Genomic DNA, 144,179 nt, shown 5'->3' with positions numbered 1-144,179 from the left:
ACAATTTTCTTTCACATTCAACGGAGAGAAGGCCCTGATAGGTAATTTTTCATTCAGGGTTTTGGAAGACACCATAGCCCAGTCAATAGGGGTCAGCCCAAAAGGGGAGAAGTACTTCAAGACAAAACAATTTAAAGAGAAGTCATGGACTCAATTTATGTACAGATCCAGAGTCTCATTAGTTAATTGGAAGAAAGGCGTCCCAAGGAGTTGGCTGGTGCATCCCTGGGACGAGATGGTCTATATCCTCCAAAAATTCGTAACTTGTGAAGGCCGTTACAGTATTGTTTATCTGTATCATATTAAACTACTGCTACACTTGAAAAGGCAGTGTGTTATCAGTCTACCATACTTTCTATTGCAAAGCCTAACCAAGATGTCGAAGACCATCCAAAAGCAGAAGGGAAATGAAGACAAGAGCTTATATCACTTTGGGCTAGTTAAAATTCTTGTTGAGCATGAGTTACAGAGAAGAGGGAAAACGTGGAAGGAATTCTTGGCCGCCAACCAAATTAAAGATGAAGAAGACAAAGAAGAACTGCAGGAGAACTCAAGATTCATGAAGGATATCGATGAAGAGATCCCAATACCCAAAGCAAGCAAGTTACCTCCACCTGTGAGCAGCATAAGAACTAGGAAAATGAGAAAAGAGGATGCTCAGAAAGCAGAGCAAGATAAAATTTTCACCACCTATTCAAGAAGAACGAGGAGAGCATCAAAGCCCAGCTACAAGAAGACCAGCTTGAATCCAATGCACCTATACCGATGGATATTGAGAGTAGTGCCCACTCACAACCAGGACCAGGAGCTGATATAGAGGTTGAAAGAAATAACAGGCAAGAAAAAGGTTCACCACCTCCCATTAAGAAACAGAAGAAACTGGAGAAACAAATTGAGAAATTAAAGGAAGAACTCATGGAGGCCAATATGCTGGAAAAAGTTATCAAGAAAGAAAATGAAATGCTCCAAGCACAGAGTAAAGAGACTCAACAGAAGAATGAAAAGTTAAGGGAGCGAATCAATGAACTTGAGGCTGAGCAAACAGATATCTGTAAATGGGCCACTAAGTGGTACAACCAGAAGAAGACCCTCAAACAAAAATACAAAAGATTAAAGAAGGAGCTCCATGGTCAGAAAGATGCCCAGGTGAAAAACAATGTGGATACATTACTGAAGGCAGCAGAGGTACAGGCAGGGACAGAGTTCAAGGGAAGCACTTCGGGGTTATCATGAGGTCATGCTAATTCATTAAGTCGGGGAGAGATGTTGGTACCATCCCATGACCTCCTTTTTCCTCCTAAAACATATCATTTGCTTACCTCTTTCCGTCATACATCTCTTAGATCCCTTGAAATTGATTAGTTAATAGTATTATAGTTATTAAAATGCATTAAAATTGATTTAGGAGTTTTATGTTAAAGAATTAGGAATTTTTGATAAAATGACTACATGAAGTTACAACATCCTGTAACTGGTTTATTGTTTGACATATGGCATGACAGCTAGGCTAGAGCAAAGGGTAGGGATGAAAAGTAGAATGTCCAAGCATGGACGAATACCTATCCTACAGTAGAACCGACCCTCCTGCATGCGCGGTCAACGATGGTCAAAGAAAGCATGTTGGCGACAAAGGCAGCAACAACATAGCATTCTAAACTGATTTATTTTTGTTCTTTTTTGAAATTAGTTCAGAATAGAAACATTTTAAAAAGTCACGACATGATAAAAGCGGCAACAGCCGCTTAATGAATGTACATTCCAAATGTATGCGGTGTTAGTTTTTAGCAAGACATATGTAAACACAGTGGTTATTGTTTTTCAAAAAAAAAAAGTGTATCGTTATCGAAACAGAGCTTTGGTTGAAACGTAATACGAAAAACTCAGTTGCAGTCACGATTTCATATTGATTCTATAATTGGTTGATCAGAGTCCAGTATACCTTTGAAAATGCGGACGGGCCCTGCGTTGAACTGGTATACTGTCGTTTCTTTTTATTCGCAACTTAGGGTATTAAATGATATGCACAGTAATTAGAATTGGTTTTTTGATTTCACTAGAATGCGTATGAGTGATGTTTATGATAGTGCTTGAATAGTTCATCACTGAGATCGTGAATCGTATCCTGTAAGGGATTCGATCCTTTGTTGTCTTTTAAAGCAATGTCATGAACTCTGTTATCATTTTCAAGTATGCTTATGATTTTGGTATGCCTTTATCTTTCATTAATATTAGTTGAATGCTGAGTATTTGCTGAACAGGGGTTTTATGCACAGTGTCTCCGTAAGGAGATTGAAATCTTGGTTTAAAGTGATACACAGTGTTTTAATTTGGTGGATGAATTGAATGACAGTGTTTTAATTAGGTAGATGAACTGAGTGACCTAAGTGTTTGGGTGATAGGTAACACACCTCAATCTTCCGTAAAGAAGTCCTGTAACCTACCATCATAACCACTTAGCTAATAATCCTTTATGTCTATATATTGTAGACGCATGCCTCTAAGTCTACGCATCCTGGTTGATAATAAATATAGCTTAATCTAGCACCCTAGATAAGACACTATAGATGGTGTGGGAGACCTTTGGGATGTGTTTGGTGACTTCCTAGAGGTTTTCCCTCAATTCGGCCTCAAAACAGGCCATTTCAGGAAAACTTACAAGATGTACTGGAAACCTACACGATACAACCGAGAGCAAAATATGAGGTGTTGGAGGTGATGGAAGGATTAGGAAAGGTCGTTGATGGATAGAATGGAGTGGGGTAAGGTCTAGGATCACTCATAAGTCAACAATAAAGATAGGAGATTGTTGGATTCGCTCAATGTGCTTGGAAGAATTTCTATAAAAAATGATGAAAGCTAGTGAAGGTGATGGTGAAAACAATGGATGGTTAAGGTGGATGGAGTGGAAGGTGGCTACTAGCTATGAAGTCTTAGTCTCCTCTTGAAGCACCTTCTCTGCATAAAACATGTATATCTTCCAAAAAGCTATGTAAACAAGAAACATTCTCATAAACTAGAAAACATAATTAATGAAATAACTGCCTATATTATGCATGAGGAAAGCTGCTGAAAGGAATGAAAGCATGGATGATATCTACTACAAAAATGAAGACAAAAAATATGACAATCGAGGCCTACCTTGCAAAACTGACCAAATACTAATTTAAAGACAACAAACTCCAAAGTTCATAAAAGAAATAGAAATCTGTGTTTTTGGGGCTGTTTAAGGGTCCCTTCCTCAAGTCATGATCCCAGAGGGAGGAAGTGAGCTCGAGACACCTGTTGAAAACCTTTTGGTTCTCCTTTTATCCCTACTAACCTCCCACTGAAGTAAGGCACAAATGGAAGAAAACTAATAAACAACCAATCCAATCTACATACTTGTAATGGAAATGTATCTAAAATAAAATTAACAATGAAGCTATGAAACTACACTAAACATACATATACAAGAAAGAGGAGCCTTGGTTGCTAGGGTTGGGCCATAACACAAGAGCTTCAACCCTCTGAGTTAACTTAGTGTTGTATCAAAACAAAACTCATTCTTATTACCATAACAGAAAATTACATCAATAAAACTTTCACAAGTCCGGAGCTCGAAAATAGCTTAGAGTTTTACAACGAAAATCTGAATCATAATTAGGCTCTAGGCCTCTCTACTTATACCAATAAAGTCCCAAATGACTTCCTTAAAATCAGGGATCCTTAGCTCCTAGACTCGAGATAAACTTGCTCTTTGTCTCTCACTTGTTGGGCTTCCTCCTAATCCTCATGGCTTGGATGCTTGCACTCCAAGCTGGTGTGATGGATAGAGGAATATTGGAATGGGGGATAAGTAAATTAGGAGTATTTACCTCCTAAAATCCCTTTCCCTTGTCCCATTCGAGTTTTAACAGTAGTATTTGCAAAAATTCCTTGATTTTCTCCTTCAATCCCACATTCAATGCAATTAATCCACTAGGCGTAATATCCAACTCTAACTCATCTCATAAAGAAAATATAATAAAAAACATGTAATAAGTTGTGAGAAAAGTTGGTTTATCTAAGCTAGGAGGTGAATGAAGGCCCACATAATTACCCAATGATGAGGCTCATCATCACCCCCAGCTAAAAGTGTTGCTCATCCTCTGAGCAACTCAATCAATATCCATATCCTTCATAGCCTTAGTGGCCTACCTGACATCCCATGCCTCTGTTGTGGTTTCCTCTTCTTGTTCATAGAAGCCTGCTTTCCTTTCTACCTCCTTTCACTGCCTCCTTTCCTCTTCTTCCTTGCTTCCTTCTAGCATTGCTAAGAGTAGTGGTTGACTGAGTTTCAAGCCAATCCAATTGACTTTTAGCCTTTGCATAGATTGCTTGTACATGGCTATCTTGCCTAGTGCTTCTCTCAATCTTTGAGGAGAGTGGTACTCTCTTATATTTAAGTTGTATGCAAATGTATTCCATTTCCTTAGGCAATCATGTATGTTATCATCGCCTAATAGCCTGAACATGTCCTTGAAATGTGAAATTTCTTACTCTTGGGCAGCAAGATATCTGGGTGCAAGCTGAGGATCATTTGCAATCCGATTATGGGTACTAATGAGGGCCATGGGATCTGACTGTTTAGCTCTGGTCATAAGAGCTTCAATTTGCTCTCTTTCCAATATCTTCTTTATCTCTGTAGCCCTTGACTCCTCATGGTTCATCCATGATGCCAAACCCATCAACTATAAATCTCCTAGCTTGGCATTAGGGTCCCATACATTCATGTTTGTTAAGGCCATGTTGTGCAAATAAAACTCAGACATCTTGGCCCTATCTTCTAGTGTGCTATGATCACAATGATTAATGAACTGCCTGTATTCGTGAAATGGCATGGTGCCTCTTTGTGCTATGGTCTTGATCTGGAATTGCAACCACTATTCCTTGAGGTATAGGGCATAAGATTTAGCTAGCATCCTACACTAGATTGCTTCCAAAGAGTGACTAGTCATACATGCCAATTGATTCTCTCTTTCCTGCAACTGTCCTCTCAACCATGCATTTTCTGTCTCTAGTTGATTTTTCATTATGGCCTCTCTGTCTCTCAAGCTACTTAGCTCTCTGCCCATCTCCTTGAGCTTCTCCTCCATGTGCCCAATGTCTTCCACCCCCTTTGATTTTGCAATCTGCATCCATCAATGAGTTTTGTCTCTCTCCTTCTCAAGCTCGAAGAATAGTGGAATAGAAAATTTTTGAGGTATGACCCTGCCTCCTTCAATAAACCTATAGTAGGAGTCAAGGTTAGGTTGGGGGCTAGGTTCTTTTAACTCTGGGTCCTCTTCTTTAGTTTCTTGCTGCTTTCCTACCTCCCTTTCCAATTTTTGTCCCTCTTGTAGGTTCAACAAAGTAACTTGTAGGACTTCTTCTGCTTCCCGTAGATTCTACTCTGTATCCTGGAGGATTGCTTTTCCCTTGGAGGAGGTTGATCTAGTCATAGGCCTTCTCAGATAGGTGATAAGAGACATAGGGGAAGGCATTTTCTCCTTTTTTATAGGGGAGTCTTCAATCACAATGGGAATTTTGGTTGGTGTTTTGGGTTTCCCTTGCCTCATTCTTGTGCTTTTCCTTGTCCTGAAATATAAGGGGGTCTGCCTCTATTTTTACCTTTTGGCTTGATGGGGGTGCTAAGAGTAGTGAGGACAACTACTGCCTCTCTCTCAGTGGGTTTTGGAGACACCCTAGGTGACTCGTCATTTTCTATCCCCTATTTTCCATTTCTTTCTTCACCTATGTCCTTCCTTTCTTCTTCCTCTTATAGATCCTCGACATCTTTATCAATTTCCTCCTTAACATCCTCCTCTGTTTCTTCACCATCCTCCTTCTCTTTCTCCTTTTCTTCTTCATCTTCCTCATTTTCTTATGTTTCGTCTCCTTCTTCATCCATCTCATCTTCATCTCCTTCTGTTTCTTCTTCTTCCTACTCTACTTCTTCTTCCTCTGCTTCAGTCTCTTCCTCTTCCTCTTCACTGATAGTAGGACTAACATCATATGTGAGAGATTTGATGTCTTCCTCTGCCTACATGTCTCTGAAAATTGACCATGTTATAGGAATTCTGAGGTTTTGGAGGGAATCTTCTATAAGGATTCTAATTAACCCATGGTGAGCTAATTGTTGGGAATTTCTCTCTTGCACTTTGATGCTTGAGTCTATTAGTGATTGCAATAGGAAGTATGGTATGTTGAGCGTGTGGTGAGGAGGTGTCTCTGCTCCAAATCTCAATTCTTCAAGAACCCTAAAATAATAGCCATAGACCACACTATACCTACCCTCACATGAAATTTATTTCTCATTCCAGGGATATGGCAGACTTGCTCTCCTTACTCCATTTTTGTCCTTAGTGGGTTCCTCACCTTCTAAAAATAATTTCCTTTTTGCAACTTGATTATCTCCTTTGTCCTCCTTCCTCCATGGTATTCCTAGGGGAAGTGTGGTAACTCTGCTAATGAGTTTAGGGGTGAATTCTATGGAGAGCCCTATTACCACAATAGTGGCATGGACTCTGGTGAGTGGAATGAGGGAGTGAGAAAAATCTTGGGCCACCTCATCATCATACCCCTAAATTTTTTGAAAAACCCCATCCAATTAGGACTTGTGAAGATTTCTAGTACCCGAGTTTGTTGTTGGATTCTCACAGTGTTTGTGGGCTCCCTCTTATTAAACCATACTATCATCTTGGTTGGTGAGGTTTTGAGGAGATGATATGGTTGATACAATGCAAAAGTTAAAAACTAAAATGACTGTGTGGACAATTCTCTTGCACAACTACCAAATTCACTCAAACTAGAGGATTTTTTTGATTAATTTACTTGGAAAGAGGAATGTAATTACAGAGGCTACCTCTTCATAATGTTTGTTGTGTTCAACCCTCGAGATTTCCCCTCTGAAACTCCTCTCAACCTATCCTATAGACTGTCTCTGTGTATCCTGTAGGAATTCCTATGCATGATCCTATAGGAATTCTTGTGCAATCTTCTTGGATTCTTGTGCAATCTTGTAGGAATTCCTGTGCAGTAAAACGATGGAGTTTTTCTTTCGGTAGGTTGCCTGGGTATGAGAGAAAGATGTGAGAGTGAGCCTCGAGGAAGTGAATGCATGAATGCATGGGGACAATGATTATTTCCTCTTATGTTCATTTGGGGTGAGGTGGTGTGCTAGAAGCAGAGGTACATTTCCATTTTTGGACCGTTGGTCTCCACTACCACCTCATCACTCCCCACTCCTCATAATCAGCTCCCACCTTATGCTTTCGTAGCTTTAATTGGTTTTTTCCTTCTCCTTCTCTATTTTTAAGTTGACTGCTGCCACGTGTGAGAGAACACCCTATTTTGTCTTTGTTGACTAAGCGAAGGTAGCCAAGTTAACTGGCTACCTTTTCGCTTATAAACCAACTTACTCGTAACCTTTACATTTTGACTACATGATGCATATGAGAGAGCGAGCAGGATACTTACCTAGGGTGCCAATACCTTGCCATAGTTGTTGAAGACCGGAGGTGCTTGTTGTGTATATTAGTTTCATGCTATTCTTCTTCCCTTCTTATTGCTTTCTGATGATCCCTTTATTTGTGCAGGCACCTACTGTTGAATATGGTGGTGCTAGCTCTGCTTTGGAGCTCTTTCTGCCCTTAGATCATCATGATGGAAGCCTCCTACTATTATGATTTCTATTATGTGGGATAGGTTGCTACAGGATTTCTTACAAGATGTCTTGTAGCTACTTCTCCCTTAGAACTCTTAATCATACACTTTTATGGGGTTGTGAGTGTTATGTAAACTTGACTCGGGATAGAGTCAAAGTTGACCAGGTTAAACAGTGATGGTTTTGGGGCACATGGCATTGTGCACCCATAGTATTCTACCTATGGTATTATATGTAATGGAGCCTATAAAAGGCTGGAAGGACTTCATTGTAATGCAAGACCTGGAGGCGAGCGGTGAAGTCTCAGTTGGTCAGATTGGCTAGGGTTTTGGCCAATGCTAATGAGATCTTATTAGGTTGGGTTTTTCCCCAGATTTGGGGTTTTCCTAAATAAACATTTGTGTTTATGCGTTTATGGTTGTTGCTGGTTATTTTTATATTTATTCCTCTCAGTAATTATTTATGTTATGTAGTAAATTTCTTAACAGTGAGGATGGTGACATGGATGGAGAGAGAGACTAGGAGTGTGGAGGATGAGGAATACTCAGGTGATGCTCTCTATTTCTCCCTATTTCCCTTATTTTTGAAGACTGTCATCATTTTTTTTAAATTGATTTTGTTTTTAAGGGTGAATGTAGGGGTGATGGAATGATGGTGAGTAAGGTATGGTGATGGAATGATGATGAAGGGGTTGCTATTTCATTGACATAGTAGATCATTTTTTCTTTAGGGTTTCCTCCCGTAGGATTTCTGGGTCACTTTGATTCCTATGGGATCATCCTGTAGGTTTTTAGGGGATCTTGTAGGTTTACAGGGGATCCTGTAGAAAACAGAGTCCCCTTGTAAACTAAAGGAAAGTAGTGGAAAAAAATGAGAGAAATGGTAAAGTGAGGAATGAAAATGAGTGGAAAAATAAAATGTGAGTGAAATAGGTCTCTTGGTGATCCTCCTTTTCTCTCCGATCGCCCTTCTTGCTGACCTCCAAAAATAGAAATTTTCATGATTTTTCTCTTTTTCTTTTTTTTTTTGGAAACAACTAGGCTACCTCTAAGAGGTTTTCATCCTAGTTGTTTGCCCTAGGCACCTCAAGTGAGGTTTTGACCTAGGGATCTTTTTATTCTCATTTTTTCTCATTTTTTTTATATTGACACTATTGGTCTGCCCCAAGAGGTTTTGAACTCGATAGTGGAACTCAGGCACCTCATGGAGGTTTTCACCTGAGCCCTTATTATTATTTTTTTTCTCTCAGTGATTTGATGAGGCAAGAGCTGAAACTTGCTCCACTATCATCATTGTTTTATTGATATCATCAATGAACTCTTGTCTTGACAAATGTCTCTTGTATATTTTCAATTGGTGTCCATTAACAAGTAAAGGAATAGCCTCTTCATCTATGGTACTGACCTGCACTGAACCATTATCATGGCATCTTTCTACAACATAAGGTCTTAGCCATATTTTCCTTAACTCGCCCTCAAAGTCTTTATACCTAGAATCATATAACAAAGCCCAATCACCTTCTTGGAATTGATTTTCCTTGATGTTCTTATCATGCCAAATCTTCCTTTGTAGTTGAACTACCTCTGTATGTAGGAGGGCCTACATTCTGAACTCATCCAAACCACTCAACTAAAGAAATCTCTCTTTTTGTGCACTACTGAGATCTAGATCTAGTTGGGCTACTATCCTTAATGTGTTATACTAAAATTCAATGGATAGCAAGTTCTCTTTCCCATAGACCAGCTCATAGGGTGTGAATCCAATGGCGGTCTTCCAGGTGGTTTTATAGGCCCAAGTGGCCTTAGCTAGTCTATCTACCTAATCCTTCCTATTGCTACTTACCACTTTTGTCAAGATGACCTCCAGTGCTCTGTTGGTCACCTCCACTTGCCCATTAGCTTGTGGATGATAGAGAGTGGAGGTTCTATGCTTGATCTTGTGCTAGCTAAGCATGTCTTCAATCATGTTGGAGGTAAACTGGCTACCTTGGTCTGTGACAAGCTCTATAGGGTACCCAAATTTGTATAATACATTCTCCCTTAGGAACTCAACCACCTTCTCCTTTTTTGCTGCCTTAATTGCCTTGGTTTCAGCCCACTTCGTCAAATAGTCAGTGCATACAATGATGTATTTTTTTTTCTTGGAAGGAGGGTCAATAGGCCCAATGAAGTCCATGCCCCACTTGTCAAATGGCTCGAAAGTCACTTGAGGTTGCAGAGACATTTCATCTCTTGGAGTAGGCCTTCCCATCCTTTGGCATTGATCACACTGACTAGTATATATTTTCACATCTTGATGAAGAGTGGTCCAATAATAGCCTGCTTTTAACACTTTGAATGCTATCATCTTTGCTGCAAAGTGACCTCAACAAGGCCAATCATGACATGTTTGAAGGATGTTAAAGAGTTCGTCCTCCCTGACACACCTTCTCAAGATTTGGTCTGGGCAAAGTTTGAAGAGATTGCCCCCAATCCAAGTGAAGGGGGCACTCTTCCTTACTATCTTGCTCTTTTCTTTGGAGGATAGGGTCAGTGGGAACTATGCCAATACCAAATAGTTTGCTATGTCGGCAAACCATGGAGAGAGAATTAAAATAGAAAATAAGTGCTCGTCCAGTAACTGGTCATCAACCATTCCTTCTTCACCTACAGGAAAATTCAATCTAGACAAAAAGTTTGGAGCAACATTTTCCTTACCAATCTTATTAACAATAGTTAGATCAAAATGTTGTAATAAAAGTAACCATCTTATTATTCGAGCATTCACATCTAGTTTATTCATTACATATTATATTGTAGCATGGTCAGTATGCACAAATGTTTGATAGCCTGTAATATAATGCCTAAATATTTTCAATGAATGCACAACAGCCAGGAGTTACTTTTCAGTCACTGTGTAATTTAGTTCAGCCTTTGACAAATTCTTACTGATAAAGTATATAGCATAAGGCAATTTTTCATCTATCTGACCCACGGATGCTCCTATCGCTTTTTGTGAGGCGTCAGCATGAATATGAAAGGGGAGGTCCCAATTTGGGCCTTGGAGAATCAGTGCAGCAGTTAACTTTTCCTTTAAGGTGTCTAAGGCCTCTTAAGAGCTTTTTGACCATATAAACTCAGTCTTTGGAAAAAAAAAACAAATAAAGGAGAGGCCAACTTTCTAAATTCCTTTATGAACCTTTGGTATTATCCAGCTAACCCTAGGAAACTTCTCACATATCTCTACTTTTGAGGAGGTGGGACCCTTTGAATGATAGCTATTTTGTTTGGGTCCACCTGCAATCCTTGTTGAGATATTGAATGACCTAACATGGTCCTTGAAATCATCAAGAATTTAAATTTTTTAGGAATGAGAGAAAGGTTCGTTTCAATGCATTTGTGTAGCAGTTTGCCTGGGTTGGATAGAGCCTCTTGAAAATCACAGCCATAAGGTGTAAAATCATCCATATAAATTTTCACCGCATCATGGACTAACTCGGTGAAAATACTCAGGACTGCTCTCTGGAAAGTGGTAGGAGCATTGCATAGGCCAAAAGGAAGGTCCCTATAGTAAAAATTACCCCAATGACAAGTGGAGGTGGTTTTATCCTGGTCTTCCTAGCTGATCTGGATTTGGTTGTACCCGCTGAATCCATCTAGGAAAGAGAAAAACTTTTTCCCTTCCAGGCCATCTAGCATTTGTCCAATGAAGGGTATAGGGAAATGGTATTTCTTCTCTCTTTGTTCAACTCCCTGTAATCAACACAAATTCTCCACTTACCATTTTTCTTTGGAACTAACACCACAGGAGAGACCCACTCACTATCAGAGATAGGGTAAATGAATCCTGCGTCTAGCAGTTTTTGCAGTTATTCTTTGACTATATCTTTAAGAGGTAGATTCATCCTCCTTTGGGGTTCCTGGACTAGCTTGCAACCCTCTTTGATGTATATGTGGTGAGTACACACTGAGAGGTGTACTCCCTTCATTTCTTTGTAACTCCAAGCGAAGGCTTCTAGGTTTTCCTTTAGTATGTTGCATAACTTCTCTTCTTGGAGAGCAGAAAGAGATGGATTGATTTTCAAGGTTCTCTCAGTGCCGAATTCTATGCTTTTGACACAAAGGGGGTTGGAATTAGCCAAGCATAGGTCAATTGGATGATTTTTCTCAGTTTCCTTTACCACATCTTCTAAGGGCAATATGCTGGGAGTTGGACTTTGGAGTAGGTTTTCAAACAAATCATCCTCGTCTTGCTGTCCTCCTCCCATGGTTGTTTCTAAAGTATAAAGTTGGGTGGAATAAACTTCATATTCTTCCTCCTCCTCCAACCGTAAAGGTAAATCATGCTCTAGAGATGGCTGAGCAGGAGGGTATAAGACTAACTTATTCGACATATGCCCATTCTTGATGGTCATATTCCTAGCTCTGTAGCTAATTTAAGTATTAGCAGTCGCCAACCATGGTCTCCCAAGGATGAGAGGGTAACCAATAAGCTTAGCCTTAGGCTGGAGAACTAGGAAATCTGCAGGGTACTCCCAAGAGTCAATGGAGACTATCACATCCTCCACAATCCCCTCACGGGTTACTGTGGAGTAGTCTGCAAGTTGCAGAAATATTGTGGTCTTCCTTAATGAACGTTGGAGGATGAGCTTGAGCATGGTGTCCTTCGACATCACATTAATGGCAACCCCAAGATCAATCAAAGTGTGCGGGACAATTGTGCCATTGGTGTGCACATCTACTACAGGGCTTCCAGGGTCCAAATATGTTCGACAAATTACCTGCCCCAGCATTAAGTTAGACAGTTGTCTAATGACATTAATGGTAGGGGCATCCCTTCTTCGCCTCCCGGGATGCTTGAAACACTTCTCCTTAATCAACGTATTGTAAATAGGAACATATTTTATTGCTTGGAGAAGTGGAATCTTTACACATAGAATTTTAAGATTTTTCAATTCTCCAAGAAGTTGAGTCTCTTCTGGGGTAGGCTGGAGTGGTTCGGTTAATATCTCAGGAAAGGGTGGATTCAATTTAATAATTCTTTCCTCTCTTCCTTCCTCAACCTCCCTAGGTGGAGGTGGAGGTTGGTTATCTGGGAAAACTCTCCTAGATCTCAGGTTAATCTCCTGGATTTCCACAGCATAAGATGGATATGATGTCTCTCCAATGTATGCTTGTTAAGCCTATTTGTTGTTAGGATTCAAATTTGGCTGGGCAGGAATCTGGGGTTACTTGGGTGGAGTAGAGTGTAGCAGTTGTGGTTGGGAAGGTGGTGGAGGCAATAAGTCTAGAGCATTTTTTTATTGGGGCCTCCATCCCTAGGGCGGTGCATTCCACTGAGGTTGTGGCACAGCATATGGTTGAAATGACTGGCTAGCTGGCTGGGAGTGATACTGATATGCAAAGGAACAAGGAGCGAGTGTAGACGAGGAAGGATGAGGAGGGGGTCCCCAAGAAGGTATGGCGATGGTTTGGTTGGGGTTGTAATATGCATGGGATGACATTTTCATGCCCTACTAGTATGATCTAGGCCCATGAGGTCTCCTCTGGTTTAAGTAGCAGAGCTGCTCAGTGACCCCTTCAGCTCCTTGATATACATCTTTGAGTCCATGCAAAGAATGACACTTTTCTGTGGAGTGGTTTTCTTCAGAGACTGAGAAAATTTCAGTATAATTCAATGGACATTCATTCCTAGGATGCCTCCTGGTGAATCTAGGACAAACAATTGCCAAGGCTCTCTCTGCTTCCTCCTGCTTTATCTTAATGTGCATAGTGTCCATTTACAAGGCAAGGGTTTGCAGCATCTCACTTTTGAAATCTTCCAGCATGCTTCCAACTTCACCCTTGATGGATGAGTTCGAAGAGGATGTACTGACCATAGATTGACTACCTCTACCATTATTCCTAGCTACCCTAGAATGGTTTCTAAAGACAGTCTTGATATCCTCATAGGGTAATTGGTAGATATATCCTCCTACTAACAAGTGTAGGGTATCCAAAAGATCTTCCCTTACTCCCCTAAGTAGGACCAGCTTTAGTGACTCAGGGTCAAGTGTGCACCTGACCCTTTTGTAACTAAGCTGGAATATTTATTTGTAATCCTCTAGGGATTCATCATTGCCTATGGTCATATTGAAAATTTCCTCTTTAGTATCCTTTGAATGACAGTAGTCTCTATATTTGTTGTTAAATAATTATTGCATCTAAGCCCAATTTGTGATGCTATCCCTAGGTAAACCCATGAACTAGTGCAATGCTACATCCTTGAGGGTAGATGGAAATAGTTTTAACTTCTACTCATCATCTGTATAGTCATAGGTTCAGCATATAACAACAAACTCAAATAGGAAAGTGTCGGGGTCTTCTATGGTCAAGCCATGGAAATGAGGTAGGGCAAAGGGGCTTATATTTTTCATCTTAGTGTCCCCATTGGTTTCCCTGATGGGGAAGGCACCCTCAACTCTCTCTCTATTCCCTCTATCATTTTTGTTTTCATCCATTGGTTTAGTAGGAATGGGTTCTTCTTCTTCTTCTTCCCCTATAGGTTCTTCAAATATGTCAAGTTGCTCACCTAAGGGTTCCTCCTTTTCAAGCCACCAAAGAAAAGGGAAGGTTGGATGTTTGAGGTAGTGGGGGTATTTGGCAAAAATTTCCCTAAGTTATCCCTATTCCTACGAGGCATGAAAAGAAATGTTTTTGGTTTGGTTCTGTGTTTTTTTTCTCAAACTTGGAAAGTACTTTGCATAATTAAATTTGATGATTGAATGAAAACTACTGACTGAATGAAAAGGATACTTTCTGAATTGAAATCCAGCTTGCAAAATGGAAAGGAAAGAAGAAAATGAAAAATGGGAAAAAAAGAAAACAACTAAATTACTTTTGCAGAAATAAACTAATGGCAAAATATTGGAGACAAGAAATAGAAGAAAAGAAAGCAGTAATCACATTTTACTCGAACACCTCCCCGACAACGGTGTGAAAAAGTGACAACCACCAGTATTGTAGCAAGAAAGCTACAACTCCTGGGCTATGAGCTTTTCTTTATCAACCCGAGGCTTTTACAAACTTGGAGGTGACAGCGTTGTATATACAAGTAAAAGTGATGGTTCTATCTATTGTCATTGTTCAGCTGGCAAGAGACCACTAGGGTTTTCAAGCCAAAATTCTATGGAGTCAGAAGAAGCTTGATTTCTTGATGGAAGAAAGGTAAATCTACTCTAAGAGAGAGCTACTCTACTGCAATAATGGAGAAGACCAAAAGTCAATGCTAAATCACACTATTTCCTAATTAACTGCTAAGAAACTAAGCTTTGCAGAAATGCTAAATAAACATGAACCAAATGCTACTATCTGAGTTATAGAAGTAAGAAGCATAAACATCACTAACGTGCAAGAAAAGAGACTAAACTAAATATGTTTTTGCCTTTTTGTCTTTTCATGCAAAATCAAGTATGCAAACTAATTTCTTCTAGTGATGTGGCAGGTGAATTAAGGATGTTTGAGGATGGATGGAAGGGTTAGGAGATGGTTGGATGGTGTGGGAGACCATTGGGAGGATTTTTGTTACTTCTTAGAGATTCTCCCTCAATTCGGCCTCAAAACAGGCCATTTCAGGAAAACCTAGAGGATATACTAGAAACCTAGAGGATTCCCTGTAAACCTACACGATACAACCGAGAGACAAATGTGAGGTGTTGGAGGTGATGTAAAGCTTAGGAAAGGTGGTTGATGGGTGGAATGGAGTGGGAGAAGGTCTAGGATCACTCAGAAGTCAACAAAATAGATAGGAGATGGTTGGATTTTCTCAATGTGCTTTATGAAAAATGATGAAAACTAGTGAAGGTGATGGTGAAAACAAGGGATGGATAAGGTGGATGGAGTGGAAGGTGGTTGTTGGCTATGAATTATTAGTCTCCTCCTGAAGCACCTACTCTGCATAACACATGTATATCTTCCAAAAATCTATGCAAACAAGAAACATTCTCATAAACTAGAAAAGTAGAATTACTGAACTAACTGCCTACATTATGCATGAGGAAACTTGCTGAAAGGAATGAAAGCATGGATGAGATATACTAAAAAAGTGAAGATGAAAAATATGACAATGGAGCCTTACCTTGAAAATTTTACCAAATACTAATTTAAGGACAACAAACTCCAATGCTCATAAAAGAAATAGAAATCTGTGTTTTGGGGGCTACTTAGGGGTCCCTTCCTCAAGTCATGATCCCAGTGGGAGGAAGTGGGGTCGAGACACCTGCTGACAAAATTATGGTGCTCCTTTTATCCCTACTAACCTGCTACTGAAGTAACGCACAAATGGAAGCAGGCTAATAAACAACCAATCCAATATAAACTACCTGTAATGGAAATGCATCTATATGAAAATTAACAATGAAGCTATAAAACTACACTAAACATACATATACAAGAAAGAGGAGCATTGGTTGCTAGGTTTGGGCCCTAACCCAAGAGCTTCAGCCCTCTGAGTAAACTCAATGCTAGCTCAAAACAAAACTCATTCTTATTACCAAAATAGAAAATTACATCAATAAAACTTTCACAAGCCTGGAGCTCGAAAATGGCTTAGAGTTTTACAACCAAAATATGAATCCTAATGAGGCTCTAGGCCTCTCTACTTATACCACTAATTTCCCCAATGGATTCCTTAAAATTAGGGAGGCTCATCTCCCGAACTCAAGATAAACTAGCTCTTTGTCTCTCACTTGCTCAACTACCTTCTAATCCTCATGGCTTGGCTGCTTGCACTCCGAGCTAGTGTGATGGATTGAGGAATATTCAAATGGGGGATAAGTAAATGAGGAGGATTTACCTCCTACAATCCCTCTCCCTTGTCCCATTTGAATTTTAACCTTAGTATTTGCAAAAGTCCTTTATTTTCTCCTTCAATCCTGCATTCAATGCATATTAGTCCACTAGGCATAATATCCAACTCTAACTCATCTCATAAACAAAATATAATCAAAATCATGTAATAAGTTGTGAGAAAAGTTGGTTTGACTAATCTAGGAGGTGAATTAAGGCCCATATAAATACCCAATGATGAGGGTCATCAATAGGGACCTAACAAAATTAGTGGAGAAATTCCATGGAGTAATTTACTTCACTAAGGTGGACCTTTGTTCAAGATATCATCAAATTAGAATGAAGACTAAAAACATTCTAAAAGCAACATTTAAAACTCATGAGGGTCATTATGAATTTTTGGTCATACATTTTGGCCTTGCCAACGTGACTTCCACATTTCAAGGTTTGATGAATTTTGTTTTCAAACCCTTAGAAAATTTGTGTTAATGTTTTTTGATGATAAAATAATATACAACAAGTCCTGGAAGGATCATGTTCAACATGCTGATAGGGTTATCAAACTATTGGAGGAGAAAAAATTATATGCAAAAAACTCCAAATGATTATTTGGAGTATAAGAGGTGGAATATTTGGGTCATATTGTATCTTATGAGGGTGTTAAGGTAGACCCTAACAAAATTAAAGCCATTAAGGAATGGAAAATCCCCACAACCATAAATCATCTTCAAGGATTTCTCAGGTTGACAAGGTATTATCACAAGTTCGTTAATAATTATGGGAGAATAACAACACCTCTGACAACATTACTGAAGATAGATGCATTTTCTTGGACTCTAGAAGCAACTAAAGCCTTTGAGCATCTTAAGGAGGAAATGTGCCAAGCAATGATCTTAGCTATGCCAGACTTCACACAAACCTTTATTGTGGAATGTGATACCTCATAAATGGAATTGGTGTTGTTTTAATGCAAGAAGGAAGACCCATTTCTTTTAAAATTTGTCGAATCAAAGGAAATTATTTATGTGAAAAAAATATTTATGAGAAGGAAATGTTAGCAATACTACATGCACTAAATCAATGGTGACCTTACCTAATGGGAAGACACTTGAAGGTAAAAACAAATCGTGATAGACTTAAATACTTTTTGGAACAAAGATTATCTTCAGAAGAGTAGCAAAAATCGGTCACAAAGAGGTTGGGTTATGACTTTGAAATCATCTACAAAAAAGGGAAGAAAAATGTTGTTGCAAATGAACTCTCAAGAAAAAATAATGAGGAAGTGGAATCATTTCTTTGTTCCATTTCTATTATCCAACTAGATTGGATAACAAAAGCAAGAGATGGATGGAAGAAAGACAAAGAAGTGTTGAGACTAATTCAAAAGTTGCAGCAGGATTCCAATACATATGATACATTTAGCTAGAAAAATGATTCATTATCGTACAAAGATCGCTTATATCCATGAAAGAATTCCCAACTCAAAGAAAAGATTATTTTGGAATTTCACACCTATCCTTAGGAGGGAAGTCGAGATTTTTAAAAGCTTACCATAAGGTCAAGAAGGAATTTTTTTTGGGATGGCCTTAAATATGATATTCAAAAGTTTATAGTGGAATGCTTGGTTTTCAAAAAAATAAAGTTGAGACAATTAAGACTCTGGGTATATTACAACCTTTAGCCATTCGAAGTCAACATTGGGAGGATGTCTCAATGGATTTTATCACAAGTTTACCAAATTCCAAAGGAAAGAGTGTAAGCATGGTAGTAGTTGATATAATTACCAATTATACACAATTTTGTGCATTATCTCATCCATTTAAAGCCAATACAATTGCTATTGCATTATGGAAACAATTCAAAAGCTACATGGAAACCCAAAGATAGTGTTCGTGAAAAAGATCCCATTTTCACTGGGAATTTTTTGACAATTTTTTTTCTTGTATGGGTACTCAATTAGCTCATATTTCATCTTATCATCCTCAATATAATGGGAAAACTGAGATAGTGAACAAATTATTGGAAGGATATCTTCATTTTTTTAATATGATAAACAAACACAATGGGTCAAGTGGTTACCTTTGGCTGAATGGTAATATAACACTTCCTTCCATACAATAGCACAAATGACCCCATTTATGGAACTTTATGGATATCATCCACCATCCACCATGTCATCTTTAAGAGAAAATTCTAAGGTTCAAGTAGTGGAAGATCACATCGAGCATCAACAACAAGTTCTCCAACTCTTAAAGAATAACTTCACTTTTCCATAGAATCGAATGAAGCAATAGGCATATTAACATTGCAGTGAAAGAAGTTTTGATGTAGGTGACTAGATATTTTTATGCTACAACCATACAAACAAATTCCCCTCACGAAAGCTAAGAAGGATAATAAATTATCACCAAATTATTATGGTCCTTACAAGGTGTTTCAAAAGATTAGTACTATGGAATACAAATTGGAGCTTCCTACATCTTCACGAGTGCACCCAATCAAAGAGAATAAAATAATAAATCAAAGAATTTATAGTTCTAGATAGACATTTTAAGAATGATAATTCAAATTCGAACGCCGAAAGTTCCTACTTATAGAAGGAGAATATGAAGTTGTTTAAGTTTGCTAACAAGTGGCTTAAGAAAAATAAAAACTTGGAACTACACAAAAAGACTTAGAAGAAAAAAATCTTAGAAGAGAAGAAGATAAAAGGGGCTGACATGAATATCTCAATTTTCACTTATTGAGACAGTGAAGCACATACAATTTTTTATCATTTGTTGAACATATATTGTATGAGGACACGAACCACGCCTTTCTTTTTCATGATGGCATACCCAGACTTAGGCATGAGGGAGATGTCAGTGCATTAAATAGATTCCATTTTCACTTCTAATTACTCCACTTTTGAACATATAAAGCATTCCTTTCTCTCTCATTATCATCCCCTTTTTCATAGCTTCAGTGGTAAAGTCACTCAAGTTACTATGAGGTAATTTTTTTGTTAATTGATTGTTTTTTCCATTGTGTTTGACGAATTATATGTCTTAAAAGTTTATTTGCTAATAATGATAGTTTTACCATCCATTTCATGTAAGAAATATAAGGATCTGGTAACCCACCTGCATGGTTGGCATGTATGTCTGCCTCTAGAAGGAAAGCCAAGGCATGGGTTTTCCTCCTAGACACCTTGAGATGGTTCCATGTCAGCCAAAGTAGTTTCAAGTTGGGAAAGGAATGGGTTTTTCTTTTTTGAAACATATGTTCAAAGATTCCCAGTATAGTGTTTCTAGGAGAGTGAATCAAGCTACAAAAATGACATCCTCTATTCTCATACTATTCTACTAGATTGTGGTCTCAATTGATGTTGTTTTTAGTATAAAAGTATTAAGGAATCCACTAGATTACCCACCTATGATTCATTATTATAGGTCTTTTTGTTTAGAATGCTTGAAACAGGGGATTCACCGAGTCCATATTTTCACCATATTTTGCAATGTAAAACTATATAACTTATTTGAACAATAGTGTTAAAAGTTGTCAAGGTGTTAAGTTTTTCAAATTGTAACTTTTCTTTATAATTATTAGATCGATTCAATCACTAGAGACATGTGGGTTGCAATTATGTATCTATAAGACTCATTTTTAATATAAAACATAGATGTTGGTGTATGTTATTATGTGTGGTGTGAATTGATTGTGATTATGTAGCTTCTTAGGTAGTGTGACACTAGTTTAGAGGGCCCACGATCTCAGCCCACATTGCTTTAATTTTTTTCATTGTAGCATAGCTTTGCAATTCTTATTAGATTTTAACTTTCCTTCATTTGATTTTGGATTCATTGTGTTCTTTTATCAATTAATTAATTTTTCTCATGGCTTCCATTTTGTTTCTTATCTGTAGAAGTGAGATCTCTCACTAAAGGGATAAGAGCCACATTGTAACTCATTTTCTATTGCATAAACACTCTAGTTTAAGCTTAGTGAAAGATTGAAACCTACATGCATGAATGAGGCTCTATGTTGACACTCTAGTGGTGAAACATGTCATAGATTTAGTTTTAACTTTACGTGTACACATATGCCATTTCTTTGATAGAATTTATAACAGGATAAGTCCCACTGAATATTGGACTCCAAACTTGATTTATTAGTAAGACATCAACACTTAAGACTATTGTTGAGTGAAAGGATATCTTTTGTGGCCATGAAAACCTTTTTTTTGAGTTTCCATCTAGTAAAAAACACCTCTGTAGCACTACTTCCTAGTTGTCTAGTTTTAAAGAATTGTGTCAATTTTGTAGCATATGTTAGAAATCCCATTTACGCCCTGAACTCTACAAATACGGTTTTAGTATATTACAACTCTATGCCCCCAAATTTATGGTTGAATGTCCAAGATTTAAGATAATTTTTTATTTTTTTTTTATGAATCCCACAAGGGTTATTATCTAATCAAGGTTAATAATTTCCTACAATTGATGAAGGGTGAGCCAATTTTGACCCAACCATACACTTAGTTGTTTGTTCTATCCTTTGTAGCTAGCCACCTTGCACTAGACCATGAAGTACTTATGGAAATTCTTAGTTAGCCATTACAAGGCGGAGTGATGAAGTAAATTCTCCTTCATCAACTAAAGTTAATTAGTTCTCTTAGAATGACACTAATCTTAGAGCTTGGCCAAGCTTTATGGGTGGTTTTGCAACTACTCTAGAAATAAATCATCCAAAGCGAAAGTTTTTCTCTTGAGATACCAATGGTGTAAGAACGAATTCATCTCTTCTTCATCCATGTAAAATAAAGTAAAATGTCTTCAAACCTTCCTCACTAGGGATTTTTATCATTCATAGTGTTACCACAATGGGCTGACACAAGAAAATGGAACCCTTTTATAATCCAAAAATTCCTACATCCCATTTCTCAGTGCTTTTCACGCTTCATTCAGATAATTACTTAGAAATTCTTGTCCCTCCAACTATGGTTCCAAACTTCAACACTAAATTCTCTCACATAATTGGGTGAATCACAATTATGCTTAGGTTTCTATGCCTCAAAACCTACGTGTGTCTATGTTTTCCTATTTTAAAGCTCCACCACTTCATCAATTTTTACTAAAATATAATTACATTTTTTCAATGACTTTTTTTACCCATTTACAGTTACATGTCGTTATGGGAATCATTAACATAATTATTTAAAATATTAGTGGGAGGTTAAAGGCTAGATTGTCATAATCTCCTCCCTCTTATAGGAACATCATCTTTGGTTCTCACACCAATTAAAGTATCATTCTTAGAAAAATGACACCATCTCAAGTGTGCTTTTAGAAACAAACCATTGCAGGTTTCTTGTGTTCACTCCAATTGTATAGTTTCTTTTCCATATCAATATCATCTTTCATGTCCTTCCTTTCCACTGCTTCAAAAATACCACTTTTCCTCACAATATAGTCACTTCTAGAATTATGATATTCCATCTAGTAGCTAGATCAAAAAACCAATAGAACATGTGTGTAATAACCATATTCATATATATCCATTAATTTTTCCATAGGAGATCTTAAATTCTAAAAGAAACATTTATTTCAATAAATAAGATTTTAATTACTACTTATCTATATGGTTTTCATTTTCCTTAGAAATATTCCATAGGTAATAAATTCATCGCATTTTTTGCATCAATCGCACTACTGATCATGTGACCCAAAAAAAAAAAATTTAAAGAAATTTCATTCAATCTCCTTTTCCTTCTAGAAACTTATGCTTTCAGGTTCATGAAATCCCCTTCACTACTACAAGTTCCTCAAATGATCTACTTGAAAAGGTATTCCCTACACAATAATACCAAAGAGACTCATAATGTCTCATAACCAAGGGACCCCTCTAGCTTTTCATAACATAATTTACATGTCATTTTTCATGGTGATCGAATCATGTCATAAGGTTTCAATGTTCCCATATTAGTCTTGTTATTGGTATTTCTACTTCATAAACTTTATCTATCCTGCCTATATAGATCCATCACCTCACCTATATAAAAAAGCATAATTCTCATGAGGTATATCATGAAATTTTGACAACTCATTGGCAACACACATATGTAGACATAAATATTGATGATGCTAGACCCATCAAAATTCATGGGATCTCTGTGATATGAAGTCACGACTAGACCTCACATTGTTTGGAGTAGGAGTCCCAATAGTGGGCGGTAATGTTATGCCTTGACCACAGAAACACGTAGATGGAAGTATGATAAGTTTGGGTGAGAGAGTGTGTGACCCTGTAGAGAGTCAAGTGTGCTAAATGAAGGTTCCAACACATGAAGGGAAGAAAAAGTGCACCAATTGGAAGCATGTAATAATATGCAGATTGAAAGGAACACATGAGAGAAATGACATCACAAGCTAAGATGCGAAATAGTCCACAACTTAAAGTGATGAGTTAACAGAATAAAACACATTCAAAAATATTCATACAAATGAAATGAAATAGTTCATATGCATATGCATAAGTTAAATAACATACATTGCCGATACAACAAGAATATTCCTAATATATTAAAAACATATGCATGAAAGCATGTTGGCTCTGATTTTATTATTATAAGTGAAAGTTCCATTCATACTTACATCATTGATGACCACTAGCCCCAATAGTGGAACATTACAGTCAAGAACATCTACTCCTCTAAAGAAGTATATTCACTCTACGTTATGGAGAAGCCATTGCTCTTCACAATACTATTGGCTTGGTTTGGACTAACCCGAGTTTGATCTATATTGTGCACCAATAAAACCCTTAATCACTGGTCCTTTCAGCAACGGGTTGCAAGCAGATCATAGTCTCACCAGAAATGACTATGGGAGGATGCAGAACCAGGTTTCTGCAGCCTTGAAGGATTAAGATATGTGGAATTATTATGTTATATTATTATTAGTACTTAAAAATCACATAGCCGACTTATATTAATCACTTAAACATTCTGTTTAAAACCGTAAACCATCACTGTGTTGAAATAAAATGCAACTATAATAACTACTACTCTACAATAGATAATAAGGAAATATACACATAAAAGCACCAATGTACCATGGTTCACCCTAGTGTAGGGTTACTTCCATAATAACTATTGCTTAATATAACAACCCTTGGAACAAAAAATAGTTGCAGGTTGTCTGCACACTAAGTTGCAGGTTGTCTGCACACTTAGCTGCAGAGCCTCTCCTTCGCTACCAAATTATAGATCATAATACTTCACTCATAACATTGAGTTGGATCAAAAGATGATTCTCTTCTTATTATTTTACCCTATATATACTATTGCATCATAGGTTTACATCATCAAATACCATGTTCCAAATGCCATGGAATCCCTAAAACAAGCAATTATGGTCCCAAAACCATTGATCCCTTACAAAATCACACACTTTTACAAAAATTAGGGGCTTCAACCCACCCAAAAGCCCTTACGAAACCACGGTGTCTATTAAAAATTTTCCACTACATGGTCCACTTCACACTCCGCTATGCGCTCCACTGCATGCTCTACCAACAAAATGCAGAGACTTTGCCAAAATCTAGGCCAAGTTGGGTTGCGTCAAACAGGCCCCAAACACTCACATGTGACTCATCCCGAGTCACTTAACCGATTTGCCTCTAATCTTCATTGCAATGTTGTTGTAGGCAATGTTGAACTACTATAGAATTTTTGTGACTCGCTTCTCTTCACTGTGCAATTCCTCCAACAGTGTTTCTATCGCAGTTTCTATAGCCTTTTGCATATTTGTTGTCTCTCTTTGTCAAATCCATTGAAGCTTCTCATCCACTCTCTAGGATAGCTAGAGAGCCTCATTCAACCATGGCTAAGTTCTCTCTATCAAATTTTTCTCTTCCTTCCTCAACTCTTCTATCTTCCTTTGGAGGGAATTTCCCGCATTGATCTTTCCAAGCTTCTATGATATTGGTAAGGTTCTCATAGTTTCCCGAATCTCCTCCAGCTGATGTTGCTTCTACTGAATATCCTGTTGTAGCTTCAACACATGTGGATCTTCTTGCAGTGAGGTTAAAATCTATAATATCTCATCTAATAGCTTCCCGCAATCTTCCATTGCTATAGATATGTCCACCATTGTAGCCTTCAAGTCAACCTCCCTCTTCTCTCACACTTCCTGTTAGCACCTAAATCTGCCTTAGGCTGAAGGAAGGAAAAAATTAGGGTAACCACAAACCACGCTCAGTCTGCTAGCTAGCCCTACCAGAGCAAGAGAGGGCTCTCTCTGAGTCGCACTCAGCGAATGGATAGGAAAAATGGTTTGAGATGACTTACAATGCAATATTTACCTTAGGCTAGTAAGTGAAAATGGATTTTGGAAAAGATTTTTGAAAGTGACCAAGCTTCTGGGATGTATATGGTACTGGCGCTTAGCAAAGAACAAAGAATTGAGAATGAAGGCACAGATTATTTCGTGAGGCAAGGTAGGCGGGAAGGGTAGCAATTTCAACTTAAGGTGACACGGAATGGAAATATTGCCGAAGATAGTGAAAAGGGAATGGTCGCATGAATCCTTCTCAACAGAAGAATAACACTGCAAATGAAATTTTCCCACAGGCAGAGCAATATAAATTGAATTCGACCTAATCTCACATAGAAAATTTCACTGAAATGAAGCATGAAATGAAATATGAAACATAACAAGATACATATGGAACATAAGAACACATTTTCTACACTCACGACCATGAGAATCTCATGAAACAGAGCCGCTGCCTTTCATTAATCCTCTGTCAAAAATACACAGCGCAGAAATAGAGTTTCTTTCCCACAGTCTCCCAGAAGTTACAAGCCAATAAACCCTTTGCAAATAACTTGCATACAATATATAGAAAGTTTAGAGAATAGATGGAACGCCCAGGGGTTGGGAAGTTACTCAAATCATTTTGAAAAGGAGATGGAGAGCCAACCATCAGCTACAGGTGCAATGCTCTCAAGCATGAAATTTCGCAGTGGTGACCCTTTGCATTCTTTTTCCACTTGGATAGATGCCCACCTGGAGAGAAAACTCTTTAAAAGCCGCCTTTGGTGCCAAAAAACCGAAGAGTAGATGACTGGGCCCACTTGGAGAAGTCGCGACCCAAAATTTCGCGAAACGGGAGCAAATTGGCCGTTTTTTCCCCTGTGCGCTGCGCCAAATTCTCTGTGCGCCGTGCCACTTTGGAGCCTGTTTTGGGGTACTTTCAGGTGTCAAAAATGTTCCCAAGTGGGCTGGTTGGAAATCTTGTCCTTTTTACTTTCCAACCCAACTAGAATTTCTAAATTTGAAGCTCATTTACCCCTCTAAAACTTCATTCTCCCAAGTCTGCTTTCTGTGTGTCCAAAAAGTGGCAGAGAGGCCATTTTTGGGTGTTTTTTGATCTTTAGGAGACCTAAAACTTGTCAAAATTTCTTTCCCAGACACTAGTAGATGTAGTTTTCAATGCTGAATCCAAATATGCAATCCATTCCTCGATTAGAGTGCTATAATTTTAGCGTTGCGCTAGTGGCGCGGTGCACAGGGAGAAATTTCCTGTTTTGTGCCCAAAAATTTTGCCTGTGACCAAAATTTGCCCAAATTTTTTGAATTTGGGTTGGACGTTCCCTATGAAGTGCTTTGCTGGGCCAAGGAAGCCTTAGCCAAGATTCAAAGATGATCTTGCTCCTTTGCCTCTTTTGCCTCTTTTCTCGCTTTGCTTAATTTTGCCTTTAGGCTCCTGATTCTTACTTTGGAACTCATGTTGCGGGCTTGGTAGTGATGATTCATGCACCTCAGCATGTTTTTCCTCCTGTTTTATTTGTCCAATAGCCTCTCCAAATGCATGTTAACTCTCTCAAGGTTGGACTCCCAGTCTTCATTGATTTCTTTCTCCAAAAAGGTGAGTGGAACCCTTCTCCTTTGAGCAGCTTGGCGTTGTTCACGGATGTTCTGCAGCTCCATGATCATCTGTTGGTCCTCAAGTTGTTTGTTTCTCCACTCTAAGTAGTTCATGTTCCACTTGGCCCTTTCTAAATCAATGGTCAAGTCTTCAATCTCTGATTGCTGCTCCTTGATGATCTCTATAAGCTCCTCATTGGTGGGTTCTGCATCTGTCTCATCATCCTGGAGGAGAAAAAACTCAGTCTCTTGCTCACCTGATGGCCCTTCCTCCTGCACTGAATCCTTGCCCTTACCCTGCTCCTGTGATGCTGATGGCGGAAGCGAGGCCCCTTCCACCCCGGGTGGAGATAACACTCACTTTGCTGCTGCAAACAACGGTCTGGTGCCTTTCGGATAGCCTCTCTGATATGTAATGAAAACTGGCATGGTGGCAGTCTCATGGCTCTCAAACTGATGTGCAGGACTTCCCATCTCAAGCTCAAACTGATGTGAAGGACCTCCCAGCTCATGTTCTGCCTCTGATATCATCGGTGGAGCACTGAAGAAATCACGGGAGATGAAGTCCACCCAAGTAATACCCTGCAATCCGAACTGATGGTCCACTAAAATCTGGATGAGAGCAAAATGATAGACACTGTTTAGCTGCTGTCGTGGGGTCTTGCGCTGCATGAAGTTTTTCATCTTCTCAATGTTGTTGTAGATGAAAAATGGGAGGCTCATCATCCACACCCTGGTGAAGTGCATGAGCAAGCGGATGTGATAGGCATAAAGGCGAGAAAACCTCCCCTCACAGCTGAAATACTTCATGATCAATCTCATGAGTGGGGCATACTCATCCCTCAAAAATATGAATGGAAAAACCCTGGTGAGCTGGCTCAAACAACTGTTCTTGATGTAGGGCTCATAGTGATGCCTCTCCACCTTCTTTTTCTTATGCCATTGCTCCCCAATGTTAGGTATCCCTGTTGCCATTGATATAGCCTCCGGTGTCAAGGTGAAAGTGACCCCAGCTAGGACAGATTGGCCTCCCTATAGATGAAGTGCAAAAAGACGGGCCAACTCATGATGTACTCTGACATTTGCCACCCTTTGGCAAAATTCATAACACGCCAAGTGCTGGAAACAAGACATGGCAAGTGGGCATGCTTGTAGCTCTGTGAGGGTGTTTGGCTCGTCTCTGAGATGTCTGCCACTCTAGTGATGTCTCCTGTGGGCCCTTTCTCCTAAATATGTGTAACTGTGTGTATCCCCCTCATAATCTGATGAATTTTCTGATGCCATCGCTGCTGCTTGTACCTTGAGTTTAATGCTGCCCTTTGAATCCAATGACACTAATGAATGCTCTGAAAATCTATCACCAAGGGGACAATACAACAGGGGAGTGTTAGGAGGGGAATGATGAAAAGGGGAAAAGGGGTTTAAAGGAGAAATTTTTCAGGGATTTGGGCGTGTTTGGGGTATGATTTTGATGGGGTAGGGTTTGGGATATTTTGGGCTCTATGGATAAAAGGGGTGCACAGATATGATTACAATGTAGCTCGGGTGATGGTAGGGGGAAAATACTACAGGGAAATTAGTTGATAGGGGTGGGGTAAAAGAATACTTCAGCAACAATGTCACTGTAGCAAAACCCTAGTTTTTTTATTTTCTTTGCGTATTCCTTTGCTCATAAAAAAAAATCTGGCATTGGATTTATACTCACCAAAATCATGGTATTCTTATCAATTTTAATGACAAGAGTGAAGGCACTTGCCTCCATCTTTCAAGTTTGATAGGCACTCACAACAATTTTGGGCAATTTAGTGGTTTTTTAGGCTCACAGGCCTGTGCGCCGCGAGCCGCGTATGCGCCGCGACAGTGCAGTGTTAACACTATGGCCGGGCTCCCAGTGCGCCGCATGCCCTGAGTGCGTCGCGCCACCTTGTGTGTGCGTCGCACACTATCAAATGATGTTAATTTTCTTGGAAAAAACAGGGGAGAGAGCTTTAGGGTGGTTTCTTTAGGAGGCAAGGTGGAATGGAGGTGGCAAATGACGAGGAGTGAGGGGACAAGGCGATTGGAGCAACCTTGGTGGTGTCTTCGAATTTGCAAACCCAGTTTATCATTTTTGCTTTGGTGATTATTTACATGGATGGCCAATATGCTTTGGATCTCATTCGACATCTTAGAAACACCAACCATTGACCAAATTTACAGAGGAGGGGTTTCATTCGAGCCTACCTCTTGTTTGCTAGCCTTCAACCGGGATATAGAACGAATTTGCAAGTTTTTTGAGCTCCCTGGTTGTGTGCGTCGTGCGCCAAGCCCAGTGCACCGCACGCCCTTGTTGGTTTTTCACTGTGGGTTGGCTACCAGTGCGTCGTGCCCTCCGTGTGCGCCGCGCGCCTTGGTGTATGCGCCACACCACCTAGAAATCTTCCCTCCTTACTCGAATTCCTCCTACTTAGCTCTATTTTCTTCAACAATGCCTCTCTCAAGCTTTTCCTTATCACAGTGACTTAGTTTTGGGTCAAAACAAATATATATAGGCTTTGAGAGAGTTGGGTTCAATTTTTTCTTCTTTGAAAACCCACTTTATAATGTTTATGTTTTGCACTTTTTATTGACTTTAAAACACTCCGCTTTTTCCCTTTTTCTTTGAAATTTTGGCTCTCATGATAAAATTTTTGACATTTCTTTGCAGGGACTGTGTGATTGGGCCTCTGGCTTTGAAATCCATGACTGCATCTGAAATGTCAACTGTCGATTTTTGGAAAATTTTGTCATAGTTGACCTTGCTTGACTTTTCATCAAAACAGAGTTTTGAAGAAGAGTCGATGTCTCTTCGGGCGATGATGATGCTTTCTTGAACCATAGCTATATAAGATCTCCCTCTGGCCTGCATGACTTTGTTCTGGACATGTTTTTTCAAAAACCACATTGATGATTTCCTAGACCCAACAATAAAAAGGACTTTCACCTGTAATATGACCAGACCTTGGCTATCATAAATTTCAGTGATTGTGGATCAAGACCTGAACCAACAGGGGCTAGACATGAGGGAAAATGAGTAGCATGACTTTCTCCGTCAGATCATGACATGTCCCTAGCGAAATTCAGCTGAGTTGATGGAACGGGACACCTAAAATTGAAATGCAGAAAGAGCTTTGATCTCTGACGGAGGGCTGACCAGACCGGCTCTAACATTGGCTCCAATGAGGGATGGTAGCTCCTTGGAGGTGCCAAGAACAACAGATCTCTAGAGGAGCTAGACAGTTCCTCTTGATCCATTGGGCTATGGAGTTATCATTTTGATAAACAGCACAAGACTCTGACTTATTTACAAAACTGGAATAACCAAGAAATTGACTCGAACTTGACAATTGGAATAACTCAAAAACTGACTTTACATACTGAAACCAAACTGAAATAAAAATGGTATTTACAATGACAGTGGAAGCAGCGTTAATAAATCACCAATGATACTGCTTGAGCAGCCGACCATTGATCAACCCTGCAGGACAGTCTTCCCCATTGATTTCTTTAAGAAGAAAGGCATTTTGACCCCTGTATGCTGCAATCTTGAAAGGACCTTTCCACAGATTTTCAAACTTTCCGTGCTTTCCTTTCTCTTCATTCCTTGCATCCCACTTCAGCACCACATCCTCCAACTTAAATTTGTCCACTTTAGATTTTATGTCATAAATTTTCTTTATCCTCTCCTACAACTTGGATGTGTTTTTGAAAACTTCCTCTCTAGTTTGCTACAAGTGGATCATTTGATTCAGCCTTCTCTGCATGGGATCTTCCTCACTGTCGGCCTCCTGAAGAAGTTTGACCACCGAGGCAGCAAGAGAAGCGGGAAATACTATGTCCACTCCATAAACCATCTCAAACGGTGACATACCAATAGACTTTTTCTGACTGATTCGATCTGCCCAAAGTGCATGGACCAGCCTCTTGTTCCAGCTCTTCTTATTTATTTCCAACAACTTCTTGATGATGTTGACCAAAGATTTATTCGAAGATTCCGCCAATCCATTGCCTTGCGGATGATAGGCAATTGAATGACCCAAAATTATATGATATTTATGACAAAATTCTACCATCCTTTTCGATTTAAAAGCAAATGCATTATCAGTGATTATTTTGTTTGGATAGCCAAAGCGAGACAAGATGTTATTTTCGAGAAATGAGATGATTACCATGTCCATCGCTTGTCTGGTAGGGGCTGCCTCAATCCATTTTGTGAAGTATTCCGTTGCTGTAAGGATCCACCTATGCTTTCCAGAAGAGGCGGGATGAATTTCCCCAATGAAATCCAACCCCCACTGCTGGAATGGAGCGCTCACTTCGATAGGCTTGAGTGGAAAAGGCTGTAGTTTCTGTTTTCCTTCGAAAATTTGACACTTATGATAGCGCTTTACCATCTTATGCACATCAGCAAACAATCTAGGCCAGTAGTACGCCGCTCTCAAGATTTTGTTCGCTGTTGACTTCCAAAAAAGATGTCCACCACACTCTCCTCCGTGGAAGTCCTCCATGATTTTCTTTGCCTCCTCTTCCACCAGACAATTTAGCAAAATTCCACCGGGATCTTTCCAATACAGTGCAAAATTCAAGATACAAAACTTGGTAGCTTTTAATTTGAGTGTTCTCGCTTTGTTTCTAGCCATGCTGGGCAGTGGTGATAGATTTTTCAGCACATATATTATATCAGAATACCATGGGGACAAAGCAAACATTTCGGATACCTGAACTGAAGTTCCTTCATCATTCTCCTCGGACATGGCAGTGATCAGATTTATGTCCAATGCATGCAAATTTGACTCAGCCATTAGCTTCGCCAACCCCTGTACTTTGACCAGCTTTGTAGGCTTTATCTCCACATCATATTCTAGCAAAGCTGTGATCCATTTACCTCTTCTCCCTTTCGGGTCAGTCTGCACTAAAACATCTTTCACAGTAGTGTTAGGAACATAGGCCAGAATGTGAGAATGTAAGATATACACCCGGAAATCCTTTAGTGCCTTCACCAATGCCAGGACTTGCTTCTCAATGATGTTGTACTTCAAAGCTACATCCCTTATAGCTCTGCTGAAGAACACAATGGGTCTTTCATGATCATCCCTTTTCTACAATAATACCACTGCCATAGTGTGCTCAGAAGCAAATGAAAACAATATGAAATCTTGAGTGTAATCCGGGCTGACTAGAACTGGAGCTGAAGAGAGGGCCAATTTGACCAAGTTGAAATATTTTACAGCCTCATCCGTCCATTCCACCTGTCTATCCTTCTTAAGCATGTTGGTCATTTCTTTCAAGTGTTCCGCAAGATTAGGCACAAAGCGACGTAGAAAATTCATCTTATCATTGAATGATTGTATCTCCTCTTTGTTCCTAGGTAGATCGATTTGCTAAATTGCTTGCACACGTGCTGGGTCTATGCGGATGCCATCTTTTGAAATGATATGCCCAAGCAATTTTCCTTCCTCCATGGTGAACAAGCTCTTCTTAGGGTTCAGAGATAGGCCATATTTCCTGCATTTTTGAAAGACAATTTTTAGGTGATGCATATGCTCTTCATCAGATTTTGAAAACACCATTAAGTCATCCAAGTACACCACCAAAAACACATCCTTCTCATTTGCAAACACCAAGTCCGTTGCACGCTGAAATGTGGCACCTGCATTCTTTAAACCGAATGGCATTTCGACATAGTGAAAAGTTCCCCATAGAGTTGTGAATGCTGTCTTATCCCTATCATCGTCATGGATTGAAATTTGGTTATATCCGGAATAACCATCAAGCAGTGACATACGAGATGCCCCCACTACTCGCTAATTTAGTATATGGTCCATCTTGGGTAGCAGATAGTTGTCCTTCAATGAGACCTTGTTTATATTTCTGAAATCGATGCATAGGCGGATCTCACCGGTCTTCTTTTGTATAGGCACTAAGTTAGATATCCAATCTGAAAATTTGATAGGCACAATGATACCTGACTTGTACAACCTATTTACCTCTTTTTCGATGGATGGCAGCAAATTTGGATTGATCCTTCTCAGCTTTTGTCTAAATGGTTTCTGATTGGGCTTGATAGGTATTGTGTGCTAAATGATGTTCGTATCATAGGTCTTTAAATTAGAATAATCCCAAGAAAATACATCTGCAAATGAAGCCATCAAACTGATATATTTGTCCTTGATCTTTGGCGGTAGTGTCTTGGAAAATTTTACCAATTTTGGATTTGTTGTTGTATTGATGTTGACTTCTTCTACACCTTTCTCCGTGGGCTGCAAAGTTGGCTTGCGGGCTACATCATCCTGATCGAAAAGTTCCTCTAGGGGTATCAAGCCTTTAGGAATGATGTTATTCTTCAGCTGCAATACGTCCATTTGATTGATTTGTACTTCTTCTGTACCATTCCCTTTGTTCTCATCATTTTCCACATCGATTAAGGTTTCTTTGAACTTGCCTTTGTTGAGCAGAAAATCCTTAATCTCCTCATCATCTTGGAACACTTGCCAATGTCGTTGATTGTCTGGAATGGTTGGACGGTGCTTGACATGGATTTCAAATTTGTTGTTGGAGTTCATGGGGATCTTCAAACTGCTCGCTGCCTTGGCAAGAGCATCAGCAATACTATTTTGTATTCGTGGCACACATGTCAAGGTGTATTCGGAAAATAGCTTCAAGATGTCCAAAACTGCATTACGATAAGCCCGCATCCTAGGATGTTTTGCTTGATACTCACCTCTGACCTGTTTTATCACCAACTCGGAGTCACCATATACTGAAATCCTCTTTGAATTCAGCTTTCTAAGAATCTTCAGGCCAGTAATCAGAGCTTCATATTCGACTTCATTATTGGAACATTCAAAGGCTAGCTTGTAAGAGAAAACTCTCACACTGCTAGGCACTTTGTTTGGGGCGGAGAAAGGACTGCGTACCCAAATACCAATTCTAGCTCCATCATTCCTTATTGCTCCATCAAAATCCATGGTCCATAAGCCTTCTTCTTCTTCTTGCAAGCGCTGAAAATCTTTTTGCTGTCCATTGTTTGCTTGATGTCCATTGTTTGCTTGTTGTCCATAATTTTCAGCTGATTGCTCAATCTTTTATTGCTTTTCTTGTCTTTCTTTCTTCAAAATCTCTCTAAAATTTTCTGTTATCTCTGGAATGTTGTCTGATTCTACTACCTGACTATCTATTTCATTTAAACTATCTGAAAACAAAACAAAAGACTCTAAATCTGTTTGTGCATAGTTTATATGATGATTTATCGGTTTCTCCTTGCTTGTGATCATATACTTCATCTTTTGTTCCTGATATAATTTCCTAATTTGTCCAAACACCAGGATTGTTGCATAAGAGAAATCCAGCTGTAGTGTCCCCTTCAATTTCACTACCCAAGACCTGGAAAGAAGCATGCCAAACCTTGGAGGAATGTCCGCTACCACTACTTCCATCAGAACATTTTTCATAGGAAGCTGATCCAAACTCACAACTAACTCTTTGATGATCCCTATGCACCTTACTCTGCTGGAGTTGAATGAATAGAGATCGTGATATTGGCGGGTGATGTCCAGACCAAGCTTATCCATGATAGCCTTGGGCATGAGATTGTGAGAGGCTCCGAAATCGAACATGGCATTGTGTAGCACAAAGTCATGCAATCGTAAACTGATATAAAAGGGTGGCACCTCACTCTCAGGGGACTCACCATTCGTCGCTGGCCCAAAAATCATTTCTGGCTGATCATCTTCCACGTTTACCATGTCGAAAATTGGGTCCAAATTTAACATTTTAGCAATCTGTCCTCTATAACCGTTGTTCTTCATGATTTCAGTCAAAGGGATGGATACCTTTAGCTTAGAAATATCATTCTCTAGGCCGAAAGTGAGAGCTCTTTCTACCTCTTTGACTGGGATCTCTTTCCTTTCGTTCTCTTTTGAGGTGGTTGGTTGCTATGATTGTTCTACTAACTTTGATTTGCTGCTCTCCGTAACAACCGCCTCCTTTCCCTTTCTTTGTGTAGCTGATGGATCATTCTTTGTCGTTTCATCCTCCTTCTTTTCCTGATTTGGTTTGATCGGTACATCTCTGTTTCTGAGGGAATATCACTGCTGCTGTGTGGAAAAAGCATTCATATACCCCCTTTGATATTCTTCTGACTCTTCCTCCAACACGGTTTCGTTAGCTAGAATAAAATCAGTGTCTTGGTGTGTAGCTGAATTTACTGCGCATTCTTCTTCTTCGATGATGTAAGTAGGAAGCTCATCTGGAGTAAAAAGATGGTTTTCCTCACCTATTACATTCCCATCCTCATCCGACTCTGGTCCATACACAAAATTCTGCTGCAAAGGTGTTTGTACCGGCTATTGTGTTGTCTGCTCTTGAGTCCACTAATCTCTTTGTCTTATCCTATATTGTGGTTGTTGTTGGCCACGAAAGTTAGGATTCCTAACTTCTGGCTCTGGCTTGTCAAGTTTTACCCTTTTGAGCATCTGTTCTACCTTCTTGAGCAGCTGATCCATTGAAGAAGATTCTTCTTTCACCATGGTTTTCTTCTCTGCTTTCGCCCTTGCTCTTTTGGACAGCAGGTTAGCCTCAACGCTGACTGCAATTTTCTGCATATCTTCCATTGTAGTCGCTTCTCTCTCTCTTAATTCGTATGCCATGTCAGCATCAAAACCATCCGGAAATTTCATCATTACTAGTCCCATAGGTGGCTTTAGATGGTCAGGGATGTCGTTGTAGACTGCATTAAATCTAACAATATAATCTTGGACTGACTCACTGGCATTCCGTTTCATTTGCTCGTATTCGGCCAGAATTTAAAGGGGATTCTTTTTTACTTCCCACCTATTCAAAAAATTTCCTTTGTATCTTAGCCAAGGTGGTGATGCATGCAGCTGTCAAACCTCTGAACCCTTTCCTCACATCGCCTACAAATGTTTGTACAAAGAGCCTCATTGCCACGTTCTCCGCATCGATCTCATGAAGTTCATAGAAATCTGCCATTTTATCCACATGTTGTTGAACTGTAATACTATTAGGAGTGCCATCAAAAAATGGGATTTTACTTTGATAGTCATTTGGCATGTCGTCTAGGACTTGGGGCAGAACAAGGGGTGTGAAATGGGTAGCCATCATTCTTGGTGGATTTGGCCTTGGAGGCGTTGGAGGAGTGTGCACAATTTGCAAGGGGATTGCACCTGGAGTTTGGGCCTGTGTGGCAATGTAATTATCGATTAATCTATTAGCTCTTTCCGTCTCAAGGTATACAAGAAATTATGGATCAGGGATGGTGTAATCAACAGCCTTTTCGGATTTAGATTCAAACAGTGATATCTCAAATCGTTCGTCAAACTCAAGCTCTTCAAGATACTCAAAAATGTCGGGACATGAATGGGATTTGAACACGGGGGTTATGGTGCTTTCTTGGCGAAGGAGTCTTGGGATCAAATTGGGATTTTTGTAAATTTGAGGAGGGTCCGGGTCCGGATTCGCTCTGGTATATCGTCTTGAAGCCAGCGTGCTATTGAGAGGAATTACAGGACACAACCAACTTACTCAGCCTTTCAAATCCTAAGATCATCATCTGGAACCCTAGAATTCTTATGATACAAGGGGATTTGATTTTCAACTTCTTCCCAGTGGAGTCACCACTATGTTAGCACCTAAATCTGCCTTAGGCTGAAGGAAGGCAAAAATTAGGGTAACCACAAACCACGCTCAGTCTAGTAGCTAGCCCTACCAGAGAAGGAGAGGGCTTTCTCCGAGTCACACTCAGCAAATGGATAGGCAAAATGGTCTGAGATGACTTACAATACAATATTTACCTTAGGCTAGTAAGTGAAAAGGGATTTTGGAAAATATTTTTGAAAGTGACCGAGCTTTTGGGATGTATATGGGAGTAGCGCTTAGCAAAGAACAGAGAATTGAGAATGAAGGCACAGATTATTCCGTGAGGAAAGGTAGGCGAGAAGCGCAACAATTTCAACTTAAGGTGACGTAGAATGGAAAGATTGCCGAAGATAGTGAAAAGGGCATGGTCGTATGAATCCTTTTTAACAGAAGAATAACACTGCACATGAAATTTTCCCACAGGCAGAGCAATATAAATTGAATTCTTCCTAATCTCACATAGAAAATTTCACTGAAATGAAGCATGAAATGAAATATGAAACATAACAAGATACATATGGAACATAAGAACACATTTGCTACACTCATGACCACAAGAATCTCATGAAACAGAGCCGCTGCCTTTCATTAATCCTCTGTCAAAAATACACAGTGCAGAAACAGAGTTTCTTTCCCACAGTCTCCCAGAAGTTACAAGCCAACCAACCCTTTGCAAATAACTTTCATACAATATATAGAAAGTGTAGAGAAGAGATGGAATGCCCAGGGGTTGGGACGTTACTCAAATCATTTTGAAAAGGAGATGGAGAGCCAACCATCAGCTACAGGTGCAGCGCAGCGCTCTCAAGCATGACATTTGGCTGTGGTGACCCTTCGCATTCTTTTTCCACTTGGATAGATGCACACCTGGAGAGAAAACTCTTTAAAATCTGCCTTTGGTGCCAAAAAATCGAAGTGTAGATGACCGGTCCCACTTGGAGAAGTCACGACCCGAAATTTCGCGAAACAGAAGTAAATTGGTTGTTTTTTCCCCTTCGCACCGCGCCAAATTCTCTGTGCGTCACGCCACTTTGGAGCCTGTTTTGGGGCACTTGAAGGTGTCCAAAATGATCCCAAGTGGGCTTGTTGGAAAGCTTGACCTCTCTACTTTCTAACCCAACTAGAATTTCTAAATTGCAAGCTCATTTGCCCCTCCAAAACTTCATTCTCCCAAGACTGCTTTCTGTGTGTCCAAAAAGTGGCAGAGAGGCCATTTTTGGGTGTTTTTTGATCTTTGGAAGACCCAAAAATTGTCAAAATTTCTTTCCCAGACACCAGTAGACGTATTTTTTGATGCTGAATCCAAATATGCAAATCATTTCTCGATTAGAGTGCTATAATTTTAGCATCAAACTAGTGGCGCGACGCACAGGGAGAAATTTCCTGTTTTGTGCCCAAAATTTTTCCTGTGACCATGTGAAGGACCTCCCAGCTCATGTTCTGCCTCTGATATCATTGGTGGAGCGCTAAAGAAATCATGGGAGATGAAGTCCTCCTAAGCAATACCCTGCAATCCCAACTGATGGTCCACTAAAATCTGGATGAGAGAAAAATGATAGACACTGTTTAGCTATTGTCGTGGGGTCTTGCGTTGCATGAAGTTTTTGATCTTCTCAATGTTGTTGCAGATGAAAAATGGGAGGCTCATCATCCACACCCTGGTGAAGTGCATGAGCAAGCAGATGTGATAGGCATAAAGGTGAGAAAACCTCCCCTCGCAACTAAAATACTTCATGATCAATCTCATGAGTGGGGCATACTCATCCCTCAAAAATCTGAATGGAAAAACCCTGGTGAGCTAGCTCAAATAGCTATTCTTGATGTAGGGCTCATAGTGATGCCTCTCCACCTTCTTTTTCTTATGCCACTGCTCCCCAACGTTAGGTATCCCTGTTGCCACTGATATAGCCTCCGGTGTCAAGGTGAAGGTGACCCCAGCCAGGACAGTTTGGCCTGCCTGTAGATGAAGTGCAAAAAGGTGGGCCAACTCGTGATGTACTCTGACATTTGCCACCCTTTTGCTAAATTCATAACATGCCAAGTGCTGGAAACAAGACATGGCAAGTGGGAATGCCTGTAGCTTTGTGAGGGTGTTTGGCTTGTCTCTGAGATGTCTGCCACTCCAGTGATGTCTCCTATGGGTCCTCTCTCCTGAAGATGTGTCACTATGTGTATCCCCCTCATAATCTGATGAATTTTTTGATGCCATCACTACTGCTTGTACCCTGAGTTTAATGTTGCCCTTTGAATGCAATGACACTGATGAATGCTCTGAAAATCTGTCACCAAGGGGACAATACAACAGGGGAGTGTTAGGAGGGGAATGATGAAAAGGGGAATAGGAGTTTAAAGGAGAAATTTGTCAAGGATTTGGGCGTGTTTGGGGTATGATTTTGATGGGGTAGGGTTTGGGATTTTTTGGGCTATAGGGATAAAAGGGGTGCACAGATATGATTACAATGTAGCTAGGGTGATGGTAAGGGGAAAATGCTATAGGGAAATTAGTTGTTAGGGGTGGGGTAGAAGAATACTTCAACAACAATGTCACTGTAGCAAAACCCTAGTTTTTTTATTTTCTTTGTGTATTCCTTTGCTCATAAAAAAAAAATTGGCATTGGATTTATACTCACCAAAATCATGGTATTCTTATCAATTTTAATGCTAAGAGTGAAGGTACTTGCCTCCATCTTTCAAGTTTGATAGGAACTCACAACAATTTTGGGTGATTTAGTGGGTTTTTGGGCTCACAAGCCTGTGCACTGCGCGCTTTGCCCAATGCGCGACGCGCCGGGTATGCGCCGTGCTAGTGCAGTTTAACACTATGGCCAGGCTCCCGGTGTGCCACGCGCCCTGATTGTGCTGCACCACCTTCTGTGTGTGCCGCGCACTGTCAAAGGATGTTAATTTTCTTGGAAAAAACAGGGGAGAGGGCTTTAGGGCGGTTTCTTTAGGAGGCAAGGTGGAATGGAGGTGGCAAATGACAAGGAGTGAGGGGACAAGGGGATGGGAGCAACCTTGGTGGTGTCTTCGAATTTGCAAACCCTGTTTATCATTTTTCTTTGGTGATTATTTACATGGATGGCCAATATGCTTTGGATCTCATTCGACATCTTAGAAACACCAACCATTAACCAAATTTACAGAGGAGGGGTTTCATTCGATCTTACCTCTTGTTTGCTAGCCTTCAACCGAGATATAGAACGAATTTTCAAGTGTTTTGAGCTCCCTGGCTGTGTGCGTCGTGCGCCAAGCCTAGTGCGCCGTGCGCCCTAAGTGCGTCGCGCCCTTGTTGGTTTTTCACTGTGGGTTGGCTGCTGGTGCATCACGCCCTCCGTGTGCGCCGCGCGCCTTGGTGTATGCACCGCGCCACCTAGAAATCTACCCTCCTTACTCGAATTCCTCCTACTTAGTTCTCTTTTCTTCAACAATGCCTCTCTCAAGATTTTCCTTATCACAATGACTTAGTTTTAGGTCAAAACAAATATATATAGGCTTTGAGAGAGTTGGGTTCAATTTTTTCTTCTTTGAAAACCCACTTTATAATGTTTATGTTTTGCACATTTTATTGACTTTAAAACACTCTGCTTTTTTCCTTTTTCTTTGAAATTTTGGCTCTCATGATAAAAATTTTGGCATTTCTTTGCGGGGACTGTGTGACTGGGCCTCTGGCTTTGAAATCCATGACTGCATCTGAAAATGTCAACTGTCGATTTTTGGAAAATTTTGTCATAGTTGACCTTGTTTGACTTTTCTTCAAAACAAAGTTTTGAAGAAGAGTCGATGTCTCTTCGGGTGATGATGATAATTTCTTGAACCATAGATGTATAAGATCTCCCTCTGGCCTGCATGACTTTGTTCTGGACATGTTTTTTCAAAAACCACATTGATGATTTCCTAGACCTAGCAATAATAAGGACTTTGACCTGTAATATGACCAGACCTTGGCTATCATAAATTTCAGTGATTGTGGATCAAGACCTGAACCAGCAGGGGCCAGACATGAGGGAAAATGAGTAGCATGACTTTCTCCGTCAGATCATGACATGTACCTAGCAAAATGCAGCTGAGTGGATGGAGTGGGACACCTAAAATTGAAATGCAGAAAGAGCTTTGATCTCTGACAGAGGGCTGACCAGACCAACTCTAACACTTCCTATGGTGTGGTTGGTTGTAGCTTCATTTGTAGCTCGTTGATCTTCATCTCATATGTAAATTTCACTTCTACAATCTTATCCTTGTATCTTTTTACTGCAAGGCAGAGCTTCACGACCTTGTTCTCCACTAGTTCCTCTTCTCAGACCTCCATGATTGGAATCTCATGGCATGTTTCTTCGACTACCTCCTTCATCTTATGTTGTTGTTGTAATGCCTAATCCCTCTCCTGGATCACCTGTTCAAGTTTCTACTGCAATGACAATCGCTGTCTCTCTACCTGAATGTTTAAGTGTGAAGTGTGTTGTTGACACAACTTCATCTCATATGTGATCTCTAGATGCATCTTGTGTAATCTATGAAGTGGCACTGCTATGATGTTCATGTTTACATACCTCCACTCTTTGACTTGTTGATATACCTCAGCAGAGTCAAACTGAATGGCTCTAGTAGGTATTAATGCTATATGTGTTGCAACTATATGCTCTATTGGTCTTTCCTCTCTAAGCTTTTCCTATAGCTGCACTAGCTATATAACTGTCTATGCCAATATCTTTGGTTTTGAAATGCGCTCGTCAAAACCTATTAGAAGTGTGGCGTAGACATATTCTATTTTAATAGATGATTATATTATCTCTTCCTTAATTCTACCCCCAATCTGATGCATGGCCCCATCAGTGAGGACCACTAGTGTTATTTCCTTTGTCTTCTCTACCTTTTGTTTCTTTCTTGCTTCTTCTGGAATCTTTGATGCCTGCCTTCCTCTTCCTCACAAAAATTTGGTATTTCTTTGTAATTTCAAATTCTTTGTTATCATCGTCACCTTTAGGAGTATCTTGGTGACCCTCATTGTATTACACTTCTTCTTTTGACTTATGCTCATCCTTATCCTTCCCACTCACTTCCCCGTTCTACGTTGTGTCCTCCTCTGTTGAACTATCCTTTGTCCATATCTCTAGCAGAGTCATCCACTTTGTGGGCCACTGTTGTATTTGTGCTAAGAGATCATCTTCTCTCACTAAATATGGTAGGGGATGCCATGTATTCTTTATGTCTCTATGAGCCTGTATGTAAATTATGTGGAAGTCAGCCTTAAAATTCGTGACAGAGCTATATTACTTGTATAGGTTTGGTGAAAGGTGAGGGTGCTAGTTCATCAACATGTGTAAGCCCATATCGTATAATACAAAAAAATATGTTATCATGTGCTTAGTTTGGTTTAGTGGTATACCATAGTGAGGCATATCACAAGGCTTCACAAACATTTGAGGCTATCAAAGGGAACTGTGAATCTTCTGGCTCTCTCCATGCAAGCATCGCAATTATCAAAATTAACCATGCGTAATGAAACATAGTACCTTTCTATTGAGCCTCGCAACATTCGTCCAGAAGCTCTTGGCATAGATAAGCGGCCTAGTTGTACTGAACCCCATTAGCACACTATGCAACTAATGAAACTATGAGTGCGGGGACTTCATTGGCCTGACACTTCCTCATGATTTTTCTAGCTAATGTATGTGTTGCGAACCAAACTCCCTAGTCATTGATCGAGTTTATATCATAACTTCGCTTCCAATTTTTCAGTCCAAACTTCTTCATGTTTTTTGCTATGTCTTTGTCCTGATATTTCATAACAAAATCCTCTCCAGGGTTCAGCCCTTGATAAGGCAACCTTGTGATTCTCCATATTAGCATTGGGTCGATAAGGATCCTCTTACCCATCCATAGGCATCCATGATGCACCAGCACAAGCAATTTTCTCACATAAGTTGTGCTTCTTAGACTTCCGCCAATGTGCAACACATTCAACATATTCATCAAACCTAACTTCACCAATCTAGCCACCCAATGCTATGGTTATAACCTTGTCACACCACCCTCATGGTAATGTGCTTATTTTAAGTATATATCTGGTGTGAAGTGTAGGTATTTCTTTCTTTCATTGAAATCATAGTCCACAAACTTTAGTTGCGGAATCTTCCCAAGGGCTTCTCCAGTGAATTGCACTGACACTGGCGATAAAGGTGTGAAGGTTCCATACTTCACATCCTTTGGCTCTTTTACTAGTTTTGCATTTGGTTTTCTTGGTGGAGTATATGGTGGGAGAGGTGATGGAAAGGTTGTGCCACCCGTTTCTATTTTCCCTTACTCTACCTCTTCCTCACTATCTCTCACTTATTCAGGCTCTTTATGAGGCTCAAGAAGTCTATTTTCTTGTTTGTTCTCTATTCTCTCCTCTTTGGTCATTTTATTTCACGAGGATTTCCATTGCATGTGTGATGATTCTTCTGTGGGTGGTGATGTTGGTGCGAGCATATCAGTTGATGCTACTTTCATGACTCCGTCTAAGCCCTTCTCACTAAATATATGAATAAATTCGTCATTCATCAAGATATTCAAGTGGAGATTTCTACAAATTCTTTGCAATAGTAGTTTTTGAACTCTCAAGACAACAAAGTGCCAAATATGGGCGGGACACAATTTTTTATAACTATCTAGAATTTCTAACCCCATCATCAACTGAGATTGTGCTCATTCATTGCATATATATTACTAGATATGGTCAATTGATCCTGATAAATGCATCTTTCTCTGTGTTTTAACGCAACTTTCCTTTTTAACGGTCACATTTTTCTAACAAAATTCGACGCATCCCATATTGTAGTGATAAAACCCTCTTACATCAAGGCTCCTATGAAATTTGACATAATCTAGAATTTAGTGAAGTCACTTGTTATGTCGAATCTCTCTCTACAACATAGTTTTTAGTCCAGTCCCTACTTTCAATTGTAGGTTGCACTAAGGCTTTTCTCCTTTCTTTAGAGTTAAGATCTAGGGGAAGGGTTGTACCTATACAGCTTCAACCTACTACAATTTACTCTTCCTTCAACCAAGTGTCAATTTTTTGGATTGGTTTGGGCTGACCCAAGTTTGATCTATACTGTGCACCAACAAAACCATCAATCACTGGCCCTTTCGTCAATGCCTTGCAAGCAGATCATAGTCTCACTCGCAGTGATTATGGGAGGATGTAGAACTAGGTTTTTATAGTCTTGAAGGATTAGGAGATGAGGTATTATTATGTTATCTTATTCTTAGTGCTTATAAATCACTTTTCCAAATTAGATTAATCACTTAAACATGCCATTTAAAACCGTAAACCATCGTTGTTTTGAAATAAATTACAACTGTAATAACTGCTACTCTACAAAAGATAATAAGTAAATATACACATCAAAACACCAATGTACCATGGTTCAACTCAGTGTAGGGATACGTCCACAATAATTGTTTCTTAATATAACAAATCTTGGAATAGCAAATAGTTCTTGGCTTTTCCACTAAGTTGCACGGTGTCTGTGCACTCAGCTGTAGAAGTAGGCCTCTACGTACTCAGCTGTAGAGCCTCTCCTTCACTACCAAATTAAAAATCACAATAATTCATTCTTAACATTGATCTAGATCAAAATATGCTTCTCTTCTTATTATTTTACCCTATATATACTATTAGATTGTAGTGTTACATCATCAAAATACCATGGCCCAAATACCATGGACTCCCTAAAATAAGAAACTATGGTCCCAAAACCATTGATCCCTTACAAAATCATGCACATTTACAAAATTGATGGGGCTTCGACCCACCCCAAATGCCTTACAACACCACATGGTATATTCAAAATGTTCCAATGTGCCGTCCACGTTGCGCTCCATTATGCACTCTGACCCACAAAATGCAGAGCCTTTACCAAAATTTTGGCCACGTTGGGTTGTTCCTGACAAATACTCCCAAGATCCCTCTAATCCTAAGCCTAGCCAAAATATTGGTTCCAAAAGGCCTGTTACATTAGTTATGAGGTTCTACTTATAACAAGAGTGGGTGACCTTTGGACTACCCTCATGACTCTTCAACCTCTTCACAAAATAACACATTACATTACATGATGAATTTTCATATTCCAATATTGACACTAGGAATTTCACTTGCAACATAATTACAAATAATATTTCGTTTTACACTTGTACCCATATAAGACAAAATAGGTTAGAGACAACTTGACAACCTGATTAGACACAATACTATGATGCTGGATTTTGGGAGAAGTCTAGCTCAGCAATCACCACTTGCTGCCAAGCTTGGTACTATGGGATGGTGTCCCCAAACTACTTAAGGATGTCTTTCTAGAAACAAACTCTAGCCTCCATGGCATATGGGTACACTTTCTTGGAACATTTCTCCAATTCATTCTGAAGCATGAGAAACGTTGTTATGAATTTGAGACGATGACTAATGAACTTATGCATGTTCTTTGCGTTCAGCTCCAAGTCTTCCCTGGTGGAGTTCCATGCTATATATTCCAACTACTCTCTAACCTCCTATCAGATTTGGCTCTTAGGTATAGGTTTGGTGAGGGAACCGATTGATGGGATATGGTATGTTCTCACCAAGACATCCAAACTACTGTACAACTATACATATGAGGCCTGAATTCTTCCAATGAATGAGGTGAGATTCTTGTTGTTCTAAATCAACATTTGAACATTCACTTTCTCCATCTATGTCTGTGGCTTCATTTTATTCACTAATTCGTGCGAGGCCCCTTTGTACCACATTATCCACTCTTGCACATAGGTGATGTCAGCTTGTCTGTTTTTTATATTTTTAACAAATTCTTTGCTCTACTGCTATAAGCCATGAAAACAGAAAACTGCTTTATGTACGGTGGACAACTCATCATAGAGCTTCTGCATGGTTTCCCCAAGTGTTTATAGTTCAAAAAGTATCGTTGATGTCATCTCTCCTAGTGTAGAAAATCCATTATGTTCTACTACTCAGAGTTGTTCTAACTCTTTCCTCGAGGCCTACAGGTTATGTGCTAGTTTCTCATTCTCGGCCATAAAATATTGAAAATTGTATCTTGTTGCTCCTGCATAGGCCAATTTTGCTTTAGGAATGGCATTTGGATGTATCCTGGTGTCCAACACTATCACCCTTTCTTTAATGAATGCAATTGATGCATGATCATATGGAAAATGCTTCCTTTGTGCTTGTACAATCCTCTTTTGGAACTGTTATGAAACCATCTCACAAAAAGATAGAAAAAATAGATCATTGACTTAAAAATCAACCTCTTCAAGGGGGCAACCTCCTTTACATTACACAAATGAACAATTCTTGGAGGATACAAATGACAAGGCCTCCTTTCTATATAGGAATCTACGGGGTCCCAATATAGTCAGAGCCTACATAACAATAGTATTGTAGAGGCACAATAATAACAAGCTCAGGAATATATGGGCACAGTAATACAATAAGGGGGTTGCACTAATAACAATAAGGGGTTACACTAGTATTATAGGGACCTAACATGCCCCTCTCCTCCAAAAAGTGTTGTCCTCAATGCTTTAGTAGTTTTGTATGCTTCTTTATAAAATTCTCATCCTCCCATGTGGAATCTTCAGCGGGTAAGTTCTTCCACTTGATGAGATACTCTAAAATTGACTGATTTTGTAGTTGTCGATTTCATGTTTTTTGTGACTACTTCTAGTTCCAATATGATTTTTCCTTCCTTGTCAAGTTCTCACAATATTGTTTGAACTGGGATCGTCTCACCTATAACCTTCTTTAAGAATGAAACATGGAAAACTAGGTGCACTCGAGAAGATGCAGAAGCTCAAATTTGTATGCCATAGTACCAATATTTTGTAACACTTTGTACAAACCATAATACTTTGGTGATAATTTATTATCCTTCCTAGCTTGCTTGAGGGACATTTATTTGTATGGTTGTAGTCATAAAAATTCCTAGTTAGCTACATCAAAACTTCTTTCGATGCGATGCTGATATGCCTGTTGTTTCATTCTATTATGCACCAAATTGAGGTTATCCTTTAAGAGTTTGAGAACTTGTTGTTGACACTTGATGTGATCTTCCACTGCTTGAACCTTAGAATTTTCTTTTAAAGATGATGTGATAGAAAATGGATGATACACATAGAGTTCCATAAATGGGGTCACTTTTGCTGTAGTATGGAAGGAAGTGTTATACCACCATTCGGACAGAGGCAACCACTTGACCCATTGTGTCTATTTATCAGATATAGAGCAACGAAGATATCCTTCCAAATATTTGTTCACTATCACAGTTTGCTCATCAAATTGAGGATGATAAGATCAGTTATGAGCTAACTGAGTACCCAAATATTCCACCTCTTGTACTTCAATGAAACATTTGGAGCTTTTTGCATATAATTGTTTCTCCTCCAATAGTTTGAGAACCCTGCCAACATGTTGAACATGATCCTTCCAAGACTTGTTGTAGATTAGTATATCATCAAAAAATACTAACACATATTTTCTAAGGAAGGGTTTTAAAATTGAATTCATCAAATCTTGAAATGTAGAAGGTGCATTGGTAAGGCCAAAAGGCATGACCAAAAATTCATAATGACCCTCATGAGTTCTAAATTTTGTTTTTGGAATGTCTTCGGTCTTCATTCTGATTTGATGATATGTTGAGCAAAGATCCAACTTGGTGAGGTAAATTGATCCATGTAATTAATCCAATAATTCATCAATGAGATGAATGGGAAATTTATCTTTAATAGTAAGCTTGTTGAGCTCCCTATAATCTGGACACATGCACCATGATCCATCCTTCTTGTGTACCAATACCACTGGAGTAGAGAATGCTATAGGATAAAATGCATGGTGTATGGAGAATGAAGATACCCTCAAAGGTCTTCCCGGGACCTCTGCCAGACTGTAAGATTATTTACAACTGTCACAAAGTTACATGCATGTTCATAAACAATAAATAACTATCAAAGTAGGACAAATAGATTACCTCAAGCTTCCGTGTAGATTTGCTAGAGAGCACAATGCAGCTAGGTGGAAGTTCCCTGAGCTGGCTCCAGATCAAGTACTGCACATAGAAGAGACAAACATAATCACATCATACAACCTTGATAACTAATACATGAATACATAAAAGAAAATTTATTTACACATAACTAAGCTACTCATGCTAAAAGGTATTGGACAAACAAGTTAATGAATGATAGTACCAACACCACGGAGTAGACAGTACAACTACAGTTCTATATTAATGTCAGAAGAGTGATTACAACCATCTGTTGCATCAACCTTCCCTTACCCCTCCAACTTCTCTCTCTCTCTCTCCCTTCTTACCAACTTCTTCTGATTTGAGACAATGCTCAACAATCAAGTATGCTATCCTTTCAAATGATTTGGCCCCTATCACCATAGCCCTAGCTTTTCTTATGTAGTAATTGAGTTAGGGTTTCCAAGTTCCTCCATGAGTTCCTTAGGGTAAAAGAAATTAAGTTTCCATGCTTTTCAGCTCTTTCCCATTTGCCACCTTCATTAGGATTAGAAATCCCTCAAATAGGTTGAACTTGAGATGTTTCCTTGCTTTTCTTGAGTAGATTTAGGAGCAAATATCTAGATATTTATGAGTCAATTAACTGCTTTGACCATTAGAACTTCATTAGGATCCACTAACGTTGTTCCCGAACTAGAAACTAGAGTTAGTAGGGTCACTAACACACCCTTAGGTTTTTAGAGAAGCTTTATAAAGCAGGTTTTCAGTGCATAGCCAACGTTAGTGTGGAAACAAGTCATGTGATATTTGTCTTTGCTTCAGCTATCTTGTCTTTCCCCTCTGAGCTAATGAGGGGGTCAATTTTTTGTATAACAGATGCCCCCTAAAGTGTGAGATCAGAGGCTGTGACGATGGCCGAAATACTTTACTTAACTGTAATTTTCCTTCTTCGACAAAAAGAGAGAGAGGATCAGAGCTTCGGGTGGTACGGGAAACCTGATACAACACATATATATAAAACTATGAAAATCATGTCCTGAGTTGGGTATTCCCATGCTCAGTAGCTATGTCAGAGTGATTTTCTCCAAAGAGATATGACGATGGTGGCCTCTGATAAGCACAATGCGGATCCTTTGTCATAATAGAATCATCCTGATAAGCTGTCTCCAAAAAACAATATACACAACTTAGGAGAGGAAACAAGACAGAGTGATGCAAGCCTCTACCAAAGGTCTTGATTTTTGCTTCACCAAACATCATAGATTGATACATGTGAATATATGCATTGATGTCAAACATGCATGAAATCATTTGATTACCAATCAATAATGGAGACTGTTAACAAATGCGAGGAAGGCCACCAATAATGGTGATGGTATCAAGAATTCACATTACAATCTAACAAGTGTGAAAGATGTTTTTTTTTAAGAATGTAAACTTTGAAACGGGAACTATAAACTCAAAACGGGAACTCTGGCCAAAAAACCCCCAAAAAACATCAAAAACGGTGCTCAAAATGAAAAGTGTGTATACTGGAACGATGTTTTTATTTTTTAGGCATCAATTTTGAACATGTTTTAAAATTGGCAGTGACTACAAAATTTACTATGAAATTTTCGTGCAAAATATAGCTTCAAAATGAAAGTGATGACACTGGAACAATGATTTTTTTTTTTAGGGTCAATTTTCAAAATTTTAAAAAAATGCTAATAAAACCAAATTTTTATGTGTCAAACAAAGTTGTTTTTGTGGGAAAAAACACACTAATGTTTTTGGTAGAATATCATTTTTCTTTCCTAAGTATAAATTTAACATGTTTTCAACCATAACATGCTAGATACAAAATAAATTGAAATTTTTGCAACTATAAAATTAAAAAACCATGAAATTATGAACAAATTACATCACTAAATGCATTCAAAAGTCATTATTTGTATATTGAATAAAACATACATTATATCTCTAATTTAATATTGCATTGTAGATATTTTAAACAATAAAATTTATCATAATTAAGACATATAATCCAAAAACATAAAAATTCCTCATAACTTCTCATTTAACACCATATGGAAAACATTAATTTTATTTGAAGATACGATGCATACATCAGTTATATAAACTGTCTTAAACAATTATTCAAAATCACTCATGTTTTATGGCACACCATCAGAATTCACATCTTCAGATGAGTGACTGGATGCTGACGAAGATGTTCCATATTCTTCTCTTTCATCAACTAGTGTCCCATCTGAGTCCACATGCATGCCCAACATTTCGGGTTTCAAAATTCTTCTAGATATACGACTGGTTTCAGGTGACTCCCATGTCAACACTGTTCCTTCTGGTAACAACCTTTTCAGAATCTCTCATCTTGAAGCGAAGAATTCCTCTCTTTGTTAAATTGAAGTCATAAACAAGTATGTCTACATCCTCCAATTTTAATATGTCTGTGCGGCGACGATTTACATTTGTACCCTTTCTTTTCCTTTTTCCGCCAATTTTTTTGTCAACTACCATCTCTGGCTTATACACACCATTGAATGGGTGTGTATTTGTGGCATACCAATGTACTTAAACACTTGTAACATCCTCATTTTCTGTAAAGACCTTTATAACTTTAGCAACCCAAAATGGATAGCCATTGGGATCTCCATCTGCTAGCACTGAAATCATGAAACCATCCTTAATATCCTGTACTGAACCCCTATAAAGGTCTTCCATGGCTTCATGCTGTGCATGAGATCTTCTGGAACCAATATACATCTCTCTTTCCGTTGCTTGTGAAGAATTAATAATACCTTGAGATTGTTGTTGTTCAACAATGTTTACTTCCTCATGTTCATTCGACACGTTTTGTGGCCAAATAAATGGGTTTTTCAAAGGTATATCTTCATTTGTTGTTGTCGAAATGATATCACTTTGATTATTGAAAAATGACTCCCACCAAACTGAACCAGCAATGTCAAAGTACTCATATGTATATCTAATACATTTTTTAATTTCTTCCAGGCAATCAGAATAATTTATAGCCCTGTTCCGTCTGCGTGCATTCTGAACCTCACCAACTGATTGTAGTAAAAATGTTTTTGATGCAAATATTGGATGATCTGGAATGAACTTCAAAAACTGCAATCCTGTTGACGGTGCCCATTCTGTAGTAGTTGAATACTTCTTGCCCCATATTAGTGTTTTCCCATCAAATTTTTTGATACGAAATTGATGTTGGAAGCTAATGTCATTAAGTTGTTCAATGCATTTCCCTTCACCATATGATCCCAGAATAAACCTTCGCATGTCAACAGTTTCTTCCAACACATCAAAAGTAGACACTGGCATGTATGATTTCTTAATACATTCAATTAGTGATGGCAAGCTCCCAACTTACTTCCTCCTCAATGTGATTGAAAAACGACTGAACATCTGATCAATATGGTCATGAGTGTGCCCAACAAGAAGGAAACCAACCTATAGCTTTTGAAAAATTCTCAATTCAACAAGCATGTTTAGATATCCGAAAACAACCTGATTTTTGTTTTCACGGCAAGTGTTGTCCAATTGTAGATACAAAACTTCAGGAAGATTACCAGACCAATGAGAAATCACATCATGAATTTTGGTTATGGTCAGATTTGCATCATTATGAATATTTGGAGCTGTGAAGTACACCCTTGGCAACATTTTCCCATTGAAGACCATACAACCGACCAAGTGAAATTGAATAAAGTTTTCGTCCTGTAAATTTTTGGGTGTGCGAACAAAATGTGGTAAAAGTGTTTTCTTCTGGTCTATACCATCAATTATCAAACCCAAATATTTATTCGGATTATCATAACACTTCTTTCGATGCTTGTACAACTTCTTCCTTTCCTTTTTTTGTTGTTCGCGATGCTCCTGAAGTTGTTTGACAATTAAATCTACCCAACATAAAAGAGATTCATTAAGAAATATGTTTTCATAGTTGATGACTATACAATTTTAAAAGTTAAAGTTATGAACGCTTACCTCTTTTTGAGCCTTCACATTTGTCCCTTTTTTATTTAAGAGAAGCACATGTAATGCAAATCCCCATCCTTGTCTTCTTAGGAATACGGACATTGTTGAATTATTTCTTTCATACCTTCACAAAATATTGATATGTAATAAACTGGCCATGTCCCTCAGCACCTTCTGCATATTATTTGTATAAGTTGTAGATTTCTCGTATTGAAAAATTATCTGGAATATGTATTGTATCTCTATTTGGCATACACTCTCCATGCTTTGAAAAGAAATCTTTCATCCATGACATTGCAGTATTTGATAATGGACCAAACTGTCTTTTAGGACGTACTTCTGAATAAAATGTGGGATCCTTTTCCAAATTTTCTTGAATTCTTGAGAGATGAAAATTCCCAATTGAATGAAACATTTTGAAACCTTTTCTACAGATAAAAAGGGTCCCAATATGATAATCATAACCTGACAATGTATATTGCATGCACCCAACTAAATATGATGCATGCTTTTATTCATTGACAAATATCTCTTCCTGCTTTCTAATGCAAATTTGAAATCCATATGTTTCAAGAAATATTTTTGGCAACATTCACTTGAAATGAGAGCACTGATAGAACTTCTTCTCGTCAGATATTCTTCTCTACCCCTTGTATAACTAGAACAACTTGCATTGATACGAAAAGGTTTGCTCCTACTCCTTGATACAATATTTCTTGGCAACATCTCCATCATTTGATCATCATTTGTATAAGGCTTTTCATCATCATTAAGAGGAATGTTATCCACACTATGATCAGCTCTGCTTTTCAAATATTGACTTGGAGGATATTCTTCATCTTCTACTTCTTTAGTGCTACTGTCATAGTCCTTAGAATTCAGACTGAATGGAAAATCTGACTCGTTGTTTAATGGATATTCTTCCTCATATGCATTGCCAATGCTACTCTCATAGTCCATAGAATTAGGAATATGTTGAAAATGTGACTGTTTACTTATTGAAGATGCTATATCCCGTCCTTTGTCACTGCTACCTTTATACTCATTAGAATTAGGACTAAGTGCATCATCCTATCCTTCATCACTGTTGCTCTCATAGTCCTTAGAATTAGGACTAAGAGGACACAGTGACACTCCATTCTTTTGAAATTCATCATCACGCTCTTCATAACTATTGCTCTCATAGTCCGCAGAATTAGGACTAAGTGGACACTGTGGTACTCCAATCTTTTCAAATTCATCATCCCACTCTTCATCACTACTGCTCTCATAGTCCTTAGAATTAGGACTAACTGGACACCGTGACACTCCATACTTTTGAAAATCAACATCATGCTTTTCATCACTACTGCTCTCATAGTCCTTAGAATTAGGACTAAGTGGACACTTTGACACTCCATACTTTTGAAAATCAACATCTTGCTTTTCATCACTGTTGCTCTCATAGTCTTCAGAATTAGGACTAAGTGGACACCGTGACACTCCATTCTTTTGAAATTTGCCATCATGCGCTTCAAAACTGCTGCTCTCATAGTCCTCAGAATTAGGACTAAGTGGACACTGTGACACTCCATTCTTTTGAACTTCACCATCATGCTCTTCAAAACTGCTGCTCTCATAGTCCTCAGAATTAGGACTAAGTGGACACCGTGACACTCCCTTCTTTTGAACTTCACCATCATGCTCTTCAAAACTGTTGCTCTCATAGTCATCGAAATTAGGACTAAGTGGACACCGTGACACTCCATTCTTTTGAACTTCACCATCATTCTCTTCAAAACTGCTGCTCTCATAGTCCTCAGAATTAGGACTAAGTGGACACTGTGACCCTCCATTCTTTTGAACTTCAGCATCATGCTCTTCAAAACTGCTGCTTTCATAGTCCTCAGAATTAGGACTAAGTGGACATCATGGCACTCCGTTCTTTTGAACTTCACCATCATGCTCTTCATCACTGCGGCTTTCATAGTCCTTAGAAGTAGGACTAAGTGGAAGAATTGACTTTCTATTCATAGTGGAAGAATTCCCGCTATATTCATCAATATGAATAGAGTTGTTACACGATAAAGAAGTTGATGGTGTATAAATCGAAACTTCACTATCAGAACAATCCATCCCTTTCAAATAGAAGATGTTGAATGATACAAATGGAGAGTCTCCTAAAGATATTATATAGCTTAAAGAATGAAATTTTCCCTCCAAAAAATTTCGTGAAAATATTTCCCTCCAAAAAGTTTCGCGAAAATATTTCCCTCCAAAAAGTCTGTTAAATTTATTTACCTTCATTATTTTGTTCTACAATTTATTGAAAAATGTAAACTAAATTTTTTTATGAAATCATAATTAAAATTGTACACTACAACTTCTACATTAATTATTTTAATAGTTAAACCATATAATATTCGTTTTCCAATACTACAATATTCACTTTATAATATTTTAAAACAAATTATCCCACATTTAACCCGTTGTAAAACAAATCTATAATATTCACTTTATAATATTGTAAAACAAATTATCCCATATTAACCGTACAGTAAAACATCTCTGTAACTTCACTTATATATTAAAATTTCATTATCACTATTACTCACATCACATCCAGGCTTTCTGAAAATCGTTGAAAGACTCATGAATTTGTGGAGCAGCTAAATCGCTATCAACAACATATTCAATGAAGAATTCGCAATTAAAAGGTAAGTTAAATTTTTTTCCTTGAAAACTTTTATATTAAATTAGTTTAATGAAAAATAATTTTTTTTTAAATTAATAATTTTCCTAAGCCAAAATAACAATTACATCCATCGTGAGCATGGTGGGCCCGATCAACCTCATTTGCTTAATACCCATGGGTGCACCCCACCCCCTTCACCCGCCCGCCCGCTCGCCCCACCGGGAGCCCTCACATGCCTGCCCCACCCCTCCGGGCGACCTACCTACCCCCCCCCCCCCCTCACCCGCTCTCCAGGCCCGGGCACCCTCCTGGTGCCCTCACCCACCCGCACACCCCTCACCCACCCGCCCCACCCCTCTGGGCGCCCCACCCAACCGCTCACCTGCCCGCCCGGCCCAGGCGCCCGCCCCCCACCCGCCCTACCCATCCAGGCACCCTACCAATCCCCCCCCTCACCCGCCCGCCCAGCCCGGGCGCCCTCACCCGCCACCCCTCCCGGCCGCCCCATCCCTCCGGGCACCCTACCTACACCCCCCACCCACCCGCCCAGCCTGGGTGCCCTCACCCGCCACCCCTCCGCCCTCCCTCGCCCTCACCCGCCCGCCTGCCTCGCCCACCCTCGCCCCGCCACCCCGGCAACCCGCGCCCCCGCCGAGTAAGCGGCAGGGCGATTCTGGGAATCACCCTCACCAGGCAGGCAGCAGCGCGATTCCGAGAATCGCCCGGAAGACGGCAGGGCAATTCCCAGAATCGCTATGTGCCTGCCAGGCAAGGGCGCGACGGCCTGGGTGGCGCCTGCACGAGGGGCTCCCTCGTGCAGGTGCCACCCAGGCCGCTCGCGCCTGTGCTTGGAAGCCACAAGGCGATTCCGGGAATCTCCCTGCGCCTACCGGGCGGGGGCGTAGGGCGGCCCGGGTGGCCCCTGCACGAGGGATCTCCTGCAGTTGCCACCCGGGCTGCCCATGCCCCCGCCCGATAGGCATAGGGCAATTCCGTGAATCGCCTTGCGCCTGCCGAGCGGGGGCGCGAGTGGCTCGGGTGGTGCCTTCACGAGTCGCGCGGCCCAGGTGGCGCCTGCACGGGGGCGACTCGTGCAGGCGCCACCCGGGCCGCCTGCACCCCAGCCCTGCAGGCACAGGGCGATTCCTGTAATCGCCTTGCGCCTGCCGGGCGGGGGCGCAGGCGGCTCAGGTGGTGCCTGCACACCCAGCGCTTGCACGAGTGCCCTCATGCAGGTGCCAATCGGGCCGCCCGCGCCCCGGTTCGGTAGGCACAGGACGATTCCGCCCGCGCCCCCGCCCGACAGGCATAGGGTGATTCCCGGAATCACCCTGTGCCTGCCGGGCGGGGGCTCGGGCGGCCCGGGTGGCGCCTGCACGAGCGCCCTCGTGCAGGCGCCACTCGGGCTACCCGTGCCCCCGCCCGGCAGGTGCATGGCGATTCCAGGAATCGTCCTGCGCCTGCCGGGGGGTGTAAGGACCTGCGATCCTTGGTGCATCCGCCCGAAGTGCGACCGTGGGTGAGCGTGCAGTGGGATGTGCGAAGCTGTGGTGCGACAAAGTTATGCGAGCTCTCTTGAAGTGCGACGATATAATGCGACGATATGGAAGAGAGTTGGCATGTTTATATGCGTGGAAGCCTTGGTTAAACATATGGAGGCCGACGTGGTGAAAGTTGGGGCTTATGCGATGAAGCGTGGGCATAGGAAGGTCAGCTAGGCAAGCCACCACCATGCCCTACGATTGGTATAAGTTTTGTTGCGTTGGCTCATTCAAACATCATCACATTTGATCACATCACATTTTCGCTACATGGAGTAAGGCACAATCTTGTGCACAGATTCAAGAAGGTGAAGGCGCAGATATACATGCGCCCGTTCTTGGGCGGTCATGCATGAAGAAGCGTTGAACTTAGTGTTGGGCGAAGATGCGGGCAAGGGTGTGCCCGGTGGTTGGGTAACGTGTGCACGATGAACGTGTGGCGCCCGTTTTGTGCGACGACTTGGCGTGGGTGTCTTGGTGACTCGGGTGAGCACCCGCCCACTGTGCAAGTGTGCACGAAGGTGAGATGAAGGTTGGAACCGGAGGTCATAAAGTTGGGCAGGCGGTACTATGTGTTGTTCACACGATTTGGGCATTTGTCAAGGTTGGCAAGTGAGACTGTGTGTGGGCAGGTATACATGGTTTTGGCGTTTGCGACCAAACGAAGAGTGAACTGGCGAAGATGTGCGACAAGGTGAACGACGTGTTGGAGAGTCATGCGGCGACCGTGTGGAGGTGCCGACGAGCTGGGAAACCGAGTTTGCCGAAGTTGTGAAAATTGACTAAGAGTAAATTTGGGGTTTCCCAAGATTTAGCTTGTACATTGTAAAAGTGAAGTTTATATTATATATTGATTCGGGCAGACTCATATTGCAGGGACTTGCCCCTCCCTTTATACTGTGCAATTATCTTCTTCATTTATAATTGTTGTTGATAATGAGTGAGTATGGGTGTTCATTGGTATAAAGGATAAACATAATAATACTTGGTTGCGAAACACAAACTAAGTAGGAGAAAGTGAATTAAGGCGTAGTCCACGAACATAAGTATTGGTGAAAAGAAAGTGTTCGGTGGTGCCACACCTTGCTATAAGCGGTTGAAAGACTACTGCAGTTGTAGGGGTGTGACAGGTGGTATCAGAGCAGGCTGATTCAAGGTTGAAGAAGCTTGACAGTTGATGACAGTGGAAGTAGGTACTTGCAGGTGAAGGAAGCTAGTTTCACATACAAGTGGAACAAGGGCCGGTTCATGGTTGTAGGGAACTTGGTGAAGCTGGTGAAACAAGTTTAGCAGAGGTGAAGCTTAGTGCTTGGACCAAGCTGAACGACAAGGCATGGCAAGTTTGGAAGAATGCAAAGGGAAGCTCTTGCTTACCTTATATAGGTTGAAGAGGTTGAAAGAAGAGAATACCCGGATTCGAGAGAAGCTTGAAGTCTTGGAAAAGAATGTTGAAGACGAACTTCTTCAACTTGGTTGGACAATGGAGCAAGATGAAATTGCAGATTGTGCCATCAAGGAAGAGGAAGCCGTGATGATCGAGGATGTTGCAGACATGACCATGATGGAGGATGAACTTGAGATTGATCAAGTTGGACCAGGATTGTGCAGTTTGCGGACATGGATGAATGAGGATACTCATTTGGAGGAACCTCATGATGATGATGAAGAGCAAGGATTGTCGATTGTTGCAAGACTTGTTGGGGTTGTTTGTGGCCTTATGGTAGAAGGTACACAGGCCCATGACAAGGGAGGAACATGATGATCATTGCGGAGGATTGGGTCATGCTTTAGCCATATGAAGAATTGGCTAAGTGCCCAGCATGACACATGAACAGGTTGAAGGGCACACACTTGAGTTGCTTGGGTGGACTTCTCATGGCCGAGACCAAGAGATAGTCTTGGTGGAACCTTCAATGGGAGGAGCTATGATGGAGAGACTCATGTGATGATGATATGGTTAGGTGACCAAGTTCACTAAACTGAAGATAGCAGCCTTGGATGAGATGATCGATTGTTGTGATGGGTCTACTTGGTTGGACTACATGGGCAACATAGTGATGGACATCAGGTTGGAGACATGGAGCATGGTAGTCTTATGCAGGGACACTATGCGAGAGCACTTGTAGAGGTGTCACTTATGGGAATCCAATGAGGAGTGCCAAGGCAGGGATGTTGTACAGATGGATTTACTGATGTGACATGGAGACTTATTACTTATGAGCCGATGGAGAGGTTGTGTACTCTTGTACAATGAGGCCATGGACTTGGATGGAGTTGTGAGCAGACTATGGAGCATTCCTACTACATGGAGAGCTGAGGAATCTTGCAGAGACCTTTGGGCAGAGACTTGTATGCTTGCTAAGATGTTGGTTGGAGATGACTCATGGAGCTCATGATGACATGAGGTTGTGACTTTTGGGGACTTCATATATGGTGGACTTGGAGGATCTGATGCATTGAGGAACTGAGGTCAGAGACTTTGATGCAGGATGGGGTGCATACTTTCAAGTACATGTATGGGAATGGCTTGAAAGAGTGACTTGATGTGAGGATCGATAAGAGACACTTTGGAGTGATGGAGTTACAACGATGTTGATGTCTTGGTGACTACACTTGGGCATGAGTTGAGCCGAGACTCAACTACTTTTACACATGGGAGCTGATTGATCTATGATCATGGGCAGCACATGGATAGATGAGACAAGTAGATACTTGTTTCTATGGCAGACTTGAGGGATGGCACATTGCAGATATGATGGAGGTTGCTTCATGGACCTAGATGTGGCATACCGAGAGTTGGAGATTGATGAGATGATCTCTTCATATGGAGGAGATACACACATGGATGATGTTGGGATAGATGTGGCTGATTTCATGTAGCACATTGACACCAAACATCATGGACAACATGTTGCAGATGAGATGAGGGCTACTTCATGGACCTGAGCATGGCTTAAACTTGTATGGAGATGGATTCTTGATTGAGTTGAGGATGTGACAGGATGTTTTGAGAAACAACCGATGGTGGCATGAGGATGTGCATTCTCATGGTTTGAGCGTGACAGTTGGATTAGCTACCCAACTAGTTCAGACATGGGGCATGCAATGTGCAGAGATGTGTTAGCATTGTGTTGGAGTATCATGGTAGCAGTTCACATGATGACACATGATGAGGTCGACACGGGATGTTTGTTAATTTTTGGTATGTTCTATGCTAGAGCAATTTATTTAAATTTTCACAGTTAGCAATCACATCAGCATTACGATAAACTGCAGATAGAACATAAATATAATATGCAGAAGACAAGCCAAGACAAGAGGACACAAGATATGGCGCAAGCCAGGGACAAACCCCACAATGTGTGGGGAAACCCTTGATCAATTCTTCTTTTATGTTCTTCAAAGTTCAGCAGAGAAAGAGAGAGAGAGAGAGAGATAGTACATTTACAACAGAAGTCAACACTTTGACTTGTCTAGATCTAAGCATAGATCATCTCCTATAACGAAGAGATCAGTTGAAGACATTCTACTTCAACTGATACCTATCATCGTGCTGCATCAAGTCCTCTAGTTGCACCACTGCATACTACACCATGCTGCACTAACCATGATTATCATCATGCTTCTGCCCCTGCTAATGTATCATTGTACTGCACATGATCTCATAGTGCTGCCCACCATGCTGCTGCCCCTGCCTTCTCGTTGCATCATCATGCTACAACAATTTGCCTCTGCTGATATCAATCTTAGCTGCTTTCTATGGCTTGCAGCCAAGCAAAGCAGCTAGGCTATAGATCCTATTCAGCGGACTTCATAAACTATCCTTCTTTCGGTGTTAACAGGTCTTCATGTGTTAACATTTTTCATTACAACGTTTACAGGTCTCTATTACAGCGCATAGTATGAACAGCGTGTGTTCTTCAAGGAGAGACCCTTTATCATGAAGTTGCTATGTTTCCACCTGCGTATGATAGTTTATATATTTCCACCTGTGTGTATATATATCCACGAGTAGCGTATTAACACCTCCAGCATATCATGACTACGTTGATGCATCTATATGCCTCCACGAGCAGTGTTTATATGACTGCGTTGATGTGTGTATATGCGAGCAGCGTTTATATAACTGCATTGATGTGTGAATAGTTGCTGTGAGTATTATCACTGCGTATTATATCATTGCCTGCGTCTGGATCATGAAAAGTGTGTAGATATTACCACTTCATCACTTCGGCTCATTACCAGCGTATATATATATCTATATATATATATATATATATATATAGATATATAGATAGATATATATATATATATCTATATATATATATATATATATATATATATATATATATATATATCTATATATCTATATCTATATATATATATATATATATATATATATATATATATATATATATATATATATATATATATATATATATATTATAACTATGACAACCCATGAAGACCTGCGTGTAATTCTGTGCATATATTTGCTGCGTATCCATTTATAGACTGCGATTTATATGTCTCCATGTACGGCGTTAGACATGTCTCCATGACTGCGTTAGAAATGTCTCCATGACTGCGTTTTATATGTCTTCATATACAACATATCTGGTCTTCCATACAGCGTATGAGGTCTTCCAAGTACAGTGTAAGTAATTGACTGCGTTGGATCAGTTAGGGCATCTTCTGCGGGTAGGGCTTCATGCTGAGCTAGCGTATTCTTGCGTAATGCCAGGATGCTGCGTTGTGTCTTATGTTGATGCGTATATATATGATTCCAGTATCTCTTAAACTGTAGATAGGTTATCTTCATTTGCTTGCAGATTCATGACCCAATGTATTTGATTTCATTGTTTATGACCTGCGTATGACAGCGTGTAGATGTTTCTTCATAAATAGCGTATCTGCATTTTTCATGCTGTTCACACATATAACCGCATATGAATCCCTTGAATGTTGTGAGTATATATAGATTTCCATGCTGTGCGATTTCAGCGTATATATATCTCCATGAATGAAGGTATTACGTTGACTGTGACTGCAGCTAGGGCATTTTCATTAGTGTATCTCCTTCACCAAAAACCCAGGACGTGGAGAGGAGATCACATGAAGAATGTGTGTGCAAATGACTTCAAGTCCCTACCAATTTATACTAAAAACGGATGATTGAATAGACACGTCGGTTGGGCTTCTAGAGCCTACATAAGAGCTGGTCGGCTTGATAATAATTATATAAACAAAATAAATTCATATCTCCATAAATACTTATCGGAATCGGATGATCTTTGGATCAATCCTACACTTCTCGAGGAGAGGGATCCAATAAAAATATCAGCTGCCATAAATAAGCTGACCCACATGGAGTTTTTCCCTAGTTGCCAATTTAACAATGTTGCAGTGGGCATGTAGCTTGGATGGAGGGACCAGCCTTCCACGATGGAGAGCAACATGTGGAGATTGTGACAGGGTGGTTGATGATCATGGATTGAGATGATCTCTAATGTATGACATACCGATGAGGTGTATACCTTGGTGATAGATGGTTGTCGAGGCGAGACATGATGGAGACAGAGGTTCTACATATGTTGTAGAGATGATTGCAGTATGTGGAGGAGTTGACATCATGGATATTGATCATCTTGGTGGATGGCTACCAAGATGGTATGTTGTCGAGGATGACAATGACTTCAGGTGGAGGAGGATTGAAGGACTTGTGGTCCTTGGCGCGTCCACCCGAAGTGCGACCGTGGGTGAGCGTGCGGTGGGACGTGCGAAGCTGCGGTGCGATGAAGTTATGCGAGCTCTCTTGAAGTGTGATGATATAATGCGATGATATGGAAGAGAGTTGGCATGTTTATATGTGTGGGAGCCTTGGTTAAACATATGGAGGCCGACGTGGTGAATGTAGGGGCTTATGCGATGAAGCGTGGGCATAGGAAGGTCGACTCGGCAAGCCACCACCACGCCCTACAATTGGTATAAGTTTTGTTGCGTTGGCTCATTCAAACATCATCACATTCGATCACATCACATCTTCGCTACATGGAGTAAGGCGCAATCTTGTGCGCAAATTCAAGAAGGTGAAGGTGCAGATATACATGCGCCCGTTCTTGGGCAGTTGTGCATGAAGAAGCGTTTAACTTAGTGTTGGGCGAAGGTGTGGGCAAGGGTGCGCCCAGTGGTTGGGTAAGGCGTGCACGGTGAATGTGTGGTGCCCGTTTTGTGCGACGACTTGGCGTGGGTGTCTTGGCGACTCGGGTGAGCACCCGCCCACCGTGCAAGTGTGCACGAAGTTGAGACGAAGGTTGGAACCGGAGGTCATAAAGTTGGGCAGACGGTACTATGTGCTGTTCACATGATTTGGGCATTCGTCAAGGTTGGCAAGTGGGACAGCGTGTGGGTAGGTATACATGGTTTGGGCATTTGCGACCAAACGAAGAGCGAACCGGGGAAGACGCGCGACAAGGTGAACGACAGGTTGGAGAGTCATGCGGCGACCGTGCGGAGGTGCCGACGAGCTGGTTAACCGACTTTGCCGAAGTTGTGAAAATTGACTAAGTGTAAATTTGGGGTTTCCCAAGATTTAGCTTGTACATTGTAAAAGTGAATTTTATATTATATATTGATTTGGGCGGACTCATATTGCAGGGAGTTGCCCCTCCCTTTATACTGTGCAATTGTCTTCTTCAATTATAATTATTGTTGATAATGAATGAGTATGGGTTTTCATTGGTATAAAGGATAAACATAATAGTACTTGGTTGTGAAACACAAACTAAGTAGGAGAAAGTGAATTAAGGCGTAGTCCACGAACATAAGTATTGGTGAAAAGACAGTGTTCAGTGGTGTCGCACCTTGCTATAAGCGGTTGAAAGACTACCGCAGGTGTAGGTGTGTGACAGGGGGGGTACGAGCGGCCTGGGTGGTGCCTGCGCGGCTCGTGCAGGCACCAACTAGGTCGCCCGAGCCCCCACCGGGCAGGGGTGTGGGTGGCTCGGGTGGCGCCTGCGCTGCTCGTGCAGGCGCCACCCGGGCTGCCCGCTCCCCCGCCGGGCAGGCAAAGAACGATTCCTGGAATCGCTCTGCGCCTGCCGGGCAGGGGCGCGGGTAGCCCGGTGGGGCCTACACGAGCCCGGAATCGTCCTGTGCCTGCCAGGCGGGGGCGTGGGTGGCCCGGGTGGTGCCTACACAAGCCCGCCCTCGTGCAGGCGCCACCCACGCCGCGATTCCGGGCCTCCCGCGCCCCTGCCAGGCAGGCGCAAGATGGCCCGGGAATCACCCTGCGCCTGTTGGGCGGGGGCACGGGCAGCCCAGGTGGCGCCTACATGAGTGCCCTCATGCAAGCGCCAACTGGGCCGCCCGCACCCCCACCCGCCAGGCACAGGGCGATTCCCGAAATCGCCCTGTGCCTGCTGGGCAGGGTGCGGGTGGCCCGAGTGGTGCCTGCATGACGACGGATCGTGCAGGCGCCACCCGGGCCGCCCGCACCCCTGCCCGGTAGGCACAGGGCGATTCCCGAAATTGCCCTGTGCCTGCCAAGCGAGGACGCGGGCAGCCCGGGTGGCCCCTGCACGAGCCGGGGTCGTGGGCGGCCCATGTGGCGCCTGCACGAGCTCGGAATCGCCCTACGATTCCTGGAATTTCCCTACGCCTAACGCGTGAGGGCACGCGGGGCCCGGGTGGCTCCTGCATGAGCGCGCCTCGTGTAGGCACCACCCGGGCCGCCCGCGCCCCTGCACTAGTGCAGGTGCCACCTGCGCCCCCGCCCGGCAGGCGAAGGGCGATTCCGAGAATCGACCTGCGCCTGCCGAGCGCGGGCGCGGGCGGCCCAGTGGCGGCTCGTGTAGGTGCCACCCGGACCGCCGGTGCCCTCGCCCCGCAGGCTCAGGGCGATTCTAGGAATCGCCCTACGCCTACTGGGCGGGGGCGCGGGCGGCCCGGGTGGCGCCTACATGAGGGCGGCTCGTGTAGGCACCACCCCGGCCGCCCGCGCCCCTGCTCGGCAGGCGCAGGACAATTCTCGGAATCACCCTACACCTGCCGGCTGGGGCACAGGCGGCCCGGGTGGCGCCTGCACGCGCCTGCACGCGCCCCGCTCGTAGGGCCGAGGGAGGGTGTGTGGGACGCTCGGGCAGAGGGAGGGTGGGTGGGCGCCCGGGTGGAGGGGGTTTCGGGTGAGGCGAGCGAGTGGGTGAGGACGCCAGGTAGGGGGGCAGTTGAGGGCGCCCAGAGGGTTGGGGCGGGCAGGCAGCCGAGCACGCTCGGAGGGGTGGCGGGTGAGGGCGCTTGGGCCCATTAGGCCGGCGGGTTGGGGGAGAGGTAGGGAGGGCGCCCGGAGGGGTGGGGCGGGTGGGTGAGGTTGCCCGGAGGGGTGAGGGCGCCGGGAGGGTTTGGGTGGGCGGGTGAGGGGGGGGTAGGGCAGGCGTCGGGAGGGGTGGGGTGGGCGGGCGGGCGAGCGGGTGAGGGCGCCCGGCGGGGGGATGGGTGAGGACATCGGGTGGGGTGGGGCGTGTAGGCGGGTGAGGGCGCCCAGCGGGGGGGCGAGTGTGGGCATCGGGTGGGGTGGGGCGGGCGGGCGAGTGGGTGAGGGCACCCGGCGGGGTGGGGCGGGTGAGGGCGCCCGGGCCGGGAAGGGTTGTGGGGGTTGGGCCGGGGCGCCCGGGCGGTGGGGTGGGTGAGGGCGCCGGGGCTGCCGGGGGCGGGGGGGGTTGCAATGCTTAGGGGGGGCGGGTGGGTGAGCACGCCTGTGCCGTGCGGGGGGGTTGGGTGAGGGTGCCCAAGCAAAATGTTCTATTCATGATTTAATTTTTTTACACTAGAATGTTAATGCATGTCCTTTTGGAATATGAGGGGCGGTGGGTGGGGCGATTGTTGATTAAAATTTATGATATATTTTCGTTGTTAATTTAAGTTAATATGTTTTTATTATTTGCTGATTTATGTGTTTCTATTTTTCAGGAAAATGGCATCAAAGAGAATTTCAGTGAATCTTTCTAGACCAAAGACTCATAAAGGTGCATCTAAAAGAAACATTGGTGAATGAACTCCACCTGAGCTCATGACTACAAATCTTTCAAGTGCCTCAAGTGATAAGAAGATGATTTCAAACTGGAAGAATTCGAAAGAGGTGAAATTTCCCTCAAGAATGTGGTATGTGAAAGAAAGAGAAAGCACAAATGTGAATATATATCTATATATCGATATACCGAATGATAATGGAATTTTTGAGGTGATGGGAAGAGTCGTAGATATGTGTTCGGTACCGGACACTGAAGTTGTTTACGTACTTATAAAAGCTCCCAAGTCACATGAAAGGGTTAAATACCAACTGTCATATTCATTGTATGACACAAGAGAGGTATCTACAAAGTTGTCTAGTCAAATCGTAAGTGAGATGACAAAAAACATCGTAAGTATTGTTACTTATATTTGTATTTTACGTTTTTGAAAGTGTCTCGCTATATTTTTAATTTTTTTTTTTTATTGACATATGATATTTTGTTTGGCAGAATTTTGTTGAAAGTTGTTCAATTATGTTGGGAGGCATTCATTTCATTGAGAATGATATCGTGAAAGTTGTCAGCAGTTTTTACTCAATGTTAGAAGAAGATATGGAAAATAGGCAAAATGAAGTAATTGATAATGCTACAAAACTACATCCAAAGAATCAAAAAAAGAGGTCTCTGGTGGATAAATCTAGCAAGGGTAAACAAGTTACTTTTGAGAACGATGAAGTTGAAATTGACAATGAAACATATGTTGTCATTACTGAATATGACATTGGAACTGGGAAGAGCCATAAAAATCCAGAAGTAACAATGCCCAAGAATAACTTTTTTGGGAATGTTATGACCAAGAAAAGTAAAGTTGATGATTTTGAAGTAGTTATTACCAGCAGTCAAGAACCTAGTGAAACTTCAAAAGAAAGCAGAGAAATCATTACACCAGGAGCTAATTTAGAAGATGGCATTATCAAAACAAAACAAAATGTCATTCGAGAGAATTTGACAAAGAGAAACTTAATTGATGGTGGTCGCACATTTCAACTTAATGTCAGGCAAACCTATAAAGCAAGTGAAGGACAATGTCAATATCAAGTTAGAAAACCACATCATCTGCATGTTCACAACTTGAAGACATTGATGAGGTACAATCCATATGCCCATGTGGTTAGTTATGTGCTTCTTGTTGATCCACTTCAAGTTACCAACAAAGAAGCATTTGATAAGTCAAAATGTTTTGAATACAATTATTATGTGCTTGGGGGGAACCATTCTGTAGAAGCTCAAAGACAATTGATGGAGGAATATCCTAATAACCCACATTTTGAAACAATGAAATGTATCATTTACGCTAGTTTATCTGATACAGAAGCAAAGTTAGTGGCATGGGATCATAATTTAGCTAATGAATATAGGATGTATATGACTTTCATCCAAAGGATTAGATTTATTTATAGTGAATTTGAAGAATGTGGTGGGGATAGGACAAATGTTACTGCAAATTTCCAAAAGGAATGTTGTATGGAAATAGGATATCAAATTGAAGAGAAAACCAATTCAAAAGGTGGAAAAGGCATCAAACATAGTGATTTATTTAGAGGTGTTGATAACATTTTCCAATTGGCATTTAGAACTGGAGATGTTTGGAGGTTGACTGATGATAATTTTAGCATGTGGGAAGACATTGCCATTAAAAACCAGAAGATCAAAAAGTCTAAGTCATTCATATGTGACAACAGTAAATTAGCTCCTGAAATGAAGCATCTTCCAGACGATATGACTATCACACCTTGGAGGGCGATGCAAGGAGTGAAAGATGAAAAAATTGTCAAAACAATATTATCTCGTGTGAGGTCAGGGGAATTATCATTGGAGGAAATGTCTGAAGAATTTCAAAAGTAAGTTTGTTGAAATATTTTTATTTATTTCTAGATTATAATTATATTTTAAATAAAACATGTTGTTCTTGGTAGTATTTGTTATGCATATCATTATATTAACTTTTTGTTACTTTATCTATGTAGTCACAAAGTTTACATGAAAATTCAAGAACAAATGGTTAGATTGTTGAATGAAGATAGTTGGGATGATGTCGTACGCAACTATCCAGATTCAAGTTCTACATCAACATTAAAAGCTTTTTATCTTGCATTTAAAAAGCTATCTTCATTTATACATTCATTTTTATTCACCTGTGTACTATTTTTAATTTTTAACTTACACATATATTTGTTTATTTCATAAAATATGAGGAAGGATGATAATGGAGTGCTAGATAGTTTCAAAACCTTTATTGAAAAAATAAAGATCGAAAGACTGAGGAAGCAACGTATTAAGGATATTCAACTTGATCCAACTCTTAATCATTTCATTTGGAATGGGCTAGACACTATTCAATATCAAGTAATACAAGGCGACTGTGAAGACATTGCTAAACTCATACCTAAAAGGGATTATGCCCTAGTCATTGCAGATATTCCCCATGGTTTCAATATTCCAAACATTGACTATGATAGTGACCCTTATACTTATCAAGCTTTTAGTAAAGTGGTTGCGGGATTTGTAGAAGTCACGTCATCACCATTATGGAGATTTGTGACATTTCATTCAGACACACAATTGGCAATGATATTGTCAAGCTTTAAGGGGAAAACAAATATAAGGATGCAGCTTACATGGTAAGACGTTTAAAATGTATATTTGATTAATGTTGAAAATTTTATTTATGTACAAGTTAATTGAACTTTTACTATTTCATGTTACAGGGAAAAGTCAAATCTTCTTCACAATGAAGATCAACAATTTATAAATGATTGTGAGTTCATTCATATTGATAGTTGGGCAAAAGATGATAGCCATATGTCTATGATTTTTAATTCGGTAGACAGAAAGAGTCATAGCCAAATACTGACTTATGATGTTGTTGTGAGAAAACTAACATATAAAGACAAAGAAGCAAAAGGAGAGATAGTTAACATTTATAAAAAACCACAAGTATTGATTAACTATCTTATAGACATTTGTTCAAATGAAGGAGATTGGGTTCTGGATTTATTTTTTGGCTTAGGTAAGTTTTATTATATGGAATTGAATTTCAATATGTTATTTTTTTAATTAATATCTCATTGTACTAATTTAGTTCATTATTTCTTTTGTGCTTGATAATTAGGTACAACACTAGCATGTTGCCTTCAAAAAGGAAGAAATTTCATTGCAATTGAAAAATATCCAGTACAGTGCAATTTCATTTAGCAAAGAATGAATGCTCTTCAATTTCTTCCAGATGCAATGCAAGAAATTGTGTTGAAGAAAGGGGACTTTAGTGAATCACGTGTGGCAAAAAAGGCAAAGGAACCCCAACCACCATTACATGGAATGTTTGGAAAGACATACATTGGGAAATTCGCATACATCAAAGACCCATTAGAAGAGGAAAATGAGCAAAATGAAATAGAAAATATTGTGGAAGAAGACAATGATGAAACTCTAGTGGACGAAGAGTTTGGATTACGTGACATTGTTGATTAAATTTAAGTTATGCTTGTAAATCAAGCTTTGCAATGTTTTGACTTTGACATTTTATGAGAAGAATAAACACTCAATTAGGGTTGTTATACGTTCAATATTGGTAATATGTGATTTTTGCATTGATTTTTAAGTTAATCATTATTTTTTGAAAAAAAAGTGATTTTTATTATTTTTTTGAAATGAAATTCATAGAAAAAGCTATTATTTAACCATTTTTAGTTAAAATTATCGTATAAAAATTGTGATTTTGACATGTCAATTCTAGAAAAAATTATCAAAACGTGTAGTTTTTTAGTTATATTTATGTTAAAAATGGTTATTTTTATGTCCATTGTTAAAAAATATTGTTTTTTAGAAACAATTATTTTATGTGGATTGAAAATTAATTAAGGATGTATAAATATGTAGAATATTGAAAAGTCTAAATATCGACCTTCTAATTTAAAAATGTAAAACAATAAAAGCCTCACGAAAAAATAATTTAAAATTTAAATAAAAAACAAGAAAATGTGAAGAAAACGACCATTTCAAAAATTATCAAATTTACAAAATAATTATTTACATTTTATACATTAAAAAATTTAAAGCCAAAAAACAGGGCTTTTAAAAAAGGAGTGTGATGCAAAATGCTCACTTTTTTAAATCAGCATGAAAATCACTACCATTCTAAAATGTGATGTACATAAAAAGAATTAAAGTGCCAAAAACTACGCTCTAAAAAAAACGTGTGTTCTGCATCACCCCTTTTCAAAATCATGTCACTTTTTTGCTATCTCTATGAAATGGGTAATAGTATCAGTTCCTGTTTCAAAGTTTACATTGTTTTTTGTTGAACACCCGTAGAATCGCTTAACCAAGAGCCAATAATGAGAACCCCTGATCAAACAAAAAACAACCTGCCACTAATGTTTTCAAGTACCAAGGCATTGAATGTGCTTCTGGGTTGTCTTCCTAGATAGAGTGTTGAAGTCGATAGGAAGATACCTGGTGAAAGGTAGGCAATAATGTGTCCTCCATCAATCGACACGAAACAGGACAAGAACGATTTGTTTTTTGAGGAATCTTTGAGCATTGGGTCTAAACAACAGAGGGCACGATGAAAGGATATGCTTGATGGGTTGATGGAGGAAACAAAAGGTTAACCCTTGAACAATAGAAGGCACGTCAATGGTTTTAACCATGCAGCACTAGACTAATGAACACCAAAGAGTGTTAGGATACAAAGATGCAAGAACATCAGGGTATTTAGGCTAAACTCATAGGATGGTAGGATTCATATTGAGAGGCCATCACAAGGAAGGTTTATCTAAGGGAGTGCCATGTTCAAGGGAACGACTACTTCCAAATCACGCTTTCTAATACTGAATGCATTTGTATTGTCTATTTTCCCCATATAATTAGTTTAGTGAGTCCACACAGGTAAACTCGTCGATCTTTTCATATTTTAAGAGTATGAAAAGGACCGCGAAAAGAGAAACTCTATACCCTACTGATTAGTTTAATGAGTCCAGAGAGGCAAACTCGTCGATATTTTCATGTTTTGAGAGTCTGAAAAGGATCACAAAAAGAGAAAATCTATATCTTGTCTGTGTAATTTAATGAGTCTAGACTAGACAACTCGATGGTATTTTCATATTTAGAGAGTCTGAAAAGATCGTAAAGAATGACTCCATGGTGGTCCCTTTGTCATAGTTGTTAATCAGGTGCGACAAAAGGTTAATAGTATACTCGGATCGATTACTTTTCCGTGAGTTAATCTATTGAATATGGATAAAGAGAAACATATGTTTAATAGATGTCAACCTCATTTTGTTACGAGTATGAGGTGACAGACTAAACTCGTTTTTTGTCGTGAATTTTTAATGAGTCACGCTATGACAAACTCAATACCTTCATCAAATTTTAACGAGTCAAATGAAGAAAAATCAAGGTATCTTTTTCAGTTTAGTGAGATAGGAAAAATAGGGAAAAGAAATGCTCATTCCTTCTTCGTAGATTTAACGAGCCTGAAGAAGGAAAAACTCGAGGGTTTTTTGATTTAAGTGTGAGAAATGGTCCCGAAAAAGCAAGTGCTCTTGTTGCTACTGTATATTTTTAATGAGCCTGGTGACAAAAACTCAGGATTTTCAGTTTAATGAGCGAGAAAAGTACCTAAAAGAATGCTCGGGTCATCTTTATAAATGTTTAACGAGCCTAAAGAAAAAACTCGAGATTTTTTCAGTTTTATGAGCGAGAAAAAAAGTGCCTAAAAAAATGCTCTAATGGTCTTTTTCAGTTTAATGAGCTAGAAAAAGAGCGAAAAAGAGTTGCTCAGACCATCGTCGTATGTGTTTAACGAGCCCAATGATGACAAACTCAAGGATTTTTTAGTTTTTGAGAGTGAGAAAATATCCCATAAAAGAAAAGTGCTCTTTGAGAATTGCATGCAGCTTTTACTGCTTTTCATTCCTGAAGGTACTTTCATCAAAAGCAGAAAAAGTATAAAAAGCAGCAATTCCTATCCATATGGGTTCATGCATGATAAAAAATCATGGGGAATGGACTACTTTCTCTTTAATGATTTCAAAAATCATGTCTCCAAAAATAAATATAAGGAAGTGTTTTGAGTTTTCACATTCACCATTTTCACTATTTGAGAATTGTGAGAGCATTTTGGAGCTAAAGAGGAGCAGATTTTCCATGGACCATTGCAGGAGATCCGGGTGACCATTCGATGTGCTGTTAGTCCTAGGTAGAGGCTAAAACCTTGCTCTATGCATTTCTTAACCTTTCTTGACAGTTTCAAGGGTGGATTTTTGCAGATCTGAGGTGCCCTAAAGCAGTGTTTGTGCACTAACGCCCTCCAGATTGCCTGTAGGGAACGCTAAATGCCCTATACAACCTACTGGAGGGCGTTAATCCTCCCTATGTATCACTTGGGGGAGTGTTAGAGCTGAAGGGCATAGTTTAAAACGTCATGCAAGGATTCCTGAATATTTTTCCCCATTTTGATTTTTTTTAGGGTTATTTTGCGCAGGTTTTAGGCCATAATGACTAATCTATGGAGAGAACGGGCCCATGATAGCCAAGAATTGCTGATGCGAAACGATCCAGCATGCATACTTGCACTGCACCGCTTCGTTTTACTGAATTATGAAAATTTGGAGATGATGAAAGAGTAGGAGGACTTATTGAGATAGATTATCCAGTGCTGGGATGAACACGAGCAAGTGTTCAAGATTGCAAATCAAGAGCTGGCTATTGACCATGATGACATATACTTTTTAATTATTCTGTCGTGCTGTGGGGCACAAGCAAACCTCACCAGGGGTAGGCTAGATCCACGATATACCCTAGACCTGGTGCAATCCTATTGCATCCTTGAGAGTGAACTAGTCAGCAATAGAGTCCCCATAGAGAGGATAAGGTATAGGTCTATGAGGGTAATTTTATGGTTGATTGTGCGGTTGGAGGGGTCAAAGGGTCCCCACATTGTGACAAAGGCCCAACTGTTGCTTGCAGTTAACTGTGTCCAGCCACAAATGTTCAATTGGTGTGAAGCAGTGCTTCGCCAGTTGAAGGTAGAGTTAACAGCATGCAAGACTCGTACCCAACACAGTTTTGGGTATGGTACTCTCATAGTTTCATTCATTCTTGAGAGGGTACCTATTATGTGCCCAAGGATGAGCTTAGGTCCCTTTGATCCAAGGGAGCTGAGGCAGGGGCGATGGTCATCACTCGATCCTCGCACAGGAGGAGGACCGATCTGACATTTCTTCGAGGAAGATTTCTTCCAGTGGCTTCGTGGCCAAATTGTGATGATTGATGACTATGCTTATGAGGGCATGGACTTTACCGATGACCCTAACTTGATGCTACCACCCGGGACCAATTGGGGTCCTCAAGGTGAGAATGATTTTTGAAAGTACTTCAAGTATTTTTTAGCTTTTGAATGTTTATGTAATGTTTTTATAGGCAAAATAAGTACTGACATGAAGCTTTATGCTTAACATAGATGTGGCACCATTACGACCTGTAGGCAAACCCCGCCATATGCGATGAGGAGGCCAACTACCTACTAGGGGGGGTGATGTTGACAATTTTCACGAGGTTTTGAGGAACCTGGAGGGCTTGAGCATGGGTGTCCCCCCCTTCCTATGAGGGAGATTCCCGCTCATATGCAGCGACACATAGTCAGTGTACTTGAGCGGTTTTTGGTTCCTCTTTGGAGGATAGCTAGAGCGGTTTTAGAATTTCAGGAGCAATAGGCTCTTTTTAGCAGGTGTTTTGGCATAGCCAATGGGTGTTTGTAGCTGGGCTTAGTAGCCATTTTGTACTTAAAACATCCAAGTTTTGGAATATTTTGATGTAAAAGACTAGATTTTGATCTATATATATATACAGATATATATATATATATATATATATATATATATATATAGATATATATATATATATAGATATATATACAGATATTTTGGTATTTTGATGGTGTAAATGTTTTTTAAATGTTTTTGTAAAATTTTTAACTCAGTAAATTTTTACTTTTCATGCATGCTTCTATAGTGAATGAGACAGATGCCAATCTAATACATAGTTAGCTAATGAATCAGCAACCGCATTAAATTCTCTAGGAATGTGTTCATATGTGATTATTTCAAATTGACGTTCTAGGAGTCGTACCATTAAATAATGACGTAACAAGATTAGATTATGAATGTGATAATGATTTTTCAATTGCATAATAACTAGCTGGGAGTCTAACCTGACCACCAGATTGGAGATATTCTTTGATGATTCTTCTATGAGAAATGAAATTATGGACATGTACTCAGTAATGTTGTTGGTGGTGGTACCAAGAAAGACTCCTCCGGAACAAAATAGTTCCGACTCAGGTGTGTAGATGACCCAAGAAGCTGATGCAATGTGTCGTGTGTGACAACTAGCACCATCCGCGTATCCTATGTATGCTAAGGGTAATGAAGACATCTGCATTGTGAGAAGAATTTATGAGACAAGTACTTCAATAAATATCAAAACAATCTAATCACACCAAAAAGGGAAGAAAAACTTATCAGTACATAAAATTACAAAGCACATGCCTAGTTTAATACTAGGCATAATACTTTTTCAGATAGAGCCCATTTCTGGGCTCCGCGAGCAGGACTCCTTCCCAATCCTGTACTTCATATGCCCCTTTTGAGAGGACTTTCTTGACAACATAGGGACCTAGCCATAAGGGTTGAAGTGTTCCTGCCCCCAAGAGGTCATGTTTTTTATCATAGAGAAAAACAAGATCTCCCTCTTGGTAAGAACGAGGCTTGACCTTTTTGTCGTATTGGGTTTTTACCCAGCGCTTGTGAGCCTCGAGTGCCAATTTGGCATCTTGACGGGTTTCATCTAGTTGATTAAGGTATAGTAAGCGTTCTTCTTCAGCAGTAGTGCCAAGCAGGAGCTCTACAGCTATTTGCAAGGAAGGGATCTAACACTCAATGGGTAAAACTGCTTCCAGGCCGTAAGCGAGTTGAAAATGTGTAAAGCCCATGTCATTTTTTACTAAAGTTTGGTATGCCCATAGTGCCGAATATAACATTCAGTGCCAATTTGTTTTATGATTTCCTACCAACCTACAGATCATGGTTTTTAAGATGCCATTGATGGCTTCTACTTGACCATTAGCTTGGGGGTAGTAGGACGATGATTGATCCTGACGAAAACCAAGCACCGATGTTAAATCAAATATCATATGGTTTTGGAAATGAGATCCATGGTCAGTAACAATCATGTGGGGTATACCAAAATGATAGATAACTTGATTGAATAGGAATAGCACCATGGTTTCTCCATCGGCTCTGTAGGTAGGAAGGGCTTTGGCCCATTTCGTGAAATGGTCCACAACTACTATGATATAGTTGTGTCCAATAGAGGAAATAGGATTGCAGGTTACGAAGTCTATCCCCCGTTTGGCAAAGGGGCCAATGGAGATCACCGAGTGTAGTAGGGCTAGAGGAGCATGTATTTTCTTTGTGAACACTTGACAAGGATGGCATTACCAGATGGCCTTGACACAGTCTTTGAACAAGGTCAGCCAGTAATAGCCTATGCGCAAGATATTTTGTGCAATAGATATGCCAGAAAGATGACTCCCACATGCCCCAGCATGGCAGTCATTTAAAATGTGTTCCACCTCTTCATGAGTGAGGAAATTCCGAAGAAGTGTATCCTCACCATGACGATATAACGTATCACTAATCACTAGATAGTGTCGTGCTTGGTGGCAGATGCGACGATGGTCGCCTGTCGATAGTTCGGGACGGAACCGTTGTGCTTGGAGGTAGACATGAATGTCACCATACCAAGGGTCAGTGGTGTCGATAAGATAGATAGCCTCATCTGAAAGAGGATTGTGGGCTATCTCGTTAGGATCAATGATGGGAAGTTCCGACAAAAGTTCGGCGAAGATTAAGGAGTTCTTCGCCTTCGCAGCTGTGAAAACCAGATCAAATTTTTGGAGGATCATGATCCATTTTGAATATTTTCCTCCAATTACTTGATGAAACAAAATATGTCTCATGGGATTGTCCAAGGCAATGATAGTAGTCTGTCGCAGTAGGATGTAGTGTCGGAATTGGTTGACAACAAAGACGACTGTCAATCACAGCTTTTCCACATGTGAATATCTGAGTTCGGGCCTAGCCAGGCCTTTGGAAAAATAATAGATCACATTTTCACTCCAATCATCATGAGTTTGAACCAAGACCATTCCAAAAGAGGATGGCAAGGTTTCCAAGTATAGAAGAAAGTCGCGACCATAGTCGGGAGCACTAAGGAGTGGGGCTGATATAAGCACCTTTTTCAAGGCATCAAATGATCATTGAGCTTGATCATCCCACCAATATTACACTCCCTTATTAAGTAGGTGCATAAGGCCTTTCGTCAACTCGGCATAATTTACGATGAACCATCGTAAAAAGTTTGCCTTCCCTTGCAAAAGTTGGAACTGTAGAACGGATTGTGGTTCAGTAAATTGAGTAATTGCCTTTACCTTATCAAGATCAACACTAATCTCGTACTTGGAAACAATGAATCCAAGTAAGCATCTAGACTTGATGAAGAAAATACATTTATGTGGATTCAAGCAGATGTTGTAAAACCGAAACCTTAGAAAGATTTCTCTTAAATGGTTTAGGTGTTGTATTCGTTACTTGGAATGGGTTGGAAGGTCATCCAAGTAAGCTTGAATGATATGCCTGATATCATGAAATGTGTAGTCCATGGCTCTTTGAAAAGTTGCTCCAGCATTCTTTAAACTGAATGGGAGTTTTCGATAGGCAAAGATGCCCCATGGGTAGATGAAGGTGGTTTTATGCTGGTCTTTGGGTTTTATAGCAATCTGGTTGTAACCTGAGAATCCATCCATGAATGAAAATGATTCACAACCGATGCAGTTGTCGATGATTTGATCGATGAATGGTGTCGAATAATTATCCTTGGGACATGCAGCATTCAAGTCTCGATAGTCGACACATACGCGGATGGTTCCTTGTTTTTTATCGACAGGAACCAGATTGGAAACCCATTCTGTTAAAGGAACATGATAGACGAAACCAACATGTAACAATTTTTCTACTTCGTTTTTTATGGCTTCCATTTTGCGGGGATGGGCCGGTCGAAGCCTTTGATGGACAGGTTTTGTATGGTCGTAAAGCTTGATATCATGCTTCACAATAGATGGATCTATACCAGGAATTTCCTCATAAGACTAGGTGAATACATTGTGGAATTCCTTAAAAAGGCAGGTGAAGCTTGCAATTTCCTCAGGATTGCAATCTGCTCTAATCTGGATGTTTTCCACGATGCCTGTCTTGATACAAATATCGATGAGTAATGTCTCTGAAATATTTCCCATGTTTCCTTCCACCTCCAAAGTTTGGATGGTCATATAGGATGAGGAAACGATTTTTGGTTTGTCAGACGACAGGATTTGAAGAAGCATCATGTGTGAATCAGATATCGAAACACGATGGTGCGAATCCTCCCAAGGTCTCTCTTCTAAACTCATGATTTCTTGAATAGCTTTGTCCATAGGTAGGACTTGTTTGAGTAGATCGAGAGAAGGAGTGTTTATGGGAGGGGTAGTGGTACTGTTGTCCATAACCAAAGTGACCGGAGATGCGGATGCAGATTGAATGGCTTGGTAGGCCAATTTAGCTGGTGACAGCGGCATTTGTTCTCCGTATGTGTCAATGTATGAAGGAGCCGGTAGGATCCATGGATTAGTATGTTGATGAGGAATCGATGAAATCATATTGACCGTCTGTGAAACCTCGGGCAGCTGAAGAGGGAAACAACCCATGAGGGAAGAAGCCTTCAGTAGACCAGTACCGATACTGATGTAAGAGTCAGGTACACCACCTACTAGGGGTACAGAGCCGCTTGGTAACGGGGAGTAATTAGGGGTGCAGAAAGACAGTTGATCTACTATAACTACCTTTCCATCCAATCGAAATAGGATGATGTGAAAGACAATAGATACAATGGCCGTCATGGCATATGTCCAACTATGGCCCAACAAGAGATTATAGTCGAGTTTTTTATCTATGACTTCTATGTCCACCGTTACCATTTTCCGATACAAAGTGATGGGTAGCTAGCTAGGTAACCTTTTGGGATGAAAGTGTCATCGTCGAAACCTTTAAGGGAATTTGATAGTAGGGATAGGGTTGGAGAACTCAGAGCGAGCCAACATGAAGCCGACATGACACAGGTAGAAGCACCTTTGTCGATGACAGTTCTGTGTATACCTTTACCTTTCAAAAAAATTTGCACTTGAGATGCAAGCTAGTGGGAAAGGGGAGGTTTACACTTTTCCATGTTGAAAACTACAAGCATGGAATCTTGTGGGTCGATCCCACCAATAGCTAAAACCAAAGCTTTCCTTTGTGCTGGGAATGTTTATAATACTTCAAGCACCAACATAGCTGTCAATGCTTGCGCCAAGTCTTCTACAATGCTGTAGTTTTGGGTGGCATGTGCAGATGTATTATGCATTGTGCATCGAAGTGCCCCTTTGGGGGGGCGAATTACAAGGTCAGCAACCAGCCTTTCGATATGCAAATCATTGGGCGGTGGTGGGTTTTGACTTGAGGAAGGTTCCTCTGCATGAGCGACAGGAGCTCCATAGGATTTAGCTCTTGTTTTTAGATCTACCGTTTCAAAGGTGTAAATGGTAGAAGATCCTTCACCAGCTGAAGGATGTTGCAAACCACCGTTGCCCCCTTGTAGGGGTTGTGGTTGGTTTGCAATAAGGTTTTACTACTGTTGAGCGGGGAAAGGATGATTAAGGACAACGAGGGTCCTACTAGTATCCTTTCTAGCAATGTATTTTTTGCATTCTTGAAGACGCAGACAACGATAGGTCATGTCGTCTTTAGTACAAATTTTACAAGAGAATCTAGTGGGTTTATCCTTTCCATCATAAGGAGGTGCAATGACCTTCTGTTTTGGGTTTTGCTACTTTGTTGACTGCTCCTCAGAAGGAGCAGTCTTTTTCTTATTCTTCTTGTTCTTACCACTAGGTTTTTGCGTAGATTGCACAGAGTTTATTGCGGTGGTAGGAAGAGTAGTAGATTTGGTAGAGGGGTCCACTAACATCTGGGCAATGTGACCATTGAGATGTTTTACAGCAACCCCAGAGGTTGCGCCGATAATCCCATCAGCGTGCGCTCCGGGGTGCTGAGTACCGGAGGCAATGGAGTTACGAGGGGCATTGGGGATTAGGTCATAAAGAGTGCCAGACTATGAATATATCAGATCTAAGTGTTGGGCACGACATATGGATTGGTCTTCTGTGACCGCACCACCTAAAGTGACATCTTTAGTGATTTTCGGGAGTAGGGACTTGCAGAACCAATCCGCTAAGAGATAGTCTAGGAGGGGAGCTTTGACTAACCTTCACCTATGTCTCCATTCATGTATATGATCAGAGATGTGGGTGGCGGTATCTTGACGTAATGAAGTGAGGAGCTTAGTCCCAGTCTCATAGCAGATGGGTAGTTAGAATTATTTTAATAATTCCATTGCTAGAGCGTCGAAGGTATTTACTGATGCGCATGGTAACTCAATGTACCACTTAGTTGCGTTGCCAGTGAGGGTGCGGGCGAAAAGACGTAACCATACACTATCATCCACCATGGAGTTGGAAAAACCCCAAAGATGATAGGTGGTGATATGAGTGCCCGGATCCTCCCCTTGTTTCCCTTCGAACATGGGGATGTCTGTTGGTAATTTATGCAGGATCGATGGCCAAAGTAAGTGGTGGTAGATGGGGTCATTTGTAAGTTTGTACAAGTTTGGGATATCCAAAGTTTCCAAGAAAGGCAAAGTGTGTGGTTCCCCCAACTTGGACCAAGGCGATGACATATGGCTTGAGGAACCTTGTGGTCCTCCCATCATTTGAGTCCCAATATTATACATAGGCTACGTGGTATAGTTGTTGCCTTGGGGTATGACATTGTAGTGTGGATGTACATGAGGAATCTGATGTTGGGGTATAGAATTGCCCCCAGGATAAGTAGTGCCCACTTGACTCATTTGAATTTGTGATTAGGGTGCCTGCATGGATTGGTTGGGACCTCCTTGAGGATTCTCTCCCACCACAGAACTAACCATATGTCCTTGATTGACATAAAGAACACTCATGTCAATAAATGACTAACCATGCATGCCTAAGAATGGAGGGGGAACTGTTATGTTCCCGACCAGTATGTGCATATTGGGAATGCCCCTAGATACTTGAATCTGGGGGTTTTAACTATACAATGGCTATTGAGCATATTGTTGGTGGATGGAACCACGCTAATAGTGCTATATTGAGTGTTATAAGGAGAATTGTATGTAGCACTTGTGAAAGGTATATAATTTGACACTCGTGGAGGGTGTCATGTGAGTGGTTCTACCTGGGAAAAATGGGATAGTAGGGTTCGTCATCAATGGTGTGGTGGTGACTGTCGACTAGGAAAGCGGTGGAGGACCAAAAGTGTCGACAAAGTTCCACGACCAGTTAGTCATTGATGGGATGGATGGAAATGTTCCTTCTAAAGAGACAGGGAGTACAGGTGCCATGGGAACTAAGAGTGGGTCCAACGGATTCGTGAGTGGAGGGTTAAAGGGACGAAGGAATACTTCCGTAAAAAAATACTCTAGCAAACTTGAATGGTCGGTTGTCCAAACAGATTCCGTGTGAGATATGGGAGACTAATTCCCCAAAGATGGGGAATCCAGTTCACTGGAGCTCGAAGGATCTTCCACAATGAGTGGATGAAGTCCTAACAATCGTCTAGATTGATGATGAGGGCTAGATGCTAGTCCCACTAAGATAGGTAGCTATCTTAGAAACAAGCCAACTAAAGTCACTTGTTTTTTCCTTTACAAGAGACAGATGAGAAAGAAGCAAAGAGTACCAACCTCAGTCTTTCACTTGGCTCTTTACTTGTTTCCTTTCCCCTTTGATAGAATCTCGCCACTCCTTCCTTACTTGTCCCGCTTCAAAGAGCACCTGTAGAGTCAAAGCAGCATAATACCATTAATTCATAGAGATCTATCACCATAAACAATATAGGATCAGATGTATATTAACCATACAAATGCATATATCAATACAAGATTCAGAGATATACAAGAATATGGAGGAAAACTCAAATAACTTTATTGATAGAAGTAGTAGAAGAGAGGATTACAACCCATTAGTCTAACCCAGTTCCATCCTCCCAGCATGAAAGCCCTCTTCACCTCATATAAAGCAAGATAAACCAACAATGTCTTCAAAGAGAAACCAACAACACTTGCAAATTACAAAATTCTAGCCTTTGGATCTCTGGGATGAGGGATCCATATATAGATTTTTGCAGGGGGGTGAGTTAGCTTCTGGGATTTTGATTAGTGTCATCTCTCTGATAGTTATTGGTTCTAGTTGGAGATTTCATGATCTCTTACTCATCCTTGGGCAAATTCAGAGAGGAAAGTGTCAAATGAGTAGCTTCTAGAAGATTCTTAGGGTATCCACCTAGCAAATTGCTTGTGTCATTTGTCTGCTCTCTCTCATCGCACCCTACAGAAGGCCTTTATAGTATGCATTTCACTTTTTTCATGTGGCAGGTGAGATGCATCGTACCCTTAGCACTGGGCAGTATGTATGGTCCTGCTTTGACCAATTCAGAGTAGTTTTTCATGGAGAAGTTCTGGGAGATGATGTAATCAGTTGACCTTGCTCCTTTAGGGTATGAAACAACATTTTTAGGAACATAGAAGCCCTTGGTTTATGGACATATATGATTGGGGTTGCAGTGCCCAAATATGTCTATAACAGTTGCCCCCTAAAGCATGAGGTCATAAATCTTTTTGATGTCAGGTGAAATCCTTTATCATGAGGATCCGAGGTTTTTCGAACTGGAAGGTGACCTGTAATAAGATACAACACAATACATTATCTTCATAATATTTTCATGATCTAGCTAAGGCGGGCATTCCCATGCTCAGCTTTATAAATTCATTTTCATGTACATAGGATAGACAACCGTCTGTGTAGCAGACCGATGATTCTGGTAGAGCCATCATCCTTTGGTTTGGATGATTATCTATGTAGCAATGATGTACATTTGATGTCTTTATTTTCCTGAATATATCACAACCTGGACGGATGAAATTAGATCCAGGGTCTTCAAACCTCATTCGATCTTCGCCCGAAGTACAAGTCGGTGTAGGAATTTACAGGGTAAGTTCCTCAGAAAGAACACCAAAAGGACACCGCTCACAACCAGATCACAGATCAATACACCAGTATTTTTGACGTGGTTAAAACCCTCAAACAGGGAAACAGTCCACGACCTGTCCCAACGAGGGTACTACAGGAAATTTATTAATCAAAGAATGAAAATTTACATAAGCTTCTCTCATGCACGGATTACCCGAACAATGACCCTCCATGCGCTTTAAATAGAACTCATGGACCAATCGGGTGTCAAGCCACGGATCAAGTGTCGGTAATACCGAGGAGAGAGTGAACCATCGGATCACTACATATCGTGACCGTCGGATTGTAAGTTACAAAATGTACAACGGTAAAGAAACACACTTTACCTAACTCTATACTAGACCAAGTTGAACTTAACTATTTCCTATGTGTCGGAATATCCTAACATCCCCCCTTAAGAACAACTTGGGATAGGATTGAAGGATTTACAAATATGACACAATAGGAGAAGGAAGGAGGCACTAGAGCCTATCCCCCCTTAGTGACAACTTCCTGAACTCCAAGCATATATCGAAGTTTAGTGAACTTCGCCTCTGTGACAGCCTTTGTGAAGATGTCTGCAACCTGATCATCTGTTGAACAATATTGCACTTCAAGAACATGGTCATGAATGAGCTTTCTGATGAAGTGCATGTGTAGTTCAATGTGTTTGCTGCGCTGATGCTGGACTGGATCTTTGCATAGCTGAATGGCACTTTGATTATTACACCAAAGTGTGGTTGGATGCTGCTGCTCAAAGCAAAACTCTGATAAGATCTGACGAAGCCACAAGGCTTCCTTACTAGCTTCCACGACACCACGATACTCTGCTTCTGCTGACGAAAGAGAAATGGCAGCCTGTTTCTTACAAGCCCATGTAATAGGTCCTGAACCAAGAGTGAAGACATAACTGGCAGTAGATTTCCGATCATCAGGGTCACCAACCCAATCAGAATCAGTGAAACCAACTAATAGAGGCGCTGTTTTGGCACTGTAATGAATCCCAAACTATACTATACCTCGAACATAACAAAGTATTCTTTTGGCTGCTTTCCAATGACTTTCACAGGGGTTTTGCATAAAATGAGCAACAAGGCCAACAACAAAGGAAAGATCAGGACGAGTATGGGTTAAATACAAGAGTTTTCCTACAAGTTGACGGTATAAGGTAGCATCAACTTCAGGAGAAGTACAAGAGACTGAAAGTTTGACTCCAGACTGAAAGGGAGAAGGGGCTGGCTTACAGTCTTCCATGTGAAAATGACGAAGAATATCACAAGCATACTTGGACTGGGAAAGGGAAATACCCTCCTTGGATTGCAAGACTTGAAGACCGAGAAAATAGTGTAAGTGTCCTAAGTCTGTCATTTCAAATTTCTTTTTAAGGCTGGACTTCACATGGTTTATAAGGTTGGGATCACTACCAGTAAGAATAAGATCATCAACATAAAGAACAAGGATGATAAGAGAGTTGCCCACTTTCTTGTTGTAGACAGTATTGTCAGAATGACACCTAGAAAAGCCAGATTCTAAAAGAAAGCTATCCATTTTGGCATACCAAGCCCGAGGAGCTTGCTTGAGACCATAAAGAGATTTCTTAAGTCGACATACAAGGCTGGAGTCTGTTTGGATGAAGCCAATGGGTTGTTCCATATAGATTTCTTCATGCAAGTCCCCATGCAAGAAGGCAGATTTAACATCCATCTGATGGACTTCCCATTTTAAAGAGGCAGCAAGGGAAAGAACAAGGCGGATAGAGTTCATTTTGGCAACAGGGGAGAAGGTTTCAGTGTAGTCAATGCCTTCAACCTGTGAAAAACCCTTAGCAACAAGACGAGCTTTATGTTTATCAACTTTCCCATCTGGTCCATACTTGGTTCTGTAAACCCATTTACATCTAACAAGTTTGCGTCCCTTTGGTAGAGGAACAAGATCCCATGTATCATTTATCAACAATGAATGATATTCTTCATTCATAGCTGCTTCCCAATGTGGATGGCCTGAAGCTTCTGCAAAAGTGTCAGGATCATGATTTACTGGAGCTTGAGCCAGTAAAGAAGAGGCTCTTTCAAACTGAGAACGTGTACGTCGCTGATCTGTAGGATCACCGGCAAGATCACCTGCTGCATCCCGAGTAGCACGGACCCATCTTGGAAGTTGAGGATCCTGAGAAGGTGGGGGAGGATTATCATCCTCACTTTCATCATCTGAAGAAGAAATTTTTTCAAAAGTAGAAGAGATAGGAAGAGGTGGCACATCCGCCGGACTAGGCTCGCAGGCCGATTTATTTTCATCAAATTTTACATCTCTTCTAATGATAACATTTTTGGACTTAAATGGAATAAGTCTATAACCTTTTACATCTTCAGAATATCCAACAAAAGTACATTTCTCACTCTTAGGTTCTAAAGCTTTATGCTTTTCATCTGGAATATGGGCCCATGCTTCACTTCCAAAAACACGAAAGTGACTTACATCTGGTTTAATGGAACTCCAAGCTTCTTCTGGAGTGATATTCTTTAGAACCTTAGTAGGAGTGCGATTGATTATATAATTTGCACAATTAATTGCTTCGGCCCAAAAACTAAGACTGAGTCCTTTAGATTGCAGCATACAATTAGCCATTTCCTTTAAGGTGTGATTTTTCCTTTCAGCTACACCATTTTGTTGTGGAGTGTATGGAACAGTATGTTGCATTTGAATTCCATTTTCGGTGCAAAAGTTGATGAATGTGTTTTTAACATATTCTCCACCATTATCAGTTCTTAGCTTAAGAATTTGATGTCCAGATTGTTTTTCAACAAAGGCTTTGAAGGCCAAAAAAGTGTTAAATACTTCGCTCTTGAGTTTTAAGAAGTATACCCAAGTGCGTCTGGAGAAATCATCAATGAAAGTTAAGAAATACTTGCAGCCAGAGAATGAAGCAACAGGAAGTGGACCACATAAATCACTGTGCACAAGCTGTAAAGGGGCTGAGGCGTGCCAAGAGGCACGTTTGTCAAAACTGTCCCGATGATGTTTTCCGAGTACACATCCGGAACAAACACCATCTCTGCAAGATACCATAGGAAGACCTGTCACCATATTTTCTTTACATAGATGCTGAAGGGAGCGATAGTTTAAGTGACCAAATCGCTCATGCCAAAGTTTGCTCACTTCATCATTATGAGCAACAAATACTGAGGGAAGATTTGATGACCCAAAGTTGTGAAACTTATACAACCTTGTGGAATCATCAGCAATACCAGTAGCTAGAATCTGTTTAGGATCTCTTAGATCCTTGATTACAACATCATGAGGTGAAAATTCAACAATTTTACCTTCACCTGAATGAGTTATCTGATATACAGATAGAAGGTTGCAGGATAAGGTTGGAACACATAATACATCATTAAACTGACCATTGTCTAGATGAAAAGTTCCAGTCCCTACAACATTAAGAGATCTATCATCACCAACATATATATTTTTGGTGTTACAATCATTTAAAGAAGAAAACATGGCTTGGTTTTTGGCCATGTGATAAGAGACTCCAGAATCAATGAGCCACTCATGAGAACGAGAAGAAGAGGATACATTTAATGCATAACCAGACTGAGATGATTGACAACGACATGCAGAAAGTGCCATTCCGGAAGTTGAAGTTGAAGTATGCTCCACATGGATGTTATGTTTCTTCATTGCGGCTTCCAAGGCTTCCATCTTCTTAAAGCATTTAGATTCTAAGTGGCCATCTCGATTACAAAAGTTACAATGTCTATCAGTCTTCTTCCATTTGTTTTTATTGGTCTTATCATTTTGCTGAAATGATCTTTCATTTTGAGGCTGAGTTTTCTTAGGACCCTTGTTTGGTTTAGGACCATTCTTTTTAGGATATGACTTCTTAGGATTCTTTGAATTTGGTTGTTGCTGGGCGGCTAATGCTTTCTTGGAAGAGTTTCCAAGATTAAGAAGACCAAGGTGTAAGAGTTTTTCTTGTTCTCTTATTAAGGAATCACAAAAGGAGTCAAAGGAAGGGGCCTTGTAGTCTTTTCCTTGACAAATGAAAGCTTCCCTTGTAGAATGGAAAGTGGAAACAAATACAGAGTAGGCTGGTCCCAACTTAGTAAGGATGGAATAAATAAGGTTACTATCGTCTTTCTTAACCTTAACCCCTTCCAAGAGATATCTAAGGGTCTTGAATTTGGGCAAGAAATCTTCAATGCAAGAAAAATTATTAGGATCCAAAGTAAGCAACTCATTTTCAAGTTGATGGGCTCTAATTTCATTTTTAATCCCAAAAACTTTAGTGATTTTATCCAATGCTTCATGAGGAGTCTCAAGTTCTACAATATGGAATCTAAGATCAGGAGAAATAGACATCCCTATCAAACCACGTGCTTGATCTTGTCTATTTTCCCATTTTGCAGCCTTGTCTTCATCTTTTGGTTTCTTCTCTTGGTCTGTAGCTATTCTGTAGAGACCTTTACTTCTAAGTAAATCTTCCATGTAGGCTATCCATTGGAAGTAGTTAGTGTTGTCAAGAATAACTTGGCATGGACTTTCCATTTTTTTAAAAACTGAAGCTGAAGATGCGGAAAGTAAGTGTTCCAATGGATAGATCTCGAAAAATTAGGCTGTTTTAAAAAAAACGGCTCTGAAAAAGGCTTCCGGATGAAGAAGTTATGGCTTTTTTAAACAAAAATTGTTGAAGTTGTCAGCAAAGTGCGCGAATGAAAAAATCCGCCCCCACAAAATGGAGACTTGAACCCAAGACCTCTACTCTCTTAAAATAGCTTTGAACCAATTGATCTATACAAAAAAATTGAGAGAGAGAGAGAGAGAGAGAGAGAGAGAGAGAGCGGGGGGGAGGGGGCCTTGGTTTGCGTGCTTGCCTTGAGAAAGCTCTTTTTCCCTACAAAACACAAAACACAAAACCCAACACGAATATGCAAAGAAAAACGAACCTTGCGGCTCGAAGTTAGCTTTAGCCAAAAAACTAGATATTTTAAAAAAATGAACCTTGCGGCTCAAAGTTAGCTTTAGCCAAAAAACTAAATATTTTTCTCAATGTTTCTGATTTTCCGAGATCACACTAAGGTGCAGGGAAAAGAGCATACGCATGAGAAAAATCCTTCCTTTTTGTTTCTGATTTGCCCAGATCGCACAGAGTCGCAGGGCAAAGAGCATACACAGAAATGAAAGGTATAGATCCAGTTAAAAAAAGGGCTAAATAAACCGAAACCGAAATAAGCAGAGAGAAAATAACAGTAAACTGCAAAAACACTGTATACCTCCCGATCTGAAAAATGACGCAGCTAGGGCTACCGGAAACCTTTTCGCGTGAAACGAAAGGGGTTCCTCACTGGAACAGATGCTCCGAACGCAACAGAGCAGTCCTCTCGGCCCGAAAGCAGTCAGAAACAGCAGATCTAGGAAACGACAGCCGCATGCAGTTCTACCGGCTTCAGATTTGGATCACCAACGGACGCGGCCCTAAAATAGCTCTGATACCATGTAGGAATTTACAGGGTAAGTTCCTCAGAAAGAACACCAAAAGGACACCGCTCACAACCAGATCAAAAATCAATACACCAGTATTTTTGACGTGGTTAAAACCCTCAAAGAGGGAAACAGTCCACGGCCTGTCGCAACGTGGGTACTACAGGCAATTTATTAATCAAAGAATGAAAATTTACATAAGCTTCTCTCATGCACGGATTACCCGAACAATGACCCTCCATGCGCTTTAAGTAGAAATCATGGACCAATCGGGTGTCAAGCCACGGATCAAGTGTCGGTAATACCGAGGAGAGAGTGAACCGTCGGATCACTACATATCGTGACCGTCGGATTGTAAGTTACAAAATGTACAACGGTAAAGAAACACACTTTACCTAACTCTATACTTAACTCTATACTAGACCAAGTTGAACTTAACTATTTCCTATGTGTCGGAATATCCTAACAGTCAGTCCATGTGAAAAGATGTTCTGATGTCGAACGTGGAAAGACATAGCCTGATTACCAGCCAATGATGTAAGTTGTTAACAGGCGCGAGAGGAATCACTGATGATGATGATGACCCTCAAGGTACTACAGTACAATTCATGGAGTGTGAATACATGAGTCGATGTCGAACACCACACAAAATATTTTGGTCGAAGGCCATTAATGTAAACCTGTCGCCAGAAGTGAGAAACTTGCCATTGAGACATGCAAGATTCAAAGTACTGAAAGGATTGTTCCTAGGTCGACTTCTTGGATAATGAGCTGATGTCAACAAGAAGTGACTCGTTGTAGGAGGGCATTAATGAATCCCACATCTACGACATGGAATGGAGCAAATGATTTCGTGGAGGTGAAAATGATTTGATGATACAAGGTTCAGGGTGGCGGTCATTAAAGAATGAAGCATGAAGGTATTGCAACTGATAAGACACAAGCTAGGTAGGTGAATTATCTTAGTGGCTTCTCTTGAACATATCGGCGACACTGAAATGGATTAGTAGCATTAATCCCAAAAGTGGATGGTATGGTGGACCAATGGTGATATGACTGGTGAACAGAATAACCCAACTCAACTCAATCATGGTGATGGAGTGAAAGTGTCATGTTCAAGACCGACCTGCTACTAATAAAGTTTCTTCAAGTTTTCTTCCCAATTTTCCCCAGTCATTTCTGACCGGTACCCCTTTATTTTTGTCAAGCTTGAGGAGGATAACATATGCTTGTTATATAATTTTCCCTTCGAGCGAACCCGTCGCTATGTTTTAACGAGCCTAGCGACAGTGAGACTCGCTCTTGTCTGAATGGACAAGTTTGTTGCTATTGTTTTAACTAGTTTAACGACAAGGATAACTCGGTTCTTTTCAATTTTAGAGATTCTGGAAAGAGACGGAAAGGAAACTCCAATATTCATTTTTTGTAATATAATCCATTAAGTTTGAAAAGGTATAAAATGACGCGACAAGGATGACTTTTCGATAGTTTTAACAAGCCAAACAAGACAAACGCTCGATCTTTTTGTGTAATAATCCCTCAGGTCTAAAAAGATTAAAATCTAGAGGAGGGACGGTACTTCCAATCACTTTAATGAGTTGGAGAGGCCAATTGCTCGACAATCTTTTCATATTTTACGAGTCAGATGAAAAGAGCTTAAAGGAGACTCGTTTTTTGAGAAACGAATGATGTTTTTAGATAGCAGCTGGTTCTAAGTAATGTTTGGAACTTTTCAATAATGACAGTGTAGAGAAGGTGGCTAATAGGATCACTCGTCGCAGTTGTTCCTCAAAAGGGGTAAACAATCAAATGGAGGCGTATGATCGACTAAAAAAGAGTGGAGGTGATGGTAAGAACACGACCAAGGCTCAAAAGCAAAAAATAATACGATCGCAATGGTTATTTACCGAAGGTGGGTTCATTTTTTAACGAGCTTAAAATTTGGTGGAACACATGCTCATTTCTAGTTTTATTTTTTAACGAGCTTGAACTTTGCGTAAAACTACTAGTGCCAGTCATATAATAAGGATGTCTCATCGATAGGTTCATTTTTTAGGGAGCTTGCCCCATTCAAAATTTTTCTCTAGATCCTTTCATTATGTAAGCTAAGAACGACCAATCCTATGAGTTTAAAGGGCTAAGAACCTACAAACTAAGAAAATAAATGGTTTCTTTTCATTTTCATGCAAAAAGGTTTGCATGCCCCCAGGTATAGCGAAGTAGAGTTTTTAGGTTACCCTTCAATTTGTAGACAAAACATTTGTTTTGTCGGGAAAGGCATACCTTCTGACAGAGGTATCTTATTCCAGTCTAATCCCATTTTCCTAAATGGATGGGTGTGTCAGACTAGTCATATATCCTCCGCAGAAACCTACCCTATACTTGAAGTTTTCCTGCCGAAGCAGGCCAGGGTGCATGCCCCCTGGGTTTCAGTCACAGTCACCGAATCACTCGAGCTCATCAGGTGGACGAACTGGAGATTTATGAGACATTCCTCGCGCAAAAAGACCAATTAGCGATGGCATTTGACTATTAGCTATGTGTGAACCAGGGAATGAAAGCTAGTCTACGAGCTAGACCACTCTGCCTTCATGTGGAAAACACATCACTCGAAAGAGTGAGGAAACAATAGCTCCCATGCTATAAATGTAGTCATGCCCAAGGAGTAGATTGTAATCTAAAGGTCCTTGTACTACCATTACATTTAGATAAACAGTTTTCCTTCTCAAAGTTATAGGCAAATTTGGAAGGATCCCTAACGGTTGACTGGTTCCTTTGTCGAAGCCTGTAAGATTTCACATCTCAGGCAAAAGCAATGGTGAACTAAGCGCTTTCCAAGCAGTTGAGGAAAGGATACTCACAGAAGCCCCTTAATCTATGATGGTACCAACCATGACCATTCTGTAAGTTTGCACTATGATTCGGAATGGTACATTAGATGGTAGACGGGGTCTGCCTAGTAGATTCTAATCGAAGGAGACAACTAGGTTGCTTAAAGGTGGGACCGAATAAACAACCAGATACATCTCTAACGAACTTCCTTCCTGCGGTAAAGGAACAGGTAGATTTCCCCCATGTTCATCGGAGTCTGTGTTTACGAAAAGAATTTGAACGGTGTCGTTCTCATTCTCTTTGGTGATTGTATCATCTGAAGTTAAATCCTCTGAAGACAAGATGGGGTCAACTACCATCTCGACCTCTTGACTTTGGTCCGATGTGGACTCAGAGGGTTTATCTTCAACGATAGGTGCTTCGACAGACAACAAAGGTGTGTCAGTCAGATTTTCAACTAGCGATGGACTCGGAAAGAGTTTCTTGTATCCAGGAGGAAGCCGTAGCGGTGAAGCAGGATGGTTATCCAAGACTCTTTTAGCTTCATCTAGAAAGGGACAATGGTGGATGGCATGATCGCCTTCACACAGTCTACAAGGAATTCTAGATCTTCCTTTTTGTCCAGTGACTTTGTTTTCACTAGTTGACGGTGTACTCTCAACATGATCGTCAGAGGTTGATGACACCGGATTGTGCAAGCGGAGAGACCAGTCCCTTAAGATCCATGGGATGCAAGGACAATCTTTATGATAGTGGTCCCCTTTACAGATGACACATGGAGATTTAAGTTTGGATGGTGCAGTGTGTGGATTTTCGTTAGATGATATATGGTTGCCCTTTTTTGTCGTTGGCTCCTTCTTCTTCTTCTCAGTTACTTGGTTTTTAGTTTTACTAGCTTCACCAAGTGAAGAGGAAGAAGGAGAGAGAGAAACAAACGAAGTAGAAGGTTGGGGGGTAACTCTAGTATCATCTAGTTGCTGATTTGATTACTCAGGAATCATGGTGCTTTGAACGACGAAGGTCAAGAAAAGCCATACTGGCAGGCCAATTGTCAGTCCTGGAAGGGACAATGTGGCCATTTGAGGTGCACCAACATCTCCCCAAGAGGAGAGAGGACTAGGATTTCCCCCAAGGGGAAATCCTTGATTGGTGGACTCCATTTTCTCAACCTAAGATCAATGAAGAAATAGTGATGTTATTCCGATTAAAATAAATTTTAGACGCTTTGACACAACTTTCTTTTTCATTTTTTAAGAGTCGAGAAAAAGCTAAAGATGACTCTAGTCGCCTTCAATTTTTAATGAGCCTGAGGACATAAGTGCTCAGATGGACCTTTTCCTTTAAGGAGTCTGAAAAGGAATGAAAGAGACTACTCTAGAAATTTAGACAGAGGGATTAACAAATCAATCGCAAAACTGCATAATACTTTTTACAGTACGGCAGTCAATATTCACGAATGTTGTGTTCAGTGCATTGTGATCGATAGGGCAGCAGACACGGCTTCCTAAGGATAAAGGATACAGCCTATTGTGATCTCCCAATTATACTCGACGGTATGTGGGAGCACAAGTCCGTACTGACACTTGTCGTCTCAAAGATGAGGAATCACCCAACCTACGATGAAAGTGACAGTTACCAGGCTTTAGAATGCTAGAATACGTCTCTAGCCTAGACTTCTAGATGTTGTGCGTTAGGTTCCAAAGCATTTTTATGTTCATTGAATTTATTTTATAGTTGATCTTTCTTAAGAAGTTTTCCTTTAAGGATCACTGTGTGATGTAGATATACAACTCCTAAATATGCAATCTAAGATGATAAATAGTCGTTTACTCTTCTTTTTGCAATGAAAATCCTAGCTACCAAGGAAATAAAAGTGAAATCCTTTCAACATAGAGCAGAGAGCACACACTAGATGCACCGTCCTAAATCAAAATCAACAAGCAGTCTAAATGAAAATGCACATGCATGTATTTGTTTTCCACTTTCTTAATGTGTGAATGAAAAAAAGAATGCTAAATACAAATCTAAATTATCTCTTCTTTCAAAGCGACAGTACTAACGATTTTCTTTTCAAAAAATGAAAGGAAGACAAGATGACACTTTACGATTTTGAATTGAAAACTAATTTCGACACTTGAAATACTATTAATTCAGATCAAATACAAGAGTAATAGTGTAATCAACTATCAACAAAAGGATATTCTTTTTCTTTGACTTAAAACGACACTTGCGACACTTTCAAATCAAAAGACAACAGTTTGATTAAGCTACTATTTTGTAAAGGAGAACTGTAAATGGTAAAAAATACATAAAAACATTCACAATTCTTTGTACAACAGAGGCTGGAAAATGCAAAGGAAGGGGGTTTCAACAGTGGTCTACTGATCACAGACAGCAAAACTCATAAATAAACCTGAAGACAGTGAAGAAAAAACCAAAATCTGGAGGCAGAAGCAGTCTTACTTGATCATCGCACCTATAACACAGGGAAACAGGGATGCATCCCACCTACTGCACACGAGAGGTGCGATGCATCCAGTCTGCTGAAAGGAGATAGTGCGATGGTCTAGGGACGATAATTTAACTTGGTTTTTCATCATAGTTTGCAGCTTAGTTCCGGGATTTAGGCTGAGCTAATGATAGTCAGTAAATACAAATTATAGGGGCTGATCTAATGAGGTTACTTGAGCTACCTCTAGGGCACTTAGGATGTTTGCAAGTCAGTTGTTCAGTTCATAAACAAACCCGAAGATTGACTGAAGCAATGTTGATCTACTTTGCACTTGCATAGCAAATGCAGTTTGAAGGCTAGCTGGCTTAACTTCAGGCTCCATCTGTAGTTTATGAAGCAAGAAAATAGAGACAAGCAATCAAACTATTCGCTCCCCAGCGGAGTTGCCATTTTGTTATCGGGAAAACTAGTGTCTATTCAGAGCTGCTAGTCCCACTAAGATGGGTAGCTATCTTAGAAAAAAACAAACTAAAGTCACTCGTGTTTTCCTTTACGAGAGACAGGTGAGAAAGAAGTAGAGAGTACCAACCTCAGTCTTTCACTTGGCTCCTTACTTGTTTTCTTTCCCCTTTGACAGAATCTCGTCACTCCTTCCTTACTTGTCCCACTTCAAAGAGCACCTATAGAGTCAAAGCAACATAATACCATCAAAGCATAGATATCTATCACCATAAACAATATAGGATCAGATGTATATTAACCATACAAATGCATATATCAATACAAGATTCAGAGATATACAAGAATATGTAGGAAAGCTCAAATAACTTTATTGATAGAAGTAGTATAAGAGAAGATTACAATCCATTGGTCTAACCCAGCGCCATCCTCCCAGCATGAAAGCCCTCTTAACCTCATACAAATCAAGATCACCCAACAATGTCTTCAAAGAGAAACCAATAGAACTTCCTTGCAAATTACAAAATTATAGCCTTTGGATCTCTGGGATGAGGGATCCATATATAGGTGTTTGCAGGGGGGTGAGTTAGCTTCTGGGATTTTGATTAGTGTCATCTCTCTAATAGTTCTTGGTTCCACTTCGAGATTTCATGATCTCTTACTCATCCTTGGGCGAATTCAAAGAAGCAAGTGTCAAATGAGCAGCTTCTAGAAGATTCTTAGGGTCTCCACCTAGCAAACTTCTTGTGCTATTTTTCTGCTCTCGCTCATCACACCCTACAGAAGACCTTTCCAGTATGCATCGCACTCTTTGCATGTGGCAGGTGAGATGCATCGCACCCTTAGCACTGGGCAATCTGTATGGTCCTGCTTTGACCAGTTCTGAGTAGTTTTTCATGGAGAACTTCTGGGAGATGATGTAATCAACTGACCTTTCTCTTTTAGGGTATGAAACAACATTTTTAGGGACTTAGAAGCCCATGGTTTATGGACATATGTGATTGGGGTTGCAGTGCCCAAATATGTCTATAAATCATGCCTTTCTTTAAACCATCCATATTACCTTCTATTACTTTTTGTGAGTGAATTTTGTTGCACTTGGTGTCGTAATTTTGATATATCATGTTGCATTTCTTCCTCTTATTCATGAGTCATGTTAGATATTTTAGGTTCCTTACTATGTGTTTCCATTTTCTTTCTCGGGGCGTCAATTAATGATAATAATGCTTTATTATTCCCTTTGAATTCCTTCAAACTATTTTTTGAACCAAACTTATGCAAAATGTAAAACAAAACTACACACCGTTTTTCACATTGTAGGAGCTCAATGTTGAATCTGTTGTATCTCTATAATTTTGGATCTCCAAGATATGAAATTATGTCTTGCGGTATCCATATGAGTCCTCTTTCCAACCCTACAAGTCTGATCAATATTGGATTCTCCAAGGAAAAGTTATGACAAATCTCCCACGATGACCTAATTATAGACTCGTTCAGTAGGGTGAACTTTTACAAAGTGTCACGTGTAACTTTTTTGACCTTAGGATCTAAAACCGATAGAAAGAAAAATATAAGCCATCCTCTTTCTTTAAAGGTTTATGAAATTTCAATCCAATGATGAGAGAGAAAGTTATCATGATTTTCCCTAGGTCACTTGTTCGAGATGTAATTTGGTAGCCTGCCAAAACCCTAAATGTCTTGGACCATATCTCCAAACTTATAGTGAAACAGGATCTAAATTTCAGGCCTGAGATTCATCTAGATTTCAGCTCAAATGGGTTTTCAGATTCTGCACCTTCGTACAAAACAAATTATAATAGCAAAAATTCCATGATGACCTGTTTGTGATGGAATTATGGAGCTTGCACAAACCCTAACTTCCTCAGATCATATCTCCGAAAATATAGCGAGACAAGATATGAAATTTAGACCCAAGATTTAGAATGATTTTGGCTCAAATGGATTTTTTTTTTTTATCTTTTGAAACTTCATAGAGAAAACGTTTTAGTGAAAATTCCATGATGACTTGTTTGGAGCAGCTAAACCCTAGAATCCAAACCTCTAATACCAAATGTTATGAAACTAGCTCACAAAAAGATAGAAAAGATAGATCAATGACTTAAAAATCAACCTCTTCAAGGGGGAAACCTCTTTTAAATTACACAAATGAACAATTCTTGGATGATACAAATGACAAGACCTCCTTTCTATATATAGGAGTCTAAAGGGTCCCAATACATTCAGATCCTACATAATAATAATATTGTAGGGGCACAAAAATAACAATAGTGGGCTTCTATGGGGCATAATAATAACAACTTGGGGACTATATGGGCACAATAATACAATAAGGGGGTTGCACTAATAACAATAACAGGTTACACTTGTAGTATAGGGACCTAACAGGAACTCATCAAATGATATATTATACACATCCATGACTGAATCATGATCAAGAAGAATAGTATCTCCATGCTTTCTCAGGGTTGGTTGTGTTACTGGAGTTGGTGGAGACTAAGGGATGACATGTGGTGCTCTCAGAACCAATTCAACATCTTCATGCTACGACTTATGTTCCAATTCCATGTCTATCACTTCAATACGTTTCTCAATTTGTTGAGAAATCTCTTGATCCTGCCTCTGCTCACCTTCATCATCGGCTATTGGTTGTTCATATTCTTATTCTTCAACTTGTATCAGTGTTGTTTCCTTTGTCATTGCAACTTGACTTTACTATTTTTCCCATTTTTACTTCTCTTCTCATTCTCAACTCCTCAACTCGTATTCCTCCTTCAGCTTCTTCTCTGTCTCCTGTAGCTTCAGTTCTTCTTCTTGCGACCTCTTCTTTTCTCTCTTCCTCTTCTCTGCTTTCTACATCCTCTCATTCCTCTTTCCTTCTATTGCCAAAGCTTCTTTCTCGATAAGAGGATCCGCTTTAATTTTGCAGCTTTCTTCTCCCTTTAGACTGTTAGGAATCTTCATCATTCCCTTGTCCTAGATAGGAATTTTTCCTTCTATTGATGCTACTTCCGGAGCCTCTGTTATTTGTGGAGCAGCCTATGAATTCCTACCAAAATTGACTAGCTCACGAAGTCTGGAGGCATTGTATTAGTACCTCCAAGGATCCTCCTCTATCCAATGAAATTTCCCATTGATCTGCAAGCAATAAACTCTCGTATAGTCATCCTTGCAAATACCGTGAGGACCATACATATTAAAGTACTTAGTGCCAAATTCAAATCTCACTATTTACTTAGTCTCGGTATATCAGACTTTCAATTTCTTTATCTTGTATAATCCGATCTACAAAGAAAGAGTTGGCCATGGTGCTTTTTTCTTCATGTGTAGTGTTGCTAACAACCCTCTAGCGAGATGTTATGATACTTTTTGCCTGATCAGTTTGTTAGTGGCATACCTTGGTAAGACATGAGAAGGCTTCTCTCTGCCAAATACTCTAATGAAGGTGCCACCTTGTGAGGAATACCAATCTGCAATGTCTACTATCACCTCCATTACTTCTCATGACATGTAAGGTGGATCTTCTTCAAAGATGAGCTTGTACAACAAGATGATGAAGTGGTCAGTTACTCGTGCCATTACTCCTTGATAACAACATTATGAAAGAAAATTGAAATAGATGTTCATGATAGTCTCTCATGGTGTCCATGTTTGGTTCATGCTAAGAAACTATTGTTGTGCACAGATTGCATCCATTAATTATGCAGACATATGGAACCTTACTAGCTCACCCTTGAGATGATTCCAAGCCTATTCTACATGGGTCTTCAATTGTTGAGCCAGTAGATATGACCAATTGAATGGTCTCCCATCATTCACCAAATGATCCAATAATACTTCCCATCCTTCAAGAAAGGATTTATTTCTCTCTGAGACAATCCAACTGATGATATCTTCACACAGGAAGGTGAGATACCTGCATCCAACCTTGTATAGCCCTGACTATCACATTCTGAGATAAACTTGTTCGGTCCTCTAAGTCTGCATCAAAGTCTTTTGCAAAAGCATATTTAATTTGTTTCCATGTTAGTGATGATCCATTCTCTATAAATAAAAAAGTATCTGCATACTCCAGAAAATGAACTAATGTTTGCTCAAGGGCTTCCCCATTAATGCTCTCAATGGTTTCCTTTGATGCAACTCTCTTATATGCCATGGTAACAATGACTGCTGGAGAGGCACTCAACAACTGTTGTACCTATGGGACAAAAAGGACACTCATGTCAAGAAAATGTCAGTTTTAAGAAAAAAAACTTACAGGAAAGTTCAAATAGAAAATCAGGCACTAGATGGGAAGGATTCCAAATTTTTTCCCAATAGTGGGGAATAGCTTCCCATGGGAACTACGTATCCCCAACAGCCAAGGAGGAAGCCTGATGGTCGAAACTGCATAATGTGTAGTTCAGCCTGGGTAAAGGCTTGAGAGACTGTGCATTGTGCAGGTCTCAATGGCCAAGCTGACATACTGGATCCTAGAACATATTGAATATTGCGCAAAGTGAAAACCGGCCAAGGGAAACCTAGATATGCCCAAGGTAAGTGTGAAAACATCCATATCTAAGAGATAGTGTGACACTGAGTGTAGATATGACTAAGATATAAATAAATTCATTTGAACCAAGTGCAACAATTAATCAAACAAAAGGAAAACAAGGTATGTTAGGAGAATTGCGACAATGATGACCATTGGTGAAAAAACATGAAAACGAATGCGACACTTGGGAAAGGAAATCTAAAACTTAAAAAAACATTTCTGTAAGTCAAAACAAGTCAAAATTCCAGCAACCATTAATATAAATTATTGGAAAAACACTTACACAAGCCAAATGACAAAAAATGATAGAAAAAGTGACAAAATATGACAAAAGTAAAACTCACTCGGAAAAGTGACGACAATCACACCAAAGGTTCCTAGATCTCCTCAGGAATGCTAGAGCTCCAAGATAGAGTGTGGAAATGATCTCTAGAAGTGTTTATTAAATAGATTGGGACAAATTAGTCTTTATGACACGCATGCCTAAAATCAAGGAAAAAAACTACACTTGGTAGAAGTTTCTGAAAATAGTGCAAGTTCTTTCTTCATGATACTAAAAATAGATCCCTATTTTTTAGGGATGATTAATTTTGATCTTTTGAATTTTTTTCCTTTTTTTTGGGGAGAATTTCCATGCACACTACCAAGAAAGACTACGCAGGTCTTTGGAATTAAGTGTTAGAATATTCCGACACATAGGAAATAGTTAAGTTCAACTTGGTCTAGTATAGAGTTAGGTATAGAGTTAGGTAAAGTGTGTTTCTTTACCGTTGTATATTTTGTAACTTACAATCTGACGGTCACGATATGTAGTGATCTGACGGTTCACTCTCTCCTCGGTATTACCAACACTTGATCCGTGGCTTGACACCCGATTGGTCCATGAGTTCTATTTAAAGCGCATGGAGGGTCATTGTTCGGGTAATCCGTGCATGAGAGAAGCTTATGTAAATTTTTCATTCTTTGATTAATAAATTGCCTGTAGTACCCACGTTGGGACAGGCCGTGGACTGTTTCCCTCTTTGAGGGTTTTAACCACGTCAAAAATACTGGTGTATTGATCTGTGATCTAGTTGTGAGTGGTGTCCTTTTGGTGTTCTTTCTGAGGAACTTACCCTGTAAATTCGTACATGGTATCAGAGCTATTTGAGGGCCGCATCCATTGGTGATCCAAATCTGAAGCCGATAGAACTACATGCGGCTGTCGTTTCCTAGATCTGTTGTTTCTGACTGCTTTCAGGCCGAGAGGACTGCTCTGTTGCGTTCGGAGCATCTGTTCCAGTGAGGAACCCCTTTCGTTTCATGCGAAAAGGTTTCCGGTAGCCCTAGCTGCGTCATTTTTCAGATCGGGAGGCATACAATGTTTATTTGCAGTTTACTGTTATTTTCTCTCTGCTTATTTCGGTTTCTGTTTATTTAGCCTTTTTTTTAACCGGATCTATACCTTTCATTTCTGCGTATGCTCTTTGCCTTGCGACTCTGTGCGATCTAGGCAAATCAGAAATAGAAATGAAGGATTTTTCTTATGCGTATGCTCTTTTCCCTGCACCTTAGTGTGATCTCGGAAAATCAAAAACATTGAGAAAAATATTTAGTTTTTCGGCTAAAGCTAACTTTGAGCCGCAAGGTTCATTTTTTTAAAATATCTAGTTTTTTGGCTAAAGCTAACTTCGAGCCGCAAGGTTCGTTTTTCTTTGCATATTCGTGTTGTGTTTTGTGTTTTGTAGGGAAAAAGAGCTTTCTCAAGGCAAGCACGCAAAGTATAGAGTTAGGTATAGAGTTAGGTAAAGTGTGTTTCTTTACCGTTGTATATTTTGTAACTTACAATCCGACGGTCACGATATGTAGTGATCCGACGGTTCACTCTCTCCTCGGTATTACCGACACTTGATCCGTGGCTTGACACCCGATTGGTCCATGAGTTCTATTTAAAGCGCATGGAGGGTCATTGTTCGGGTAATCCGTGCATGAGAGAAGCTTATGTAAATTTTTCATTCTTTGATTAATAAATTGCCTGTAGTACCCACGTTGGGACAGGCCGTGGACTGTTTCCCTCTTTGAGGGTTTTAACCACGTCAAAAATACTGGTTTATTGATCTGTGATCTAGTTGTGAGTGGTGTCCTTTTGGTGTTCTTTCTGAGGAACTTACCCTGTAAATTCCTACATGGTATCAGAGCTATTTGAGGGCCGCGTCCATTGGTGATCCAAATCTGAAGCCGATAGAACTGCATGCGGCTGTCGTTTCCTAGATCTGCTGTTTCTGACTGCTTTCAGGCCGAGAGGACTGCTCTGTTGCGTTTGGAGCATCTGTTCCAGTGAGGAACCCCTTTCGTTTCATGCGAAAAGGTTTCCGGTAGCCCTAGCTGCGTCATTTTTCAGATCGGGAGGCATACAGTGTTTATTTGCAGTTTACTGTTATTTTCTCTCTGCTTATTTCGGTTTCTGTTTATTTAGCCTTTTTTTTAACCGGATCTATACCTTTCATTTCTGCGTATGCTCTTTGCCTTGCGACTCTGTGCGATCTAGGCAAATCAGAAATAGAAATGAAGGATTTTTCTTATGCGTATGCTCTTTTCCCTGCACCTTAGTGTGATCTCGGAAAATCAAAAACATTGAGAAAAATATTTAGTTTTTCGGCTAAAGCTAACTTTGAGCCGCAAGGTTCATTTTTTTAAAATATCTAGTTTTTTGGCTAAAGCTAACTTCGAGCCGCAAGGTTTGTTTTTCTTTGCATATTCATGTTGTGTTTTGTGTTTTGTAGGGAAAAAGAGTTTTCTCAAGGCAAGCACGCAAACCAAGGCCCCACCCCCCCCCCCCGCGCCCCCTCTCTCTCTCTGTCTCTCTCTGTCTCTCTCTCTCTCTCTCTCAAATTTTTTGTATAGATCAATTGGTTCAAAGCTATCTTAAGAGAGTAGAGGTCTTGGGTTCAAGTCTCCATTTTGTGGGGGCGGATTTTTTCATTCCCGCACATTCGCGCACTTTGCCGGTAACTTCAACAATTTTTTTTTTCAAAAAGCCATAACTTCTTCATCCGGAAGCCTTTTTCGGAGCCGTTTTTTTTTAAACCGCCTAATTTCTCGAGATCTATCCATTGGAACACTTACTTTCAGCATCTTCAGCTTCAGTTTTTTTTAAACAAAATGGAAAGTCCATGCCAAGTCATTCTCGACAGCACTAACTACTTCCAATGGATAGCGTACATGGAAGATTTACTTAGAAGTAAAGGTCTTTACAGAATAGCCACAGACCAAGAGAAGAAACCCAAAGATGAATACAAGGCTGCAAAATGGGAAAATAGACAAGATCAAGCACGTGGTTTGATAGGGATGTCTATTTCTCCTGATCTTAGATTCCATATTGCAGAACTTGAAATTCCTCATGAAGCATTGGAAAAAATCACTAAAGTTTTTGGGATTAAAAATGAAATTAGAGCCCATCAACTTGAAAATGAGTTGCTTACATTGGATCCTAATAATTTTTCTTGCATTGAAGATTTCTTGTCCAAATTCAAGACCCTTAGATATCTCTTGGAAGGTGTTAAGGTTAAGAAAGAAGATAGTAACCTTATTTATTCCATCCTTACTAAGTTGGGACCAGCCTACTCTGTATTTGTTTCCACCTTCCATTCTACAAGGGAAGCTTTCATTTGTCAAGGAAAAGACTACAAGGCCCCTTCCTTTGACTCTTTTTGTGATTCTTTAATAAGAGAACAAGAAAAACTCTTACACCTTGGTCTTCTTAATCTTGGAAACTCTTCCAAGAAAGCGTTAGCCGCCCAGCAGCAACCAAATTCAAAGAATCCTAAGAAGTCATATCCTAAAAAGAATGGTCCTAAACCAAACAAGGGTCCCAAGCAAACTCAGCCTCAAAATGAAAGATCATTTCAGCAAAATGATAAGACCAATAAAAACAAATGGAAGAAGACTGATAGACATTGTAACTTTTGTAATCGAGATGGCCACTTAGAATCTAAATGCGTTAAGAAGATGGAAGCCTTGGAAGCCGCAATGAAGAAACATAACATCCATGTGGAGCATACTTCAACTTCAACTTCCGGAATGGCACTTTCTGCATGTCGTTGTCAATCATCTCAGTCTGGTTATGCATTAAATGTATCTTCTTCTTCTCCTTCTCATGAGTGGCTCATTGATTCTGGAGCCTCTTATCACATGGCCAAAAACCAAGCCATGTTTTCTTCTTTAAATGATTGTAACACCAAAAATATATATGTTGGTGATCATAGATCTCTTAATGTTGTAGGGACTGGAACTGTTCATCTAGACAATGGTCAGTTTAATGATGTATTATGTGTTCCAAACTTATCCTACAACCTTCTACTGTATATCAGATAACTCATTCAGGTGAAGGTAAAATTGTTGAATTTTCACCTCATGATGTTGTAATCAAGGATCTGAGAGATCCTAAACAGATTCTAGCTACTGGTATTGCTGATGATTCCACAAGGTTGTATAAGTTTCACAACTTTGGGTCATCAAATCTTCCCTCAGTATTTGTTGCTCATAATGATGAAGTGAGCAAACTTTGGCATGAGCGATTTGGTCACTTAAACTATCGCTCCCTTCAGCATCTATGTAAGGAAAATATGGTGACAGGTCTTCCTATGGTATCTTGCAAAGATGGTGTTTGTTCCGGATGTGTACTCAGAAAACATCATCGGGACAGTTTTGAAAAACGTGCCTCTTGGCACGCCTCAGCCCCTTTACAGCTTGTGCACAGTGATTTATGTGGTCCACTTCCTGTTGCTTCATTCTCTGGCTGCAAGTATTTCTTAACTTTCATTGATGATTTCTCCAGACGCACTTGGGTATACTTCTTAAAACTCAAGAGCGAAGTATTTAACACTTTTTTGGCCTTCAAAGCCTTTGTTGAAAAACAATCTGGACATCAAATTCTTAAGCTAAGAACTGATAATGGTGGAGAATATGTTAAAAACACCTTCATCAACTTTTGCACCGAAAATGGAATTCAAATGCAACATACTATTCCATACACTCCACAACAAAATGGTGTAGCTGAAAGGAAAAATCGCACCTTAAAGGAAATGGCTAATTGTATGCTACAATCTAAAGGACTCGGTCTTAGTTTTTGGGTCGAAGCAATTAATTGTGAAAATTATATAATCAATCGCACTCCTACTAAGGTTCTAAAGAATATCACTCTAGAAGAAGCTTGGAGTTCCATTAAACCAGATGTAAGTCACTTTCGTGTTTTTGGAAGTGAAGCATGGGCCCATATTCCAGATGAAAAGCATAAAGCTTTAGAACCCAAGAGTGAGAAATGTACTTTTGTTGGATATTCTAAAGATGTAAAAGGTTATAGACTTATTCCATTTAAGTCCAAAAATGTTATCATTAGAAGAGATGTAAAATTTGATGAACATAAATCGGCCTGCGAGCCTAGTCCGGCGGATGTGCCACCTCTTCCTATCTCTTCTACTTTTGAAAACATTTCTTCTTCAGATGATGAAAGTGAGGATGACAATCCTCCCCCACCTTCTCAGGATCCTCAACTTCCAAGATGGGTCCGTGCTACTCGGGATACAGCAGGTGATCTTGCCGGTGATCCTACAGATCAGCGACGTACACATTCTCAGTTTGAAAGAGCCTCTTCTTTACTGGCTCAAGCTCCAGTAAATCATGATCCTGACACTTTTGCAGAAGCTTCAGGCCATCCACATTGGGAAGCAGCTATGAATGAAGAATATCATTCATTGTTGGCAAATTATACATGGGATCTTGTTCCTCTACCAAAGGGACGCAAACTTGTTAGATGTAAATGGGTTTACAGAACCAAGTATGGACCAGATGGGAAAGTTGATAAACATAAAGCTCGTCTTGTTGCTAAGGGCTTTTCACAGGTTGAAGGCATTGACTACACTGAAACCTTCTCCCCTGTTGCCAAAATGAACTCTATCCGCCTTGTTCTTTCCCTTGTTGCCTCTTTAAAATGGGAAGTCCATCAGATGGATGTTAAATCTGCCTTCTTGCATGGGGACTTGCATGAAGAAATCTATATGGAACAACCCATTGGCTTCATCCAAATAGACTCCAGCCTTGTATGTCGACTTAAGAAATCTCTTTATGGTCTCAAGCAAGCTCCTCGGGCTTGGTATGCCAAAATGGATAGCTTTCTTTCAGAGTCTGGCTTTTCTAGGTGTCATTCTGACAATACTGTCTACACCAAGAAAGTGGGCAACTCTCTTATCATCCTTGTTCTTTATGTTGATGATATTATCCTTACTGGTAGTGATCCCAACCTTATAAACCATGTGAAGTCTAGCCTCAAAAGGAAATTTGAAATGACAGACTTAGGACACTTACACTATTTTCTCGGTCTTCAAGTCTTGCAATCCAAGGAGGGTATTTCCCTTTCCCAGTCCAAGTATGCTTGTGATATTCTTCGTCACTTTCACATGGAAGACTGTAAGCCAGCCCCTTCTCCCTTTCAGTCTGGAGTCAAACTTTCAGTCTCTTGTACTTCTCCTGAAGTTGATGCTACGTTATACCGTCAACTTGTAGGAAAACTCTTGTATTTAACCCATACTCGTCCTAACCTTTCCTTTGCTGTTGGCCTTGTTGCTCGTTTTATGCAAAACCCCCATGAAAGTCATTGGAAAGCAACCAAAAGAATACTTCGTTATGTTCGAGGTACAGTACAGTTTGGGATTCATTACAGTGCCAAATCAGCTCCTCTATTAGTTGGTTTCACTGATTCTGATTGGGCTGGTGACCCTGATGATCGGAAGTCTACTGTCGGTTATGTCTTCACTCTTGGTTCAGGACCTATTACATGGGCTTGTAAGAAACAGGCTGCCATTTCTCTTTCGTCAGCAAAAGCAGAGTATCGTGGTGCTATCGTGGTGCTGTGGAAGCTAGTAAGGAAGCCTTATGGCTTCGTTAGATCCTATCAGAGTTTGGCTTTGAGCAGCAGCATCCAACCACACTTTGGTGTGATAATCAAAGTGCCATTCAGCTATGCAAAGATCCAGTCCAGCATCAGCGCAGTAAACACATTGAACTACACATGCACTTCATCAGAAAGCTCATTCATGACCATGTTCTTGAAGTGCAATATTGTTCAACAGATGATCAGGTTGCAGACATCTTCACAAAGGCTCTCACAGAGGCGAAGTTCAATAAACTTCGATATATGCTTGGAGTTCAGGAAGTTGTCACTAAGGGGGGATAGGCTCTAGTGCCTCCTTCCTTCTCCTATTGTGTCATATTTGTAAATCCTTCAATCCTATCCCAAGTTGTTCTTAAGGGGGGATGTTAGGATATTCCAACACAGGAAATAGTTAAGTTCAACTTGGTCTAGTATAGAGTTAGGTATAGAGTTAGGTAAAGTGTGTTTCTTTACTGTTGTACATTTTGTAACTTACAATCCGATGGTCACGATATGTAGTGATCCGACGGTTCACTCTCTCCTCGGTATTACCGACACTTGATCCGTGGCTTGACACCCGATTGGTCCATGAGTTCTATTTAAAGCGCATGGAGGGTCATTGTTCAGGTAATCCGTGCATGAGAGAAGCTTATGTAAATTTTTCATTCTTTGATTAATAAATTGCCTGTAGTACCCACGTTGGGATAGGCCGTGGACTGTTTCCCTCTTTGAGGGTTTTAACCACGTCAAAAATACTGGTGTATTGATCTGTGATCTGGTTGTGAGCGGTGTCCTTTTGGTGTTCTTTCTGAGGAACTTACCCTGTAAATTCCTACATTGGGAAACTTTCTAGCTCAGTGCACTGTGCCATTTCTAAACTCAATGAGGGTTGCGAAATTTTTGGGCTCAGTGATGGTCTGCCTCCCACGATTGCACATCTTTTTAGATCAAGGCTCACTAGTAGTCAATATTGCATAATTCCCATCAGCAAGGCTGATTTCCCTCAAGGATTTCATGGCTTCTAGAGGTAAGCCTAGAACTTCCCTGAGACCAAGTTGGCATGTCAGCCTGTGAATTAGAAAAATTAGCTAAGCAAGCAAACACAAGAAGAAATGAAAAGATAAGTCTCAGTAAAATCATGAATACGTGTATCAATGCGAGATGAGTTGTTGTGGATAAGAAGGAAGGATCCAAAATTAAATCATAGGAATAATTTTCAAGGGTGGTTGTAGCTGCTACAACATTGGCGACACACTGGTAGAACTCCATCTCTTTGTATGAATCTTGTCCCATGCAAAGAAAGTCTAGTTCTTTTAGAAGTATTATACAGTTCTTTGATTTTCATATCTTCTTCACTTAGCTTGATTTAAAGATCTATTCCCTATTATTCTCTTCATCAACTACACACATACAAAGCCATCTGAGACTGAGTTGTTGCGATTGAGGATGAAGGGTATATAAATGCACAAGTAAAATAGATTGTTAGATTTTTAGTTTCATCTCTGGTGTTGTTCCACTGTGAGCAGGCCAAGATGGTATCACGAAAGAGTCACTTTAGGAATACAAGAAGCCAAACATGGTTTCATGTGAAAACTAACCTACAGTTCCAAAATAAAACAAACTAAAGGCAAGAAGTGGACTAAAGGTGAATGAAAGAAAATCAAGGACAAAAACAAGAAAAGCACACAACTATTCCTACTCCTAACCTAAATAGAGCATAGGCCAACTTACATACAGTGATACTTCCAATGCTTCCATCGGCACATTGGCTAGCCTATGTAGGCGAGAGCATGTATGTAAAAAAGGATATACAAGAAAACCAACAAACAAGAAAGATAAGACAATACAAACTAGAACATTCAAAGTTTGAATGAACCCATAGAAAAGTAGAAATGGAAAGAGCATGAAAGGAACTCTGTGGATATACCATCATGTCCAAAAAAATTACGAGGTGAGCACATGTAGGCACAAACTTTTGAACTTGACAAAAGAGCAAACATGAAGAAAAAATAAAATTTCCATCTTGCAACAGTGTTTTCTACGTACAAATCCTCGAATGATCGAGCGATAGGATCATGTGATACAGATGGAGGATACAAAAATTATAAAATAGATTGATTTTCAACATGCATAATAGAGTGATGAGGAGCCTCGAAAGATTCAACACCTTTATGATCAGAAGTGGAACTAACCTCAAGGCTACGAGAACCAGACATAAAAATCAGCTCTAACTGATGTGCCTCAATAACTTGTGGAGGTACCAATCCATCATAAGATGGATCATCGAAGGCTTGTGGATTAGAAAGACCAATAATGGAAGAATAAAAATCGTTAGCAATCGAATCAATGAAAGGATAATGACAACCATGATTGGAAAGTTCAATATTACCAACTGTGGCGTCCTCATGATTTGAAAAATCTTTAAGAGGGGATAATGGAGAACCATCAATTTCACCCTTTATGTTCCCAGAAAGATAAGAGTGGAGATTGGGGGGATCCGGGAAATTTTTTTTTCCCTCTACACATTCAAATGAAGAGTTGGCATTCCATGTGTTCCGTGAATGATCAAAAGTAGTAACATCCAGAACTGCATTTTCACATAATTGAATGGAAGGGATAAAATTGTGGAAAATGTCAGCATAGTGTAGAAGAGGTGTGGACAGAAGGAGGTCATCCTTCAACATAGATTATTGTTCAGACTCCCACTCATACTCATCAAAAATTATATTGAAGGATGGTAGTTCAACACCAACTCCATCTAGAACTTGATCCTCGTGAACATCAAAAGATTAATTTGAAACCAGTGAATAGAACACATCAAAATATAGAGGATCAGAGGGACAGAAGGATGGAGGAAAAGAAGATAATGCTTCATCACAACCATCATTTTCCCAATCCAACTATACACTAAAATTCTAAGTATGTGGGGTAGGAGGAGATGGCAATATATTAACAGGTGAATTCTCAAATTCCCCCACCTCAACCTATAGAACTAGATATGTTTGATGAGAAGGGAATAGAGGGTCACTTCACTAGTATAAAATGAGAAATTAGTGACTAGGTGGCTAAAAACGTTAGTCACCGCAACTGTTCCAAGTGAAATACTACCAAAAATGAGAAATCTTAAGTGAACGAACTAAAAATGACTAACATAAATCACTAATTTAGTCGCAGGTTAAAATATGTGACTAGCTAATAAGTAATACAACTAAAAATGACTAACATGAATGACTAATTTAATCTAAGAACAAAAATACTACCTAACAAGTACTATAATAATATGAATCAGTTTATTATGTTAGTCCTCTTAATTGTGTCAAGCAATCTAAACTTACAAGTGATAGGGGATTGAAAGGCTGTTAAAGATTGGTTGAAAGGTTATCCTTCCTTAAATGCTTCTTCATCCTCACATGGTGTATAGGTGAGCCAACGTTTCATTAATTATCTCTAATATTTTGTAATTTTACAAATATATTTTTTAGTAAAAAAAAAATATTTTATGTATTTCTTAAGAATCTATTCATTGAATCTAATTGGACCTAGTTCCAATTTGAAATTAATTTGAAGAGAAATTTTAATTTTTAAGACTATAATATCAAATAAAAACTACTTTAATTTCATATTAACTAACCTAGATTCATCTTAACCCTAGATCTATCAAGCACTGAGAGGGATCCAATCTCTTGAGGTGAAAATTTCTTTCTCTCGTGCAAAACTTGAGGAAATGTTTACACCTCGAGAGATTGGATCCCTATCAGAAATTGATAGTTATAGGGTTACTATGGATCTAGGTTGGTTATATTATACTATATAATATCTATATTTGTATCTGTGTCTCTTTGTTATTCCCTCTGTCTATCTCACCCCGCAAACATACACACACTCTCTACCTGTCTTCCCTTTCTCTATTTAACTCTCTCTTCCCCTTCTCTCCCTTTCTATATATATCCTTCTATCTTTTCCCTCCCGCTCTCCTCTCTCCCTAACTCTCTCTCCATGACTCCCTTGTGACCCCCTCTCTCTCTCCACCTTTCTCCCTCTATGTTTTTCTTGTTCCCTCCCTCTCCTTTCCCCTACAATTCTATCTATCTCTCCTCATCTCTATCTTCCTTCATCTTTATCCCTTATCTCCCACCTCCCTCTACCTCTTGTACATTTTAACCCCATACAAAAATTACCTGCATACAAATTCTAAGACATAGAAAATAAACAATGCGACAGAATAACACATAAAACACGTATACACAGAGATTTTCCCCTGGAACCCAAAACCGGGACTACCCGCTTGATTTTTCATTATGTTCCTTTCAATGTTACAATACATATTTATACATGCCAAAGAATCCAATACCATGGACAGAAAACCATCGCATCCAAAACCATGGACCGAAAACCATCTTGTCCAAAAACATGTGCGAAAAGCATACACAAAACCATAGGTGGGTCCACGGAACCTAACATAGGGTCCAAAACCAAAATTTTCCGAGGCGCTACCCAGACCCCATAGAGTGGAGTTACCTGCACCTCTCAAACCCCCTGTGACCCCCCGCTATGCAACGAACGAGGGGCTCCACTCCCATTCTAACCCTCGGTTAACTACATGGGCTAGTCATGGAAAGAATATAACACAACCCAACATTCTCCTACTTGTTGTTTTCTTTCCATAGGGGGCACAAGAGAGCTCAGTCATTTATCCAGCCTTGCAATGCCCATTGTTTCTCTACACTAAGAGAATTTCTCAGAGCTCACAGATTTTGTCAATGCATCTACAGTATTCTTCAAAGTTTCCACCTTTACTAGCAACACCTTTTTGTCTTCTATCACATCCTGTTATAGACATTTTTGTGCCTTACAGCATGAAGCATGAAATGTCCATAATCTAAGGGATCCAAAGTCCCTAAACATGTTGTTCCTACCCCTAGAGGAACAAGGTCAGCAAACCACAGCACTGAATAACAATTCTCCACCTGAAAACACTCAAAAACAAGGCAATTCTGGATCATGTCAACTGCTCCACTGAGCATCTGTGCTGAATGTCAACTGCTCCACTATCTACCTGCGCTGAATGTTAACTGCAAAGAAGGCTACCTGCGCTGGGCGAGTTGGGACATGTGGCACAGTCATTCCTCAAGGTGTCAGCGCCCAGGAAGCTTCCAAAATGACACTTGGATCAAGGAATTCGACTGGTGATGAGTAAGAGGGTCTAGATCTCCAAGTGGAAGCAAGAACCTCCAAGTGGACTCAAGAACTGAAGAATAACTGAAGTGAGAGAGGACACTAGTCAGCTCTCAAGCTGACTCATCCTTTCTCCAAAACCCCTATATATAGATCTCTCTCATGAGGTCTAAGGAGGCTGGAATCTTGTGAACGTAAGGAAGTGCTGTTGGTTTGAGTTTAGAGCTATTGGGTGATTTGCTTTGAAGGAGGTGAAGAGGAGATTTCTTTCTACTGGGAAGGTGATGCTGGATTGGGCCTCTTATGGTCGTATCACTTCCTGAACTTTACTTCTTCCATTAATAAAGCATTTGAGGTTCTTCTATATGCATGTGTCTCAATGATGTATTGTCATACTTGTGTATTTGATTTATTCTAATCCTTGAATCAATTATGAATGTATGCTTCTTGTAGTTTCCCTCTCTTGCCATTTTGCAGGATCTTTGTGTAGCTGGGCCAGTGAAAGAGTAAGGAGCTGAGAGCAAGCGGCAAGGAGAGAAGATTGGATCAACCATTAGCGAAAGACATCGGTTAGTGGATCTCTTTCTCCCCTATTTTACTTTCATAAAGAAGAAATCTTAGATAGCTTTGCTTCGATTGTTGCTGAGGTACTATCACCCTTAGAGTGGGATAGGGTCATTCCGTATTGGATACTTTTCCCAACAACAAATTGGTGACTCCGCTGGAGATCGTATCTTGTTGGTTGTTTGTGCTTTTGCTATTCATTTCCTAAACACAGGGAGTACCAAATCGAACTGCATTTGTATCTTTCAAATGCAAAGTAGAGGGCAGCTACTCTAGCTCAGTTTCTGGGCATGTTTATGATTTGAAGAGCTGATCCACAAGGACTCTGAACAGCTCTTAGTGATAGCTTTTCATCCTCCTAATTACCCTTTAGTGTGTACTTGATTGATAGCTTTTGATTTGGCCAAAAACTGTGAATTTTTGAGCAATCTGTGACCCGGAAACCAAGAGAAACGAGAGTTTCTCTCTTCATTGCAGGCACTGTGAAGGCAGTCTGCATTTCATCGCAGGTCCCGAAGGGGCTACCTGCGTTGAATGTCAAACTGACAGTGTACTACCTGCGCTGAACCAGTTTTGCCTTGTGCAACTGGGGTTCCCTGTTGTTTATTGCCCTGTTTTCATCCTTGTTTTTGCAGCCTGTTATCAGTCAATGTACCTATCTGAAACCACCTTTCCTTGCCACTATTCCGCCTCGGTTGTATAAAGAAACTGTATTTGTTCTTTGTGTATTTCTTATATCATTTGCAGTTTCCCATAACGAAAAGTGAACTAGTCTTGCTGTGGCCTCTTAGATCTAGACCTGTGATAAGTGTCGTATTGATCTTAAGAGTTAGTTTGTTTGTTGTTCATAGCTGATTGAGCTTTTGCTTTCGTCATATGGTTTGAATTTATGTATTTCTAGTGTTGAAATAAGTAAATCTTAAGGTGTCTTTTGATTTTGGACAAAGCTTGTTTGCTTTCACTTGAAATTGAATTCAAAGTTATACAACAGCTTTCTTTTTGTAGTACATCAACATTAAGAAAGAGAAAAGAAATACCTGCATTGTGCATTTTGCATTTTTAAGTTTGCATGTTGATTTAGGAGAAAGTGCATTAGTGTGTGCTCTATGATATGTGTGAAAAGATGATGTATTTCTTTTCCCTCAGTAGTTAATATTTTCAAAGTTGAAAGATTGAAAAGCTTGCTTATCATCTTAGACTGCATTTAGGAAGTTGTATTATACATCTTGTGGTGATCCATAAAGGCAAACTGCTAAACAAGATCAACTTAAAATGAATTGAATTTACATAACAACGCTTTGAAACATAATGCAAACACATAGAGGTCTAAGCTAGAGACGTGTTCCGGCGTCGTTAAACGTGATATCTTAGCGTTGAGTGGTTGGGTGATTCCTCCACGGTGAAGCGTTAAGTATCAATACGGACTTGTGCTCCCACGTACCGTCACGTATATATTGGGAGACCCCTATAGGAACAAAGCCTTTATCCATAGGAAGCCGTGTCGGCCGCCCTACCGATCGCAATGCAGTGAACACAGCATTCACGAAGATCGACCACCCGTACCGTAAAATGTATTCTGTGGTTTTGCGAAAGGTTTGGCACACCCTCTGCCTAGATCTCCAGAGCAGTTCCTTTTGGCCTTTTTCAAACTCTATAACTGAAAAATTCCATCCGAGCATTTGTCACTTCGGGCTCGTTAAAACATCGAAGGAGACTAGAGTCATCTTTAGCTTTTTCTCAACTCTTAAAAAGTGAAAAAGCAAGTTGTGTCTAAAGTGTCGTTATAAAATTTATTTTAAACGGAACATAATCACCTCCTATTCCTGCATTGATCTGTAGGTTGAGAACATGGAACGCCCCAACCAAGGAATTCCCCATGATGGAAATCCTAGTCCTTTCTCCTCTTGGGGAGAAGTTGGTGCGCCCCACATGGCCACATTGTCGCTTCCAGGACTGACAATTGGCCTGCCAATTTGGCTATTCTCAACCAATGTAGTTCAGAACACCATGGTTCCTGAACAGTCGAGTCAACAGTTAGATTAGTCTAGAGCTGCCCACCAGCCTTCTACTTCCTATAACTCCTCCTCCAATCCCTCGTCTTCGCAAGGTAGAGCCAGCAAAAGCCAAGCTCCCATGGAGAAGAAGGAGAAGAAGAAGAGAGAGAAGAAGAAGAAGGAGCCTAAGGCGACTGGGGGCAAGCAAAAGACATCTGACAAAAATCCACACATAGCACAGACCGGGCCTAAATCACCATGTGTCATATGTAGAGGAGACCACTTCCATAGAGATTGTCCCTGTATTCCCCGGATACTAAGGGACTGGTCCCCTTGTTTGCACAATTCGGGAGCATCAACCTCTGATAGCCATGTTGAATGCTTACCGTCAACCAGCGAAAGTGAAGGTTCAAGACAAAGAGGGGGAGTAAGATCCCCCTGCAGACTGTGTGAAGGCGATCACGCCATCCACCGTTGTCCCTTCTTAGACGAAGCGAAGAGAGTTTTGGAAGATCGTCTGGTTTCACCGTTGAGACTTCCTCCTGGATACAAAAAACTCGTGCCAAGTCCTTCATTGGTTGAGAATACAGCTGGCCCGCTCAAGTGGTCGGCTGAAGCGTCAGTCACTGAAAATGAACCTACTGAATCCAGACCGGACGAAAGTCCAAAGGTTAAAACGGCAGTTGACCTGGTTCTCCCTTCAGAAGTTTCATCTTCAAATGACACAGTCACTGAAGACTCATCTTCAAATGACACCCTCACTGAAGAGAATAAGGATGACACCATCCAGATTCTTTTCATCAACACAGACTCTGATGAGCATCAGGGCAATGCACCCATTCCTTTATCGCAGGAAGGAACATCGTCAGGGTCATATCCGGCCATATATTCGGTCCCACCACCAAGCAACCTGGTTGTATCCTTTGATTGGAATCAACTAGGCAGACCCCGGTTGCCAGCCAGTATACCATTCAGAATCATAGTCCAAATATACAGAATGGTAATGGCTGGCACTATCATTGATGAAGGGGCATCTGTGAGTATCCTTTCCTCTATTGCTTGGAAAGCACTGGGTTCCCCGGCGCTTTTGCCTGAGATAATAAATCTCTCGGGTTTCGATAAAGGAACCAGTCGACCATTAGGGATCCTCCCCAATGTGCCTATAACATTGAAAGGGAAGACCGTTCAAATGAACGTGATGGTCATTCAAGGACCCTTGGATTATAACCTACTCCTTGGACGAGACTATATATATTGCATGGGAGCAATAGTCTCCTCACTCTTTAGAGTAATGTGTTTTCCACACGAAGGAAGAATGGTCAAGCTCGTAGACCAACATTCATTTCCGGGATCACGCATCGCAAATAGTCACATACCAACCCTGAATGGTCTATTCAATCAAGAAATGTCTCCACCCCCAGTCCTTCTTCCCGATGAGTGCGAGTGATTCAGAAAGATAGGACTGGAACCCAGGGGGCATGCATCCTGGTCTGCTTTGGGCAGAGAAAACCTTGGGTATAAGGTAGAATTTCCACGAGAGAATATGACTAGTCCGTACCCCGTCCATAGAGGAAGAGGGGTTGTTATGGAATAGGATTCTTTTGTCAAAGTTATGTGTTTGACAAGAGTCATTCACCCTTGTCTATTTCGGTAGACAGTGCCGAGGAAATGTTTTGTTTGAAGAAGTTAACGAAACAATCTTTGGGTAACCAGAAAGAGGCAAGCCTCCCTCAATAACACAAATGTTTTGTCTTTGAGTAGTGTTCTTCTCTTGTCGCAAGTAGCTGCTCTCTTGTCGCAAGTTGCTGTTCTCTTGTGATCTTGCGAAAGATCTGTTAAAAGTTGGGCTGACGAGAAGACAAGTATCGTGTAAGACCCGTTAAAAATAACGAGAAGACAAGTATCGTTAACATTAGACTGGCAAGACGACAAGTAGCTGTGAACACCCAAAGAAAAACAGAGGTGGGAAGGAGGAGGGGCAGCCTTGAAATTGTATTTTATACCTGGGGGCATGCAAACCTTTTGGAGTGCAAGCGAAGAGCGGTTATTTATCTGTTTTTTGGATTAGTCGTTTCCAAACTTGCATAAAGAAAGAATATGGAGTAATGCTTAGTGAAGATGAAACTCCTTAAAAAATAGAGATCTCACAGGGGACATTTCTTATCTTATGACTGGTATATCGAGCTGTTTTAGCATAAAGTTCATGCTCGTTAAAAAATAAACACAAGATCCGAGCAGTTTTAACGCGGTCTTCATGCTCATTAAAAAATAAATAAAAGCAGTGAGCAATGTTTCCCCCAGAGTTTAAGCTCATTTTTAAATAAAAAATGAACCTATTTCCGGTAAATAACCTCTGTGATCGTAAATTTATCAGCCATAAAAAGCCTTGGTCGTGTTTGCACCTACCACCTCCACCGTCATTTGGCCGATCGTTCACCTCCATATGATTGTTTACCCATTTTGAGGAACAGCTGCGAAGAGTGATTTAACCTAGCCATCCTTGTGACGCTACCGTGATTGGAAAATTCCAACCTGTACCTGGAATCAGTTGCTATCCCTGTTTATCACTCGTTCCTCAAAAGACGAGTCTTCTTTAAGCTCTTTTCATCTGACTCGTAAAAATATGAAAAGTTTGCCGAGTTTTGGCCTTCCAGCTCGTTAAAGTGACCGAAAGAGCTATCCCTCCTCTAGATTTTAATATTTTTGGACCTGAGGGATTATTGCACAAAAAGGTCGAGCGCTTGTTTTATTCGGCTCGTTAAAGTTATCGAAAACTCATCCCTTCTGTATTGTTTTACACTTTTTCGGACTTAAGGGATTAAATGACGAAAAAGGAATTTTGGAGTTAACTTTCTGTACCTTTTCAGACTCTCTAAAAATGAAAAGGACCGAGTTTTCCTTGTCGTTAGACTCGTTAAAATGATTAAATAGCGACAAACTTGTCTTTAGACGAGAACGAGTTTCCCTATCGCTAGGCTCGTTAAAACATAGCGATGGGCTTGCCCGAAGGGCAGGTTATAGAACAAGCATATGTTATCCTCCTCAAGTTTGACAAAAATAAAGAGGTACTGGTCAGAAATGACTGGGGAAAAATTGGGAGAACCTCAAAGCTTTAAATGGTAGCAAGTCGCTCTTGAACATGACACTTTTCCTACGTACCACATCGGGTTGGGTTGTTTCATTCACCGGTCTCATCACCATGGTCTCGCCAAACCATCCATTTGGGGTAATGCTACCGATCCATCGCATCAGTGTCGTTATATGCTCAAGAGATGTTGTTCAGAAAGAGTCAACTGTGTCCCATCCACTGCCATACATTATCCTTCATCCATCCATGACCGCCTCCCTGAATCATATGTCACAGATTGTTTTCACCTCCACTAAAATCATTAGCTCCGTTCCGTGTCACTGATGTGGGATTCATTAAGGCCCTCCTTTGACGGATCACTTCTTGTCGACTTCAGCTCATTATCCAAGGAGTTGATCTAGGAACAAAAACCCCAGTACTTTGAAGCTTGCATGCCTCAATGGCAAGTTCCTCACTTCCGGCGACAGGTATACATCAATGACCTTCGACCGAAAGATTTTACGTGGTGTTCGACGCCAAGTCCTTTATTCACACCACGTGAATTGTACTGCAGTACCTTGAGGGTCATTATCATTATCGGTGATTCCTCTCGCGCTTGTTAACGGTTTACATCATTGACCGGTAATCAAGCGATGTCTTTCCATGTTCGACTTCAGCGCAATTCTCACATGGATCGACTTGTACTTAGAGTGAAGATCGAACGAGTTTGAAGACCCCGGATCTAGTTTCATCCATCCGGGCTGCGATATATATTCAGGAAATATAAAGACATTTGACATGTACATCATTGCAGCAGATGATCATCCTACTCAAAGGATGATAATTTCAGCACAGAATTATCAGTCTACCATCAGACGATCGTCTATTCTATGTACCAAAATGAATTTATAAAGCTGAGCATGGGAATGCCCGCCTCAGCTAGATCATGAAAGCAGAATGAAAAATAATGTATTGTATTGTATTTTATTACAGGTCATCTCTCAGCGATTGAATGAACTTCGGATCCTCCTGATAAAGCATTTCACCCGATAAACGACCTCATACTTTAGGGGGCAACTGTTATAGACATTTTTGTGCCTTACAGCATGAAGCATGAAATGTCCATAATCTAAGGGATCCAAAGTCCCTAAACATGTTGTTCCTACCCCTAGAGGAACAAGGTCAGCAAACCACAGCACTGAATAACAGTTCTCCACCTGAAAACACTCAAAAACAAGGCAATTCTGGATCATGTCAACTGCTCCACTGAGCATCTGCGCTGAATGTCAACTGCTCCACTGTCTACCTGTGCTGAATGTCAACTGCAAAGAAGGCTACCTGCGCTGGGCGAGTTGGGACATGTGGCACAGTCATTCCTCAAGGTGTCAGCGCCCAGGAAGCTTCCAAAATGACACTTGGATCAAGGAATTCGACTGGTGATGAGTAAGAGGGTCTAGATCTCCAAGTGGAAGCAAGAACCTCCAAGTGGACTCAAGAACTGAAGAATAACTGAAGTGAGAGAGGACACTAGTCAGCTCTCAAGCTGACTCATCCTTTCTCCAAAACCCCTATATATAGATCTCTCTCATGAGGTCTAAGGAGGCTGGAATCTTGTGAACGTAAGGAAGTGCTGTTGGTTTGAGTTTAGAGCTATTGGGTGATTTGCTTTGAAGGAGGTGAAGAGGAGATTTCTTTCTGCTGGGAAGGTGATGCTGGATTGGGCCTCTTATGGTCGTATCGCTTCCTGAACTTTACTTCTTCCATTAATAAAGCATTTGAGGTTCTTCTATATGCATGTGTGTCAATGATGTATTGTCATACTTGTGTATTTGATTTATTCTAATCCTTGAATCAATTATGAATGTATGCTTCTTGTAGTTTCCCTCTCTTGCCATTTTGCAGGATCTTGGTGTAGCTGGGCCAGTGAAAGAGTAAGGAGCTGGGAGCAAGCGGCAAGGAGAGAAGATTGGATCAACCATTAGCGAAAGACATCGGTTAGTGGATCTCTTTCTCCCCTATTTTACTTTCATAAAGAAGAAATCGTAGATAGCTTTGCTTCGATTGTTGCTGAGGTACTATCACCCTTAGAGTGGGATAGGGTCATTCCGTATTGGATACTTTTCCCAACAACACATCCCTCACAAAGTGATACTGAACATCAATGTGCTTTGTCTTTGAATGATATGCAGGGTTCTTTGCCAAGAAAATTGCACTTTGGCTATCACAGTCTATCCTTATAGCTCTCTGTACTAACCCCATACTTGAACAGAATCTCTGCAACCAAACTGCTTCCTTGCTTGCATGAGTGGTTGCAATGTATTCTACCTTCGTAGTTGATAGTGTCACTACAGATTATTTCTTACTCATCCAACTCACCACACCTACAAATAGGTTAAACACATACCCACCTGTAGATCTTCTCTGATCCAGATCTCTAGCCCAGTCTGCATCAACAAAGCCACGAATATCCAACACGCTATCCAATCCTGGTCTTCCTTGGTAGCACAAACCATAATCACTAGTGCCACGCAAATACCTGAAAACCCGCTTCTTTGTTGTCCAATGCTCCTTTCGTGGTTTTGACATAAACCTAATCAATACTCCCACTACATATGCAATGTCTGGTCTAGTACAGACCATTGCATACATCAAGCTACTGACTGCACTTGCATATGGAACACAGGACATGTCCTCTTCCTAATCTTGTGTCTTGGGACACTGTTCAGCAGATAACTTTACACCTACAGGAATAGGAAACTTCACCGGTTTACTATCCTACATATTAAATCTATGCAATATTGTCTCAACATGCTTCCTCTAGTTTAACCAAAGCTTCCTCTTTGCCTGGTCTCTTTTAATTTCCATGCCCAAAATATGGTTTGTAGAACCAAGATCTTTCATGTCGAATTTGGAGGACAACTAGGTCTTCAAATCCTGCATAATTTCTTTGTCATTTCCAACCAGCAACATATCATCCACACAAGACCAGATAAATAACACAGTCACCAATTAATTTAAAATACACACAGTGATCTGCTTTGCTTCTGGTGAAGCCAAGTCCCCATATAAATGTATCAAATTTTTGATACCACATCCTTGGTCATTGTTTTAACCCATATAGAGACTTCTTTAACTTGAATACTAGTTCTTTCTTACCCTTCACCGCAAAGCCTTCAGGTTGCTTCATGTAGATTTCCTCTTCCAGATCCCCGTGAAGAAATGTTGTCTTCACATCCATCTGTTCTACTTCAAAATCAAAAGTAGCAGCAACAGATAAAAGTAATCTAATAGAAGTTACCTTGGCAACAGGAGAAAAAATATCACCAAAATCAATTCCCTGCACTTGGGAATAACCTTTTGCTACTAACCAAGATTTGTATCTCTCCACCTTTCCTTCTGCATTTGTCTTCTTCTTAAACACCCATTTGTTGCCAATGGGTTTCCTTCCAACCAGCAACTCCACCAGATCCCAAGCCTCATTTTTGTGCAAAGATGCCATTTCATCAACCATGGCCTCTTTCCAAAGTTTTCCATCCTATGAATCTACTGCTTCCTTCATAGTTCTAGGATCATCATTACTAATAGACAAAGTAGAATTTGAACAAAAAGTAGATGGACTATACCTTTATGGCTGCCTTCTTTCTCGAACTAATCTTCTCACAACCGAAATTTGTGGCTCTTCATCTTCTAATTCCTCCTCTGCTGTAGAGTATGATTCTTCCTCCTTTAGCTCAAACTCTATCTTCTCAGGTTCCTTTGGTTGGACTTCATGTTTAATAACATTTTTCACCTCTTTGAACAGCACATCTCGACTATACACAACCTTCCTTGTTACTAGGTTCCAAAGCTTATAACCCTTTAAACCATCCTTATGCCAAATAAAGATGCACTTTTTAGATTTACTATCCAACTTGGTTCGTTTCTCCTTTGGAGCATGTACATATGCATCACATCCAAATACCTTCAGATGTGAAAGAGAGGGTTTCTTACAAGTCCATACCTCTTGTGGAGTCTTATCCTCCAACACTGATGAAGGTGATCTATTGACCAAGTAACATGTTGTCTCCACTGCCTCTGCCCATAATTCCTGTCCTAACCTGACACCACTGAGCATGCTTCTTTCCCTTGCCATCAACATCTTGTTCATTCTTTCTGCAACTCCATTTTGTTGAGGTGTATATGGAGTACTCTTTTGTTGTGCTATACCACACTTCTTACAAAATTCTTCAAATTCATTACTACAAAACTCTCCACCATTATCTGTCCTCGACACCTTTATCTTCTTCTCTGTCTGGTTTTCCACCAAAGCCTTAAATTCTTTAAACCTGCCAAAGACTTCAGATTTCTTCTTAAGGAAATATATCCATGTATTCCTTGAGAAGTCATCTATAAATGATACATAGTACATGAACTTACCCAATGATGGAACCTTCATAGGTCCAAACACATCACTGTGCACAAGCTCTAATATCTATTTCACCCTCTTACTACTAGAGGGGAAACTCACCCGATTCTACTTCCCATATACACAATTTTCACAAAAATCAAAATCCATAGGGATATTACTCATACCTTCTACCATATATTTACCACGAAGTATTTGAAGGCCCCTCTCTCCGATATGTCCAAGATTTTGATGCCATAGCATGGTCTTCTCTCTAGAGACCACTAGATTTTCTGCTCCACTTTGAGGAACAACAAAATTGTTGCACCCATCAACAACAGTGCTACATTGTAGCTTGTATAGAGTTCCAATCCGAACTCCTTGCATCAATACTAGTGCTCCCCAAACCATCTTGCAGCTATCTTTCTCGAACACTTTTTTTACACCTGCATCATCTAGCTTGCTTACAGAAATCAGATTTCTAGCTAATGCAGGAATATGTAGAACACCCGGAAGTGTTCTAACCCTTCCATATTGCAACTTCAACTTTACCTTTCCACGACCAATGATTCTAGCCTTCTTATCATCCCCTAAGAAGACATCACCACCATTGTATTTCTCATACTCGCAGAACCACTCTCTATGGGGAGTAAAGTGAAAGGATGCACCTGAGTCAATCAACCATGCCTCATGATCTACATGTGTACTTGAAGAAGACAGGTACACATCCACACCTTCATCTGAGGTGGCTTTTGCCTCTGCAGAAGGAGCATCATCAGATCCCTTTCCTTTGTTAGCAGCTTTAGATTTAGAGTCCTTTTTGTAATGCCCTTCTTTTCTGCTTTTCCAGCACACCACCTTTAGAGGTTTTCCTAGAGATTTAGATCTCCCTCTAGATTTAGATCTCCCACTTGATGACTTATTTTTTTCTATTCTGGGACCTTTCTCATATAGACAAGGCATCACCATTCTGGCTCTCCATATTTTTCCGTCTCATCTCCTCCGTCAGCAAGGATGAAACTATTTCATCAAACTGCAAGGTAGTTGCATTGCTACCTATTTCAATAACCAGACTATCCCATGAATCTAGTAAAGAACACAACAAACTAATGCACTTATCTTCATCTGAAATTTTGATATCAATAGATGATAACTGACTTACCACAGTATTAAATGCATTCAGGTGCTCTATCACCAACTCTCCATCCTTCATCCTCAGGTTATACAACTTTTTCCGTAGGAACAATTTATTCACCAGAGACTTAGATTGGTACAAAGTCCCTAACTTGCCCCACAAAGCCTTCGTCGTAGCTTCCCCTGATACATTCAACAATACTGAATCTGAGACACATAAGCGTATTGTGCTCTTTTCCTTTCGATCCAAATTCTTCCATTCTTCATCAGACACTCCCATTGGTTTAGTACCTGGATCTACCACGATCCACTGATATTTTTCCACCAATAGATCCTCCATCTTGAGTTTCCACAACTCAAAACTCTGACCATTAAATTTATCGATCTCTATCTTTCCACTGCTTGCCATATTCTTTCACCACCAGAATCGATCTCGCAGATCTCTCACTGAAGAGGGTCTACCACAGGCCCGAGTGAAACCCCTCAGCAACAAAGGCATCCCCTTGAAGCAAAATAGCTCTGATACCAAATGTAGGTTTTAACCCCGTATAGAAATTACCTGCATGCAAATTCTAAAACACAGAAAATAAACAATGTGAGAGAATAACACATAAAACACATGTACACAGAGATTTTCCCCTGGATCCCAAAACCAGGACTACCAACTTGATTTTTCATTATGTTCGTTTCAATGTTATAATACATATTTATACATGCCAAAGCATCCAATACCATGGACCGAAAACCATCATGTCCCAAACCATGGACCGAAAACCATCGCGTCCAAAAACATATGTGAAAATCATGCACAAAATCATAGGTGGGTCTACCCAACCTAACATAGGATATAAAACCCGTAGAGTGGGGTTACCTGCACCCCTCAAACCCCTTGTGACTCCCCACTATGCAACAAACGGGAGGCTCCACCCCCCTTCTAACCCCAGTTAACTATGTGGGCTAGTTGTGGAAAGAATATAACACAACCCAACATCTCTCCCCCCAAAATCACTCACTCTCTCTCTCTCTCTCTCTCTCTCTCTCTCTCTCTCTTCCATCCAATGCTATCACTATCTCCCCCCTTCCCTGTCCTTCTCCATCTCTATTCCTCCATCTCTCTCCCTTCCACTTCTCTCCCTATCTCTATCCTCTCCTGTTCTTTCTCTTCCCTCCTCTCCTCTCTCCATCACTCTCTCTCCATCTCTCCCTTCTCACTCTTCTCTCTCTCCATCTCTCCCTTCTCACTCTTCTCTCTCTCCACCTCTATCTCTCTATGTCTTTGTTCTTTCCTCCCTCTATCTCCCACTCCAACTCCATCTTTCTCTCCCCCCCCACATCACTCTCTATTTCTCTCTCTCTCTCTCTCTGCCCTCCAACTTTTTCACTATCCCCCTCCCTCTCTACACCCCCTCCCCAACTCTCTCTTAAATTTGATCACATTGTATTGTGTTTAAGAAATTATCTAAATTAAAAAAACGTAATTGGTTGTAAAATATTAAACCTATATTTTGGATCAATCATGTCAAAGAAAAATAAAATACTGAAAAAATTTAAAAAATCATGCATTATATTTAATCTATTGTAATTAGTAAATTTGCTTTCTCTCATCCCTATATTTCATGCACTATATATATATATCCATCTTAGCTTAATTTTATTAAAACCTTACTTTAATTTCTATGGGAATATTTTTACTATGAAATAAGTTATGGTTTTTTGGAATGTGGTATTGATAAGCCATGATATTGGCCCATGGTATTGTAACAAAGTTGATTTAGAAGTTAATATCCATGGTAAAGTGAGGGTGAATATTCATGGTTAACGATCTGTCATATTGTTATAAAATATTTTGATTGTGAAATAATTTATGTTTTTTGTGCATATGGTATTGATAATCCATGGTATTGACCCATGGTATTGTAACAAATGCTATTTTTTACGAGTTAATAATATCTACGATAATGTGAGGGTGAATATCCACCGTTAAGAATCTTGTCATATTGTTATAAAATATTTTAGTTGTGAAATAAATTATGTTTTCTGGACTTGTAGTATTGATAGGCCAAGGTATTGTAACAAAGCCTATTCACAAGTTAATAACAAAATAAAAAATATAACAAATTGAATCTTTTTATTTTTTTATTTTATTATTAATTGAGGCCATATTTAAATGTTTACACTCATCCCAAATATCATTTTAAACTTCTTCTTCTTCTTTTTAATTTAAAGTCTTACCCAAAAATAAAAAATTCTTATTAAAAATAACTCATTTAACCCAATTGAAATTTATATATTTTATTTTATGTTATAAATATTTCTTTTATTTTTTCCATTATAAATATTTTTTTCTTTTTCATTTCCAGTTTAAATGTTGGGTTGTGTTATATTCTTTCCATGACTAGCTTAAGTATTTAAAAGGGGGGGTTAGAGAGGGGAGCACACCCCCCCCACAAACCCCCCTGTCGCAGGTGTGAGGGGGGAGGTAGCCCCACTCTACGGGGTCTCAGGCAGTGCCCCGGGGAATTTGTTTTGGACCCTATATTAGGTGGGTGGACCTACCTATGGTTTTATGCATGGTTTTCACACATGGTTTTGGGCGTGATGGTTTTTAGTCCATGGTATTTTGTAGATCCATTCCAGGGAACTACATTTATGTTCTAATCCAGGGTTAATGGATTGGGGTTTATGGATACTTCGACATGTATATATATGTATTGTAACATTGAAAGTAATATAATGAAAAATCAATCTGGTAGTCCTGGTTTTGGGATCCAGGGGAAAATATTTGTGTATATTTGTTTTATGTGTTATGCTCTCGCCATTGTTTATTTTATGTTTTTATAATTCATATGCAGGTAATTTCCGTACAGGGTTAAAACCTACAATAAAATATTCTTAGATTACAACATCACATTGTGGCACTGCATTTTTCTCTACCTTATTGATATATGTGTGGGAATGACAGAAGAAGGAACACCATCAACGTGATCTATGGATTTCATAGGATTTGAACCCGAGATGGAGTTTGCATGGGAAACACCTTAGGAGAGCATCAACGATTAGATGGAGGAAGTGCAAGGTCATTGGGAGTGGCGATGTTGGCCATTTGTACATGGGTATGAATTTGGACTCTCTAGAGTTCTCCCTTTTTACTAAAGATGTTTTTTTTTTCTTATGGGTAAACAATTTCAAGGGTTTATATGATCAAATCATAAATTTCATCTAGAGTTGAGGGTTTAATGATTATGATAATACAGATCTTGATTGCGACCAACAATCATCAAAAGGCAATGCAAACGTAAGAATTTTGCATGTACTTATTGTACAAAGCTTTAATGACTATGATAATGTAGATCTTTATTGCGGCCAACAATTCATCAAAAGGGAGTGGACAAGTTACAAGAATTTTTCATGTCCATATTGTACAAATCAATTCGCTCCTCCCTAATGTTTCGAGGGTCAGAATGCATGAAATTTTATTTTTAGTTTCACCTTTTTTAGTGGTTGATTGTTTGTGTAATGGGCTCTACCATGCCCAAATTCAAAGGGCTCGAGTGATGTAAGAAAATTTTCTGGTAGGATGCAAATACTAGACCTTCCTCAAACTTTGTTACATGAAATTAAAATTTCTTGTAATCATGAACATAAAATATTTTCTATTTCATCATTAGATTATGATCTCAATTCCTACAGTTTTAAACCATGTTACTATATTTTAAGTAGAATATACTTAGATCCATTAAACCTTACAACTCTCCAAATCTTATGTTAATTTCAACATAAAATAAGGAACTTGAATGGCTTTTGCAATTTAGACTCAATTCTTACAAGCAATCATTGAAAATGGAAGAACCCGAATGGTCTGATAAATTTTACCCACTGATCAATTTCCAAGACCTTTGATATTATTCTAAACCTAAACAGAGAGAGTAGAAGAAGAAGAGGAGCCTGGATGAGGTGGACCCTGACCTGCTTGATACTTTTCAAAAATTGCGCATGCGGTTGACCAGAAGAAGAGATTGACCAATGATGTTGTAGATGTTGTTTTTGATGTGTTTTCATTGCTACCATGCTTAGGTAGACTCTATAGGTAGTTGATGTTATCTTTTGTTCGTTATAAGAGGTAATTCAGGAGTATCTTGATATATTTAGGAAGTAGCTTGGCAGGGTTTTTCCTCCTACTAATAACTATTATGCTACATTGTATTTTTTTTTTAGTGATAGCTCCTTCTATTAAATCCCCAAGCACACTTTTTCACCCATGGAAATATCCACTTATTTTAGGATGAATGAGATGGAGACCAGACAGTTTGAGAGCACTCTTATTATTGTAGATGAGAAGAGTTTTGCGAGATGAGAGGAGTTTCGTGGCATACATTGAAGGGTGGATTGCACCATTTTATGACACCAATCATATCCATGCCACAGTAGTGGATCTCTATTGAATCAAGGGAGCAGTGATAAAGTATTCCATTGTGAAAAAATGGTATGTTGAGGACGAGGAATGTAGACGTAGGATTCATACTTATATTACAAAAATAGTTTTGTTGGATGGAGACATATCAAGGATTTCGTGGACATGAGTAGAGACTGGCTTGAAAATCGCCTGGAAATACTAAAAAATAGTTTTGAAAGGCGATGATGCAATTGGAGAGTTCTATTTTATGGCCTTGAAAAATAACTATCAATAGGGGGGGACAAAGATGATCCATATAGGGAAGAATTGTAGGAGTAGGATTGTTTCTAAAATTATATCTATATGCAAGTCAAGGAACTAATATAGAGGATTAGTGTAGGTGCAACCAAATTCTCGTAATGTAAGAAATTTTTCACAGTGTGATTCTATGCTCATTGGTGACCAGGAAGCTGCAAATACTTATCGTTATATTCATGTACAATTTGAGTTGCATTATAAAGCCTCTAATTTCATTTATTGATATTCCTTCTTGTGTCCTTGTCTCTCTTAATTTCATTGTGGTAGGATTGAATGGGTTAAAAATCAAGCGTATCATTGAGTAAAATAGACACCCACATGTCACTACATGTCATTGTGCATACTCTCTATCTTTTATATAATTAGAAGTGAGCAATATGACGTGTGCACAACTAAAAATCCTAGCAGGCATGTTGAATCCAATCTTAGCATGGAAATTAAAACCAAGAATCATAAAAAATCAAAAAATTTGTGGCACGGAGTAAAATACACAATAAAAGATTCTATGCCAACATTGTCTATTTAGTGCAATATACTACTATTATTTCATAGTTTTAAGAGATGGTGGATGTCATGAAGATGTCCTCAAGAAAAGTTACTGCTTGAAGATAAGATGGTGTTGTGGCCACTAACAACCCCCCTCTTTGTTTGGTATTAGCAATAACACCAAGCAAATGGGGACCCTTAATAAAAATCCAAAAAAACATTTTATGAAAATTTTTGTATTTAACTCCCTAAAACTGTATCGCATCGCGAGAAGAGAATGAAACGTTTTCCTATGAGCATAATAACCTGCGAAGAAGCGACGCGAAATTCATCGCATTGCATACATTATGAAGAGCTCTTAAATGAAAAAACTTAAGGAATCTCCGACGGCCGAAATGCAACGTCGCATATCGCAACATTGCGTAAGCAGCACACAATGATAGAATGACTAAGCACGATCTGCGATGCTGCGATCTGCGATGAATGCGATAAATACGATCATGAATTTCTGCGATGACACATCTTGGCGACGCGATCCGCGATGCTGCGATGCGAGTCGCAGAAATCACCCATCGCAAAATTTCCTCGTCGCAGTATTGAAGGAAAGCTGTCCGTAGACCAAAATTGGGCGCGCACCTTAAAAGAAATTAATGATTATACGCCAAAGTATTCAAGAAGGACAATTTTGTGTTTTTCGAAGAGTCAGTTCGTTATGGGTGTCATGATTATGCATTCATAAGAGCTTAAAGCTTTCATGTCAATCTTTATTATCATTACTCTTTTCCTTTGCGTAAACTGTAAGACAGGAAATAACATAAAGCAATGTGCAGGAAACATCTAAGGAAAAGGGGAAAGCGTCAATGCTCGGAGAACAGAGAAGAGATGCCTTCACAAACGGATGCCGCATGCAACAGGACCACAGATTCCAGAGTATCACTCAACAGATGCTGATGTCAATAGGCCATCCAAAACTCAGAGTCAAAGGCGCACAAAAGCAGCATGTTTACAAAAGATCCTGAAGCTTATGCCCGGTAAAGCAAAAAGAAAAAAGGCGCTAAAGAAGGAAAACGCACCAGAAAATCTCGGAACAAAGAACAGAGGCAGTTTTCGATGCAAAAAATTGTTCAGAGAGCAAAGTCCCTAACTCGTTCAGTCATTCGCAAGGCCGAAAACCGAAATAGCAAAAGCAGAATCAGTTTGAGAGAAATTTGGGTTATTACCAAGTATACACGCAGTGAATACACCCAGCCAGAGGAAGATTCTCGAAAATATCTTCTAGCTTACCAGAAAGTGGTGCCAGCGCTTGTTATTTCTATTTTCATAGCTCAAACGAAAGCAAAAGGCAACCAGCCGACTCTTCCCAGGCGAATGTTGCATGCATGCAGCACTAAGGAGAAAATACAGAAATGGTTAGGAATTAGATTCAATTTTTAGAAATAGTTTTGCTTTAGCAGAAGGGCGGTCATTTAAAACCGTATCCTAAATTTATGTAATTAAGTTAATTAGTTAGCAGTATTTAAACCCTTCTCAGGCATTAGGAGAAGGGTCCAGAAATTTGTCAAAAAACTTGTCCTCAGAACATGCACTTTTGCACCCTCGGAGGGGGTTTTGATGAATGGATGGATCAAGGTTTATTAATGTTTGCATTTGATATATGCTACTGATGTTGCACTTCTGTACTCTTAGTAGATGTTAGAGCAAGGAGAGATAAATCATTGTTGCTTGAAGCTTATGAGTGGAACCAGTCATAAATGGTACTTTTATCTCTTGACCGTTTCTGTTTATATTCTTAAAGTGATGTACAGTTTTTAGTTGTTTATATGTTACTGCATGAATGTGTGAGTTACCATTTGGCACTTTTGTACGGTGGAGTCATCCATTTGTGTTTGATATATGAATAACTTATTATGCGATATGTTGTTCACAACTGTTTTGCCTAACTTTTTATGCAAAGTGGTTTATCTTAATTGATTTCTATTCGTATGATAGCTGAATGATCTTTATTACCAGTTATTGTTCGAAATCTCTTTAGATCGCATAATAGAAGAAATACACCCGGGGTTAGCGTAGATTAGATGTATTGTTCCTCATTAGATTACAATAGCATAGAGTTAGTTTAGAAGTTTGAATTAAATTAGCTTTAAGTACTCTTGGATCAGCATCATCCAACTCCACACACACACACACCCTTAAATTGGGAAACTGGTCCCATTATCCCCAGTCAGACCCACTATACCAAACGGATAAGGAGCTGCCAACCAAGGTCCGGACCGGGTGGGTATCCCCCTTGTTGTCGACCTGATTTTCGGGGCTTCAACATATTTGGCGCTAGAAGGAGGGCCCGAACTATGAATGGCACCTAAATCAAAATCTAAATACCATTCTGAGAGTAAATCACTCATCATCTCCCCCGACTTCCCCAATACGTTTAAATCCAGAGTCAGAAGTCGCTCGAGTATTAACCGCTGCTACATACCCTAATATTTCAGACCAATCTACCATTGACCCCCCTGAAGTTCAAACTCTGATTCGCAAACTCCAGGGATTTTCTATTTCTACACAGAGGTCTGATAAATCTCAAAGTAGCGTGACTTCGCAGTACAATCCTGCTCATCCCCTGAGCAGATTAAAGAGTGAAAAATTTGGCATCCGGCCAACTGAATTCCCTCTCCCCACCAGGAAAAGAGCAATAAAAACACCACAAGAGTCTGACAGTGAGACTCTTTCATCTACATCATCCATTTCAACTCCCTCACCACGAAGTAAGCCACCCACATCTTCATTCCAAACCACTCATCCATCTTCCACAACCCCTCTTCTTCAATCATCTAAGATCATAATATCTTCATCTTCCCAGCCTGAGGGAACATCCTCTGCACTTTCATTTACTAGCAGCTCAACGATGGCCTAGTCTCCATGGAACAATCCTGGGGCAGTTTTAATGCCTCCACCCCTGAGCCAAATACCGGCCCATCCTAAGAAATGGCTACCCAAATTCAATCCAGAAGCAGGCATGCTAGCTGAAGAGCACATTAATAATTTCATGCTTTCTGTCAATCTCAATGGAGTTACCAATGAGGATGCTGCTATCCAGATTTTTCCCTATACAATGCAAGGAACAGCTGGGTCATGGTACTTTTCATTACCCTCTGGGTCTATCACAAGTTGGGACATTTTTCAAAGTCAATTCCTTACCAAGTTTGGTGATGACATATCAAAGGCAATATTAATCAATGACCTATCCAATCTTAAAGCCGAGGCTAGAGAACCCATCAAAGATTTCAATTTACGGTTCAATAAAATCCTCAACAAAATTCCCACTGCTTCCCAACCCAGCGAAGAAGTACGATGTGAATGGTATATTACAGCCTTACCATAAAACTTAGCAATCTTCGTGGATAGGGAAAATAAAACAACCTTAGTTGAAAACCTAACAGAGGCGATAGCAGTAGAGAAACACGTAGTAGCCCTGGAAAAGAGATCTGCGATAGAGGAACGCAAATCTAAGAAAGTCACCTTCAAGGAAGACTCCAAGAAGAAACAAACGAAAGATCCTTTCGATTTGGAAGGATTGAAAAAAGTATTAAAGACCATGTCCAATGAGATGATTGACATAAAAAAACAAGTAGCAGAAACTTCTTCAAAAAAGCCCTACAGAGCTTTTAAAAGAGGCCCTTCAATGGATGTGAAACCACCCAACATTATCTCAAATGTCGAATCCGAAGAAGAGGAAGAAGAAGAGAGTACCACTGAAGGGCAGACCGATGACGAATAAGTTGTGGAACTACAAGGAATGTGGGATTTCATCCTCCCACAAGAAGAAGATCAAGAAGCATTTCAGGTTAGCACACGAAGCAAAAATCAACTTGATCCTCCCCAAACTACCCCTAAGCAGAAGGGCGCAAGCCCTGCAGCAGAAGATAAAGTCGCAATGAAGAAAACAACCGCTAAAGCGACTCAATCTAGCCCAGTCCAATCAGATCAAACACCTCCATCAAAAACACTGATAGTATCGGATGAAATGGAATACAATATTATTGATGACATGAAAAAGACTAGGGCTAATATCACTCTTTATGAATTGAGCAAATTGAAACATCAACAAAAGATAATGATGAAAGAATTACATGCTGTGCCTACTACATCTTTGCCTACAGCTGTAGCTTCCCACAACATGGGAAGACCTCCAACCAACATGATCAATAAGATTGATCCAAATGACATCGCCTTGATTGGAGGAAGATCAAGGTCTCACACTCCCCCTTTTCTTCTCACTTATGAAATTTTCAATAAAAATGTGCACAATTGTTTGGTAGATTCTGGTGCTTCAATGAATATTTTACCCAGATCAATATGTGCCAAGTTGAATGTTCAACCACAAAAATCCGCAGTGCGCATAGTTCAGCTTGATCGATCTCAAGTCGAAGTGATTGGTGAACCTAATCAAGTTACCATAAGATTGTCGTCTAACCCGAAGGTATGTCAGGTTATTGACATTCTAGTAGCTGATATCCCAGAATTCTATGGCTTGATTCTTAGTAGGGATTGGTCCGAAAAACTCCTTGGATACTTCTCAACCGACTGGTCGCACATGTGGTTACCCTACAATGGTAAACCGAATCAAATAAAGGTTGAACGAGAGTTACACCAGAAGTACATAGTAACGGAATTGGAGGGAGAAAATGAAGCAATAGCATACAACAATAGTATCATAGGCAATTACTCGGTAGATTCTTTCCTCGGCAATTTCAATGCTCATACATCACCTTACTTAGAAAATTCAGTTTTGTCCCAAGTCGAAAATTTTTCCCAAACTGATAATTCAAAGTGTGTTAATTTTTCGGATAAACCTGTAAATACATCTTTGTTTTGGAAATTATATTTTGATGGCTCTAAATCTAACGAAGGAGTAGGAGCAGGATGCGTTCTGATTAGTCCAGAAGGAAATAAGATCATGCTTACGTGCAGACTTGAATTCGATTGCACAAACAATACAGCGGAATATGAGGCCTTGGTGCAAGGCCTATACAAAGCAATCGGGCTGAACGTCAAGTATCTTCAAGTCTTCGGAGACTCTGAGATTGTCGTCAAACAGGTACGTAACACCATACATTGCCTATCAGGTCATTTGAAACACTATCAATCTTTAGTACAAGATCTGACTAAGCATTTCATAGCATTCAATATTTCGTCAATCCCAAGACTCCAAAACGCAAGCGCAGAACTTTTAGCTAATGTAGCCTCTAGACTTATTCCCTCCGAAGATTTTAGTCCAGATAGATTCTCAATAGAATTAATCTTTAGACTGTCCATCCCTGACAACATTACAAACTGGAGAGTATTCAATGACGATCCTGATATTGTAAATTTCCTCACTTCTGAAGGATCCTACTCCAATCAGATAATTGACGAAGACCATCACGATCGACAAATACAACAAGATAGCACTGATAATGCTATACCTAAATCGGTGGTTAAGTTGGAAGACTTATACGATTTGAAAAGTCAGTTTAAAAGGTCTACCAATTCTAAGCTCTACAATTCAACTCTGAATTACGAATTAGTAAACCTAGGAACCGATGATAAACCACAAAACGTTAATCTAGGCCACGGCCTAGCCCCTGAAGAAAAAATAGCATATATTCGTCTTTTGAGACAATACAAAAAAAATTTTGCCTGGAATTACAATGAGCTGAAGACATACGACACTTCTATCATTCAACATACTATCCCTATGATTGACAACGAAAAACCTGTCCAACAGAAACTCAGAAAAATCCACCCCAATTTAGAAAATCAAATAAAAACTGAGCTAAATAAGTTATTAAAGGCCAGAATAATTTTCCCCGTCAGACATTCCAAATGGGTCTCCAATATGGTACCCGTTAGAAAGAAAAATGGAGATATTAGAATTTGCATCGATTTTCGGAATCTCAACAAAGCCTATCAAAAAGACAATTTTCCCCTCCCACCTATGGAGCAGATATTACACGCAGTAGCAGGCTCAGAATTAATGTCTTTTTTGGATGGATTTTCAGGATACAATCAAGTGCTAGTACATCCCGATGATCAGTTAAAAACCACATTCCGAACTAAATGGGGCACATACGCATATCGGAAGATGCCATTTGGTTTGATCAATGCCGGCGCTACATTTCAGAGAGCCATGGACATCGCATTCAAGGGTTTAGTCAATAAATCTGTAGTAATTTATTTGGATGATATAACAGTGTACTCCAAGAAGCGAAGCGACAATCTCAAAGACTTGAAACAAATCTTTCAACGATGTTTAAGGTATGGGATTTCACTTAACCCAAAGAAATCTTTTTTCGCATTAAGTGAAGGAAAACTTCTAGGATTCATAGTGTCAAAATCTGGTATTCACATTGAGCCTGACAGAATCAAAGAAATTTCTGAAATATCCCTACCTCATAACAAAAAAGCCATGCAATCTTTCCTTGGTCAAATCAATTTTGTGGAGAGATTTGTCCTAGATTTTTCACGAATTGTTTCTCCTTTGCAAACCATGATTAAAAAGAATTCAAATTTTAAATGTGGTCAAGATGGGCATGAAGCATTCAACCTGAACAAACAAGCTATCATTAACGCTCCATCTTTAGCAACCCCGAATTTTTTAGAATCTTTTATCTTATACACATTTGCCTCAGAGAAATCATATGCCGTGATTCTAACTCAAGCAAATGAAGAGAAAGCGGAAGCTCCAATCACATTTTTTAGCTTGAATTTACAAGGTGCTGAACTCAACTATTCAGACATGGAGAAACAGGCATATGCTGTTTTCAAAGCGATCAAATATTTCAGACCTTTCTTACTTAAAGCCCATACTAAGGTCATAGTACCGTTTCCAACGGTAATAAATCTTCTAATACAGAAGGATGTGGGTGAAAAAGGAGCAAATTGGATCACCACTTTACAAGAATACAACCTTGAGATCAAACCAGCAAGCATTGTGAGAAGTCAAGGCTTCTGCAAAATGTTGGCTGGAGCATCGCAAATTCCTGAAAATTCATCTGAAGAGGTACAAATGTATGAGGTAAGCCTAAACGATGCAGAATCATTATATGCTGACACCATTTATTATCTTAAGAATGGGTATGCTCCATCACACCTGGATCACACCAAGAAAAGAGCTCTGAGATTGAAAGCTAAACAATATCAGCTCATAAATGATGTTCTGTTTAAAAGGAATTACGATTCTGTTCTTCTTAGGTGTCTTGAGAAAACTGAAGCCGAAAAGGTTTTGCAGGAACTCCACGATGGACCAGCAGGCAGACACTATGCTGGAGATGCTACTGCACATAAAATCTTACGTGTAGGATATTATTGGCCCACGTTGTTCAAAGACTCATACAGTTACGTGAGGAAATGCCAAGTCTGCCAAACTATTGCAGGGAGACAAAAGAAATCGTCCATGCCACTACAGCCGGTAAACATCGAGCAACCATTCAGTCAGTGGGGCTTGGACATAATAGGTGAGATCGTTCCTCACTCTTCTAAGCAGCATAGATACATCCTCACGGCAACAGATTATTTTACTAAATGGGTAGAAGTAGTTCCTCTCAAGACAGCTAATTCTGAAAACATCATTGAATTCATAGATCAATTTATAATCACTAGGTTTGGATTGCCAATGGCTTTAATGTTTGATAATGCCTCATACTTTTCTGGGAATGCAATGACTGAGTTTGCACTTAAAAGAGGGTTCAAACTGAAATATCTGGCGAACTACTATCCGCAAGGTAATGGATTGGCTGAATCAAAAAATAAAAACCTAATCAGGATTATTAAAAGAACAGTTGACCAGAACTAAAAGAATTGGCACAAAGCTTTGGTAAATGCTTTATGGGCAGATAGAATAACGAAGAAAGCTTCAATCGACACTTCTCCCTTTAATTTAGTTTATGGGAAAGAAGTGGTTCTTCCAACTCACTTAGTCATCCCCTCTTTGTCTTTAGTACAATACATCGATGAAGTATCTACTTCCTCCTTACAATTAAGACAAATGGAAATAATTAAATTAGAAGAACGACGAGAACAAGCTAAGAAAACCCATGCTCATCGCCAAGCACTAATAAAATCCTCTTTTGACTTGAGCATAATGACCAGAAAAAATTTTCAGATGGGAGATTTAGTTTTGAAATGGGATAAGGCTCATGAAGAAAAGGGCAAACATACAAAATTTCAGAAGATGCGGCTTGGTCCTTTTCAGATTGTAGAAGTCATATGCCCATCAACATTTGTGTTGCAGGATTTAGCAGGTAGAAGGGATTCTTTGCCTGTTAATGGACAGATCCTTAAAATATATTTTCCATAGAAGATTATTCTTCTATTTTGTAGGATAGTTTTAGTTTTTTCTTTTTTCTTTCTTATAAATAAAACCAGTTGTAGATGGTTACTACAGGGGTTCACGAAAAAAAAGACACCAATTCTCTATCATATTTTGAGCTTTTTCGCTTGTACAAGTAGCAATTTTTTTTTTGAAAATCTAATCTTTATTCTTGACAGATAGAGTTAAAAACTTTAGCCTAGATATGATACTAGTTTCAGCTTCAAAAAATTTGATGAAAGCAACCTTTGGTAAAAAATTGTTTTATATCAGCACAATGAAAGGTATCAATAATAAAATAAATATTCTCTGTAAAACTGCTGTTTTCAAACTCTATTATTGTCGTCCAGAGCTTTCTTAAGGAAAAACAATGATTTCCTCCTTGCTAAAGAAAATTGCATCATTCAGAGGAACAATCCGAGAAAACACTATATCTCAAAGAATAAGAGGTCTCATCATGAGCCGGCTTATCATGATCACAGATATTATAACTTGCTGACTTTGCCAATACTGTCCACCAAAATAGGGCAACGACTCAAGATTGTTGCAATCAAAGAGACAAGGGGTCTCACCATGAGCCAGCTTGTTCAGCAAAAGTGTAAATCAAGTGAATGACTGTGTCATATTTGGCCACCAAACCAAGACATTGTTCTTTAGAGAATAAAAAAGGAAAAAAGTGTCAAAATGGGTTTTTCTATGAAAAGTTGTAAATAGCCTTAAGCAGGATAAGGATCATTGCTGGGTAATAGGTAACCCTGTCGAGGCTATGGACGCCTGCTGGCAGCAGAGGCTCTACCTACGACAAATGAGCATATTTTAAAAGCCAGCACGCAGAGAAGACCTTATTTTATCTTTAAAAGACCAAGTAATGTTTTATGTAAATACAAGGACAAAGCTTGAGGAAGCAAACAATTGGAATAGAAAAAGGTTGAAACAAAATATCATTGATAGGATAAGGCATAATGTACTCTATCTGTCCATAACAAAATTTAGACTTATGAAAATTTTTCTGCTTTGGAAGTTAAAATTCAATAGAAAAGCAGAGATAACTGGTTCTTCCCAGTGAATCGCCATTGTTGTGGCCACCAACAACCCCCCTCTTTGTTTGGTATTAACAATAACAACAAGCAAATGGGGACCATTAATAAAAATACAAAAAAAACATTTTATGAAAATTTGTGTATTTAACTCCCTAAAACTGTATCGCATCGCGAGAAGAGAATGAAACGTTTTCCTATGAGCATAATAAGCTGCGAAGAAGCGACGCGAAATTCATCGCATCGCATACATTATGAAGCGCTCTTAAATGAAAAAACTTAAGGAATCTCTGACGGCCGATATGCAACGTCGCATATCGCAACATTGCGTAAGCAGCACACAATGATTGAATGACTAAGCGCGATCTGCGATCTGCGATTTGCGATAAATGCGATCATGAATTTCTGCGATGACACATCTTGGCGACGCAATCCGCGATGCTGCGATGCGAGTCGCAGAATTCACCCATCGCAAAATTTCCTCGGCGCAGTATTCAAGGAAAGCTGTCCGTAGACCAAAATTGGGCGCGCACCTTAAAAGAAATTAATGATTGTATGCCAAAGTATTCAATAAGGACAGTTTTGTGTTTTTCAAAGAGTCAGTTCGTTATGGGTGTCATGATTATGCATTCATAAGAGCTTAAAGCTTTCATGTCAATCTTTATTATCATTACTCTTTTCCTTTGCGTAAACTGTAAGACAAGAAATAACATAAAGCAATGTGCAGGAAACATCTAAGGAAAAGGGGAAAGCGTCAATGCTCGGAGAACAAAGAAGAGATGCCTTCACAAACGGATGTCGCATGCAACAGGACCACAGATTCCAGAGTATCACTCAACAGATGCTGATGTCAATAGGCCATCCAAAACTCAGAGTCAAAGGCACACAAAAGCAGCATGTTTACAAAAGATCCTGAAGCTTATGCCCGGTAAAGCAAAAAGAAAAAAGGCGCTAAAGAAGGAAAACGCACCAGAAAAGCCCGGAACAAAGAACGGAGGCAGTTTTCGATGCAAAAAATTGTTCAGAGAGCAAAGTCCCTAACTTGTTCAGTCATTCGCAAGGCCGGAAACCGAAATAGCAAAAGCAGAATCAGTTTGAGAGAAATTTGGGTTATTACCAAGTATACACGCAGTGAATACACCCAGCCAGAGGAAGATTCTCGAAAATATCTTCTAGTTTACCAGAAAGTGGTGCCAGTGCTTGTTATTTCTATTTTCATAGCTCAAACGAAAGCAGAAGGCAACCAGCCAACTCTTCCCAGGCGAATGTTGCATGCTTGCATCACTAAGGAGCAAATACAGAAATGGTTAGGAATTAGATTCAATTTTTAGAAATAGTTTTTCTTTAGCAGAAGGGTGGTCATTTAAAACCGTATCCTAAATTTATGTAATTAAGTTAATTAGTTAGCAGTATTTAAACCCTTCTCAGGCATTAGGAGAAGGGTCCAGAAATTTGTCAAAAAACTTGTCCTCAGAACATGCACTTTTGCACCCTCGGAGGGGGTTTTGATGAATGGATGGATCAAGGTTTATTAATGTTTGCATTTGATATATGCTACTGATGTTTCACTTCTGTACTCTTAGTAGATGTTAGAGCAAGGAGAGATAAATCATTGTTTCTTGAAGCTTATGAGTGGAACCAGTCATAAATGGTACTTTTATCTCTTGACCGTTTCTGTTTATATTCTTAAAGTGATATACAGTTTTTAGTTGTTTATATGTTACTGCATGAATGTGTGAGTTGCCATTTGGCACTTTTGTACGGTGGAGTCATCCATTTATGTTTGATATATGAATAACTTATTATGCGATATGTTGTTCACAACTGTTTTGCCTAACTTTTTATGCAAAGTGGTTTATCTTAATTGATTTCTATTCTTATGATAGCTGAATGATCTTTGTTACCAGTTATTGTTCGAAATCTCTTTAGATCACATAATAGAAGAAATACACCCCGGGTTAGCGTAGATTAGATGTGTTGTTTCTCATTAGATTACAATAGCATAGAGTTAGTTTAGAAGTTTGAATTAAATTAGCTTTAAGTACTCTTGGATCAGCATCATCCAACTCTACACACACACACACCCTTAAATTGGGAAACTGGTCCCATTATCCCCAGTCGGACCCGCTATACCAAACGGATAAGGAGCTGCCAACCAAGCTCCGGACCGGTTGGGTATCCCCCTTGTTGTCGACCCGATTTTCGGGGCTTCAACAGATGGTCAGTGCAACTATGCAAATATTTACATTAAATGGGCTAAATTTAGGTAATTAAAACAAGTTTGAAAATCACTAGAAACACCATCCCCACGTCATTTTATTTCCATTTGTACAAGATAATATTGAATAAAATTATCAGAACTTCCATTTAAATTGATCGTACATAAAAGAACAAGCAAGTTTGATTCTTTTAAAAGCTATATCCATCATTAAATATAAGATATGACAAGGATGGATCATAATTTTAAAGGCTATATCCATCACCAACTATAAGATAAGAGTTAATGAGATGAGAAAAAGTTTGTCTTTATGTAACATGTAAACATCATATTACCTATAACTCATGCATATTGTATCTTATTGTGCATATGTTAATTATATAACTTCAATATGGGTAATATTAGAAATACAGTAGGGGAGTGAGTAAGCATCTTCACACTAGTTTAAAATTTCCCCTTGGCTAGTGAAGAACCAATTCAATGCAATTTTTGGTGGAGTATTAAGTTGTTAACCGAAGATAAAAAAATGTTGGTCTCTTAAATAACTAAAAAATTTCCCCTTGGTTGGTGAAGAACCAATTCAATGCTATTTTTGGTGAAGTATTAAGTTATTAACCGAAAATAAAAATATGTTAGTATCTTAAATGACTGAAAAATGATATTTGGAATGTTATATAGAAGTTACATTTCATGTAGCTATATCTACCCTAACGTAACTATTATATTCCAACTCTATTTTTTAATATAGAAATTACATTTCATGTAGCTATAGAAGTTACATTTATGTGTTTTAGATAGAAGTTACATTTTACATAGCTATATCTACCCTAACATAACTATAATATTCCAACTCCATTTTTTTCACACTTTTCAACATTTTAAAGACTTTTTTATTTTAGTGTGATTATGCAATTAAATAGTTGATATTGTTTTAAGACATCTCCTATTTACAACATTTTGAATTCTTAAGTGGGATGTTGGGTAGGTTTTTGTTACTACCATATATCATGTTTTAAGTAGATGGTGTTTTATAATTCACCCAAGACACTTTAGGAGAAACCTTGAATTGCGTGCTTGTTTCCATTATACATCTAATATTTTCAACCTTTTCCATGTGAAGAACCCAATAGCCCATGTTGAACATGAAGAAAGTACCTCAAAAATTGGGGAATATCAGTTATTCTAATTCCAGAGGGGGAAAGATCCAGAGAAGGCAACGACAACAATCATAAATGGCTTTTGTCAGGTTGTATTTAATGAAATCCCACTAGAATTTTCTACTAAAGTAAATTGATTGATGAATTTGAAGCTTGAAGGTAGTGTTGAATAGGTGTTACAAGGTATCTCTATAACACTATCTATCTACATGCTTCTAATTCCATGAGATGGTGTCTCATAACACTATAGTCCAGTGACAGGTGCTAGATGTAGAAAGCTTTCTCATGTCCTACAGATAAATCGTATCATTATATTTCTATGACATCCTAGAATGTGTTCAAAGTTTGTCTCAGATAAGGAAATATATATGTAGTCTTGAATTTATCTATGTTGTAATAGGATCAAGAATAAAGGCGTCATTGAAAATAATTAGGATCTACCATGTAAGTTTACTTTACTACATAAAATTCTTGATTTGTTAGATCCCAACTAGTTAGGTTTGAATTTAATTTTGTTGTAATAAGATTAAGAATAAAGTTTTCATTTTAATCACTGAATCTACCATGTAAGATCTATTTACTACATGAAATTGTTTATTTGTTAGAACCCAACTTATTAGGATTATGAAGAGTCCTCTTTCATGAAACTATTTATGAATGCTCTATTCTTTCTCAAGAATTACATATTACAGAGAGGTGAAAAATATATGAGATGCAGTTGAATGGTTTCTATTTTAAAATGTGTGGAGGGAGTATAAAATCATTTTCAGTTGCGTTCAAATATTTTGGAGCACCCACTAAAGTGCTTCATTTTCCTCCTAGTTAATTTCATTTCTACTATCCCAATGCTTCTAGAAGTCCTTCTCCAAAGTGATCTCTTAACTATCTTGGAGGGAACCGATTACTTGATTGGAACCCATGGATTACAATTTGATTAGGAGCAAGGGATGAGAAAGATTCATATTCTTCAATATATTCCGGAAGTTAAAATCATATTGAATGATTTCCTTTCTGTTTAATCAATACATCAATCACTCAAGAATTTGTTAGGATTATGAGACCCCTTTTTTTGCTTTTTTTTTATGAAAATTATGTTCTCAATTAAGGAAATTAAAGAAAAGGTGAAAGTGATGCAATGAAAGGATTTCCTGTTTTATTTCCTAAGAGTTCCTTGCTAATGTGAAGGTCTTGGTATTTTCTTGACTCAAGATTAGTCACATTTGAATTCCTAGCATTTCCTTTAATTTCATTTTGTTGTGTTTATATTGTTATCCTTGAAGTTGGTGATATATTGTGTGTGTAATAGGAAGTATTAACTTCTAAGCACTCTCAAAGGTGATATTGATGGATGACTAACTTTAACTGTCCCTACTTGACACTTTAGTATTACATGATCATGCAAATAAATGATTAATCAATATTAAAGGGAATATTATTAACGTGCAATGTTTCTTGGCTTGTCATATAATTACTGCATTTTGGCCCCCAATAATATATTTGAGGCTCTTTTTTGGTTGTTACTTGTGGAGCTTCCCTTTGGCTCAAGAAAACATCGAGGATAAATGTCCATTGCATTAGCATTGGACATCATCAAAGAGGAATTCACCAAAAGCAGTAGAGGACGTGGGAGAAACTGGTAAAATGAGTGGATAACCGTTAGAGAAACACCGATGCACCATAATTTCTTGTGTATTTAGATTCACTTGAAATTAACTAGTCACAAAAAGTACCTTTTTTTCCCGAATATTTTCATGTATACAGAAATACTAAAAACAAAATTCCAGACTAATTACTCAAACTAATAATTATCTGATAGTCATAATTTATAATTGAATAATATAATATGATTAATATTATAGGACACAACTATAGGGTCTGACTGTGAGGGGCATTGTGAAAATATATGTACACTTCTCATTGTATTATAAAATCATCTCTCGGAGTGTGATATCCATCAAACGAATTGTACTCCCAGAGGCCATTGTGGGACTGAAATTTTTTCTTTCAGTGGACAAGTGGTGATATATTTTCTTAGGCCTTAGTGTTCTACTTCCTTAAGGTTTTGACACTACTCACAGCTAACACCTTCATTCAACCAAGTGAGGTACTCATCTTGGAAATTTGAATCATTTTATCTCCACAATCCAATATGATGTTCGATCAATCTCATGATTCAAAGACATAGATCATAATAATGAGGAACTTTTACTGTGGGCAAAAGAATATCCAAATTTAAGGAACGTGACTCTTTTAGAACAAGAAATAAGGATATTTGTTACATTGATCTTTTTTTTTCAATTTATTTTCACAAGTTATATATTGCCTAATATTTTTATTATGTAACTTAGTTGGTATGATTGTGCCTAAGGTTTTGTTGAAGGTTGAATAATAGGTTCCTAAGGTGTTATTTTCTATGGTGAATTTTTATTTGCTTTGTTTATACAGGTCATCTAGCCACACAGTGGACACTATCGAATGTTGAGGTATATGTCGTATAAATATTTTATACTATACTTTATTTTATATTCAAGTATTCATCGTCTTTCATGTCTTATACACTGCATTGTATCTTCTTTCATTTTCAACAGAGGAACTCAATATTGATGTTAAGAAGTAGCAATTGAAGAAAGAGGAGAATAATAACACTAGAGCGACAAATGAAAAATGAGAGAGAGAATTAGAGAATATGTCTAATGATACTATTAGAGCCAATATCTTGCATAAGACACACTCATAGAGATTTATGGTCAAGTCTTCAGAGTTGGTGAAGTCACTTGCAATGCTTTGGCAACACAGTGATAATGTTTTGAAATGATATCTCATGTGTGAATTGTAGTCCAACCAATATTGAGTTGGAAACTCATATTGTAATACTTGATATTTTATATAACAAAATTTATACGGTTGAAATTATTTTTATTTGCAGCCCGTGGGGCTTTGGATTGATGGTGAATGGGTGCACTGTAAAGGCAATCCTTGTGATAGGTCACTGGTTCAAAACCCCTGTGGGTGCTTACCGACCAAAAAAAAATAAAAATTATTTGCACTTGATATTATTTAGTCTTGTAATTAACATATGCAACTTTGCATTATCATATTAGATAAGCATGCACATTGTATGGCATTTTTTTTAAATTTAGTTGCAAAATAATACTAATTAATATATGTTGATTAATAATGAATACATAAAATCAATCTAAAACTACTAAATTAGTAGTTTATCTTAATTAACGATGAACACGAATAAAATTAATATATGACTAAATTAGTCGTTTATAATGATTACGAATGAAATTAAATGAAATGAATAGAAACTACTAAATTAGTCGCTTTTATAATGAATATGAAAATACTAAAAAAAGATAAATGACTACTACAAATGATAAACTTTTTATTAATTTTGCATATATACGACTATTAGTAGCTAATTTACCGTATCTTATAATACAACTAAAATTTAGTCATATTTCTTTGGTCATTAATTAGTTTCAAATGATGACTAAAATGTTCATATATATGACTATTAGTAGCTAATTTACAGTATCTTATAACACGACCAACATTTTAGTCATATTTCTCTGGTCATTAATTTGTTTTCTCGAGGATTCATATAGTAATATATTTTGTTGTATATTTGGTCATTAATTGCGACCATTAATTAATAAACCAATAAAACATTAATGACCAAATTTATGACTAAATATACTAATAGATGGTAAAATTGAGGAAACCAATTAATTCCTAAGTTAAAAATGACTAAAAGTTTCCTACATTATAAGATAGTGTAAATTAGCTACTATTGGTCACCGACTGAAAAGTGGTCATTTATATGCAAAGTTTAGTCCCTTTTTTAGTAACTAATTAGTCATTTTGTACTAGTGCTTGGAGCAGCAACCTTGTCCATTGCATATTTAGAATCTCTAACACAAATGTATGTTGGGAGAGGTTCAAAAGATCCTAACTCGTGTGAATTTTCGGAAACATGAACAAGATATCGAAATTTGTCTACCAAGAAAGACCAATCAAATCCATCTTCTAGGAATTCAAAGCATTAATGAACGAAATGATCATGAAAATGAACAAATTCATGAGGTTCTTTTCACAATTTTAAAATTTTCTTATTAAAAGCTTTACGATAATAGATATCGAAAGCACAACATGACTACAAAAATCTGTTTGAAAGAGTGAATGGAGTCATTAGGCAATGTGTTACACCAATATCGCATACACCCTTCGAACGTGAGAGAGAACAACCTATAGGCATGATCCCCAGACGAGATGTCATGCCTATCGCATAAACCAAGAAAAGTAGTTGTGTTCTTGAATAATGTTGTTCCACCCTCACCATTGAACTTCGAATTGTACAAGTCATTTAAAATTCTTGTTGACACTTTCAGATTTGCAGAGTTAGAAAAACATGTCGAGGTTATGATTTGGTGAGAAGTCATCAAATGAGTGGATAGATTTAAAATAGAATTCAGGGGCTCAACTTGTCATGTGGCCATCCTTCTAACGCAAAACATGATGATAGTGTTGGACCCGTCAACATTCAGGGGATCTCCCCGATATGAAGTCCCAACTAGACCTCACACTATTTGGAGTAGGAGTCCCAATAGTGGGTAGTAATGTTATGCCTTAACCGCGGAAATGTGTAGAGGGATGTATGATAACTTTGGGTGAGAATAAGTGTATTACCCTGCGGAGACTCAAGTACAATGCATGAAGGTTCAAACACATGAAGGGAAAATAAAGTGCACCCCTTGGAAGCATGTAATAGTACACAGCTTGAAAGGAAAAGATGAGTGAAATGACAATGCAGGCTAATATGCGGAATAGTCGACAAGTTAAAGTGATGAATTAACACAACAATACGCATTAAACAAGATTCATACAAATGCAAACGAAATAGTTCATAAGAATATGCATAAGTTAAATAACGTACATTGCTAATACAACAAGAATAGTCCTACTATATTAACAACATATGCATGAAAGTGTGTTGGCATTGATTTATTATTATAAGTGAAAGTTCCATATATACATACACCATTGACGATAACTAGCCCCAATAGTGGAACATTACAATCAATAACACCTTCTCCTCCAAAGAACTGTACTCAGTCTATGTTATTGAGAAGCCAAGGCTCTTCACAATACTCCCAAGCTCCTTCTAAGCCTGAGCCTATACAAACGCTTGGCTCCCAAAAGACTGTTACATGAGTTATGAGGTTTTATTTATGATGAGAGAGGGTGACTCTTCAACTCCCCTTTGTGACCTTTAGACTACCCTCATGACACTTCAACTTCTTCACAAAATAACAAATTAAATTACATGATGAATTTTCATATTCCAATATTGAAACTTGGAATTTCACTTACAACATAATTACAATGTTTATTGCATTTTGCACTTGTGCCTATATAAGAAAAAATAAGGTAGACACAACTTGACAACCTAACAAGAAACAAAACTATGATGATGGATTTTGGGAGAAGTATAGCTCAGAAACCTCCACTTCCTGCTTCTCAATCACATATTGGTGCCAAGATTGGTACTATGTGATGGTGTCCCCAAACTACTTAACGATGTCTTGCTAGAAGCAGATTCTAGCCCCCATGGCATCTAGGTGCACTGTCTTAGAACTTGTTTCCAACTCATTTTGAAGCATGAGAAACATTGTTCTAAATTTGAAAGGACCACCGATGAACTTCTACATGTTCTATGTGTTCAACTCCAAGTCTTCATTGTCGGAATTATATATTACTCTTCAACCTCCTACCAGACTTGGTTTAGATTTGGTGAGGGATCTGAATGATGGGATCTGGTGTATTCTCACCTAGACATTCAAAGTAATGTACAACTGTACATATGAGGCCTGAATGTTGCCAATCAATGAAGCAAGATGCTTGTTTTTCTTAATCAACATTCAAACCTTTGCTTTCACCAGCTCTTTCTGTGGCTTCATTTTCTTCACTAAGTCAAGCGGGGCCCCATTGTACTACATTGTCCACTCTTTCATATAGGTGATGGCATCTTGTATTTTTTTGAGAGTTTTAACAAATTCTTTGCTCTACTTATGTAAGCCATGCAAAAAGATGACTTCTTTATATAAGGTGAAAAATTTGTCATGGAGCTTCTGCATGGTTTCCCCAAGTGTTGATACTTCAGTAAGTATCATTACTCTCATCTCTCCTAGTGAGGAAAATGAATTTTGCACTGCTTCTCAAAGTTTTTCTTCCTCTTTCCTGGTAGCCTACAAGTTTTGTTCCATTTTCTCATTCTCATCCATCAAATAGTGAACATTTGATATTGTTTCTCTTGCATAGGCCAAGATGGCTTTAGCAATGGCCTTTGGTTGCTTCCTAGTATTCGACATTATCACCTTTTCTATAATGAACGTAGGTGATGAATAATCATCTGGAAAGTGTTTCCTCTGTGCTTGTACAGTCCTTTTTTGGAACTCATCGAATGATAAATTGTACACATCCATGACCAAATCACCATAAAGGAGAATAGTATCTCCTCGCTCACTTAGGGTTGGCTATGTTGCTAGATGTGGTGGAGACTAAGGGATGACCTATGGTGCTCTTGGTATCAGGTCAACATCTTCATGCTACGACTCCTATTCCAACTCCATGTTTGTCACTTCGAT

Source organism: Pinus tabuliformis, chromosome X (genome assembly GCF_031772625.1).
Source record: "Pinus tabuliformis cultivar Carrire ecotype Pingquan chromosome X, CPIR1, whole genome shotgun sequence".
Classification (NCBI taxonomy): Eukaryota; Viridiplantae; Streptophyta; class Pinopsida; order Pinales; family Pinaceae; genus Pinus; species Pinus tabuliformis.
This window is presented reverse-complemented; position numbering follows the sequence as displayed.